Source organism: Hyperoodon ampullatus (assembly GCF_949752795.1).
Source record: "Hyperoodon ampullatus genome assembly, chromosome: 17".
In the NCBI taxonomy this organism is placed as follows: Eukaryota; Metazoa; Chordata; class Mammalia; order Artiodactyla; family Ziphiidae; genus Hyperoodon; species Hyperoodon ampullatus.
Window position 1 is genome coordinate 50,173,839 of NC_136930.1, and position 144,179 is coordinate 50,318,017.

The 144,179-nt window shown below is 37.2% G+C and overlaps 1 protein-coding gene and 1 pseudogene across 2 annotated transcripts; one reads left to right on the plus strand and one right to left on the minus strand.

Annotated features, from left to right (window-relative positions):
* Positions 1–470: 470 nt before the first annotated feature.
* Positions 471–46,916, minus strand: EIF3E (eukaryotic translation initiation factor 3 subunit E). The gene is made up of 13 exons (XM_079722585.1): positions 46,570–46,916; positions 44,999–45,113; positions 43,274–43,391; positions 38,889–38,931; positions 37,720–37,824; positions 32,463–32,588; positions 31,663–31,787; positions 18,460–18,586; positions 17,529–17,630; positions 16,129–16,238; positions 2,177–2,279; positions 1,750–1,884; positions 471–663 (listed from the first exon to the last, which is right to left on the minus strand). Exons 1-13 carry the CDS (start codon positions 46,696–46,698, stop codon positions 625–627), a joined length of 1,377 nt encoding a protein of 458 aa, XP_079578711.1. The 5' UTR covers positions 46,699–46,916; the 3' UTR covers positions 471–624.
* A 79,759-nt stretch (positions 46,917–126,675) lies between these two features.
* On the plus strand, positions 126,676–127,255 carry LOC307065612 (AP-3 complex subunit sigma-1-like; annotated as a pseudogene). The gene has a single exon. The product of its transcript is annotated as an AP-3 complex subunit sigma-1-like (transcript).
* The last annotated feature ends 16,924 nt before the right edge of the window (positions 127,256–144,179 follow it).

Genomic DNA, 144,179 nt, shown 5'->3' on the forward strand with positions numbered 1-144,179 from the left:
TATATATGGTAACTTGGATAAAGAGATCTCAAGGGCATTATGAGTAGAAAAAGCTAATCTCAAAAAAGTCACTTATTGTATAATTCCATTGCTGTAACATTCTCATGAGAAAATTACAGAGACAGAGAACAGACGAATGGTTGCCAGGGGTTAGAGCTGGTTGGAGTAGGTGTGACTCCAAAGGGGTAGCATGAGGGAGATCTTCATGATGATGATAGCTCTGTATCTTGACTGCAGCGATGGTTACCAAAAAAGTGATAAAATGGTACGGAGCTATTCACACCATTGTACCAATGTCAATACCCTGGTTTTGATACTGTATTATAGTAACACATGAGGAAAATATTGGGGGAAACTAGATTTAGGCTGCAGAGGACCTCTCTGTACTATTTTTGCAACTTCCTGTGAATCTATAATTATTCCAAAATAAAAAGTTTAAAAAAAATCACACACTTACATACACAAGGAAATATAATGACATAAATGAAACATAGCCAATTTTATTCAAATTCTCCAAAATTTATGCTAAATATGTTAATTGTTTATAAAATGTTTCACCTTTGTACAATGGTTTTATTATTTCACCTTTCTTTTATAGTTTTTTCATTTTTTCTGTACAGTTCTTCAGTAGAAGCCAGAGTCCTGAGTTGCCCAGTTAGGAGCCTAAAATACACAAAGAGAAATCAACAGGGTGAAAAGAAATACTTTCTGAAAAGCCAGTTTCAAAAAAAAGTGATACTAGCAAAGTTTTTTAGCAATACTCCTCCCAAACCATTCTCTAAGATTTTAACAACCTCTTCAATTACTAAATGCGAGGTGTCTCAGAACAACAACAAAACACACCAAAATACCATCTGATACAGTTTCTCACCAATTATAAAGTATGACAATGACAATATCACCAATATTATTACCAAAGTCAATACAAATTGATCCTTAAGCATACAGAAACAACCATTACATAAAAGTTATTTTTCAGGCTCAGTTATTCTGGACTTGGATGAAAGGCAAGGACAATAATTTCCTAATTCTTCCTTCTCTTTTAAAATTGAAGGACTATGCTAAGGACAAAATCTGATGCTAAAACTTCAATCAAATGAGATCTCTGAATGTACCTCAACAGTTTCCTAAAAATGTCCTACCCTCCAGTTATACATAATCATAATGACTAAAGAGCATTAGAGGTAGTTTGGAATCCCAAAATTACAAGGCCATTCAAATTCCTTTAGTATCTAATATGCAGGATTTCTACCAAAAAGGGGAATATATTTTTCTGACAATTAAATATGACTTTCAGATAAAATCAAATTTTATAAAATCAATCCTAATATATATAAGAAGATCAACATTTTTACAGAAGTAGTTCTTTAGATTTACTGAATAAAAGGAAAATGATTTCAAACACTTGAGAGATAACACATGTAAGTTATCATCTGCCAGTATCAAAATGATGTGTTGAAAACACTGAGGAAATGAGATAATGAAGGCACACAGGAAGGGTAAAAGAAAAAAACCCAATTATGGTAAAACTAGGAACACTTAATTTTTTTTGCTGCCTTAACTAACGCATAATACATCTAAGAGAGAAACCTTTTCCGTTTAGTAATTTCTTAAATAAAATGTTTATACCCCCAACAAATACAGAATCAGATACAACCAAAATTAATTTGTTCTCAAATGAAGTCCATGTAACAATTATATTACATTATTGCTAAATCCCAGACAGAAGAGAAGATGTGTGATTCTTACCTCTGATCTACTATTCTGATTAAGTTTCTTCTCAATATTCATCGCCAACATCTGGCTTCTAAATGAAAGGCTTTTGGTCTTTTCAATCACTTGCTGATAGGGTGAGACTGCATTGTTACCCATAACCACATGACCCTACAATGAGACAGAGGGAAACTGATCCTGTAATGTTAACAACCAAATTTCTCAGGTAAGTCATGAGGATGACATCACAACCTACATGCCTGTTGCAAATATTTTTATGCACAGAGATGACAATATTCATCCAACAACACAAAATAGAAGGTTGCCATTGCCTTCAAAAAACTATTATACATTAAAACAAAAATTCTTAATAGAATAAACGTCCTAATAAAAACTTCTCCCCAAAGTATCAAATAATCAGCAACTGATATCTAGTATTTTGCACAGATAACATAATACTCACTAATTTAGAATCAATCTTGGCATCCAGTCTTGCATTTCTAATCAAATTTACAATCCACCTTTCAGCTTCTTCTGGAGTCATGTTCAGTTTATCTGCCAACATGCTAATGAAAAAAGAAAAAAATGACATTATCTGGGTCTAAAAACTTAGTTTCATATACATAGTCTTTGACCTACACTCTGTATAGAAATTTTTAGGTACTTATGGGTCACCTTCTCTTAAATATTATGAGTCTTAAAAGTGCACTATTGATATTTGTGCTATTATCTTGTACCGTTCACAATCTATCTCATTTCACCAACCAGACTATAAGATCCTTGAAGGTAGGGCCCCATATTCTGTATTACAGAAATTCTATTACAAGGAACATCAGTAGTAAGAATAATAAAATGTAACACATAACTAAAACTCAGGGCCGCTACATGTTTGTTATAAATTTTAAGGACACTCCCTAGAACTAGAACACTATATAACCTAAATGGCCACTGAATTTAAGGGAAAAGAGACAGACACACATACACAGAAAACAGGAAAGGAGAGGGGGAGGGAAAAAGATGACAGACACCAAGACCCTGATCTGAAGCCTTTGATGTCATCAACCAATCTGCATGTTCTAATTTATGGTCAGGTTGAAAAAGAGGCCACTGCAGAGCTTAATTTATCAGGACTAACACATACAAGCCTTGCTAGTAGGTAAGCCAGTCAGTCACCCGATGAAAGAGTATCTACATATGCATGTATAGTATTTAGAAGGATGGTATACATATATGCATATACACAGGTGTTAGACACAAACATTAACTGTCTCCTTTTACTTGTCTTCACCGAAGATATTGCACACTTGCTAGGCCTTCTAATGTTATCACTGGTTTAATGAAAAAAAAAAAAAACCCTAGAATATCAGTAACAAAATAATTCCTTAGAATATTATAAACTAAAATTCCTGATCTGACTGCATTCCCAATTTTATAATATAAATATTCAAGATATTGCCAATCATATAATTATGTAATTCTGGAGCTCCCAACCTAAAAGTAACCAATCAAGTTAATAAAAATACCTTTATGGGAATAATATAATCTGTGCTATCCCTATTTTATATGTTTATTGTCAAAGAGAAGAATTTCATTCAAAATGTAAAAATTAAGTTAGGCTATCAATAAAATCATTACACACTAAATTACAAACTAAAGCTATGAAGACAATCATTTAAAATTTATCCCTAAAATATGCTTGATGTTAAAAACATCATGATGAGTATGAGCCAACTCAACCATAGAACTCCCTGGATTTACATGTCAAATTCTGTTCTCTGTCTTTTTATGGTCAATTTTGCTTTAAGTACACATTCTCAGCAAACACAAAGAACAATTAGTCCCTGACTACTACTTCAATTTCATGATCAGGTTTCATCTTAGTCTCTTTGTTACTGCTCTCTAACCAAACCTTATTTTATTTAAGCTACTAGAAGTAGGGAAGTGTGTCATTTTACTGAAAGAACCAGGCATTTTTTTGACTAGGAAAAATTCCTGCAGCTGGTGTTTCCTGTGGCTTCTCAATAAACTCCTTGTGTTTCCTGCAGGTACTTGACTTATTTTAGAGATGTGTAAATTTCATTCTCCTGGGCTTTCCTGATGGCACAGTGGTTAAGAATCCGGCTGCCAATGCAGGGGACAAGGGTTCAAGCCCTGGTCCGGGAAGTTCCTACATGCCGCAGAGCAACGAAGCCCGTGCGCCACAACTACTGAGCCTGCGCTCTAGAGCCTGCGAGCCACAACTACGGACGCCCGCGTGCCTAGAGCCCGTGCTCCGCAACAAGAGAAGCCAACGCAATGAGAAGCCCACACACCACAAAGAAGAGTAGCCCCTGCTCTCCGCAACTAGAGAAAGCATGCACGCAGCAAGGAAGACCCAACGCAGCCAAAAATAAATAAATTAAATAAATAAATTAAATAAATACATTCCATTCTCTTCTGTGCTGCTAAAGTAAGCAACTGCCTAATACTTTTATCTGAAGCTGCTACTCTAAAGGTAAAGAACATATTTTCCAAAAGATATTATTTTATCAACTCCTATAACAATTTCTCTTTTGTATGTCTCCTGCATTCCCCCAAAATACAACTCTTTAAAGTGAGGCCAAGACCATTTTACTCTGAAAAGCACAAATGAAAACAGTTTATACTGAATATATTAAAACTCCAATCTTCAAGATCTCTATATACTGCTTTTCAAAATAGACATGTTATTCCTAGTAGCTACTAATTATGTACAGTTGGTTTTGTACAGATTTCTAAAAATTATAATATAGAACCTGTTTATGCAGGCTGTTTACATAATTAAAATTATAATGAAACATTCAGTCTCAAGCCTAAGTAATTGATCAGATTCCTCTTCTTGCTGCCTATATCAAACTGAGAAGTCCTATCAATTATCTCTTTAACCACTGCCTCTAATCTAAGTTCCCTACCAAACTACTCTCATCTTGAAAGACTCCTCTTCACCAACCAGACTAAACCTCTCTGTTCATTAAACATAGCATGTTTTTAACCACTTCAGGACCTTTGCACATGCTGTGCCTTTTGCTTAAAAGGCTAATCCACCTTTTTCTTCACTAAGCTATGTGTTACATGGGTATCAGCTAAAACAGCACCCTCATCAGCCTTCCAAGACACCTCTGCCAATCATGACAGATCTGTTTGATGCTTTCATGGCCCCCTATTTTTTTCAGAGCATTCATAGAGCTGTAGTTGTTTTACTGAGTATCTGCTTTCATGATAGACTGTATATGTACCCCAAGAGCATGCATCATAGCTTCTTTGTTCACTGCTATATATCCAGCAATTAGCACAATGCCCAGTATACAGGAGGCAATTAAATAAATACTTATTGTCTGATTCCTACCCTAGTCACTACCCTAGGGCTCCATTACTATTTCCTAATTTTCTAACTAATCTACCTTGAGTCTCTCCTTAATCTATTTTACATAGTTGTCAGCTTAGTCCTAAAACCCAACTACCACTTTATTCCTAAATTCCTTTCAAAACTTTAATAGAGCCCTTCTAACAAAACAATAAAATTCAAACTTCCAAGTTTCTCTTTCACGGTTCTCTACAATTTAGCTACAATCTAATTTTCCAGCCTTCTCTTATTCTTCCTCATGAATACCACACACCAAATCATTCATTCAACAAAATATGAACTATGTTAGATGTCTGTGACAACATACAGTCTGCTCCCCACTTTCATAAAGTTTAAAGCTGGAGACTGGGAAATTGGGGACAATCACCTAATACCCCAAATATATAAACTATTTTAAGTGTAAGGATGAAAAAGTGGAAGGAGCTATGTGACTGCAAAAGGGTTTAACCAGTTCCAGTCTGGAAGTTTGAGGACAGTTTAAGTAAAGAAATTAAATTAAGGTCAAATTTTAAGATAAAAGAAAGAAAATTCTATGCTGTATAACTCTACCTAGAATTTTCCATCCCTCTTTTTTCTTTACATACATATTCTAAGTCTCATATTCCATCATGGTTAGAGCAATCTGGCAACATGCATCAAGACCCACAAATGTCTGCATACTCTGACCCATAGTCCCACTTTGGGGATTTACTGTTTTGCAATGTGCTTGTTGATCCTTCACTTTTAAATCAAGTCAAAGAAAAACTTGAAATAAGGTCCGAGAAGTATTAGTAAATTATTGATGGTATCTCAGGTTATCTAGGCTACCAATCACTCTGAGAATAAGTAAGAGAACGTGGCAATAATCCAGTTTCTTTCAAGTAACAGGAAAATATACACAATAAAAGTAATTAAATAATAGAAATCCTCAAAGTCTACAATTCTCTTACATTCTACTGATTTTATGAAAAAATTAGTAAAGGTTTAAAAATAAAAATTTAATATCCTATTAAAGCTTAAAAAAACAAAAACTTGCCTTAAGTTATCCTACACCATGTTAATTTTGTGTTTTTAAAATAATTCAGTTTATCAATAAATTAAGACAAAATGTATCAAAAGGCAGAATTTCTGAGAAAAATACCTAATTCAATTTAGGTTTCAAACTCAAAAATAACTTCCAGATTATTTAGATTACACTAAAAATCTCAACCCTGTCAGTATGCAGCTTAAAGAAGATATTTTAGGCTTAAAGACTTATATTTAAGACATGACACCATAAAACTCCCAGAAGAGAACATAGGCAAAACATTCTCTGACATAAATCATACCAATGTTTTCTTAGGTCAGTCTCCCAAGGCAATAGAAATAAAAGCAAAAAACAAACAAACAAAAAACCAAATGGAACCTAATCAAACATAAGCTTTTGCACAGCAAAGGAAACCATAAACAAAACAAAAAGACAACCTACTGACTGGGAGAAAATATTTGCAAATGATGCGGCCAAAAAGGGATTAATTTCCAAAGTAAACAAACAGCTCATACAACTCAATAACAAAAACAACAAAAAACAACCTAGTCGAAAAAATGGGCAGAAGACCTAAACAGAAATTTCTCCAAAGAAGACATACAGAGATGGCCAATAGGCCTATGAAAAGATGCTCAACATTGCTAATTATTAGAGAAATGCAAATCAAAACTGCAATGAGGTACCACCTCACATCAGTCAGAATGGCCATCACTAAAAAGTCTACAAATAACAAATGCTGGAGAGGGTGTGGAGAAAAGGGAACCCTCCTACACTGTTGGTGGGAATGTAAATTGGTGCAGCCACTAGAGAAAACAGTATGGAGGTTCCTCAAAAAATGAAAAAGAGTTGCCATATGATCCAGCAATCCCACTCTTGGGTATATATCCAGACAAAACCATAGTTCAAAAAGATACATGCACCCCTATGTTCACAGCAGCAATACTATTCACAATAGCCAAAACATGGAAACAACCCAAATGTCCAATGACAGATGAATGGATAAAGAAGATGTGGTATATATACACAAAGGAATACTACTCAGCCATAAAAAAGAATGAAATAATGCCATCTGCAGCAACATGGATGGACCTGGAGATATCATACTAAGTGAAGTCAGACAGAGAAGGACAAATACCACATGATACCACTTATATGTGAAATCTAAAATATGACACAAATGAACTTATCTATGAAACAGAAACAGACTCAAGGACAGGGAACAGACCTGTGGTTGCTGAGGTAGAGGAGGGCTGGGGGAGGGATGGTTTGGGAGTTTGGGATTAGCAGATGCAAACTATTATATATAGAATGGATAAACAACAGGGTCCTACTGTATAGCACAGGGAACTATATCCAATATCCTATAATAAACCATAATGGAAAGAAATATAAAAAAGAATATATATACATATAACTGAATCACTTTGCTATACAGCAGAAATTAACACAACACTGTAAGTCAACTATACTTCAATAAGATAAATTAAAAAGACATTTAAAATATTTTGTGTAAATCCCTTATTCCCATCTTTTAGTTGAAGAGCTCTCCTCCTCAAGTGACACAACAACATGATACTGAATATGTTAAGTCAGTAATACATAAGACCCCAAGTAGCCCAAGCAATCTTGAGAAAGAAGAACAAAGCTGGAGGCATCACACACCTTGACTTCAAACTATATCACAAAAATACAGTAATCAAAACAGTATGCTAAACACAGTAAGTTCCTTGACATAAGTCTTGGTGATGATTTTTTGGACCTGATACCAAAAAAAAAAACCCAAAACAAAGGCAACAAAAGCAAAAATAAACATCAAACTAAAAAACCCCTGCACAGTAAAGGAAACCATTAATGAGAAGAAAAGGCAACCTACCAAATGGGAGAAATATTGCAAAATATTGCAAACCATGTATTTAAGGGGTTAATGCCCAAAATACAGAAGGAACACATATAACTCAATATCAAAACAAGTAATTTGATTTAAAAATGGGCAGGGGATCTGAATATTTTTCCAAGGAATACATACAGATAGCCAAGAGGTATGTGAAAAGGTGCTCAGCATCACCAATCATCAGAGAAATGCAAATCAAAACTATAGTGAGATCTCTCACACCTGTTAGAATGGCTATTACCAAAAAGATAAGAAATAAGTGTTAGCATGAATGTGTAGAAAGGGGAACACTTGTGCACTGCTGGTGGTAAAGTAAATTGGTATAGCCACTATGGAAGACAGTATGCTAGTTCCTCAAACAATTAAAAAAAGAACTATCATATGATCCAGCAACTCCACTTATGAATATTTATCTGAAGGAATTGAAACACTAACTTGAGAAGATATACCTAAACCCATATTCACTGCAGTATTATTTACAATAGCCAAGACACAAAAGCAACCTAAGTGACCATCAATGGATGAATGGATGAACAAAATGTGATACACACACACACACACACACACACACACACACAGGAATATTATTCAACCATTAAAAGAATGAAACCTTGCCATTTGTGACAACATGGAAAGAACTTGAGGGCATTATGCCAAGTGAATTAAGTCAGACAGAAAAAGACAAATACCATATGATCTCATTTATACGTGGAATCTAAAACAAACAAAAATTGCTCGTAGTTACAGAGAAGAGATTGGGGAGGGGGGCAGGGACTGGGTGAAGGGTCAAAAGGTACAAACTTACAGTTACAAAATAGGTAAGTCATGGGATATAATGTACAGCATGGTGACTATAGTTTAGAGTAAATCTCATCACAAGAAAAAAAAATTTGCAACTATGTGTGGCGATGAATGCTGACTACAGTTATGGTGATCATTTCACAATATATACAAATATCAAATCATTATGTTGTACACCTGAAACTAATGTAATGTTTTGTTATATATTAATTATATCTCAATTTCAAAAAAAGAAAACTAAAACAAACAACAAAAACTATCATTAATATCCTTAGCAAAATTAAAAACCACTGTAGTATTGCATTCATAAAATAAGAACAGAACGCTATAAAGGAAAAATATTCAGAGAAAAGAGTGACAGAGGGCTCTTGGAAATTAAAGAGTAACATTAGAGATTTGTTGTTTTTAATCTACCTAAGATTTGAAAGATGTTGAGAAAATATCCCAGAGTGTAGAACACAAAGACAAAGTGATGGAAAATAGAGAAATGGTAAGAAAATTGGAAGCCTGGTCTAGCAGGTCTAATACCTGAACAATAGAAGTTCCAGAAAGAATAAACAGTGAACATAAAGAAGAAAGAAATAATTCAAGAAAATTTCCCAGAACTGGAGAGCATGAGCTTCCAAACTAAAAAGGTCCTATGTGAAGAATTAAAACAGACCTAAGCTAAGGCATATCATTGTAAAATTTCAGAGCAATGGGGACAAAAAAAAAAGCTTCTTCCCCACACATTTCTAGACAGGAAAACAAAACACCTGTATAAAAGATGAGGAATAAAAATGGCTTCTGACTTCTACAACAAAAGCTAGAAAGCAAGAGAATCACGTCTTCAAAATTCTGGAGTTTTCAAATGAGAATACCATGCCTAGCAATACCACTACTCAAGTATGAGAGTCAAATACACAATTTTAGATGTGAAAAAATTTACCTCCAAAGTACCCTTCCTTATAAAGCCGCTGAAGAATATGATAATGACCAAATATGATAATAAACCAAGAAAAAGGAAGGCATAATGCCCAAGAAACTGGAGCACTATCATAGTAGACAAGCTAAGGAAATCCCCAGAACAAATGACAAAGAGAGATAAATATGCACCTGGCAGAAAGAGGAACGAGTCCAGATTTTTTTGAGGAAGATAATACTAATAAAATAATCATTTTTCAGAAGAGATTTATAAACTGGCAAAGAATCTGAAGTAGAATTAATGAAAAAGACATTAAGAAGAACAATGAAGCAAATGAGGGGAAAGTGGCAATTATCAATTACATGGAAAATAAATACTGAATACTAAAACATACTATAGATCTACCTTATTTGAAAAAAGGTACTAAGTTAACTTAGCATGTATTTGGTGCTAAGTTCAGAAATCAACACACACGCGGGTTCGTGCCCCGGTCCGGGAGGATCCCACGTGCCGCGGAGCGGCTGGGCCCGTGAGCCATGGCCGCTGAGCCTGCGCGTCCGGAGCCTGTGCTCCGCAACGGGAGAGGCCACAACAGTGAGAGGCCCGCGTATTGAAAAAAAAAAGAAAAAAAAAAAAAAAAAGAAATCAACACACAATTTATAAAAGATTAAAAAGTTCAGAAAAAGTCCCATATATAAATGAGAATTTAAAGTGTGATATGGGTGGCATTTCAAATAAGTGGGGGGAAGGATAGTTTTTCAGTAAATCATGTTGGCTAGCTATTGGGGGTGGGGGGGAGCTACTCTCTATTCCCAAATAAATCATTGATGGATTCAAATAGAAGAAATAAAGCCATAAAGGTCCTAGAAGAAAACATATAAATAGCATATAAACCTATTATGAGAAAGAACTTTTAAATAAAATACAAAATCCAGTACCATAAAGGAAAAGCTTAGTAACTCTGACTAAATAAAAATATAAATCATTCCTTTGGGGGGAAAAAAATAGAATCCTAAGTGCTATATCAAGGCATAGAAAAAGTAAGTATTTCATTCTCTATTCAGTTTCATTAATAAAACATATTCAAGACTCTTAGCACAAAACCAGATACTTTTCTTCTTTCTGGGAAGTAATCAAGACCAGTGGTCCCACTCAAGCACATAAAATAAATAAATCTAAATCTAGAGAACCAATTAGGCTTTCATCAACTCTAGGCTAATTGTTTATCAGGTTTTCAATGACTAATCTTTTAGACAGTCTCCCTTTTCTGAACCCTCCTATAGCCCCTGCCCTATATTAGTATCTTAACAAATAAGGATTTGGGGTCCAGCATTTCACAGGCATATGTATTACCTGTTTAAATAACCTGGCTTTCCAAATTTTATTTGATAAGCACAATTTATTTCAAATAGTATTGACTTTAGCATTAAGCTATGGAAACCTCTAGCCTGCTTTTCACTGAAGACTGTGGCTAACTATTTAGCATATCCAAAGAGCACCAGTCTTTTATAACTGTATGCTATGACAACTAATTAAAGAATAAGTGTTAAGTGTAAACTGTGTTTAACTGTAAGATTAGGAGGAAATAGGAGAAAGAAACCAGGAGAAAACTGAGAAAATGCTAAATTCTGTGTATGGCAAATGAAAATTCTCACTGAATTTTGCAACATCGCCATTAGTCAAAAATGACGGTATAGAGCTTCCCTGGGGGCGCAGTGGTTAAGAATGCGCCTGCCAATGCAGGAGACACAGGTTTGAGCCCTGGTCCGGGAAGATCCCACATGCCGCAGAGCAACTAAGCCTGTGCACCAGAACTACTGAAGCCCGCGAGCCTAGAGCCCGTGTTCCCAACAAGAGAAGTCACCACAATGAGAAGCCTGCGCACCACAACGAAGAGTAACCCCTGCTCACCGCAACCAGAAAAAAGCCCGTGTTCAGCAATGAAGACCCAATGCAGCCCAAAATAAAAATGAATAAATTAAAAAAAAGAAACTTCTGATAAAAAAAAAGACAGTATATTACTTTATAGTTAACACAGAAATGGCAGTGATAATGGCTGTTAAAACGATTAAATCTCCATCTGGAAACGCACCTTTTTATTTCTAACATCAGGAAGTATAACTAAGAATACAAATTGCTAAATGGTAATAAAAACTTTAAGAAAAATATTAAGATCTAAAATGTTACTTAATAAAATAAGCAAAGTAGAATGACTTCATAACTTAAATGCAAGAGCAGTTGGCAAATACATACTTTTGTGAAAAGCCAAAACTAACCCCCATAGGGAAATTATATTAATGTATGCTCCAAAATGTTTATCATACACATTCAAAATATTACTTCCATACTTTGCTTTTATCTACAATTGAAAACTGGTCCAAGAATTATTCTAGAACAGCTTTTAAATTTCAGACATACACCATATCTGATAAACTATTCGGCTATACTAAATGAAATCCCACCACAGTAATCTTTTTTGACAGACGTTGCATACTTTATGGTAAACAGATTCGAAATTTATCCTACAAATCTATAGGGTTGTATATAAACCGATAAAAACATTCTTAATATGCATTTTTACAAAGATAACACTATCACATGTGCTTACAGCCACTTAGTGAAGAATCCTATCAACAGAGAATGTTCCAAATCACAAATGGAAAGAGTTATTTAATAAACAACCATGTGTTTTATAATACTGAATAGCATTTGATATGCGTCTGCTGGGGGACAGAAAGGAAGACAGAGACAAATCTTCCCTGCCCAACCCTAGAAAAGATCGAATATCAAATAACTTTAAATTAATTAGCAGCAGAGAGAGGCCAGCATAAACTAGTGAATGGAGTAATTTGTCATAATTAATATATGGTGAAAGAGCCTACTTAAATATATCCCATTTAGAGAATTATCAGAGTTCACTGAAACTTCAATCCAAATTACTTCTCTGATTTTTCAATAGACAAATAATGTCCATGTCATTCTAATTACTCTGTATTTTTCTTCAAAATGCCTATCATAATTTGTAATCTTATCTTTATTTAGTATCTGTTTCTTCCTCTGGATTTTAAGCTCTAAGGCTATGTCCAAGAGGCACTCATTCACATCTGTAATATTTTCTTCTTCAACAACTGTACTAGTTACACTGCTCTTAACTAATTATATCTTAATGTATATCATACATATTTACCCTCTTTAGAAAGCTGAACACTGGGCTTCCCTGGTGGCGCAGTGGTTAAGAAGCTGCCTGCCAATGCAGGGGACATGGGTTCGAGCCCTGGTCTGGGAAGATCCCACATGCCACGGAGCAACAAAGCCCATGCGCCGCAACTACTGAGCCTGCGCTCTAGAGCTCAGCGAGCCACAACTACTGAGCACATGTGCCACAACTACTGAAGCCCGTGCACTGCAACAAGAGAAGCCACCGCAATGAGAAGCCCGCGCATCGCAACGAAGAGTAGCCCTCGCTCGCCACAACTAGAGAAAGCCCCCGCGCAGCAACGAAGACCCAACGCAGCCAAAGATAAATAAAAATAAATAAAAGCAAATCATATCTAAAAAAAGAAAGCTGAACACTATCTTTTAAAAAATTTTGCACATTCTTGAAATGACAAAATTTCAGAAATGCAGAACAGATGAGTGGTTGCCAGGGGTTAAAGAGAGGTGGGAGGGAAGTGGATATGGCTATAAAAGAGCAATTTGAGGAATCCTTGTGGTGACAGAAATGTTCTGTATCTGAATATATCAACAACAATAATGATGGCTGTGATATTTTACTATGGCTTACAAAATGTTACCATTGAAGGAAACTGTGTAAAGGGCATAGGGGATCTCTTCATTATTTCTTAAACTGAAGGTGAATCTATTATCATCTCAAAATAAGAAGCGTAATTTTAAAAAAGAAGTTTTGCATCAGAGTTACTTAGAGGAGCTTTGAAAAATACAGATGCGGGCCTCCCTGGTGGCGCAGTGGTTGAGAGTCCGCCTGCCGATGCAGGGGATACGGGTTCGTGCCCCGGTCTGGGAGGATCCCATATGCCGCGGAGCGGCTGGGCCCGTGAGCCATGGCCGCTGAGCCTGCGCGTCCGGAGCCTGTGCTCCGCAACGGGAGAGGCCACGACAGTGAGAGGCCCGCGTACCACAAAAAAAAAAAAAAAAAAAAAAAAAAATACAGATGCTGAGATCTCCCCCTCCCCACCCTAAGAATGGTTCCGTTTTTTAGGGGTTGGACCTGGGAAGTTTTAAACCAGATTCTCGAGCCTTGATTCCAGAGATTCTGATTCAGAAGGTCTGGGGTAAAGCCAGAAAATTTATTCTTCTTAAGTTTAAGTTGTCGGTGGTTTTTTAAGTTCTCCAGATGATTCTGATGTACAGCTAGCTTTAAAAACCTCTGGACTAGAGAACAGTAATTTTTTCTATGGATTGTTTGAAGGTAAACATTAGCTATTTTGGTCATTATCATGGATTCCAAGTCCTTGGGGTCTGAATTAAGACATTTGTTGTACTTATAAAAGCCCAACTTAGATGCTTAACATAATTTTCAGCCATATTCCTAACCCATTAAAGCAGCTCTAAAAACACGAAGAAGCGTAGCCCCCTGGACTGAGCCTATTGGCCACATACTCTTCACTATCACCCCGTAAACCTTACAACCTGAGATCTCACTGTTACTCTAAAAAGAATTATTTCTTTGTTCACATGAAGCTATACTTTATGCTCTGCCTCTACCTTTTTAATTCATTATATACTAAAAATATTAAATCACTGGTTTTTCACTTCATTACCCTAGCAGGCTGTAATTATGTGCCTAAAAAAAACGGGTGACCTGATGTAATGGTTCTCAATCCTGATGTGCTTTGGAATTATCACCCTAAATGGAACAGCATAGTAGCCTATTTATTACACAGCATAGCACAGCATACACAGAAAATCTGATTCAGAAAATTCACAGTTGCTTCAGGGAATCTCTTTGTAAAATAAAAATCAAAATTCTACAGATTTTGCATAAAAAAATTAAACACTGTCTTATGGTTTCCATCTTTAGCCTCTGGCTCAAGTGATACACTAATGACAAATTAGTCTAAATCTGCTGTTTCTAAAAATATCAATTGCTCACAATGAAAAAGAAAGAATTTATAATGAGGGTGAAGACAATGAATGTCAGAGAGCTATTAGCTCAGGCTCTTTCATTAAATAAGCCCTAAGCTGCTTAATGTCTCTGAGCCTTCAGTTTCTCAGCTATAAACAGGGAGTTACAAAACAAAGGAGTTGTACTGAATCAGTGTTTTGTAAAATTGGGTTTCCAGAGTCAGAGTCCTATGGTTCCACAGTAAGGAGGAAAGCTGAATAGAGGTACAGGCTAAACAAGGTGAAGGGGCTCTTATTTTATCTGCATATATGTATACATAAATATGTATACTCATATACATAATATTGCATTTCACAACGAATGACATTTTAGGAATTTCCATGTATTCTTTAAGAGAATCAGATTTTTAAAATTATATGTCTGCTAGCTAAAGTACTACTAAAACAGGTCAAGGCTTCAACTCCCATAGAAAAAGCCTCACGCTCACACTGTAATTCTAACTGAGTAACCACTTCAATGACAATCCACTAAAATTAGGCAAGCAAGTATGGATGCCTTAGCAAAAACAAATGGCACTAAAGAAAAACTCTGGTCTACATGCAATTCCTAAGAGGCAAACATTAAAGTAGTAAGTTTTTAAACATTAAGGAGCATTTACCATTCGACTTCATCTGTGGCCAAAGGGCACTGTTATTTTTAAATTCTAATATGTAAAATTAGTTTCTAATAGGTTATGTAAGTTTCACAATTTTTTCCTAATAATTTCCTCACACAAGAGAAAATTCCAACTGAATTCACCATAATTTTTCCATGTTTCAACATTTTAGGATGTCACAAGAGTTTACTGTATGAGAATTCAAATATATAATTAAATAAAACAAACTCAATTAACTGAAATGATTACCAAATGTGGTCTTTTCAGCAGCATTTCCAATTTACTAAGGACTAACTCCTTATTTGAACCCCTGTTAAAAAACATTCTAAAACTGGTCACTGCTCTTTTCTCCCTATGTAATGGTATAATAGTATTATTTTAAAAGGTAACTCTTTAAAAAGGTAACTGACAATCATAATACTGCCTTGAAGTTATCACTTTCAAAATTCATGCTTTCCCCCACACATGGAAACTAAAGAAGATAAAGAAGGACTGTAGCACCCCGGAATTCAAACAAAAGCTAGGATTTTTAATAAATTACTAGGACAATGTTTCCTTTTTCTTCTAAAGTAAAGAGAAATAAAATAAAAATCCAATTAACTGGAATCCTATTAAGTATAACTTTACAATAAATGAAAATTTACAGGAATTTAGAAGTAGAAAATACAAATCAAGTCAGAGTGCTCTTACTTAATGCTGATACATTGATGGATGCGACAAAAAGTCTCAAATATGAAGAGACGGGCGTTTTCAATGAAATCCTCAAGACAAGCCACCAAGAAGAAATCATTCACTAGTACCTATGCATATAAAATATAAAAGAAAAAATTAACGGTGCCGACAAGCAATTTTGAAAAATTTGTCACAGATACTTTCTTTGTGCTTTACTCATTATTCCATTCACTATAATTCTCTCATCTATCACAAGCTGTACACCACAGCACTTTCTAGAACACTATATTCAAGTCTCTAACAATTTAACCAAGAAGTAAACGAATGTTACAGGAAAAAGAGCTAAGAACTGCACTGTTTCCTTGTTCCATTGATGACTTGAGCAATCTTGTGACAAAGCAGCTTTGTCCTGTCTCTATCCTACATAAATGCTCTGTAGATAACATATTTCCAGCTATTTAAGATAGTTATGAATGGACTAAAGATATGCATATCTTTGTGATAGTAAGTAGACTTGAAAATCCACAGAAGAAAAAAATTCAAAGGGTGGCACCTATTCCACAGATGGTATCATGCTTAGAAGAGAATGTTCTAACTTCAAGAATAGCAACCAAGTGCCCCACTGCCTTGGCAAGGCCTAGATACTTAGTATTACAATATACACCAATATTTAATAATGTCACATTTGACTGCAAGTACACAAGTTATTAAACTGGATTCTAGTTTTGTCCAATGTTTGAAAATCACCTCTAAAGGTATACTTACATAATTTCCTTTTCCTTAGACAAATAAGATCTTAAGTCCTTCAACAAACTCTTCCAATTTTTGTGCTAATATCTGGGTTCAAAAATGAAACTGACAGCTAGTAACTTGTAGATTTGGTAAATGCCTCTAACAGGTAAATTCTTAGTTTCTCAAAACTTGCAAACTAAGTTATTTAAAAAAACCCATAAATCTAACTCTTTCAGTTGCTCTCACAGAACTTTAGTTTCTACCAACTAACAGAAGACATTGTAGCTAAAAAATTCACCTTTAGCTTGACTGATTTATAGCAAATGATAAATACAATCATGAAAAAAATTCTGAAGATAGGCCTGCTTATGTAACACACAGTTGTGATGGAAAATTCCATATAATCTTGCCCATACATATAAAATATTTCACATATTTACTCATTCAGGATAAGACGTGTGAATTTATAATGCCCCAATGTTTTAACAAACTGTCCTAACAAAAGGGATAGACTCAGGCAATAAGACTGAAAATGTCTTCAACCCAGCACATTTCTAAATAATCTGCATATTAAGATTAATAAACATTTCTGATATAATCACTTTAATAAAACCCTGCAAGGTTAACTTTATAATATTCAAAATTTTAAGAATATTATTAATTTGTAAGTAAAAATTTGTACTTACTGATTCACATTCCCTTAGTTTTTTCTGAGCCCCATCAAAGTCAAAGTTAACATATAAGCATTCAACAAACTCTGTAATTGGGTCTTTATATGTGTAAGACTCCTGTAAAATTAAGTCAAAGGTTAAGTTGGATCTGATTCAACATTGTTTAGTAGACTGTCCCCAGAATAGCCCAATCTTCCTATTTTCTCCTCCCTTACCATTAATTTCTAACAAATTACCTAGTATTATCTTCTCAAAGCAATTGCTCATATCCTGATTGCAGGCCACACCTTAACCTTATAATGCCTTCCAGACCAAGTTCTCTAAATTCTCATCCTAGAACCATTCCAAAAGCTTTCAAATTCCTCTATTGCCAAAAGTCTCCCTTAGTTAGTAAACAGTGATGAACTTCTCCAAGTAAAAGGGTATTCATATCTTTCAGGATAAAACTGTCTTTTTGTACTTAAATTATTCTTAGATCAAATAAATGTTTAAGTTCTTTTTTAACCCATAGTTATTGCTAAGAAATTCACTAAAAATCAATCAGGAGGGCTATAGCTTTTGTACAACTTGGGGACTATTAAAATTATATTCTATGTAAAGATCACTACTCTGGAACTATGTAGGTAGTGACCTTCCAACAAAAAGTTCCAAGCTCCAGATCTTCACCCTTTGCAATAAGAGCAACACTAATAATACACAATGCGTATTAAGTATCTAACTAGCAAAGAGCAGTACTCATTCATACCACATCTACCATAAGTATATCATGAACTTAAAGTAGTATATGCCCATTTGGGGTTCTTGGGCTCTTTTCTCTTCATGTATACTTCCCTCCTATTTTTAAACATTTTTACCTTAAGAACTAAGAGTCCTACTTTTTCAGAAAAAAAGGTTAGACTTAAAGTTTAGGCACATTTTAAAAATCAATAAAGATTTTAGTTTTTACCTGTTGAATAACTTTGACCAGATCTTTTAGCACTTGCCGGCGTTTTCGGACATCTTTATTTGTTATGACTGCTGTGGTCAAATAGCGGAGAATATGTGGACACATTGTCTGAATTGCATTAAGGTACCTAAGGTAAAAATATAAAAGTTACTTAATATTAATAACATACCCAGTTTTTTTAGATCTATAATCACCTGTGATTAAAAAAAAACACTTGGGGCTTCCCTGCTGGTGCAGTGGTTAAGAATCTGCCTGCCAATGCAGGGGGCACAGGTTCGAGCCCTGGTCAGGGAAGATCCCACATGCCGTGGAGCAACTAAGCCCGTGTACCACAACTACTGAGCCTGCGCTCTAGAGCCTATGAGCCACAACTAGTGAGCCCATGTGCCACAACTACTGAAGCCTATGCGCCCAGAGCCCGTGCTCCACAACTAGAGAAGCCACCACAATGAGAAGCCCGCGCACTGCAACGCAGAGTAGCCCCCACTCGCTACAACTAGAGAAAGCCCGTGCGCAACAAAGAAGACTCAACGCAGCCAAATATTAAAAAAATAAAGTTATAAAAAAATAAAAACAAAACACTTGAGCAGCCCATTAGGTTGCACTGTTTCAGAAAACTAGGATTGCAAAAACTTAAGAATGAATACTATAAAGCAGTGGTTCACAACCTTTTTGGCACCAGGGACCAGTTTTGTGGAAGACAATTTTTCCATGGGAGGGGGACGGGGGGGGAGTTGGTGTGGTTCAGGTAGTAATGTGCTCAATGGTGGGGAGGGTTCAGGCGGTAATGCGAGCATGCAAGCGACCGGGAGTGATGGGGAGCGGCGGATGAAGCTTTGCTTGCTTGCCTGCCGCTCACCGCCTGCTGTGCAGCCCGGTTCCTAACAGGCTGAGGACGGGTACCAGTCTGCAGCCTGGGAGTTGGGGACCCCTGCTGTAAGGGCCATCTCCTCCAAGAAAAAGTCTAAATGATGAGAATGCCAGCTGGTATTTCCCAATTTGGAGTGAGATGACTGACTCACTTAAGAGATAAATAATCCTATTACCATTGTTGAATAAGAGGATTTTGCAAGGCCCTTATACATGCTGTCAGTCTGTTTCAAAAGATATCATTTCCCTAGAACAACAAATGTGTGAAAACCTATGTGCAAAAAAAACACTACTCAGGGCTTCCCTGGTGGCGCAGTTGTTGAGAGTCCGCCTGCTGATGCAGGGGACACGGGTTCGTGCCCCAGTCCGGAAGATCCCACATGCCATGGAGCGGCTAGGCCCGTGAGCCATGGCCACTGAGCCTGCACGTCCGGAGCCTGTGCTCCGCAACAGGAGAGGCTGCAACAGTGAGAGGCCCATGCACCGCAAAAACAAAACAAAACAAAAAACAACACTACTCAATTAGAGAATCAGGCACTCAACAAAAAATTAAAGAATTAAAAAAATAAATTCAGGGGATAGAAGACTGGAAACTATTTTGATGATCCCCAGCTGGCCACCCTCTGTCATTCAGTGTTTATCCTGTATTTCTCCTGCTCAATTTCCTTATATAGCTACCCAATTTTTATCCAGTAAGAACCTCTGAGCACCAGGTACTATGCCAAGCTTGGAAACATTTGTCAATAAAGTCCATTTCTCTTAGTTAAATCTTCAAGTCCCGAAGTACCCATCCAGATTCATCTCCCACCACACCACCATTGACTGCCTCTTGCTTCCCTCACTTCTTAAAACTCACTCTATATGGACTGCTCTCCCAAACACATCCTTCTGAAGGCCTAAATTCTAGCCATCCTTCAAGGTCCAGCTCAGATACCTTATCTTCCAAGTTCTCCCAGACTGGAATGTTAAAAAATCTTTATACTTTGTCATATTGCAGATTCCCCATAAAATGCTGTCTGAACTCTTTAGAGGACCCTAGAATCTGATAGAAACCTAACACTTAAATAAAATCTAGTCCCACTTAGCCCTCCCTAAATTTCCTCTAAAAAAGGCAAGGTATAAAAATAATCAACACTCACTTAAGAATAAAACAATTTCTAAGAAAAGATAACTACACAAATCAGCTAAAAGTTTCATTATGTGAAAAATTAAGCCTGAGTTTTAGGCAGAAAATTTTAAATGCAATGTTCACTCAGTACAAGTGATTGCCTCAATACTCTTATCAGAGACATCATGTACAGCAGAGCATGACTGGTGTTCTTAATCAGTTTTGAAGTAGGTAATTTTAGTAGGCATTTATGAAACTCATTCATAGATTTATCCATACAAAATAAAAAACTGTAAGTTTATTTTATATGATGTTAAACATTTATTTTTACTTATCCTTTCTCTGTATCATTGCACCATGTGTAACTTCACTGTTTTTATTGGAGAATGACTTCCTTAAAAAATCATCTCTCTTATGTGAGTATATGGTAGGGGATAGCAAAATTTTTGTAAAGGGCCAGATAATGAATATTTTAGGTTTGCAGGTCGAGAGGCAAGATTGAGAATATTAATCAGGTACCTAAATAATCTAAATAACAAGAAAACAAATTTCCAAAACATTTTACTGACAAAACACAAAATATAATAGTTGACTATAATTTTTTATAATTCAGGTCTACTAATGAGAAGAATAAAATTCCTTTAATAGGGTAACTTTGCTTAACTGTGTTCAAAGTTAGAGATCCCTATCACTAAAATTTACTGCAAATGTTTATCTGTTAATGCTGATCTGTAATGAGATTTTACATATTTTACCTCTGATATCAATTGATAAGATTTTAATTGAGCATATTTATCACTTGGAAGGCTTTTATGGAAGGCTTTTACAGAATTCTGTTAAGTTCTTCTTTTAATACTGCCTTTTAGCATATCATTACACTGCAGATAAACTGCTTCTGTTTCAACTGCACAGTTAAGTGAATTTTCAAATACAGAAATTTCCTTTGTATTGGGTTGGCAAAAAGGTTCAGTTTTTCTGTAAGATCTTGCAGAAAAACTCGAATGAACTTCTTGGCCAACCCAATACTTACAATGAGGTCTAAAACTTTCTGGAATTGTAAATTGAGCCCAAAAAACGTGTCCACTACAAACTTGTGTGGGAATGAGAGTCTCATTTCTTCTCTTAACTTCTGAAAGAATGGAAAATGTATAAAGCAGCTGGACATAGGATTCATGCTATGTTAGGCATTATCAAAGTGACTACCAGAGTATAAGTTTTGCATGTAAGTACTGTTCTGATTTGTAATTTTAGGTTGAATTTAGAAACATTATCAAGTCTATAGCTTAACTTCCAGAGCCATTCATGGCTTGATAATAGTGGTTGAGGGCAATTTTTTGTTCAGGAAAATTTCAATCTTGCCCCAACCTCAAAAAAGTCACAACAAAACTTTGCCACTGCAAAGTCACTGTGGTAGCAGGAAAAATCAAGATATTCTATTGATCTGACAAAAATTCATGGACTGAGAACAGTTAAGTCCACGATAGCAAATGAAGTTCACTGTTGACACTAATGGTTCAGTAATACACCATGGATTCAAGAATTTTCCCCACAAAGTACCTGGAAATGAACAATGCAGTGGATAACTATAGGCTTTGAACACCTCACATTTTCACAAGCTTTGTAAATCTGTTCAACTAATAAGCATTTTTCTCCTCCACACATATTTGCCACCCAAAGTTTTAACACATCTTAGCAGATTCCACTTCAGGCTGTACTAAATTAGTGTTTCCTCAACTTTGAAAACATTTTCACCTGTAGTTGTTCCACAGACTATTCACAGAGGCATGTTCTTCAGTCACTTCAAATCCATCACTGACTCCTCAAGCCAACAACTAGCCATATTGGTAAACATCTCTCAACTCATCAAGAGCCCAGGAAAACCATTAAAAACCATATACTTTATTTTTTAATTGACTACTGATGTTGCTCCCAATATCTTCAATTCTGAGAAGCTGTTCTCACCAAAAGGCTACAAGTTTTAAACAAGTTCATTTTTTCTGGACATATATCTTTGGCCACTGCAACTGAACAAAATCACCACTGGTAAATGGCTTTCCTTACCTGCTTAACAAAAGAGCCGCTCAGAAACTTACTTTGGTTGAAGCCTCATTTTCATTAATTTTTGTGAGGAAATTCTGCTGTGATGAGATATTCTGTTTTAAATTTCCTAATTTTTCTGACAGTTGCTTTGTAATCAGTTGGGAATATTGTAACGAGTGCTTACAGTCTGGTTATGTAGATGTATACTGTATTCTCTTAGCATATCTACATTGTCAGTTCAATGCTCTGCTTTCTAATTTGAAACAAAATAATTCCCACTGCACTGTGCCTTAAAATTTAAGCACATTTGGTACTTCCCTGGTAGCACAGTGGTTAAGAATCCGCCTGCCAATGCAGGGGACACAAGTTCGAGCCCTGGTCAGGGAAGATCCCACACGCTGCGGAGCAACTAAGCCCGTGCACAACTACTGAGCCTACGCTCTAGAGCCCATGAGCTACAACTACTGAAGCCCCCGTACCTAGAGCCCGTACCATGCAACAAGAGAAGTCACCGCAATGAGAAGCCCGTGCACTGCAACGGTAGCCCCCGCTTGCCGCAACTAGAGAAAGCCTGCGCACAGCAACAAAGACCCAATGCAGCCAAAAATAAATAAATTAATACATTTATAAAAAAAAATTTAAGCACATTTGAGTCCACTTTTCTAAAAGAAGTAAAATGCTGCAGTACAGTGATACACATGGCACTTGAACTTTGTCCAGGTACAAGGGCAGCATCACTGGGATTCAAAGAGCACTGAGTAACAGAGTGAGGCAGGGAGAGGGCAATAATATATGATCTCTGTCACAACAATTCAACTCTGCCATTACAATCCAAAAGCAGCCAAAGGTGTGTGTGTGCGTGTGTGTAGATATATACATATATAAATGTGTGTTCCAATAAAAATTTATGGACACTAAAACTGTAATGTCATATAATTTTCACACTGCAAAATATTATTCTTTTCATTTTTTCCCCAACCATTTAAAATGTAAAAGCCATTCTTAGATTGCAGGCCATAAGAAAAAAGGCAGTGGGCCACAAGACGTTTTAGCCCATGGTCCATAGTTTGCAGACTCCTGGTATAGAGCATTACCATGGCTGACTTCGAAACATGCTAGGGCAGAAGTGATCCTTCCTATGTATGTATGTATGTATGTATGTATGTATGTTATGTATATAGATCAATACATAAATGAAGGGAGTGGGGATTAAGGGTGATTCTGGGGACGTTACCTTAGTTCACACTCTTGTAGGATCAGTAATTATATATTTAGTTCGAACAAAAGCAAAACCATAGATATGGTTATTTAACAGCCTGTACATAACCATTGTGCTCTTTTGTTCTACTTCTCTTTCTTATCATCCATCTCCTTTCCTCTCTATCAATCAAAATTTAAAAGTCAAATCAATTTTCATCTTCACTGGACTCTAATTTCTCCAGGTCTCACTGATAAGTGTTATATATTTACAGTGTGTTTAGCATGCCTAATACATCTGTATTTAGCTACGTAGGTTCTTAAACTACTTGTTATTTGTTTGGATTATAAATTAGGTAAGAAAGGAGGCTATACTTCCCCTATTTTTGAAATCTAACTTAAAATTAATTTTTCCTTTAAATAAGAGCTTCAGTATTTATTGTGTTTGGAAGTGTAATTTCATGATGGTTAAGTAAAAATGTTTATTTTTCCTCTAGCACAGCCCTGCTCTAATTGTACAATTTTATGGAAGTTTTTTCTACAGTATTTTCTAATTGTAAGTCAGAACATTTAGAAATCAAAGGATAAGACAAAATATGCCACCAAATAAAAAATATTTAAGTATTATATGGGGGATACTATAAGGACATAAAGAATAAAAATTCTGCTCTCAAATATGCTTATAATCTAGTTGGGGAGATAAGGCAATTATAAGATTTTTTAAAAAGACAGTAAATAATTAAATTCCAAATTATCAATATAAGGTAGGCACAATATACAGGACCTCATGTAGAAGTAAACCTGAGCTAGAGCTTGAAAAACAGGCAGGCTTTGAATTGGTACAAAAAAGGGAAAGGTACTTCCAGAAAGGCTAAAAAAAATCAAAAAGGCAAGACTTAGTAGAACTGCAGAGGATGGATTTTTAGAGATCATCCTGAGCTAAAGCAGGTAAAACACCTGCATGAAAAAGTTTTCTTATCAGGAACAATTAGAAAGTTTAGGAAAAATAAAGGCAGAGGGTAAATCAGGACAAATTCTAGACACGATCTACTTGACTGTTAACAGTAAAACTTGAAATTTCTTAGGATATTTATGATATCTTTATTTAGAAAACAAATTAAACATTCTTTTGCTAACTGAACTTTGAATCTTTCTTTATACAACTGGAGAGTAACTAGGGCATTGTATTACAAATGCATTCTTCTCCCTAATAGCATCTACATTTGGTGGCAAAGCCTCATCTCTAATAGCCTACCGAACACTGTTCTAGCTTACACCTGATACTTTATCTTACGTATTGTATTACATTTAAAAGTTCAACATTTTTCAAATGTGTAAATCATCTCCATGTTAGATTCAGAATAAATTATGGCGGAAATGATAATATATATGATGTAAGAGACTTAACCTGCACTGGCATCTAAACTTTCACTTCAAGGACAAAAGTATAAATTATCTCCACAGTACTTTCGTATTTTAAAAAAAGCCTGAAATCACAATCTATATAAACTATCAATTTAACATACACTCAATTAACCACATTAAATTGTATTTCTGTGCTACTGGAAATTAAAAACAGAAAAATATGATACTTTCTCCATTAATACCTACTACCTATCAGAGACTATTGAAAAATGCATACTGACTGTAGACATACAAATGCAAATTACACACTACTTACTAGAAGCTATTCTACTTAAAGAATATGCAACCTAGGAAAATGGCTGAAACAACGATCTGTCAAGCCAACTGGGTGTATTCTCACGTGAAAAAAGTTAGAATCAAGCAAAAATCAGAATAAGTCATTAAGACATTACTAATGAGGAAGAAAATATGATGGCAACCTGACCCTATGGCAAGTGAAAATGGTAAGCACTGTATTTTGGTGAAATTTTAAAACTGTAATACTACTGAGTTTTCTTTTTCACATTTTGCGAACAGGCTACTTCTGTTTAAAAAAAAAAATACTCCAAATGGCATCAGGGTTCTTACTGGGAGGATGAAAATGTTCAAAAGTTGATTTATGGTGATGGCTGCACCACTTGGTAAAGTAACTAAAAATCACTGAATTGTAAACAAAAAATGAAATCATCTGGTACCTTAGCACAAATCACAGTAGTGGCATCATACTATACTAGTCACTGTTATTAATAACCACACTCTTACAGTTAAAAAAATGCCAATTTCAACTATATCTTTGATTAGGCAGTACAAATTATTAATTTTCAAAAATTTCAACCCGTGTATACTTATCTTTTTAATATTCTGTATGACTAAAATGGGAAGTGTGTGAAAGATCTTCTGCTGTACACTACAGTGTCATGGTTGTTTTAAGGAAAAGTACACGTTCAATGATTGCGTTGCAAGGTGAACCAGCTGCTTTTCTCATAGAACACTATTTCTACCTGAAAGAATGACAGTCAAATCAAAGCCATTCAGACTTGAGTATTTGGCAGACATTTTCCAGATAATAAAGTTGAGCCTATCCTTCAATAAAAACAAATGATAAAAATCAGAGCTTTCAAAAAAAAGGGTAAAATTTTGGAAAGTTGTATCTGTCATCAAGAGTTTGACTATTTTCCAATACTTGAAAAGTCTTTTCTAATGGGTTTAGTAGTGAAATTAATGAATGAGATTTTTTTTGGTGTTGTATAATGGTGCTGTATATGTTGGAATACCTGCATAACTCCCTGAACCAGTATTTCCCAAACAATCAATGCATACGGTCATAAAATCATGCATGGGTAAAAGATCCATTTAAATTGCAAAATCAACCAATATAGTTTAGAATTCTAGTATAGTTTAGAATCCAAAAAAACTGAATGATATGGTTTCAAATCCCACATTTCAGTACCTTTTAAGAAATTACTACTTGTTGAGTTCTGGTGTATGATCAAAAAAGGATAGTCACAATTATCTGAAAAGGCTATTAAAACACCTCTCTCTCCCAACTACATGTATGTGTGAGGCTTGGTTTTCTTCTTATCCTTCAAACAAAATGATATATCACAACAGACTGAATGAAAATCAGATATGAAAGCAAACATGAAAATCTAGCTGTCAATTAAGCCAGAAATGTAAAGGTCTGCAAAAATGTAAAACAATGCCACTCATCACTAAATTTGGTTTTTTATTTTTCATAAAAATATATACAACTATGATCAATTTACTATTTGTCAATTAATAAATATATTTCAGAATTTCTTAGTTTTAATTTCTAATACAGTATATATCAATAAATTTAGCCAACATGTACGAAACTACACTCAAAAACTCTTAATAGTGTAAAAGAGTTTCAAGACCAAAAAGTTTAAGAACCATTCACCAGTAACAATAATACTGCCAAAGATAACTCTGATGTCAGTGTTTTTTTCTTCTCAACATCCAATGTTTTTTTCTCCTCAGTGTGTATATCTGATTTGGGTCTTGGAGGGGGTAAGAGGATCTTACTGAATGTTCTAATAGGGCTGGTCCTATTTGTCTCACAAAATTGGATGCAGAGTATCTCCCCATGTACACATAGTTCTTTTAATGTTCCAAAATTAGTAACTTCAACATTTACTAATATATTGCTAATTTTATTTTCAGTGCCTTTGTTCCGTTTTTCTGTACTTTTATTCAAGGTTTTAAAAGTTGAACAAGTACTCAAAGCTATGAATTAATTTCTGAGTCCTGCTTTGGCAGGTATTTCATAATTATCAACAGTTAATCTCTTCTTTGATTCAGTTACTTATAAAATTTTTAATAACTCCTAGTTTTACTGTTTTGTGTCCGGAAAGTACATGTTATAAAATTTCTAGTTTTAAAAATTTATTCAGAGATTTTTAATGGCATAAGGTATTGTCTTTTTTGTATATGAACCATGGAAATGCAAATGAAGGCATTAAGCCTACTTGTAGAATACAGCTTGATAATTAACTGTCTTAATTCTAAGTTGTTATTTTAATTATATTTCTATGACCATGAACCTTTACCTTACTTTAAAATTTAAAAAACAAATCTACTTTTTTGCAGTTTTCCTTTATAAAAGTTTAATTTTTTATCTTTAACAAAATTTTCTGCAATCTCAACTGAACTACCTTTTTATTTCTAATATCTATAATAAATGATTCTACTAACGAATTAAATATATTGTTTTGATTTCATACAAGCCATAAGGTTGTCAGGGATTAATCCATACTGTTTCCCCCTTATTTGTATTATAGAATTTTTACAGTGGGTTTGAATATTTTTACTTTCTTTGTTTGTATACTTCCTTTCATTACTTAAAAATATTTTTTAAAAATCAGTTGAATTTAATGTTCCTTTCTGGATACATCTGTAACTGCAAAAACTACAGCAGAGGGCTTCCCTGGTGGCGCAGTGGTTAAGAATCTGCTTGCCAATGCAGAGGACACGGATTAGAGCCCTGGTGCGGGAAGATCCCACATGCTGTGGAGCAACTAAGCCCGTGAGTCACAACTGCTGACAATCTTACAGGTTTTATTATTCAGGAGGGAGGCAAAATACTACATGATAATGTTACTTTTAATCTCTTTTGAATGCATGCTCGATTAATCTCCATAAATATTGAGAAATATACCCTTAATTCTTGAGTTTGAAATTCTCATCAAACATCTCTTTTTATAAGCTGCACGGATAGTTTAACATTAAAGATAGGTATGTAACATATTTTATATTCACCAACATCCCCAAATTTCTTGCAATGACTTACCAATCATTTTTCTGGGTACTCCAGATTCATCCATTATTGGTATGTCTCAACTACTGCATAAGATTGCAACTGTCAGTATCACAAATAAAAAAGCCTCTTCTAAAATATAATGGTTGCCCAAAGGGTGCATGAAAAAGGTACTTCTCAAGAATCAGAGTATAACAGAAATAAGACGGCCCTCAGAGGATTAAATAAACAATGCACCAGAGCAGAGAGAGATTCATCAGTTTAGTAAGAGAAACTACCAGATCAGGAAGTCTTGAGAAGAACTTGATAAAAAATATTAACATATTTAAATCAACATAGGGGGACAGGGAAAGAAGACAGGAGCAAAGTGAGAGATACTGATATGAAATGGAATCATAAAAAGAGAAGTAAAAAGCAAATCTTGGAAATGCCCATCCAAATGTTTAGGGTTACATAACATGTCAAAAAATGTTCATGATCTGGTCCTTATGACAAGGATATTCCTGTTGTGGAAATGGATATGTTAACCCAATGCTTAATCTGATGGTGCCATGAAACATTCCAGTCACATAAATTAATTTTCTATTCTGATTCCAAATATTCATAAAGGAATCCTCTGTATTCTACAGCTTCCTATGTATTAAACCTATAGGGTCAGAACAATCTGGTCGTGTTTCATGTACTTAGTCCTCTTAGCACTTCTCATTGCAAATAATGATGGCATTCTGGTTTTATACATCAGTCTTTTTGAGGTTGGTTCAGCTTTGTTCTTCACAAATCAACCCCTAGGATACTGTAAAATAAAGTTGCACGCTTCCTATACCAAAAGCCAGAACAAAATAATACCACCCTTGTAGGATCTTACTTTAGTACACAGTGGCTTTTCTTTTTTAACCTTTCCCAAGAGCTTTTTACTTAATGCAACATATGGACTACAACTTATATATAACTTTCCAGATTACTATCAATCATAGCATCCAGCAAAGAGTAAAGCATATAACTTTAAAATGTTCAGATTTCCCACAAAATAGGGTTTCTTTAATAAAGGAGGAACAACAGCTCAGACAGAATGAAGCTTTTATGTTCACATTAGTGAATAATGTGACTCTAGAAGGCATACTTGAACATCTCTAATAAAAGAAGAAATAACTATAATACCATGTAAATTACAAAATCTTATCTCTTATAATTTACATTTAAAATTTAATGCTGGAATCACCATCTTCTACCTCACTTAATGCCATGTAGTTTTTGTTTTTTCAAGGGAAGACCGAAATAATTTCCTATTACGAAAACTTCTTTGCCTGTGTTCAGTTTTAACAAATTGGACCAGCGTGTCATGCAAATACTGACTGAATACATTAATACTGAACTTAAGTTGTGATGTTAATACAAAAAATAAGCCAAGCGTATTTCTGATAAATGTGCTGCTATTTGACAGATTCAGGGGAACATTTAGCATTTAATGCAGAAAACACAATTTAAACTATTTTAAAAATGGCTCCCTGGGACTCCCCTGGTGATCCAGTGGCTAAGACTTCCAATGCAGGGGTGTGGGTTCAATCCCTGGTTGGGGAGCTAAGATCCCACATGCCTCGTGGCCAAAAAACCAAAAAAACAAAAGCAGTATTGTAACAAATTCAATAAAGACTTTAAAAAATGGTCCACAACCAAAAAACCCACAAAACTCCATTTCTACATTTAAAAATTACTGGCAATTCTTGGTTGGCAAATATTTTTCATCTGTATCGCCACCAATAACTTCATTTCTCTTAAATTTAAAGTCCATGTGATTATGTTAACAACTTAACTGAAGAGGTCAAATATTTTATAGTCTCAAAAATCTTACTAAACTGAGTATTTAAAGAACATGTTTATTCACATGACTCAGTTTAGATGATTATATTTCATCAACTTATACAAAAATATCGCTAAAGTATTATTACCTTATTTTCAAGACTTAAAAAAAATTTAAAAATACACTGTTCAGGGCTTCCCTGGTGGCACAGTGGTTGAGAGTCCGCCTACCGATGCAGGGGACACGGGTTCGTGTCCCGGTCAGGGAGGATACTGCATGCCACGGAGCGGCTAGGCCCGTGAGCCATGGCCATTGAGCCTGAACGTCTGGAGCCTGTGCTCCGCAACGGGAGAGGCCACAACAGTGAGAGGCCCATGTAGCAAAAAAAAAAAAAAAAACACTGTTCAATGTTCATTGATTTTCTATTAGATGGGTATTACACCATCTATTCCGAAACTATACTTCTGTAAATTAAATATGAATTTTAGAAAAAATGTTAAAATCTTAATTTGACAGACAATAAGCAGAAATCAACTGAAATGTATTAGGATCACCATCTTAAATTGAGTTAAAAATAACAAAAATATGGCTCAAAGTGTTATGTGAGACTTAATCAACAATGCAGTCAATAAGTCATACCAAGAATGCAATCTTGGGCTAAATTAATATAAGTATATGTACTGGTCATAGGAGCTAATATTGCCACTGTAATCTATAAAGCTTAGATAACAATCTTAGAATAAGCTTTCAATTTTAAAGATCCAGATTTTTAAAAAGCTGTGGATAAACTGGTGGTTACCTAAGAACAGCAGCCAAAATACTAAAGAATGTGACAAACTATATTACTTAATAAAACTAGAGATATTTAGCCTGAAGGAAAGAAAAATAAGGAAAATTATCTTCAAGTATCTGAAGTATTTTCATAAAGCAGTCTAGTTTTCTGTTGCTCCAACCAAATAAGAAATAATAGAATATTCAGAGGCATTGACCTCAAATGGAAGAATAAATTTTTAAAAATGATTTCTAGCTAACAGTAGAACAGTCTAGTTCATAAAGCAGTGAATTTCTTATCACCAAAAGCTGGATGATGGAACAAAGATGATATAAAAGGGATTCTCTTGGAATGTATATCTTCCTTCCAAATAATATGGCCTAGAGCCTTAATTCTAAAGCTTTAACGTATACATGAATTGCCTGGGTTCTTCTTACGTTGAAGATTCTGATTTAGTTCTTCTAGGATAAGGCCTGAGACTCTGCATGATACTGATGCTGCTGGCCCAGGGACCAAATTTAAATAGCACTTTAAAGGTCTTAAGAGTATACTTTTATCAAATAATTTACTTAAGAGTTACATGTAAGCTTTTTCAATTAACAAGCAAATCTACCACATGAAGAGGGGAAAAAATGTGACAACAAATTCAAATGTTAGAGAGAAGTACATATTAAATTTTAAAAATTCTATTTGATTTCATATAATTAAAGTCAAAACTGTACAGTGAAATAACTTACTGTGGCTGGTAAAGGAAGAGATCAATAATGTTATCGCGCCCTTTAGGGTGATTGAAGAAAACAAACAGAGACCAATGAATGAGCCATGTTCGCTGCTGAAGAGACTGAAGTGGAGAACTCACAGACTAAAGGATTAAAAAAGGTATACATAGGAAATATTAATATATGAGAAAGATGAAAGGGAATAAACATGGCTGATCTCAGAATTTTATTTTAAATGAGAACCTTCTAAAGCATGCACGGTGATCATTATGATCAAAGTCCAATCCCCCAGACCACTCTACTCTCTGCATGACCCTTGACATTCAAAATTTCTCTGTTCTCAGAGACAGATTCAACAACGTCCACTAAGCCATTTTTACAGAGGCTCTAAGTTATACTTATTTCAGAAAACATTTTATAAGCAAGGACTAAATTAAACACTTCATAATAAGTTTTATTAGACATTAACAGTAGATGAAAACTGTCATCTTCTGCATTAGACTTTCAATAACGGGTGGCACTAAGAGTATTACGTCATTTCCACTGGAACAGATCAAAGAGGCACCACAGCTCTAACAAAAATTAAAACTGAATTATTTTCTCTAAGAGCCAAAAAAAGTTTGACAGCTTCCTTCAAGGAGATTCAGTAAAACTAATCAACCCACTAAAACCCACTGTGATTTTTGTATCAGGTCAACATTTTAGTTTCGTCTCCCTCCCTTTCCTCCTTCCTTTCTAAAGTACAGTGTTTTCCTTATCAGAAAGTATGAAGGATACACAGAAATTTCAGAAAATCACCCTGAAAAAGTGTAACTCACATTATTATCTATGGTCTCTTTTAGTCGTGTAAGGTCTTCCATGGCTGCATCCCAATTCTGCATTAAGATTTCAGAGGCCAGTTTTCCCCAGAGTGAACTCAAAGCATTTCTATCTGTTGCTGGAACCTGTTTAAGCAATCATAATTATATTCTGAATACTCTGGAGGAAAAAAAGATAATGTATATTTTATACCCTACATATCCCTCGGGCCTACTAAAAGATCTATAGCACTCTTCCCCAAACTCCAGTTATATAAGCCCTTATTTGGATCACACTGGTTAAGCTGATTCAAATAGATTTCATTTAACTTAATTTACTAAAAATATTCAGGTCTTTGATAGTCAGTCTAGATCAGAAGATAAATAACTTAAAACTAGGATACAGCACCAGTGTTTTAGTGTAACCCATTTCAGATCATTTATACACAATTAATCAAACTTTAGGGACTCAAAACTTTGCAAACAAAGTTAGATTCAGAGACAATTTGTTGCTAAAAATTCCTGGAGTGAAGATGTGAAAATCAAGACTTGAGTCTCATCTACAATTTAGAAAAGTTATTTCCAGAACAAAAAAACTTCCAAATTATGATATAAATGGAAGAGGTCATAGAGAGAAAAAAAAGCAGGTCTACTGGTTAATAACATTAATAATTATCAAAGGAATATGTACTGAGAAACAGAAGTTCATTTTCTTATATAACCCTAAAACCCTGGAAGGTAAATAGTAATTTTTATCCCTATTTTAAAGAGGGGAACTGACGCACGGAGAGCATAATTTGTTGAAAATTATACTTCTAATCATTAAAAGCTATAAAATTCCATACTGCAGTCTTAACCCTACAAAAAAGGAGGAATGAGGGTCACTCTGTCTCTTCTTGCCATTGATGCAAGTGGGTCATAAACCCAAACACCTATAAAGACTAGGCTAATAACAAAAACAAGTAAAGCAGGACTCTCAAAACAAGGCAAAGAAAGTGGATATAATGACTCTGAACTGTGCTAAAGCAGCAAAAGCAAGTGAGGGTACTGGAGGGAGAAAACATTTCTATACCCCAAGCTGAAATTTTGAATTTTTCACTGAAGCACTTACATGGTACTAATAATTGTAAAGTACTACTGGTATATATTATAATTACAAGTTAAATAAAATCATATGGGCAGGACTGGAAATCCAACCACCAATAATTCTGGCTCTACCACTTACTGTAAGTAGCTGAACCATCTGTGCTTTAGCTTCCTCATCTATAAAATGGGGATAGTAACAGAAGCCACCTCAGTTGTTGTATGACTTAAATCACATAATACATGTAAAAAGATTACAACATCATCTGACACATAATAAAAACTTGGGAAATGTGAGTCATTACCACAATGATAATGAGAATAGAAATGATTATATCAGAGTATTATAGGTTGCCTAAACTATGAGGATCAAAACCATACCTAAGTCAGACTCTGCCTATACTGAAATTCTTCCTTTGATGTAATTAATTCAAACGTACAGGAAAACACTTTAGCAAACTCTCAGAACAGGTAAATAGTAGAGACTAAATTTGCAAATTAAAATTTGTAACATAACCATGAAATCACTGGTTCTTATTATTATTACAATGTATGTCCACAAGAAACTTGTATATGAATATTCATGTCTTTATTTGAAATAGACAAAACCCAGAAGTAATCCAAATGTTTATCAACAGATGAATAAACTGCAGTATATTCATAGAATAGAATACTAGTCAGCAATGGAAAGAATCAAACTTCTGAAACATACAATAATATAAATGAATCGCAAAAAACTTCTAGTCAAAATAAGCCAGGCACAAGCTTACATATATCATTCCACTTACATGAAATTCTACAACAGACAAAACTAATCTACAGGGATGGAAAGCAGACCAATGGATGAACCAGAGATGAGGTATGATTGCAAAGGGGAACAAGGGGTCTTTCTGGGGTAACAGAAATATTCTTTATCTTGATTTGGTGGTAGTTGCATAGGTATGTGCATTTGTCAAAACTCATTGAAATCAAAAAAACCTTATATAAAAATCTATAAAATTATTGTTCAAATTACAAAGGATAAAATGTTTGATCCTTACAAAGAAATCTAAGTACTAATATTTCATTGAATCTAAGATGTCATCAATTTTATGGTATATTATTTTAGGTCAATTCAGGACACATCCTAATTTTAGATGTTAAAGTGGGATAAAAATATATCTGAGAATCGATATGAAATAGATGTCTTTTACAGTGACATTATCAGAGTACATCAGATCCAAATCTTCAGTCAAGAGCCTAAAACTTCACCAAATCATCATTACTCAAGCTTTCTTGAGTCAAGGAAAAGTACCTTTAAATTGAATGGCAAGTACTTACAGTAGATAAATTTTAAATTCTGAGTGAAACACACACACACAAATATGATCACCAACAGTCCTAGCATCTTAAAATCACTTTTATTTCAAATAGCTGCTGGATGAGGAGAGGGGTTATATTTTGGAGCCAGACCAAAGGCCACAGTGAGGGCAAATTTTAACAAAATAATTACAATACAGTTATTAATTAAAATAGTTATAAATTAATAACTTTTAAAACAAAAATGTTCAAAAATTCCTAACAAATCTGCTCCACCATTTCAATTCAAATTAACGCATTTCTTAGAGCATGATTCAAAGAAGCTTCACAATCAAATAGGGTGCATTTAAGCACTCGGTGTATTCTAAAAGCCGTGAAGTCTTTTAAAAATAAAAGTAGATTCTAGGGTCATACAGCTTTAATTTATACAACACTAACCTACAACAGGTCACTCAGAGAGTCAAATTCTAATCTCAGATCATAGTTACAATGGTTCTTTCATAGCTTATGTTTCCCTAACCATAGATTTAAAAGAATAGTCAACCACCAGAAAAGAAATGAAAACAGGCCATTTGCAAAAAAGTAAAATTAAATAACTAATAAGCAAAAACATTGACATTATTTATCCCAAATCCAAAACAGGATTTTTATCTTTGCTATTAACAAGATTTCAAATACGTAGATTTTTTAGTGGTGTCTATCTTAATCAAAAGAAAAAGTAAATAATCCATTTTTAAACTTAGCTTAGTTAGCCTTTATCAATATGCCAACATGAAGTAACCAACTCCCATATAACTCAATTGTTCTGTGGCACAAGATGGGACAAAAACTAAAATGAACTGCACCTAATTTCTGAACACTATCCAATCACTATATTTTGACTGCTCTTAACGTAAAACATTAATTCTGTATCCAGACCATGGTATTCAATCACTTAAACATCATTTGAGTTCCATCATAAGATCTGCTAGGCAATGTAAAAGCTTAAGATCAACCCAGAATTTTTTAAGACAGGAAACTAATTAGATCTTCGTATTTTACAAAAGTAAATATAAAAACTGCAAACTTTTAAGTATATACCTATCATATGCAGAAATTTTCAGACTAATTATGAAACCATACTACATAAACATAATAATACTATTAAAACTAAAATATGTTACATGTGTTAGGATAAAAGCTTTTTGCAGCAGTGTAGCACGTTTTTTAATCCCCAAAAGATTCATGCATACTACTCTGGCTCAAGTCCATGTCATTACAGTTGGCTCTTCATACCAATCTGCTTTCAAGGGTGGATATGCTAGAAGAGTTTCAATATCTGGATTTCCAGCAGTTACCTTAAGTTTCCATGTCTTAGCAAAATGGCACATTCACTCACTGACCAGCAACAATAAATTTACTGTGCTAGAACTCTAACATGACACTAAATCTTCATTCTCAAAATTCACTCCCAGCATTAACAAATGATATGAATAACCAACTCTTTTCATGTACCTGTAATCATATCAGGCTTCTGATTTTACAATCCTCGTCTAAGCTGTTTACATTTCCAAAGTAATCAACTTTTGCTCTCCTAAATCCTTCATAATATTCAAAGTAAAACTGATGGAATTTTCTGATAAGCTGCTACAAATTTAGCATCACCCATTACCTTCAATGCACTTGCAAGCTAACCACAGCTAAACTGTAAATTAAGAATTCATTTACAAATGGGATAATTTTTTTTTCAAATCAAACTTGGAAATAAACTGAAATCTTTATTTCTTTGAAGGAAGGATGGTACTTTAAAAGATGAACTTGTCTAAGCACTTTTTTAACTGTAGGATTTATTCGATTTAATAATACTGAACTCTTTCCTCACTTGCAAAAAAGGAAAATTTAATTTCCTAGAAAACAACCAAAGATAGCAGCCACTGAGTCTTTTCTTTGTGACTTGCGGGGCTAAAAGAAAAAAGGCACCAGAGAATAGAGACAGAAAGAACGGACTCTTCCAAGGTTGGAAGACAAAAAGTCCTTGTCTTAAAGAGGTCATTTCCCAACTTCTAGGGTTAACTAGAGATATCAGAGATGTAGGTACTTGCTTACTAATCCAAAGTAACAAATTATAATTTCTCAAATGAGACGCTAGTTAAAACAAGAGAATTTTGGTAACTTTAGAAGGCATTTATTAATATAATTACCTAAACAGAAGGCAGAATAAGAAAGAAATCTGTCAATGTGAAATCCTGATTTTTCCTTTGGCTTCATGCAACTCTCCTTCCCTAACAAACACAATGAATCTAGGAAACTTGTCAAGTAGACAAATGAAGAAAAAAACGTTAGGGATTTTTTCTAGCAGCACTATTTAAACTCATCTACTCCCTACATAATGAGAAGAAATTGAGCTTTGTAGTCTAATACCTGAGGGCAGAAGTAAATAGAAAAAAGTTACTATTAAAGCATAAAATCTTTTCAGATATCATTAGAATTCCACAGCTGTTTAGAACAAATTCAAGGAATATATGCAGCATAAAATATTGAATTAAAATTAGGAATAACAGATTTATTCAGTAAATATTAAGCACCCACAATGTGCCACTCACTGTGCTGTACAGTAATACTATAACAAATTCACTACATGATAGAATTCTACTAATGCTAAAATCATACAATTATATATAAAATGAAAAATTAGTGGTTCCTACTTTTGGATTTCAAGGACAAGTTAAATCTCCCTCCAAATTTTGAGGCCCTGAAATAAGGTTTCCTATTCCTATTTGGTTTTGTTGAAAGTTTATTTTTTTCTCCTTTTGCCAATAACTGTTGAAAACTTAATGGACAGATCAAATCTACAGACATGTTTTAAGGAACCAAGACAACCTACAAAAGAGAAGAAAAAGAAAAAAAAATTACTTACCAATACTCTAAAGAAGTAAAGATATTCTGCTGCTCCAGAGTAATTTCCACATTCATATTGGAATTTTGCATACCTGTAGAGTGTATCTAAATATTCCTGCCTAAACTAAAAAAAGGAAAAAAGCTTAAATTCTATTTTTTAATTTTGAGTTTTAAAATTCAAACCATTTACTCTTTCAAATATCCCCAGATATCAATTCTTTCAAAAGTTACTACCCTCCCCCTGCCCCCCAAAATCAGAAAAGCACATGACCGTTAAAATACGTACTAGGAATTGTTGGATTTAACATTCATAGTTCTGAACTGTAACAATACCTACTTTGTTGTGATACAAACTTGAATTACAGCTGAAGGTTTGATGTGTGAGTCCCTTAGCTGGTGAATGAGCTTAGACAACTACCAAGCATATGCATCCCTGTAAGGATTTTGTGATTCTGTACAAATAATGTGTATAGTAAACTTCAGTTCTCTGAAAAAACTGGTCCCCAAATTACACCAACTTTTACAGTTAATGATGCAAAGTGAAAGACAAAAAAATCAAGAGAAGGACTCCGAACCAGAACATTAACAAATACACCAAACATTCCATATGGAAACCAAAAAGAGCAATTTTGCAGTGGTCAGCATGTCTCTTGTTACAATAATTGTTAAATGAATGATAAAACTTGAATGCAAGTTAAAAAACTGATTATATACATAGCCTCATACTTTGAGTTAACGCAAGGGGAAGAAGACTGGGAGATGACTAGGAAAGCCTATAACAACATTCCTTTATATGGGGGTTTACGAAGGTCTTGGTAATGTCAAGGGCTACTGTATTCCACAAGGCAGCTTAATGCTATTGCTCAACGTATTCTAATTCAAATTTAGTTCTGTTTTTACCCACTTGTTTATCCATCAGAAATATAAAATGCTAACTATTACATGATCATTCTGGAACAAACAGTTTGAGAATTTCTGTTATCTAAAAAGGTAAGTATAAGGATATTATTTTCCAATCAAGGCCAATTTTTAAAAACTGAAGTTTCAAAAACATACCAGGTATTATGTCTAATAACTTAATCTGGAAATTATACTCTTGTCAAGCCATGAATCTATCTATACAGCACTATTCTTTAATTAGCCTTATTAAAACATGACAACTAAACAATTTTTTAAAAGACCACTTACACCATGCTTGTCTGCGAGGTAGTCAAACAGCATCCGACCATCCCTTAATAATAAAAAAGCAAAAATTACTGTAATTTATAGGCCACAGAAAACAAAAGAAGCCTATCCAACTTCTATCTTATTACTCACATAAAGCCAATTTAATTATCTTAATACTTAAACACTAAAAATAAAACAAGACTTCCAGAATAAACAAAACATTACATGTTTTGAACATAAGGAATAGGAACTCAAGGAGAACTGCAAACTTAAAATTTCACTTTCAGATTTCTTTAGCCCTAACTGAAAATCATGTGTTCTGATTCACCACATGATCTAAGTTTTTTAGGTAATAAAACCAGAACATTCTGACTATTCTTATAGTGAGGTCAGTGAGGTCTACTTAGGTGTTAACCTACTGAGAATGGAATTTGTTCTCTTGAGGATACTTTTCTAATAGGTAACATATTCTTTTTTTTGTTTGTTTGTTTTTTGTGATACACGGGCCTCTCACTGTTGTGGCCTCTCCCGTTGCGGAGCACAGGCTCCGGACGCGCAGGCTCAGCGGCCATGGCTCACGGGCCCAGCCGCTCCACGGCATGTGGGATCTTCCCTGACCGGGGCACGAACCCGCGTCCCCTGCATCGGCAGGCGGACTCTCAACCACTGCGCCACCAGGGAAGCCCAGTAATATATTCTTAAAATAGGATAGAGATGGAAATAATGTACAAGCAGGAATTAATCCTGTATATAAATTTTGTCCCCCTCCACAATGTTAGTATTTCTCATAAGGATAGTGATTTGGCAAATTTACAAGACTAATAAATCATACCTAACTCACATGCTATCTATGTTACATACTCTATATGATTATTATTCATACCAAAGTGTCAAATAACCCAATGTAACATTTTTAAAATTAGCTTTGCATAACTTGAGATGTTGGCAGCCTTGTAAAAGACAAATTGATGACAAAGACACCAAGGAACAAGTGACAGGTGGCAGAGTTGCCCGCCTTCTGGGCATTTGCAAAAATGAAACCATTTTCTTATGCTCATTGTAACAATGAATACCGTGGCATGTCCTTTGGGAGCATAATTTTACTTGAAGGTTTAATGGGGAGGGGATATGTTACCACTAAAATTAACATGAACATATTATAATACTAAATAAAAACATGCATGAAATTTTAACATAAAGAGATCTCAAAAAAAGCCACTTAACACTTGCTGTAGATCATAGTGAATAACTTTGTGTTATATGCCTTATACCGCAGGTACATAATCACTGTCCTCTGGCTGATACGGTATTTCTGGGAAAGTATGAGAAGTACAAAACTACATATTCAATGAAATTTTAAAATGGGGAATCGGCAGGGAAAGGTTATTACTTTGAAAATGAATAGGTTATAAATTTAATTAGATTACAAGTTTTTAACCCCAATTCCATCCTTTCATTTATCTCCAATTTACTGCCTATTAAGCTAAAAGGAGTTATCTTTTTCTAATATTTAGTGAACAAATCTATATTCATCTTATTCATACCTTAATCCAATTACTTCCCAGTATTTAAGTGACTGGACTAAACTTAGAATTAAAATCCTAAATTTTCTGCTGTACCCTAACATCTGGATTATTTCAGCCATCCCTTTGTGGGCTCTTACATGTGACTTGAAGGGCTACAATTACTCATGATATTCTAAGTGTATACTAGTATACACAGACACACAGAGATAGCTATACACAAGCCATATACATATATATGAAAATACATATATGTAATAGCTTTGTAAGATATAGTTATCTCTGTATATATATACATACTATATAACATGGCACATTATAGTAAGGTATAGTAATTGTATAGTATTTGCTGCTTTTCTAAAACATACCTGGTAACACTTTCTCAAATCACAAATGAAAACTTAGAGCCAATCGCTCTAAAAATTTGGTTTGATGACATATCCTAAGAACTCAAGGTGCAACATGGTAAAATCCTAAACAATTCCTCAGGCGAATATATTGATAGAAAAGATTTACCACAATGGCAATATTCAATTTTAGTAGAAGACTATTTTTAAACATTTTTAATGACCCAAAGGGCTTCAATTAGTGAAGTCAGAGTAGGGTAACATGCTTTCTTTGTAAACTAGACAATAAGTCTATTTCTAGCTAAGAGGAGATCAGAAATAAAATATAACCATATCAGCTCTATACTACCCTCCTTGGGCTGAGCATGGAAGGATATGAGACAATGTAGCAAAGTGATAAAGTGAGCTCAGTTTTCCCATACATTGAGCAACCCATGTACTCTAGGTATTGCCCAGGCACAGTTTCTCAGCCTCAGCACTAATGACATTTTGAGTTGGGTAATTCTTTTGGGGGAAGTGAGGGTAATGCCTAATGCACTGTAGGATGTATAGCAGCATCCCTGGCCTCTCCTCTTTAGATGCTGGTAGTACCTCTCCAGCTGTGACAACCAAAAATGTCTCCAGACATTCTAAATGTCCCCTGGGAAGGGGGGAGGAGGGTGGAGCTGCTCAGCATAATCAGATTTGGATTAACTGGCGAAGAAGTTCTAAAAAAATTTAGTTATTAACATTTATAATTAAGGACTTCCTCGTCCTTACACAATAAAGATAAATGAAAAAAAACAGATAAAGCGATCTCTTAAACTGTGAACTTTTAGACTGGGTTACTAAAGTATGAATTAACATTTGTATTAAACCAGAAAACAGACTTTTTAGAATTCAAATTAAGGAGAGGTTACCTGAAGGCAACAGAAATAAAAGCAAAAATAAACAAATGGGACCTAGTCAAACTTACAAGTTTTTGTACAGCAAAAGAAACCATAAACAAAACGAAAAGACAACCTACTGACTGGGAGAAAGTATTTGCAAATGATGCAACCAACAAGGGCTTAATTTCCAAAATACACAAACAGCTCATACAGGGAATTCCCTGGCAGTCCAGTGGTTAGGACTCTACGCTTCCACTGCAAGGGCAAGGGCTCAATCCCTGGTCAGGGAACTAAGATCCCGCATGCTGCGGCAAAAACAAACCAACAAAAACACAACAAACAGTTCATACAACTCAACAACAAAAAAACAACCCAACTGAAAAATGGGCAGAAGACCTAAATAAACATTTCTCCAAAGAAGGCATACAGATAGCCAACAGGCACATGAAAAGATGCTCAACATTGCTAATCATTAGGGAAATGCAAATCAAAACTACAGTGAGGTACCACCTCACACCAGTCAGAATGGCCATCATTAAATGTCTACAAACAAATGCTGGAGAGGGTGTGGAGAAAAGGAAACCCCCCTACACTGTTGGTGGGAATGTAAATTGATACAGCCACTGCAGAAAACAGTACGGAGGTTCCTTAAAAAACTAAAAATAGAGTTACCATATGATCCAGCAATCCCACTCCTGGGCATATAACTGGACAAAACTATAATTCAAAAAGATACATCGGGGCTTCCCTGGTGGTGCAGTGGTTGAGAATCTGCCTGCTAATGCAGGGGACACGGGTTCGAGCCCTGGTCTGGGAAGATCCCACATACCACGGAACAGCTAGGCCCGTGAGCCACAACTACTGAGCCTGCGCACCTGGAGCCTGTCCTCCGCAACAAGAGAGGCCGCAATAGTGAGAGGCCCGCGCACCGCGATGAAGAGTGGCCCCCGCTTGCCACAGCTAGAGAAAGCCCTCGCACAGAAACGAAGACCCAACACAGCAAAAATAAATAAATTAATAAACTCCTACCCCCAACATCTTTAAAAAAAAAAAAAAAGATACATGAACCCCTATGTTCATAGCAGCACTATTCACAATAGCCGAGACATGGAAACAACCTAAATGTCCAACAACAGATGAATGGATAAAGATGTGGTATATATAAACAATGGAATACTGCTGAGCCATAAAAAAGAAAGAAATAATGCCATTTGCAGCAACATAGACAGACCTAAAGATTATCATACTAAGTGAAGTAAGTCAGAAAGAGAAAGACAAATACCATATGATATCACTTATATGTGGAATCTAAAATATGACACAAATGAACTACAAAACAGAAACAGACTCACAGACCCAGAGAACAACAGACATAGAGGACAACAGACTTGAGGCTGCCAAGGGGGAGGGGGTGGTGGAGGGATGGATTGGGAGTTTGGGATTAGCAGATGCAAACGATTATATACAGAATGGATAACCAACAAGGACCTAGTGTACAGCACAAGGAACTATTTTCAATATCCTGTGATAAACCATATGGAAAAGAATATGAAAAACAATATGTATGTATATGTATAACTGAATCACTTTGCTGTACAGCAGAAATTAACACAACACTGTAAATCAACTATACTTCAATAAAATAATTTTTAAAAAAAGGAGGTTACCTGGTTGACTGCATTTGCCTTGTAGTTTCTGGATCTTCAAACATCTTCACAATAGGTTCAGTTTCTGCCTGAAGCTGTTTCAGTTGTGCAACAACGGTGGTTCTTTTTTCTCTCAAAGCTAATTAAAAATGCAAAGGAGTACTATAATGTTAAACTATATTGCTCACTATGAGGATGTCTCTGGAAATTTTTCAATCTATCTAAATTGTGCATATATTTATCCCCAATATATTCATGTGCCAGGAGCCACCAACTCAGTAACTCCCCCAGATCCAATTTCTTCTTTCTAGCACTGCAAAGGCACATAAAGGAAGAGTGAATTCTCTTCTTACTCATAGAAGAAACTGAGGAATATACAGATACAGCCTGGGAGAAGGAGCTGTTGAGGAAACAATTATTTAACTCTACATTTCAGAGACTTCATTCTCAGTGTTTTTATATTTGTTTTCATTGAATTCTTTCAGGAGGTTATCCCACAGTTTCTGAAGAGGCTCAGAGGGTTTTACATATTACTACAGGTTTTCAACTAGGTTGAATGGAATTTAAATCCAGTCAATAATTTCTCTTTTCACTTTAAATCTAGTTCTGTAATCTCTCAAAACCAATTCTATAGTTTCTTTTTACCGCATCATGAAGTCAGAGAAAACTTGCACATAATTTATCCCGTTAGCATGTTTTAAAGTTTCACTAAGAAACAGTTTACTTTTTTACCACAAACTAAAATTTAAAGAGCTACTGTTCTTGCGGGGAACTATAATAGAAGTCAAAATAGTGATTATGTTTTATGTAATAATTTCTACATTATATATTAGAAAGTACTAATACTAGGAGAGTGTTTCTCAAACACAGACGGGATCTGTGATCAAATTTTGAGAAATGTCAATTTAAACAAAGTAAACTGTATTTCTCTACTGAGTTCTTATAATCTTTTAAAATACTATGTGCATAGTGGGGTTTTTTGTTTGTTTGTTTTAAAAACATCTATTACTACAGAAAACAAGGATTTCAAAATATACCACAGTAGTTCCCTAATTTGAGTGCTGGTCTTCAGCCAACATTTTCTGGTTAAGTAGATCTGAGGTATGGCACAAGAATTCGCATTTCTAACAAGTTCTCCCAGGTGAGCTGAGGATGCTGGTTCTGGGGACCATGCTTTTGAGAACCCAGATGCTTCAAGACAAAAAAGAAATCTCCAAGGCACACAAGATGCCAACTGAAAAAGTCAAAAAACTGCAAAATTCCCAGAAAATTCTAAGGAAACAATCTGATTAATAAGCACAACTTTGATGCTGCATACTATGAACTGAAGACATTTGATGACCATGTTTTAAAGTAGTTTCACACTTTTTATAGGGTCCCCAACCGGCGGGCTGCAGACCAGTTGGTTAGGAATCCAGCCGCACAGCAGGAGGGAAACAGCGGGCAAGGGAGCAAAGCTTCATCTGCAGCTCCCCGTCACTCACACTGCCCCCTGAACCATCCCCATGCCACCCCCAGACCATGGAAAAACTGTCCTCCACAAAACCGGTCCCTGGTGCCAAAAAGGGTGGGGACCACTGCTTTAGAAGACCTGTAACCTTCATATTACCTTTCATCCAAAGAACTTTTAAATCATTCAAATAATTATTAAGACTTCTGGCTAAAGCACTTTTATAAATCACAAAACTTTTAATACACATGCCCTCAGTTCACAAGTCAAGCTTCAGATGTAATGACAAAACTTACCATGAGGAATATCATCAGAATAAAGGTTTTTGTATACATCCATAGCAAAGTCTACCATGTTGGTATCACTAAGAAGATCCAACTTCCCTTGTAACAATTCTTTTTCATTATATATCTGCAAGAGAAAATTACTTTCTAATGAATAAACTGAAGTTCCCTCAAGTAAAGTGGTTAATATTAAGATAGTGTACCTGGAAACATAGGTCCTGAACTATTTTTTTAATAAAATATATACTATTAATACACCCTCCTATAAGAAAGGCAAGCAATCAGCCTACAGAGACATAAAGTATTTTGTTTACCTAGCAACTTTAAAATAAAGGCAATTACATACCACAAAGCCATTCCCACCAACTTCTGATTTATACTGATTTTTTAATGTGTCCCTACAAGTCATCTTTTAGCCTTTCTAGAACAAGACTGTGAGTAAATAAACCACACCAACTCCACTGATAAGCACATAGTATTGTTGACTCCTCTCCACATTCGTTTAATTAAGAATCAACTCTTAAATGTTTTACCTTCTTAGTCTCTCTCACATCCACATCATGCCTACCCATTTCTCGTTGAGGTGGCCTCTCCTTTTCCCCCCACATACTTTTCCACTAAATAGTTAAAATCCTCTACAATGCTTCCCATCCACACCCCTGAAACAAACTGGCACCCATTCTTTCAGTCAACCTTGTCATATCAGGTTTTAGCTTTTGCAAAGAGTTCAAGAAATGCAATTTAACCCACAGTTCAGGAACCAAATAGATACATAAGCAAACTCACATAAACATGAAGTGTACTGAGCAATATGTTAAGGATTCTACACAGTAGCATTCAGGGAGAGAGACAGTAACATAATTCAAAACAATTGTTAATCAAATAGTCAAGATAAGGTTTCAGCAAAAGAAAAGATTTTTGTACTAAATCTAATTTTTTCAAGCAAAGAAAAATGAAGGAAGGAAGATTATGCAACATTTTACTACCCGTGAAAAGAAAAGATAAAGGAGGTCAAACGGTACAGCCATGAGATCAAACCTGAATCTTCCAAACTACATAAAGAACGCCTACAAAACAGTAAGAAAAAACAGACAATCCAATTGAACATGGCTAAAAGATTTTAATAGGCACTCCACAAGAGCACAACCAAATGGCCAACAAACACCGGAAAAAGTCCTCAACCGCATCAGTCATAAAGGAAATGTAAATTAAAATCACACTAAAAACTAAAAAAACTGGACAATACCAGTGTTGGTATAATTGCAGAGTAACTGAACACTTTCTCTGCTGGCAGAACTACAACCACTTTGGAAAACTGTTTTTATCTTCTAAAGCTAAAATATTCTTTAACCCAGCAGTTCTAGTCCTAAGTACCCAAGAGAAATGGGTACGTATATTCAAAGGACATTACGAAGAATGTTACCAGCAGAACTATTTGTAACAGCTAAGTCCTATCAACGTTAGACTGGATAAATAAATTGCAGTTATTTAGGACATTTGCAACGTTTTATTTATTGATCTGGATGGTGGTCACACATAAATGTGTTTCCTTTGTTGAAAAAAAAGCATTTATATTTGCTTACTTTTCCTTTTTTTTTTTTTTTTGCGGTACGCGGGCCTCTCACTGTTGTGGCCTCTCCCGTTGCGGAGCACAGGCTCCGGACGCGCAGGTTCAGCGGCCATGGCTCACGGGCCCAGCTGCTCCGCGGCATGTGGGATCCTCCCGGACGGGGGCACGAACCCGTGTCCCCTGCATCAGCAGGCGGACTCTCAACCACTGCGCCACCAGGGAAGCCCAGCTCACTTTTCTGTTCACATATTATACTTGATAAAAAGTTTACTTAAAAAAAAAAAAGTAGTTTCCTTTCAGTTTGCCCCATAGAAACCCTAATCTTAGGTGAAAACATCCTCTTCTGGCATGCCACCTCTCCTCACCACTTCATCAATAGCTTTTAATTTGTAATGTTTCTCCCAACTGCAGATCCAAAGCATTTCTCCTCTGCCATCAGACCTCACTAGCCTCTTCTTAAATCTATATCTGCTTATATCATCCTCTCTAAATTTTATCTCATAGGCACATTTATTCTGTAAAGAAGAGATAGTAAGATTTTGTGAGCCAAAAAGCAAAAATCAAGGACACTATATATAAGTACCATAAGAGAGAAAAGCTTCAACAATTTTCTTTTTGAAATAAAAAATATAATATGTTATAAAATTTTCTGTAATACAGTATGGAATTCCTTTTGGGCAGGAAACGTTTCACTTAACCTGTGTACAGTTATTGTTCTATAATTGAGAAAGGTTGCATATGTTCACCTGTTAAAAATTTTTTTTAGCTCAGATCATGCAAAACAGGCAGAGAGGGTTGTATTTGGCTCACAAGTTATAGTCTGCCAACACAGTCTATCAACCTCTTGAAAACAACTCCTACTTTTTAATAAATTAAAAAATCTTTTGACACCTCCTCCTGCTATCATCCTCCACAAATCCAACATCCATACTGATGATTCTTTAAAAACTCAAGCCTTAAAATTCCTTTATCCCGCAAATCATAACAACTTTCATCAGCTCATCTCTAAGACTTTTAACTTACATTCATCACCTCTTCCATTATTACCTCTAAAATGGTTCATCACCCTCAACATACCCTCTGTTCTTTCTAATTTTTACATCACCCTATTTGATTGTCACTTTCTACATTAGTTTGGATATTGTTTTTGGTTATTTCAAAGCTCTTCTCTTTAGCGGTTAACATTTATTCCATTCATTTTCTCCAACCAACTACAATTCAATGTCTATCTCTAGCACTGGAAAAATGTTATCTCTTTTCTATGTTATGGCTAAGGTCACCTATAAAATGTTTCAGAACTAGGCAATAATGTTATTCAATCACATCTGTGCTTTTCTCTAATCAGCAATCCTTTTCATCAATCTCTAGATGGCATTTATTTATCACCAGCCTACCTCCACACATTTCTATACTACTCAAATAAACTACCGTTTCTCTCACTCCAAGAATGACCACTTATAAATGTGTGATTTCCAATCTCAGTTGGGCCCTCCAAACTTACCAATCCTTGCATTTGTCTTTGGTCAGTTTCCTCAGTCACCATTTTCAGTCTTTATCTCCCTCCTCAAAACCCCAACTGAGGACTTCCCTGGTGGCGCAGCGGTTGAGAATCCGCCTGCCAATGCAGGGGACATGGGTTCGATCCCTGGTCCGGGATGATTGCACATGCCGTGGAGCAACTGCCGTGCACCACAACTACTGGGCCTACGCTCTAGAGTCCACGAGCCACAACTACTGGGCCCGCGTGCTGCAAACTACTGAAGCCTGCGCACTTAGAGCCCGTGCTCCGCAACAAGAGAAATCACCGCAGTGAGAAGCCAGCGCATCGCAAAGAAGAGTAGCCCTTGCTCACCGCAACTAGAGAAAAAGCCTGCACACAGCATCGAAGACCCAGTGCAGCCAAAAACAAACAAAACTTTAAAAAACAAACAAACAAACCCAATTGAATGCTTCACTTCCCTTTCATATAGGATGGCCTAGCCTCCTAATAGAAAACACTTAGGAGTACCTACTCTGTCCCAGAAGGCTAAATACTTTATATGTACTATTTCATGTAATTTTTCTAACAACCCTATGAGGCTGGTGGTAGTACCAACATTTTATGCATGAGAAAAGGTTTAGTTAAGATGGGAAAGAAACTGTTCTCAAGTGCACAAAGATATTAAGTGACAGAGCCAGGATCCTAATCCAGGTCCCAATTCAGTACCCAGGCTGCCAAACACCATCTGGCTTTCCACTTCACTTGAGAATAAAGAACACTAAGGTTCAAATACATATTCACTCATTTATTAAATAATCATGCCAGACTATCTGCTGAGAACACAGCAAGGAAATAAAACAAAGCTCCTGCCCCAATGGAGTTTATATTTTCCAACATATTGATACTATAAATATATTCAATTGATACCCTCATGTGTCATAATCATTGACTATCCTAACCATCTAGCCTTCAAAACTCAACTTCAAGCCTCCCTTCCTCAGAATCCTTTCTGTACCTCTTCAATTTTGATAGCACTCTGCCACTACTTCCGACATTTATTACTCTTAGCCTTATAATTACAGACCTCTATCTCCACCAAAGGATACGTTTTTTTAGTGATGAGATGTCTGGATTTTATCTTAGATTTCTCACAATTCCATGGTAGTCCTATACTTAGTAATTGATAAATAAATACTCCAGCATCTGTCTTCCCCTTGGTGTATCACAGCCATCTTACCAACATTCTCTCCAAGGAAACAGGTTTTGAGCAGTTATTTTCCACTGATTCTCAGCTGCCGTTCACAGTTTTGATCTTGCCCTATGAAAAACTAATTTACACTTATGTATTCCTCCCTTTCATCTGTCTGCCTTGAAAAACAAAAGTGTAAAGACACATTACAAAAATATGAAGTTTGGCTAGTTTAGAAGCATAGAGGATATTTTTCTATTCCTTGATCTTCGGTAAATTATCCTAAATTATCCAAAAAAGAAACAGAAGGCAGACTGGGCTGTTTTATTCAAGTTCCACAATACAGGTTAAGTACATCCTATAAAAGAAAAATCAAGACAAAAACATTTCAAGATAAAGCTTTATATGGCAAGCATTCTTGAATATTTATTGAAAATAAACTTTGCTGTTCCCTAATATCATTAACTTTAGAGTTGTGTGTAGGTGTTTAGAAAAGGCTCATATGAATTTGAGGGTTATCCCTATCCAATGAACCATGGGAAAATTTGAAAACTTATCAGAACAATTTAATGTTTATTTGCAGGGCTTTTTTGTTTTATTGCTGTTGGAACACACAAAATCTATTCCCCAAATCCAGAGTAGACTTGCCCTAAGTAGACTTGTGGTTTAATCTGCTTCTAGAAATAGAACGCATTTTTTCTGACCAATATTCTAATTCCTTCATCACAGTAATATTACTTTATTGTAACTATTAAAATATATCAATTTCCCAATAAACTACGGTATAACTAAGCCTAATATCTCCAAACTTTTAGGACTGAGACATATTTTTAAATGAGGTACTAGGACCAAATACTTTTTCAAGGTATCCGGAATAGCTCGATGAACATTAACAACCAATTCAAATCACTCGAAGTCTGTACATCTATACAGTGAAAAACAACTCTTAAGATAAAATTACTGTCGGATTATTTTTTGGGTTCCCTTCCCCACTGGACAAAATATGCTACGCTTCCAGGTAGTGGCTATTTACCGAAACACCAGTTAAACTCCTCGCAAAGAACTCACAACTTTACGGAAACCAAGGGGCTAGATATTTAAGTGTAAGAAAATCATTCCAAACGATCCAGCAAGCAAAAGCACAAAGCCAAGGTCATCCTTCCTACTGTGCCCAAAAGAAAAATTTAAATCTCTAACAGTACAAGTTGCTTTTAGAAGCCAGCTTGAAGTTAAGCTCAAGCATTTATACAGGGAAGCCAGCCAATCGTCAACTTCCAAGAGGAACGACGCGGAAGTCCCTTCGGCACTGGCACCTCAAGAAGTGAAGCAGAGACCCCCTCCCTTTCTCCCCCCGAGTTTCATACTGTCACCTCACCCCTACTCACGGCCGAATTCCGCGGTGCTATTCAACAGGGACGACGTTTAACTACCAGCAGATCCTTATTGCCCGACTCGGGACCAAACTCAGGGCCGCCTCACACGTGGGTAAGGCCTAAGGCTACCGCCACCGCCTTTCGGCCTTGCCCCACATCTCACGCGCTCCCACGCCTTCCTCGCGCTCAAAAACCCACTCACCTCCTTTACGGAGAGAAACTCAAGCAGCGGAAAGACTAGATGCCGATCCAAAAAGTGCGCGATGCGAGTAGTCAAGTCGTACTCCGCCATCTTGCCAAGGAAAAGAGAAGTGAGCGCTCTCTAAAACTTTATTGATAGCGCCGACGAACGAACGGACAAGACCCTTATCGCGCATGTGCAGTGGTTAAACCAGCCAAAGGAAAGGGGCGGGGTTCAGCCTCGAGCGCTCAGGAAACAGTGGAGCATGCGCGAGGTCCTCCCTCCCTCCCTCCTTCCCGGCAACTCTGGGACGGGGTGGATGGGCGGGCAGAATTCCTTTTGTTTGCAAGTTTGTTGGTTTCCCGCAATCCGTTCCGTTAACAAATACTGAAAACTGAGAATTGATTGCTGAGGCAATGTCATTTGTATTGGAGATGCGGCAAAGGACAAGATAATGAGGCCCCTGCTCTCCAGAAAATTAAGTACAAGGAGGAATAGCTGATCTTTTATTTGGTGTATAGTAATAATTTTGTCAAAAAACAAGTGAAATAATTTCAGATTGTAGTAAAAGCCATAACTTGGTGTCGGGGGGCAGGGAGGTGAGGGATGCGGTGCCAGTTTGGGGCTTTTCAATTTGGTTGTTTACATAAAACTCAGGGTTACAATTTAGCCGAGGTTGCTGTAAGAGAAGCAGGTGACCAAAATTAGAGCCTGGGTGGAAACATGCCTGGTGGAAGCACAGCAAAGACAAAGGCCATGAGACAGGAAAGGGCTTGGTGTCCTTCAAAAACTGAGTATCCTACCAGACTGGAGAGTGAGGTTACAGACATGGAGAAGGGCCAGGTCTCCATTAAGGTAGGGAATGTGAGTTTTTTATTCTAAGTACTCTTGTCTCCTTGTCGTCTTTCAAACCTCTTCATTTTGGAGTGCCTTTGGAGTGTCTTGGACCTTTTCACTCTCTAGGCCAATGCCCTAAGTGATGTCATTCAACCTAAGGGCTTTAAATGCAATCCACACATTGACAACTTGCAAATTAGAGCCCCAGCACAGATTATTATACTCCATATATCCAACATCTCAACATTAACGCGTCCAAAAGCAAATTCCCCACGTAGCTCGTCAAAACCTGCTCCTTTTACACTCTTCTCCACCTCAGTGAATGCCCACTCCATCTGTCCAGTTGTTCAGACCCAAAACCTTCGAGTCGTCCTTGGCTTTTCTCTTTCTCTTATACTCTACATTGACTTCACCAACAAATCCTCTGGTTCTACCTTTAAAGCATGTCCTGATCAATCAGTTCATACCACCTACAAAGTTAATCCCTACTCCAAAACACCATAATCACTTGCTTTGATTTTTGAAATAGTCTCTTCACAAACCACCTTGCTTCCCCTCTTTTCCTCCTGTGGTTTATTCTCCATATATAAGCCAGAGTGACTTTTAAAAGTCAGATTATGCTCAAAACCCTCCAGGCCTTGTAATCTCACTCAGAGAAAAACATGTCTCAAAGTAGCCTAAAAAGCCCTGCATCATCTGGACCCGTTACCTCTCTTACCTCATCTTCTCCATCTCCTCCTCTTGCTCATTCTACCACAGCCCTAAGGAACCACTCTGTAGATTTTCCCATTCAGGACTTTCAAATGAATGGAATAACATGATATATGGCCTTTTGGGTCTGACTTTTTTCACTTTACTTACTGTTTTCAAGGTTCATCCAAGTTGTAGCATGTATCAGTACTTCATTCCTTTTTAGGTCTGATTAATATTCCATTATATGGATATAACACATATTATTTACCCATCCACTCACTGATGGGCATTTGGGTTTTTTCTACTTTTTGGCTACTATGAATAATGCTGCTGTAAACATTCGTGTACACATGTTTATGTGGACATATGTTTTCAGTTCTCTTACATATATATTCAGAGGTGGAATTGCTGTGTTATACGGTAACTCTATGTTTAATTATTTGAGGAACCATCAGAGTATACTATAATTTTGTACAATGTTACCACTGGAAGAAACTGAGTAAAGGGTACACGGGATCTTCATGTATTATTTCTTAAAACTGCATGTGAATCCACAATCATAATAAAAGTCTAATTAAAAAAAAAGTGACTTGGGCTTCCCTGGTGGCGCAGTGGTTGGGAGTCCGCCTGCCAATGCAGGGGACGTGGGTTCGTGCCCCGGTCCGGGAGGATCCCACATGCCATGGAGCGGCTGGGCCCGTGAGCCATGGCCGCTGAGCCTGCGCATCCGGAGCCTGTGCTCCGCAACGGGAGAGGCCACAACAGTGAGAGGCCCGCGTACTGCAAAAAAAAAAAAAAAAAAAGTGACTCTTAGACTTTGGGCTTAAAAAACTGGATACCTACTGGTGACAGTAAAAGGTCGGTGGGGGAATGGCAAAGGAATATGTATGAGTGCTAAAATCAGGAATTCTGTTTCAGACAGAATAACATTCCTATTAGCTACCCAAGTGATGCTGTCTAGTATGCAAATGGAGATACTGGGCTTCCCTGGTGGTGCAATGGTTGAGAATCTGCCTGCCGATGCAGGGGACACGGGTTCGTGCCCTGGTCCGGGAAGATCGCACATGCCACGGAGCGGCTGGGCCCATGAGCCATGGCGGCTGAGCCTGTGTGTCCGGAGCCTGTGCTCTGCAGGCAGGGAGAGGCCACAACAGTGAGAGGCCCACGTACCGAAAAAAAAAAAAAAATGGAAGTACTATTCTGGATCAGTTGATATAGTTGTTAATCACTTACCATACATGTAACCTTGTACTAGCTGTTCTCAAGGATTTGGGAGTATGATATGATCTCTGCCATAGTGTCATTACAGTATTGTTGGGAAAGCAAGGCTGAATTTCCATGAAGCAAAGAATAAGTGGTGGTATAGGCTGCTGTATTGTAGGGGATAGTCTTTGTAGCCTCTAAGAGGTGATAGCTGTAATATGAAGTTGCCTGTAAGCCCAGAGACCAAAGCTGTAATAGAATATAGACAGGAAAAGAGGAAGTTAAAGAGAGAAATAGCAGGAACTGAGGCTTCCAGCAGAAGTGAGCTGCAGCAGAGGAAGGAAGGAAGCAGGTGGAAGTACGGAAACTTGCCAAAAAGGAACAGAGAGCATCTTTGAGAAGCAGTGAGAAATAAGATGCAATTCAATTTGATTAACATTTTGAACTTTTAATATGCAAGGTACTAAGCTAGGTGTTAATGGGACTATATAATCCATAAGAGCTAGTCTCTGGCCACAGGAGCTTTCAATCTAATAGGTAGCAATTATTTGTTCATTCATTTAATATAAGTTGAACACTTACAATATGCTAAGCACTGGTCTAAGTCCTGGGAATACAGCAGTAAATAAAACAAATTGCCTTCTCTAAAGAAGCTTATATTCAAGTTGGGGGAGACAGGTAAAAACATATTAACAAAAACATAATTTGTCCAGTGGTGATAAGTGCTACGAAGAACAATAGGCAGGACGAGAATAATGGGAAAAAGTTGCTAATTTATATAAAGTGGTCAAAGAAGGCCTCTTTAATAAAATAGAATTTGAAAAGAGATATGAAGGAAGTGAGGGTGCCTGTGGCTGCCTAGAGGAGAAAAAGCCAGGTGAAGGAACATTAAGTATCAAGGTATGGAACTGATTGAGCAAGGGGAAGTGTGGAAGAAGACGAGTTCAGGGAGGGAGTGGTGGGACAGATGACATAATGCTTTGTAGGCCACAGTAAAGGCTTTGGGTTGCATTCTGAAGGAAGTGGGAAGGTATTGGAGGGTTTTGAGCAGCGAAGGCATATAATCAGTGTTTATGCTTTTAAGAAAGGCCACTTTGAGGGTTTGGAAAGGGGTGGGGGAAGAAGCTCATTCACAGAGAGACCAGTTAAGGGACTATTGAAATAACTCAAGCAAGAGATGATGGTGGCTTAGATCAGAGTGGTAGCATTGAAAGAGTTATGGACAGTAGTGAAATTCTGAATATATTCCAAATGCAGAGCTAGCAAAATTTGCCAATGCATTAGATGAGAAGGAGAAGGGTCCAAGATGACTCTAAGGTCTAGAAGAAATGAGAGACCATTTGCTAAGATGAGGAAAGGTGTGATAGATGCATGTTTAGAGGAGAGAAATCAAGAGTTAAGTTTTGGACATATTATGTTTGGGATGCCTATTAGACACCTAAGTTGAAATACTGATTAAGCAGTGGTACATATGAATCTGGAATTCAGGAGAAAGGTAAGAGCTGGAGACAGAAGACTAGATCTTGTCAACCTCTTGATGAAATTTAGAACCATGGCACTGGCTGAGACCAGACTGTGAATATGTTGGGAAAAGAGATGAGGAGGGCTAAATCTTAGGCACTTCAACTTGTAGAGGTTGGGATAATTCAAATCAAGTAAAAACACCAGAGAAGTGGAGGAGGGATGAGGAGGAACAAGAGAAAGTGGTGTTCCAGGCACCAAAGAAGGAGATTGGTCCAAGCACCAAGGAGCAATTAACTGTGTCAAATAGTATGGTTTGTTCAAGATGACAACTGAATACAGTAGGTCCCCTCCATAGGAATGAGTTCCATTCTGAGAGCGCGTTCATAAGTCCAATTTGTTTGTAAGTCCAACAAAGTTAGCCTAGGTACCCACCTAACAGAATCAGCTATATAGCACTGTACTGTAATAGCTTTCACACAAATAATACATAAAAAGCAAACAGACACAAAAAATAAAGAAAACATTTTTAATCTTATAGTACGGTACCTTGAAAAGTACAGTAGTACAGTACAACAGCTGGCATACAGGGGCTGGCATTGAGTGAACAGGCAAGAAGAGTTATTGACTGGAGGAGGGAGAGGAGGTGGGAGATGCTAGAGCTGAAGGATGGTCAGCAGTAGGAGACGGAGGGCCAGCTGCAATTTCATTCATGCCTGACGTTGATGGCACAGGTTCTGGTTTCTTGCTGGATTCAATTCTATCTACCCTCTTAAAAAAAGAGATCCAGTGACGTCTGAGTAATAGCTCTTTTTTTCTCATCATAGATGACACGGTAGCACTGGATTGCATTCTCAGCGGCTTCTGCAACCTTCCTTCGTGTACCATTCTACACGGTCCTGTGCCTCAAAAACTAATAGTGCCTCCTCAAATAAAGAAAATACCCTTGCCACTTCCTGCATCATGAATTTCTTCAGTTCTTCAGTTACTTCTTCTTCCTCTTGTCTCTCTTTGCCCTTTCTCTGGGCCTCCAATTCCTGGCGCTTCTTAGCAGTACCAGCTCCATCACTGCCACTTTTACGCTTGCTTCCAGACATCCTGGGCTTGAAATAGAGATACTGTACTACTGTACTCTATATAGTACTGTACAGTAAAGTACACAAAAGCACAAGCACGTGTAGAGGATGCATGTGACAATGTATGCCAGACATGTGAACTAACTTATGTGATTGGACATTTGAATGCATATTCACATCTTCGAAAGCTCGCAACTTGAAGGTTTATATGTAGGGGACTTACTGTATTGCTCTTTGACTTTCTAAGATATGCAGGTTATTGATGACTTTGATAAAAGCAATTTCAGTGAGTGATGGATGAAAGTCTGTTTGGTGTGAGCTCAAAAGATGGGAGGAGAGAAAGTGAAACAGCATATATAAACAGATCTTTTGAGGAATTTTACTAGAAAGGGAAGCAGTAAAATGGAACGATAGATGTGGGGTCTAGGGAGCGTGTTTTAAAAGATGTGTGTATGCTGATAGACATGCTACAGTACTTACATAAATAACTGTCATGGAAGGATACAGTATTATGACACGCTGTAAGGAATATGAGAAGAGCATGTGGTCCCAGCCAACTGGCTCCAAACGGAGATTGATTCTCCATGAGGGTAGAGAAAATGAAGAAAGCTTGGTGGATTGGATGTCTTTTGTATTGGAACTGCTGACTTTTAAAACAGATGTGGGAGAGAGCATTACAGGTGGTTCAGGAACAATTTGAACAATATAGAGACACAAAAACAGAAGAATATAAGAAATATCTGGGAAAGACAACTTGGGAAATTAACTGAAGATTGAAGACTACAGAAGAGGATATGCCAGAAAACACAAGACCAGGGCCAAACAGTAGAAAGCTTATGTGAGGAATATGAAATTCATCTGAAGTCATGAGGAGCCTTAAAATATTTTTGAGTGTGAGAGTGTTTCAGGAAGGTAATTCTGACTGTTGTGTGGACAGTGAATTGGATAGGTGAAATGCAGCCAGGCTGTGGAAGATCTTCAAAACCAGACTGGGAAACTTGGATTTGATCAGATAGGCAATGGGAGCCACTCATTAAGTTCTTAAATAGAAAAAGACATGAAGACAGTGGTGTTTTGTCCTTTAAAATTAAACTGGAAGTGATTTACAAGAAGGATTAAAGTGGTGACAGATTGGAAACTCTGCTGATTTGCCTGGCTTTTCCCCTGGAATTTTCCTTGCTGGTTTGTGAAAAGATCTTATTTCTTTTTATAAGAGAGATTTAGCCCCAAATATGGAAAATCTGACTTTCTTGCTTTAGTCTCTTCCTAGTGTTTTAGTTAAAAAGAGATATTACAGAAGAAAGACAGGCAAGGCCTCACCTGGTAGGATCTAGGTGGTATCAGGTGAAGACTTTCTCATACATTCATCAGATATTGATGCAACACTTTCCATTTGCTGTTCACCATGTCAGGCTCTGGGGAAACAAAGAAAGGAAACCAATCCCAGCCCAAAAGGAATTTACAGTTTAGTGGAGGTGACAAGCATGTAAAATATAAAATAATTATAGCACCGTGTGAGACAGTCTATGCACAGAGTGTCCGGAGGAGGAACTGATTCGCTGCCAGAGAAAGCTGGAGTTTCATGGGGAAGGTAACACTGGACTACCTCTACCTGAATAGATGTTTAACTGACTAAGAAAAGGGAAAAGAATGTTTTAGGCAGAGGGAAGAGCAGGCACACAGACTTGACCTTGAGAAAAAGCATAGTGTGATCGGAGACATTGAGAAGGTCTTTATGCCTAGAGGGTAGCATGTGTGATGGCAAGTGGCAGGACATGAGTCTGAGTTGAGGGGTCAGGGCTGAATTGTCAAGGGCTCTGTGAACTATGCTGAGGAGTTTAGATTCTATCCTGCAGGCCCTTTTTCCTGATAACTCTTTTATCATCTGTCTTTGACACACCCTCCTCTGTCTTTCTAGTTCAGGCTCTGATCATCCCTCACACAGACTATTGCAATAGTCATCCAAAGGGTCTCCCTGTCCCTAGCCCTGCACCCATCTAGCCTGTCCTCTGCCCTGCTGTCCTGGTGACCTAAATATACATCTAACCTTGTTACGAACTAAATCGTGCCCCCCTCTCCTGAAATTCATATGTTGAAGTCCTAGCCTCCAGTACCTTAGAATGAAACTGTATTTGTCGATAGGGTCTTTAAAGAGGTAATTAATTTAAAATGAGGTCATTGTGGTGAGCCCTAATCCAATATGACTGTGTCCTAATAAGAGGAAGAGATTAGGATAGAAACATGTGCAGAGGAAAGACCTTGTGAAGACACAGGGAAAAGATGGCCATCTACAAGCCAAGGAGAGAAGCCTTAGAAGAAACAACCCTGCCAACATATTGATCTTGAACTTCTATCCTCCAGAATTGTGAGGCAAAAAATTTCTGTTGTTTAAGCCACCTAATCTGTGGTACTTTATTTTGGCAGCCCTAGCAAACTAATACACTCTGCACTTCTAATTTCATACAGTATAACATAAAAACATCTTAGCACACTGTAGGATGTTCTTTAGAACTTTATCTTTCCAGAGCTGTACACCCCTTCCATGCTAACTTCTGCTCAAATAAGCCATCAACTTTTTTGCTTCTCTACATTAAGAAGTGAGAAATAGCCCCAAAAGGCAACCTAATTCTACACCTTAAGGAACTAGAAAGAAACTGAGCTCAAAATTTGCAGAAGAAAGGAAATAATAAAGATTAGAGCAGAAATAAATAGAGAATAGAAAAACAATAGAAAAGGTTAACCAAACTGAGAGTTGGTTCTCTGAAAAGATAAACAAAATTGACAAACATTTAACTAGCATAACCAAGGGAAAAAGAGAAGCCCCATAACAACAAAATTATAATAGAAAAAAGAGACATTACAACTGATACCACAGAAATACAAAGGATCATAAGAGGCTACTATGAATGACTATATGCCAACAAATTGGACAACCTAGAATAGATGGAAAAATTCTCATAAATATACAACTTACCAAGGGAGAAATAGAAAATCTGATAGACCAATTACTAGTAAAGAGATTAAAACAATAATCAAAAAACTCCCACGGGGGCTTCCCTGGTGGCTCAGGGGTTAAGAATCCACCTGCTAATGCAGGGGACACAGGTTTGAACCCTGGTGCGGAAAGATCCCACATGCCGCGGAGCAACTAAGCCCATGCTCCACAACTACTGAGCCTGCGCTCTAGAGCCCGTGAGCTACAACTACTGAAGCCCACGTGCCTAGAGCCCGTGCTCCACAACAAGAGAAGCCACCACAATGAGAAGCCTGTACATCGCAACAAAGAGTAGCCCCCGTTCACCACAACTAGAGAAAGCCCGTGTGCAGCAATGAAGACCCAACGCAGCCAAAAATAAATAAATAGATAAATAAATTTATTAAAAAAAAAATCTCCCACGAAGAAAATCCTAGGACCAGATGGCTTCACTGGTGAATTTTAACAAAAATTTAATAAGGAATTAACATCAAACCTTCTCAAACTCTAACAAAAAATGAAGGGGAGGGCACCCTCAAACTCATTTTATGAGATCAGCATTATCCTGATACCAAAACTGCAAGGGACACCACTAGAAAAGAAAACCACAGGCCAATATCCCTGATGAATGTAGATGCAAAAATTCTCAATAAAATACTAACAAACCGAACTTAGCCACACATTAAAAGAGCCATTCACCATGATCAAGTGGGATTAATCCATGGGATGCAAGGATGGTTCAGCATATGCAACTCAATTAATGTGTTACATTACATTAATAGAATTAAAGAAAAGAATGATATGATCATCTCAATAGATGCAGGAAAAACATTGGCAAATTCAACATCCATTCATGATAAACACTTTTTAATTAGGCATATAAAGAACATATCTTAACATAATAAAGGCCATGTATGGTAAACCCACAGCTCAATGGCAAAAGGTTGAAAGCTTTTCCTCTAAGATCAGGAATAAGACAAGTGTGCCCACTTCTACCATGCCTATTCAACATAGTAGTGGAAGTCCTAGCTAGAGCAATTGGGCAAGAAAAAGAAATAAAGGGTATAAGAATTGGAAAGGAAGAAGTAAAATTGTCTCTGTACGCAGATGACAGTGATTTTATAGACAGAAAATCCTAAAGACTCAATCAAAAGACTGTTAGATTTTATCAATGAGTCCAGTAAAGTTGCAGGATACAAAATTAACACACAAAAATTAGTAGTGTTTCTATACACTAATAATGTAATTTCTGAAAAAGAAATAAAGAAATTGATCCCATTTACAATAGCATCAAAGATAATAAAATATTTAGGAATAAATTTAGTGAAGATGTGAAAGATCCCTACTCCAAAAACTACAAGACATTGATGAAAGAAATTGAAGAAGACACAAATAAATGGAAAAGCATCCTGTGTTTATGGATTGAAAGAATTAATATTGTTAAGACAACAACACTACCAAAAGGCATCTATAGATTCAGTGCAATCCCTGTCAAGATTCCAATGCCACTTTTTACAGAAGTAGAAAAAAACACTTCTGAAATTTATACAGAGTCACAAGTTTATGGTTTCCTCGCTTGCTCTCTAGCAGCTCCTTCAGACTAAAATGCCCTTCTGCCCTCTCCCACCCTGTTCACCACCTCTTCACTTTTTTAAAAAATAAATTTATTTTTATTTATTTATTTTTGGCTGCATTGGGTCTTTGTTGCTGTGTGCGGGCTTTCCCTAGTTATGGCAAGTGTGGGTTGCTCAGCAGTTGTGGCACAGGGGCTTAGCTGCTCCGCAACATATGGGATCTTCGCGGGCCAGGGCTCGAACCCGTGTCCCCCGCATTGGCAGGCAAATTCTTAACCACTGCACCACCAGGGAAGTCCCAACCTCTTAACTTTTTAAGACTTGGATTAAGCATCATCTTCCCTATTCTGTGTCTCCCATTAGCAGAGCATATCTGAAGTAATCCCTCCAGCCTCTCACTACTAGTAACAAACTTTTATCACAGAGTCTATAACATTTTAGCCCACCTTTTTTTTTTAATGTTTGTTTTCCCCCATTAGGCTGTAAACATCTTGAGTGTAAGGACTATGAATATCTGTCTTTGTAGTCCTAGTTCCTGTCTTAGTACCTGACATATACCAAGTACTCAACAAATGCTATGGAAATGAATAAATATGCATAGAGCCTGGATATCCAGACCTACATGTTTTTGAAAGAAATTCTTTCACATTGTGTTTTTGTTTTTTGGCCGCACCATGCAGTATGTGGAATCTTAGTTCCCTGACCAGGGATCGAACCTGTGACCCCTGCAGTGGAAGCATGGAGTCTTAACCACTGGACGGCTAGGGAAGGCCCTCATCCATATCTTGCAATAGTCTAATGAATACCTGTCACTACTGTAGTGGACACTTTCAGAATGCTCATGCCTTCTGATTCAATAGCTCTCTTAGATATTTCTAAATAACACTAAATAATATTATATTTAATCCAATTACCGTTTTTACATACTGCATGCAGATGCCTATTGCAGTATGCCTACTTTAATTATATTTCCCATGCATTTATTCAACGCACATTTATTCAGTCCCTATTCTAGCCAGACACAGTGCTAGATTCTGAAAGTGAGAAAATAACTAAAATGCTGTTCCTACATGAATGAACTCATGATTAGGCAGAAGGGACAGATACCTAAACTAACAATTCATATTTCAGTGTGGTAAGTGCAATGATAGGGGTGTGCATGGGATATTAATGTAGTGCTTTAATTAGATTGAAAGCATGGACACATCATACAGCTAGGTGTTTTCTGTCTTTTTTTCCAAAATAATTATTGCTTCTTGGAGTGTGTATCTTCAGAAGCTGACTTTTTCCTGACCTTATTCCCTTGCTCTGGGGGACCTTATTGGAACTCTTTATGTACTGATTCCACCTAATTCCTGTGTGAGAATTTCCAGAAGCCTCAGTCCTGCTGTCATCCTCATTAAAGAATCACACAGAGAGAAGGTGCCTTTGGAGGACTTAAATCCCCTTCTTTCTTCACTTACCACCTCATATAAAGCTAGGATTGACAGCTAAATCTACTTCACTTGGAGACGTTGTAATATGTGAAGTGAAGGATATCGGGCAAAGGGAAACATCACTGCTCTTTCTCATCTGTCCCTGATGCTAGCACCTGGAATGCGGCTACCCCATTATTTGGGGGAAGGTAGCAATTCCCAGTAGTTGGAAGTATCTCAGAGGAATCTGAAAGAGTTGTGATGAATCTAAGAGTTGACAAGCTAAATAAACCACTAGCCACTTCAGAACATAATTAAAATACCTATGTATCTGTTCACATACTTCTAACTCTGTGTGTCTTTTATAGCATATTCTGTGCCTGTGTTATCTGTCTTTAAAAATTCCTGCAGTCCAAATAAATGTTCACTGCCTGGTTACCAGACTAACATGGTTACTGACAGGAAAACGGTGACACTGAAATGCAGTACAGGCTTCTAATCATGACAATTATCATTTGAATACATTCTCTTGTGTGATAACAGCCAGCTTCAATTATCTGGCCAGACATCTTATTTAGCATTTATTTGAAAAATTTGACATGAACAATATGGGCTCTTTAAGAAAGTAATTTTTAAAAATATTTTCCCCAGTACTTTGTTATGTATCTCAAGCCAATGCTGGGATCTACCAGCTATGAGGGAATTAAGCTAGTAATGCATGCCAAGTGAAGTTACTTCTGATATAGCCAAAAACTTAAAAGTAAATATTAAGATTATGTAGGGAGCCAGGAAGAATTTTCAGACAAAAACCCAAACAGGTAAACAGGGTTTTCCAGGGACACCAGAGGCCCAAGACAGAAGAGTTAACCAGGAAGAACAGTAACCTTGTTTGTGCTTGTGGTATCCCCTTTGCCATGTTGTATTTTCTTATCTGTTTACATGTCTGTTCCTTCTACTAAACTATAGGTTCTCAAGGTCAGGAATGAGGCATATTTATGTACCTCTATATCCATGTACCTTTTGGAGGAAATGAAGTCACAGGGAAGAAGGCCTGTAGGTAGTCCCAAAGGGTAATAACAACTGGGATTCATATGAAAGCACTTAAATATCTTAATATTATTCAACTAACCAGATGATTTAAGACTAGGATGTGGGGTTTCCCTGGTGGCGCAGTGGTTGAGAGTCCGCCTGCTGATGCAGGGGACACGGGTTCGTGCCCCGGTCTGGGAGGATCCCACATGCCGCGGAGCAGCTGGGCCCGTGAGCCATGGCCGCTGAGCCTGTGCGTCCGGAGCCTGTGCTCCGCAGCGGGAAAGGCCACAACAGTGAGAGGCCCGCGTACCAGAAAAAAAAAAAAACAAAAAAAAAACTAGGATGTGGTTACAGCGATCTTCCCTGACTTTCTTATTTAGAATAGCTTCCCCCAACATTACCTCACCTTGTTAATTTCCCTCCCATTGCTTATCACAACCTATAATGATCTTGTTTACATGTTGACTGGTTTACATCTTTCTCAGCTCATGGTAATTCCATGAAGGCAGGAACCTAATCTTTGGTCTTGTTCATTACTGCTCAATAACTATTTGTTACTTGACAACTATTTGCTGAATGAAGTTTTGAATGAATTAATATGTCTGATTTAGGCCAAATGAATATGTTTGTATTCTGAAAATTTCTTACATGATAGGAAAAGCTTGCTTACATACCAGGATACAGTGGGCACAAGGGGAAGTAGAACTACTGAAAAAGGAAAGAGCATGAAAAATGCCTTAAGTCCTGGCATTTGATCTCTGAAAGGGTCTCCCCTTTTTTATTCTCCTAAGTGACAATAGAAAATTAACTCAGTGCCATGGAGGAAGGGAAGTGGGTTAGTGGTATTCCTATCTTTGAAGACTCCTCTGAGTCCTGGAGATTGGGAATAAGGGAGTTGTCACAGGAGTTAAGCACCACTTATTTAACAAAGGTATTCTATACTTGCCATGTGACAAGAGCTGAGGGGGGCCACAAGATACAAAGATGTCCAGGAGGAAGACTGTAAAGCAGCAACAGGTAAAAAGCAGAGCTCCCAGTCTGTAGATGCTGGAAAAGATCTGTGTACTAGATTCACTGTTTTCATCTCTTCATTTCTTTTATATTTTAAAAATAATTTCTCTCTTTTTTTTTTCCTTTTTGGCCACATGTGGCTTTCAGGATCTTAGTTCCTTGACCAGGGATTGAACCTGGGCCACTGCAGTGAAAGTGCCAAGTCCTAACCACTGGACCATCAAGGAATTCCCTAATGTCTCTTTTAAAATGAAAAACTTTCCCTTTTCACCTTCTATTTCTTTTAAGGCATTCATTAATCTAATTCTTTTTAATTAATTAATTAGTTAATCTAATTCTTCACTGAGTTCTGTCACCTCAATGCTGAGCTTTTCTAATTCTGATTCTTGATGTTCTTTCACATCTTGAATCATTTTCTTAATGTGTTTTAGGTTTGTTTTGAAATGGTAGGTTACAGTTTTGGGCTCTTTTGTGGGCGCATCTTCCTGGCCTGCTTTCCTTGTCTGTAAGGATGTTAGTTTGCTCCTTATTTTTTCTTATAATAAATTTTTGCATGGGATTTCCCCTGGATATTCTCCTCATGCTCATTTCTATGGGAAATTGTGTGTGTGGGGGGGTGTTTGTGGGGTTTTTTTTTTGTTTTTTGGTGTCTTTTTTTTTCCCCTCTGAACTTTTACAGTGAGGCTGGTGGAGAAAATTTTTTCTGACTCTAGCATGCTCCCTCTTCTGTTGCTTTTGTGTAGCAGTCAAAACCTCGGTGGCTTTCTCTCTGGAGTTCCCTGGCCCTGTTTCCTGCCCCCTGAAACTTCCTTTACTTTGTCCTGGTTGTTCAGGTGCTGCTGAGATTTATTCTACTCTCAGCGGCTTCTCCTTCCTCAGTGTTGGGCCGTGTCTCACATCGGAACACCGACTAGTCACAGGGTGGCCCAGCTGCTCCGACCCCTGCAGTCCTGCGGACTCGAGCGCCGCCGGGGCGGGAGCCGACAAAGCGCTCGCTCCCTCGCCGGCTGCGCGTTGCCCGCTGCTGAGCCGGGAGCCAAGCGCTCCTGGCGCCCAAGGGCACCTGCCCGCACCTGCCCGCACCTGCTTTGCAGCCGTCGCCCGCTAGCTTCCTTCCTCCCGCACAGGCCCTGAGAATCTGACTGCTGGGGGTTTGGCCGCACCCACGTGTATTTTGGGGTCCCCTAGCTTTGTGGTATATGTTGCCCAGGCATATTTGCTCTGTTTATGTAGTGGTTGTGGTTTGCTTGCTTTTCCTTTCTGTTTTGTAGAAATTCAGAGATTTAAAACCTGGGCTTCTGCCAACTCTCCCAAGTACCCGTCAACTGCATTTAAAGCTGGGAGAAGCCTGGGACTAAGCAGATAAGACTTCACACAGGCCCTTTGAATTAAAGGGTAATCCTAAATATTTATCCAATGTGATGCCCCCTCTTTACCCCTATCACCACTTCCCATACATGTAGCAGCTTCTTTCTTTTCTAGCCAGCTTTGCTGTGTTCAGCTTGGCCCTCACCCTCCATGCCTGGTCTATGTAATCCCCCTAACATAGAAATATACACTCCTCTTTCCTATCCAATAAATCCTAAACTCCTGAGAAGGGCAAGCGAGACAGTCCATAACCCGGGCCTTTCTCTCTCTTTAGTCTGACCTCCTGTTGCACAACCTTCAAACCCTGTGTGTTAATGCTACTGGACTGCTTGTGATTACTCACGTCCACACTGTTTCAAGACTCAATGCTTTTGTGCATCTTATTGCTTATGCCTGGAACGCCTTTTCCACCTTTTGCCTTATGACTGATCCTTATTCAAGTTTCCAACATTAACTGCACCCCTCTGGGATCTCAAAGCATCTTTTAGTTCTTGTCATTTACCAGGTAAGATCTATATAATCTAAGTGTTTCCTCCACTTCGCAGTAAACTAGGGACCATATCTTACTTACCTGTGTGACCCTGCATCCTGTATAGTGCCTTGGACATAGATAATATTAACATTTTCACTGTTTTTTGCTTCTATCTGTCCTGTCTGAGTCATTTTATCTGCCCTTGGTACTTCAGGTATGCTCTGTATCATTTACTGCCATGGTACATTAAAAGAAAAAAATATCAAATTTCTCTCGCTAGATCAGTACGTCTTCTGAGCTCTGGATCATTTATTCAACTGCTTGGGTAACACCAGCACTTGTGGGTCTTCCAGGAATCCAAATCAAGATCCAGTTCCCCACTAGTGTTCCCTTTCTTGATTAATGGCACCTTGTTGATCATGCCAGAAAATCGGAATCATGATAACTCATTCTGTTTTCTAAACTCCCTAAGGAACATGTCTTATTGATTCCATCTTCCAAGCCCATCTCAGATTCATCCTTTTCTTAACCACTCTCACTGTACCACTTGAAGCCCTATTATCTCTCACTTGAAGCCATTTAAAATAGATTCCTAACTATACTCCTGTATCCACTCTTGACTTTCCCTAATCTGTTTTATATATAACAGACAAAATTACTCTTTGAAAATGAAAATCTAATCATATTGCTTACAACCAATCAGTGGCTTTTCATTGCTCTTAGCATGAAGTCTGAAAATCCTTACATTGGCCTCTAAGTTCCTGTTCTTCCTTTTGCTCACTGGCTTCCTTTAAACTCCTCGAATTCCATCATCTCCTTCCTATTGCCCAGTTATTCTTTTTCCTCTGCCTGGATGCTGCTCTCCATCCTCCTTCCCCCTTACCAGGCCAAACTCATACTTTGGCTTTAATATAGTAAACATTTCTCTGCTGTTCTTTATAGTTCAATTACTTATGTATGCATCCCTAAACAACATAGTTTACTTTTGCTTGTTTTTGAACTTCACATAAATAAAATCAAATTCTATGAATCATTTTATGACTTGTTTTTTTTTTTTTTTTGGCCATGCTGCGCAGCTTGTGGGATCTTAGTTCCCTGATCAGGGATTGAACCTCAGGCCCTCGGAAGTGAGAGAGTGGAGTCCTAACAACTGGACCGCCAGGGAATTCCCAGGACTTGTATTTTATATTCAACATTATGTTTGAAGGATTCATCTATAATGCTGAGTGTATAGTTTGTTTATTTTCATTGTTCTATATTTTCCATATATTCTATTCTACAATATAATGTTCTAGAGTCAATGAACTTTAGGTTGTTTTCAGATTGAGGCTGTAATGAATGATGAGGCTATGAACCTTATTAAACATATATCCTGGTCTACCTGTGCACCCATTTCATGGGGGTATATACCTATGACCTTTGGCAATTAATGACAAATTGTTTTGTAAAATGAGCATCAAGATTACACCTACACCAGGAGTATATGAGAGTTGTTGCTACACATTCTTTTTTTTTTTTTTTTTGTGGTACGCGGGCCTCTCACCGTTGTGGCCTCTCCCGTTGCGGAGCACAGGCTCCGGACGTGCAGACTCAGCGGCCATGGCTCACGGGCCCAGCCACTCCGCAGCGTGTGGGATCTTCCCGGACCAGGGCACAAACCCGTGTCCCCTGCATCGGCAGGCGGACTCTCAACCACTGCGCCACCAGGGAAGCCCTGTTGCTACACATTCTTGCTGACACTTTTTTTTTTTTTTTTTTTTTTTTTTGCAGTACGTGGGCCTCTCACTGCTGTGGCCTCTCCCGTTGCGGAGCACAGGCTCCGGACGCGCAGGCTCAGCGGCCATGGCTCACGGGCCCAGCCGCTCCGCGGCATGTGGGATCCTCCCGGACCGGGACACGAACCCGTGTCCCCTGCATCGGCAGGCGGACTCCCAACCACTGCACCACCAGGGAAGCCCTAAATTCTACTTTTTTTTTTTTTTTTTTTTTTTTTTGAGGTACATGGGCCTCTCACCGCTGTGGCCTCTCCCGTTGCAGAGCACAGACTCTGGATGCGCAGGATCAGTGGCCATGGCTCACGGGTCCAGCCATTCCGCAGCATGTGGGATCTTCCCAGACCGGGGCACGAACCCGTGTCCCCTGCATCGGCAGGCGGACTCTCAACCACTGCGCCACCAGGGAAGCCCCTTGCTGACACTTTTTAACTCATGCCAATCTGATGGAAGTACACTTTGCATATAATCTTTATAATAAATCTATGCTTTATAAAATCATAATATGGCAGTATGTGGTCATTTTTTTCCAGATAGGGCCTTAGCAATACCTCCAACCCCACATACCCTTCTGCAACATGATTTTGGAGCTCTTCCAGTAAAAGGTGGAGTCTTTTTCTCTTCCCCCCAAATCTGGGCTGACGCCGTGACTTACTTTGGCTTCTAGCTCTAGGTCTTAAGAAGCCTGGCATTTCCACTTTTATTCTCATGGGATCCAGCTGTGATATAAACAAGCTCAGGTTAGACTACTGAATAACGAGAGACTATGTAGAAAGAGGTCAAACCAGCTCCCACCTATTCCAACTACCCCCAGCTAAGGTCCCAGACACATGAGTGAAGCCATCCTAGACATTCCAGCCTCAGTCAAGCTTTCAGCTGAATGCAGCTGCGTGCATGAACCCAATCAATACTATGTATTGAAAAATGATTGTTAATAAACGGTTGTTATATTAAGCCACTAAGTTGTGGAGATTTTGTTATACAGCAATAGGTAACTGAATCACAGTATATATCAAAAGCCTTAAAAATGCTTATACCCTCCATATCAATTTCTTTAAGAATCTATCTTAAAGAAATATTTTAAAATGAAGTTTTAAAATGTGTACAGAAATGTTCATCAGTGTTCTTTACATTTTTTTAAAGTGGAAACAACTGCTATGTTTAAAATTTTAAATACAGAGTAGTAAAATAAATTATGATGCTTTCATAAGACAGAACATTCTACAGACAAAACTACATTGAAAGGGTTTTTAATGACATTGGAAAATGCTGAAGAAAAATCGGGTGGTAATGGCAGGATCAATATACATTAATACGTATATATATAAATTCTTGTTAAAAAAACTGTACATAGAAAAACACTGGAATAAATAAATCAATATATTAACAATGGTTTGGTGGTCTTGATTTAAGTTTTCCCATTCTTTGAAAGTTTTCTACAGAAAGGATATATTACTAGGATATATTCACTAGGGACTTAAAATTTTTCATTTTGCCATGGACTAGTAGAAACTTCATATGGGAGATGCTGCCTCAAAAAAAGAAAAAAATAACATTAAAACTTAAAATTACACAAGGACACCAAATGTCCTATATATGTTCTTCCTTGGTAGAAAACCACCTAGATTTCCTAATAAAATTATCTTTAAAGCTGAGAGTAATGGAACTTTTAGAGTCATAAGTCAAGTTAGGCCTCCTTTGAGGGCAAAGTTTCTCCAAGTGGAGGTGTTTATTTAATATTCAGTCTCAGGGACCCTATCCCCGACGTATTATTATTGAATCTCCGGGATTGTAGCCTAGGAATCTACATTTTAAACTACGTCCTAAGGGAGAGATTTATACGCCTAAAATTGAAGGAAACATGATCTTTTAAGTGTTCCCTATCTTGATCTGGCTGGTGGATCATGGCTGTAACATGTAACAATTCATCAAGGTATACACTTAACTTTTCTACTTCATATTAAGTTATATCTCAGTAAAAAGTAAAAAGGAACAAAAAATACTAGGAATTTCATATTGCTTTAGCAAAATAAGTAAATCTAATATTTAGTAAATTTTAGTTAACACCAGTAGTCATAATTTATATATTTCCATTGTTCTGAGGCAGATTATTTTGCATTTTTGTTAGAAAACTAAGCACTGGTCATTTTAGAAACAATCTTTTACATATTTCTGGTTAAAATAGTTTTATTTTTCAATGGAAAAATAATTCTAGTTTATAGCCAAATCTATTTGTTTGAAAAACAAGCCATCATTTTGTTTTCTTTGATATAGATAAGTCATTATTTTAGATTTTAAAAATTTTGTATTTCTTTAGAAAGTTGATGTTTCAAGTAAATGGTACATTTAAACCCCTGTAGTTTTTGTTTTTTGAATATGAAAAAGTGAAAACATCTGTATGAAAGAGGGAGGAAGAAAAGAAGGAATAGAGGGAGGGAGGAAAAGAAAGGAAAGGGAAGGGAAGGGAGAGAGAGAGAAGGAAAATGGAAGAAACCAGTGCTCTTAAAACAAAATTTTCCTGCCGATCCTCTCAACGTAAATCGCCTCAAAGAGCTTAAGACATTTCACACGTTTTGATTGTTAGTTACATCTCTATTTATTGATTCCCATCTAGACCAGCCTTCTTAACTGCATAATAGGTTATTGTAACACTTTATAGTTGAAGATATTTTATAGTTGTTTCTACTGATGTGTATTTGCAAGCTTTATTATCATTATTTAAAATATATGACTATTTCTGTGTTGGAAAGAGAGGAGCAGGGACTCACTGTAAGAGGCAGCGTACATTTAAGAATTTGTGGCCTCTCATTTTGATGCCTGATTTATCACACACCTTCACAATTTTACTAGTGTCAGAAGGAGGCCTGTTTTCTCTTGGAATGCTACATTCTTTGGGGATGAAGTGTTCAGAGTCTTTAACACTGTACTGGAGTGTCTCTTGAGTATTTAGCATCTGGATAGGGCCGTCATCACAGTAATGAGAGACAGAGCAGGCCAGAACTGACTCTGTCCAGGGGAAAAGCAGGATCAACACCAAATCTACCATGGCTTTTCCCAGCGTTGCAAAAATACTGGGTCAGGAAGACATCCATATGGAATACCTCTGCAGTCTCTCATTTAAATTGTGTTATTGTCACCCAGCCTACAAACAGTTAGGAAATTACTCTAATAGTTAATAATATAACTATAAAAATTTAAGGGATTATACACCATAATTTTCATAACAACAGTTACAGGCTGTTACTGTAGACTCTGTTATTCTCATTGGCATATAACAGTATCTTTCTTTTTGTCAATAACAGTGCTAAAAATATTAGAAAGGTTTTTGAAATATAATAAATAATCCATGTTTGCCCAGAAATTATTACCTTAGTATTATCAAGAGAGACAAACTTGTAAACTAGATGGACCATCTGACTTATTTTGTATTCATAAAAAAACCTTCTATTGCTTTTATTATGAAAATCATACATATATGTAATAAAAAGATTTAAAAACTCAGATAAGGGACTTCCCTGGTGGTGCAGTGCTTAAAAATCCACCTGCCAATGCAGGGGACACAGGTTCGATCCCTGGTTGGGGAAGATCCCACGTGCCGCAGAGCAACTAAGCCTGTGTGCCACAACTACTGAAGCCCACGTGCCTAGAGCCCGTACTCCGCAATAAGAGAAGCCACCACAATGAGAAGCCTGCGCACCACAACGAAGAGCAGCCCCCACTCGTTGCAACTAGAGAAAACCTGCATGCAGCAAGGAAGACCCAACATGGTCAAAAATAATAAATAAATAAATAAATTTATATTAAAAAAAACTCAGATAAGCTGAGAAGAAAATGGTTAAAATCTCTGGTAGGACATCTACTTAGAAATAATCTCTGTTATTATTTCTATGCAGAGATACATCAGGAGTGAGATTGATAGGTCACCATATTTATTTAGCACAATGTACTAGACCTTGTTTTATGAATATTAGCTCATCTAATTCAAAAAACAGTTCTATAAGGCAGTATACTATTATAAACTCTATTTTACAAAGAAAGCTGAGGAACAGATTTATTAAATGACTTGCCCAAGATCACATCACTAGTAGGTGGCAGAGCTGGGATTTGAGGCCAGGCAGTCTGACTTTGGAGTCTTATTTGCTTAGTTATTTTCTTAGCTAAAATTGTTCACCAATATATTCTTTAAACAGCTTTATTTATTTATATATACAATAAACTGCAAATATTTAAAATACACAGTTTGATTTTTTTAACCATCTTAACTATTTCTAAGTGTACAGTTCAGCAGTGTTCAGTATATTTACATTGTTGTGTGACAGATCTCCAGATCTTTTCACCTTGCAAAACCAAAACTCTATAACCATTAGACAACAGGTCTCCATTTCCCCTCCCTCCCAGCCTTTGGTGATCACCGTTCTACTTTCTGTTTCTATGGATTTGACCACTTTACGTAACTTATATGTATGGAGCCATACAGTGTTTGCCTTTTTGTGACTAGCTTATTCCACTTAGCATAATGTCCTCAAGATTCATCTATGTTACAGCATATGACAAGTGCTCCTTCCTTCTCTTCCTTTTTAAGGCTAAATACTACTCCATTGTATGTATGCACCAAATTTTGTTTATCCACTTATCTGTCAATGACATATGCCCTGCTTTCACCTCTTGACTATTGTCAATAATGCTGCTATGAACATGTCTGTGAAAATATCTCTGAGATCCTGCTTTCAGTTCTTTTATATATAAACCCAGAAGTGAGATTGCTGGATCATACGGTAATTCTACTTTTAATTTCTTCAGGCAGCTGAACCATTTTATATTCCCACAAATAGTGCACAAAGATTCCAATTTCTCCATGTCCTTGCTAACACTTGCTATTTTCTGTTTGTTTCTTTTTTGATAGCAGACATTCTAACAGGTATGAGGTGATATCTTGTGATTTTGATTTGTATTTCTCCAATGATTAGTAATGTTGAGAATCTTTTGGTATTTTTTTTTGTCATTTGTATATCACCTTTGGAGAAATGTCAAGTCCTTCATCTTTTTTTTTGGCTGAGCCACGTGCCTTGTAGGATCTTAGTTCGCTCACCAGTGGTTGAACCCTGGCCCTTGGCAGTGAGAGTGCAGAGTCCTAACCACTGGACCATCAGGGAATTCCCTCCTGTGTCCATTTTAAAATCAGGTTTTTTGGTTTTTCTGTTGTTGAGTTGAAGGAGTTCTTTATATATTCTGGATATTAATACCCAACATATGCTTTTAAATAAACATGGAATAATACTTATACACTACAGGCTGTTTTTCAAAGTGCTTTTTCACTTCATTTTATGTACTTTGAATCTATTATTTAACATTATTTTGCTATAAGATGTATATTCTGTCATATGTTTATAGTATAATTTTTAATTAATTTATTTATTTATTTATTTATTTTTGGCTGCGTTGGGTCTTCATTGTTGCGTGTGGGCTTTCTCCAGTTGAGGCGAGCAGGGGCTACTCTTTGTTGTGGTGCACGGGCTTCTCATGGCAGTGGTTTCTCTTGTTGCAGAGCACGGGCTCTAGTCACGTGGGCTTCAGTAGTTGTGGTAGGCGGGCTCTAGAGCGCAGGCTCAGCAGCTGTGGTGCCTGGGTTCGTTGCTCTGCGGCATGTGGGATCTTCCCAGACCAGGGCTCAAACCCGTGTCCCCTGCATTGGCAGGTGGACTCCCAACAACTGCAACACCAGGGAAGCCCTATAGTATAATTTTTAATGATCCCTCTATTATAGACATCTTATGCTATTTCATAAGATGCCATCTTCATCTTGTTATTATATATTAAACTACACTTATCATATTTATTGTGTTTTTGAGAGCCTGTGCTCTGCAACAGGAGAGGCCACAACAGTGAGAGGCCTTCATACTGCCAAAAAAAAAAAAAAAAAAAAAGGAAAACCTGGAAGAAATGGACAAATTCTTAGAAAGGTATAAACTTCCAAGACTGAACCAGGAAGAAATAGAACATATGACCAGATCAATCACAAGTAATGAAATTGAAACTGTGATTAAAAATCTTCCAACAAACAAAAGTCCAGGACCAGATGGCTTCACAGGTGAATTCTATCAAACATTTAGAGAAGAACTAACACCCATCCTTCTCAAACTCTTCCAAAAAATTGCAGAGGAAGGAACACTCCCAAACTCATTCTATGAGGCCACCATCATCCTGATACCAAAACCAGACAAAGATACTACCAAAAAAGAAAACTACAGACCAGTATGACTGATGAATATAGATGCAAAAATCCTCAACAAAATACTAGCAAACAGAATCCAACAACACATTAAAAGGATCATACACCATGATCAAGTGGGGTTTATCCCAGGGATACAAGGATTCTTCAATATATGCAAATCAATCAATGTGATACACCATATTAACAAATTGAAAAATAAAAACCATATGATCATCTCAATAGATGCAGAAGAAGCTTTTGACAAAATTCAACACCCAAGTATGATAAAAACTCTCCAGGAAGTGGACATAGAGGGAAACTACCTCAACCTAATAAAGGCCATATATGACAAACCCACAGCAAACATCATTCTCAATGGTGAAAAACTGAAAGCATTTCCTCTAAGATCAGGAACAAGACAAGGATGTCCACTCTCACCACTATTATTCAACATAGCTTTGGAAGTCCTAGCCATGGCAATCAGAGAAGAAAAAGAAATAAAAGGAATACAAACTGGAAAAGAAGAGGTAAAACTGTCAGTGTTTTCAGATGACATGGTACTATACAGAGAGAATCCTAAAAATGCCACCAGAAAACTACTAGAGCTAATCAATGAATCTGATAAAGTTGCAGGATACAAAATTAATTCACAGAAATCTCTTGCATTCCTATACACTAATGATGAAAAATCTGAAAGAGAAATTAAGGAAACACTCCCATTTCCCATTGCAACAAAAAGAATAAAATACCTAGGAATAAACCTACCTAGGGAGACAAAAGACCTGTATGCAGAGAACTATAAGACACGGATGAAAGAAATTAAAGATGATACCAACAGATGGAGAGATATATCATGTTCTTGGGTTGGAAGAATCAATATTGTGAAAATGACTATCCTACCCAAAGCAATCTACAGATACAATGCAATCCCTATCAAATTACCAATGCCATTTTTCATGGAACTAGACCAAAAAATCTTAAAATTTGTATGGAGACACAAAGACCCCGAATAGCCAAAGCCGTCTTGAGGGAAAAAGATGGAGCGGGAGGAATTAGACTCCCTGACTTCAGACTATACTACAAAGCTACAGTAATCAAGACAATATGGTACGGGCACAAAATCAGAAACATAGATCAATGGAACAAGATAGAAAGCCCAGAGATAAACCCACACACTTATGGTCAGCTAATGTATGACAAAGGAGGCAAGAATATCCAATGGAGAAAAGACAGTCTCTTCAATAAGTGGTGCCGTGAAAACTGGACAGCTACATGTAAAAGAATGAAATTAGAACACTCCCTAACACCATACACAAAAATAAAATCAAAATGGATTTGAGAACTAAGTGTAAGACCGGACACTATAAAACTCTTAGAGGAAAACATAGAAAGAACACTCTTTGACATAAATCACAGCAAGATCTTTTTTGATCCACCTCCTGGAGTAATGGAAATAAAAACAAAAATAAACAAATGGGACCTAATGAAACTTCAATGCTTTTTCACAGCAAAGGAAACCATAAACAAGACGAAAAGACAACCCTCAGAATGGGAGAAAATATTTGCAAACAAATCAATGGACAAAGGATTCATCTCCAAAATATATAAACAGCTCATGCAGCTCAATATTAAAAAAACAAACAACCCAATCCAAAAATGGGCAGAAGACCTAAATAGACATTTCTCCAAAGAAGACATACAGATGGCCAAGAAGCACATGAAAAGCTGCTCAACATCCCTAATTATTAGAGAAATGCAAATCAAAACTACAGTGAGGCATCACCTCACACCAGTTAGAATGGGCATCATCAGAAAATCAACAAACAACAAATGCTGGAGAGGGTGTGGAGAAAAGGGAACCCTCTTGCACTGTTGGTGGGAATGTAAATTGATACAGCCACTATGGAGAACAGTATGGAGGTTGCTTAAAGAACTAAAACTAGAATTACCATATGACCCAGCAATCCCACGACTGGGCATATACCCAGAGAAAACCATAATTCAAAAAGACGCATGCACCCCAATGTTCACTGCAGCACTATTAACAATAGTCAGGTCACGGAAGCAACCTAAATGCCCCTCGACAGTCGAATGGATAAAGAAGATGTGTTACATATATACAATGGAATATTACTCAGCCATAAAGAGGGACAATATTGGGTCATTTGTAGAGACATGGATGGATCTAGAGACTGTCATATAGAGTGAAGTAAGTCAGAAAGAGAAAAACAAATATCGTATATTAACTCATATATGTGGAACCTAGAAAAATGGTACAGATGAACCGGTTTTCAGGGCAGAAATAGAGACACAGATGTAGAGAACAAACGTATGGACACCAAGGGGGGAAAGCCGCGTGGGGGTTGGGATGGTGGTATGATGAATTGGGCGATTGGGATTGACATGTATACACTGATGTGTATAAAATTGATGACTAATAAGAACCTGCTGTATAAAAAAATAAATAAAATAAAATTCAAAAATTAAAACAAAAAATAATAATAAAATAAAATAAAAAAGATTCCCACAAATAAATCAGTTTCATTTATTTTATAAACCTATCTCGTATTTTGTTTAAAATTTCTATATATATTTTCAGTTGCACCATCCATTGGATTTGGCTCTGAATAACTTTTGGTCTAGTTCCAAAAATCAAATCCACTTTCATGGAAAAATAATTTGCTATCAGAAAGGATATTCAATATGTTGCTATGTTCTCCAAAAATGATTTAAGCAACGGCACTATCATTAAAATAAGTATATGGCCTCCTGAGGAGTACACTTTGCGAGAGAGAGAAAACATGTTATTTGTGAGAGAAGTGTCATTTGTGATATGTTTTCATTAATATCCTGACACCTTGCTACAGAAGAAACACAGTAGAGTTATAGGACACTAGATTTTAAGAGGAAGAAGGCCCTCAAGATTCTCTAGTCAAACCTCTTAATTTTACAAATAAGGAAAGGTGAGATTCAGGCAACTTAAATTGCAGAAGGCTAGCTACATCCTTAGCTGGTGATGGAGTTTAGGTAGATACAAGATTTAAAATTTGATTTTACGGCTTTATTTTTTTTAACTGTAATATGGTGCAGCTTAAGTTATGAATTGGCAAGTGGCTAACACATTTCAACCTGCAGATGTGTTTGTATTGGCTAGAAATTTTTAAATAACTTTAGGTGAGGAAGTAATTCGCCATTTGAAATTAGCAACAGGTTTTAGTCATGTATGAAACCTATGGCTTTTGGGTAAGGTTGCCAGATTTAACAAATAAAAATTAAAATTTCAGATTAAAATAATGGTTAATTTTTTTTTTCTTTTTTTGGCCATACCGCATGGCAGCAGTGAGAGTAAAGAGTCCTGAGCACTGGACCGCCAGGGAATTCCCTGCTGTTCTTGTTTTTTAATCTTTATGGAGTTGCCATCAACTTTGTAGATTTGTTTGGAAGACTGAATGAGAATTACAGGTGAAAAGCTTTAGCACTCTGCTGTATGGTAGGGTGCAACAAATGAGAATGATATTTAATAATATCATGCCCATTATGATTATTGTTTTAATTCTTATAACAATCTTATAAAATTGGTGTTATTATAATTTCCATTTTATAAATAAAGGAAATGAGGTGGTTAAGCAATTTGCCCAAGGTTATTTCAACAAACCTCTAATTAAATATAGAGATAGATCTCCATTACAAGCCAGTCTGGCTCCAAAATCTATATTTTCAAATCTATATTGCATAAACATTTGCCTGTGACATAGAGGAAAATTCCATTTATTCACTTAAAAAACATTTATTGATTGCCTATTGTGTCAGATGCCCCATATTAGCATTAAAATACAAAGATGAAAGACCAGGCAAATCATGCCCTTAAGAAAGTCTCAGTCTTGCACAGGCAAGTAAATATATAATTACAGATTGGTACAGTAAGATATGTGATAGAGGGAAGCACAGGCTTCTGAAGGAACACATGTTGGGAATGGAGGTGAACACATGTTGAGAGGAGGCTTCAAGGAGGTGGTGAAACTGAGTCTTGGAAGATGAATGTGAGTTGGCCTGACAAAAACAGCCTGGGTACTCGAGGCAGGGAAAACACATACTAAGCATGTACAGACCCTTTCGGTATGTTCAGGAATTATAGTTAATTATACGCCTGGTTACAGTCACGTAGTGAGTTCAGGATATTGGAGACAATATCCTGTTGTCTCCAGTTGGGTTCCCTCAGAAGCAGACCTTGAGATGGAGATTAGTGTATGAGAAGTTTATTGAGGAGTGCTTTCAGGATCAACACTTGTGGAAGAGAAGAGAATGAAGTCAGATCAGGCACAGGTAGAAACTGAGGTGCAATGCAGTCAAAGTGAATCCTCAGCTGACCCCATGTGTAGGTGTGCAACTGGGACAGCCCTTCAGAGCTGTCTCGAGTTGGAACACTGGGATCAGACCTTTATAGTCCCATGCTGATAAGTCATTGGATACCAGCTATCCTGGAAAGGAGTCATGACCTTGGGCAAGGCAGTTTCTTCAGCTGAGGGAATCCCTATAGAAGGTTGACAGCTGAGGATCATCTTCCAGCAGCCTTCCCAGAAGCTGGGGAAATGTCACAATGGCTACCACAATCTATCCCATGTGTCCCTCAATCTTTGCATAGTTTCCAGAAGCAGCTCCCCATGCGCCTTTCTTCCTGAGGGAAATTTGGAAAAGGAAGGTTAGTGGGACAAGCTGGAGTGCTCACTGCTGCAGCTGGTCATGGGGCCACAACTAACACTGGCTGTGTCCCTCCTCTACTATACATTCTAGATCCCCTCACCCTCAGCTATCAACTCTTCTGGTCTCAGTGGTTTACCTGGCATGACCCAGACCCTTTCTTCTGAGGTCTGAGCACTGCTTACCATGCCCTTCTCTGGCCAGAGTTACTACAGTTGGTAAATTCAATTTACCATCAGAATTGGTCAAGGAGTACCAAGGGTCACCCAAGTGGATCATCTGGGCTCCACACATATTCTAGCCAGCCCTACCTCCTCTTGATGATCAGGGTCAATTTCCCCCACAAAAATGGTGACTCCTTATCTTGCTGACTGGTCCCTGTACACTAGGAGCTAGAAGTGCCCAAAAAGCAGCCATACTTTGTAGTTCAACTGAACTCTTGCTATGTCCCCTGGTTGAAATGTTCTCCCTCTGGGAAGCAGGATCTCTATCCACAGAGCCCTCAGCTCTATGCAAACAGTAACAAAGAAACCTTACAATTTCAGTGAAGATAACTTTGGGGCTCTTAAAAATTTAGAAGCCAGGAAGAGTAAGAAAAAACAGAAAAAAGGTCAGTTTTGTAGAAGGGAAAACAGGTGTATGATGTCTCTGAAATCAAAAGAAGAATGTTTTTTAAAAAGTAGGCTTGATCAATTATTGTCAAATGCTGCTCTAGGAAAGGTACAATAAGATGAAGATTGAGGATAAACCACTGGATTCAGCAAGAATAATGACCCTGAAGAGTGTATTTTCAGTGGAGTGGAGGAATGAAAGCCTGAATAGAGGGGGTTAAAAATAGGAATAGGAGGAGAGCAAGTGAAGATGGTGAGTATAGATGCTTTTAAGGGTTAAATTGGAAGATTGGGATTGACATATACACACTACTACATGTAAAATAGATAAGTACTATGGAGCTACTGTATAGCACAGGGAACTCTACTCAGTACTCTGTAATGGCCTATCTGGGAAAAGAATCTAAAAAAGAGTGCATATATTTATATGTATAACTGATTCACTTTGCTGTACACCTGAAACTAACACAACATTGTAAATCAACTATACTCCAATAAAAATAATTTTCTTAAAAAAAGATGTTTTTAGGAAAGTAGAGGAAAAGAAAGTAACTTGAGGGAAAAGGCACAAAGGATTTTTTTTAAAGGAGGCAGACATTACAGCATGTTGATGAAAATGACCCAAGAGAGAGGGAATGATTGAGGAGACCTAATTATTATTTGTCACAGATGCCTAAAAAGAAGTGTTTAGTAAGCGCTAGCTACTTTGATTGTTTTGTACTACTTTTTTTTTTTTTTGGCAGTACGCGGGCCTCTCACTGTTGTGGCCTCTCCCGTTGCGCAGCACAGGCTCCGGACACGCAGGCTCAGTGGCCATGGCTCACGGGACCAGCCGCTCCACGGCATGTGGGATCTTCCTGGACCAGGGCACGAACCCGTGTCCCCTGCATCGGCAGGCGGACTCTCAACCACTGCGCCACCAGGGAAGCCCTGTTTTGTACTACTTTTAAAATCAGCCCTTGATAATTATAAAATTATCTGCCTATTTTCTTGAATTTTTAATTGAATTTTTGATTTCTAGAAAGTTTCTAGGTAATGTAACCAATATACCAAAAATGTAAGCTCCATGAATGTTGCTGTGAAAATAATAAACAAGAAGTTTACTGTTTCTTATGACCACATGAAAATAAAATTACGTACATTTTTGGGGAGGGAGAGGTTTATGTAGGCTAGACTATGCATCTGAACATAAGCCTGTTATTTCCACAAAATAGTTCACAATTATGATAAGGTTTATTATTTGAGAAGATTTTTGTCTCTAGTCAATAACAGAGTGCTCTGTGGATGTGTAGGGTCACAAAAACGAAGAGATATAAATAACGAACAACATCACACAGAACAAAGAATAATGTCAATGGAACTGTTGCAAACCATGAAGCACACTCTGAGTATTCAGATCAAAACTCTCCCTTTTTAAAAGTAGCTATGGGGAATTCCCTGGTGGTCCAGTGGTTAGGACTTGGCACTTTCACTGCCAGGGCCTGGGTTCGGTCCCTGATTGGGGAACTAATATCCTGCAAGCTGCGGGGCATGGCCAAAAAAATTTTTTTTAATTAAAAAAGTAACTATGGAGACTGGGTAACTAATCAGGGTATCTGGGATTAGACCTAATACTTTAGTGACTCTAGGACAGAGAAAAAGGGAGGGTAAGATGTACCGTTTTTGTTATTTTGAATGAAAGAGAAAAAAAGTGAAACCTCTTTACTTGTGAAATTGTTCAATTTGTGTGTGTGAGGAAAAGCCATGACTATAACCAATCAGAGATTTTGTCCAAGTAAAAGATTACAGAGAATTATTGTCAGATGCTGAGTTTTTCCTTCCAGAGGAAAAACAACCCTATACCTTGAAAATTTCAAGAGCAGTCTTCCAAAACCCCTATAAAATATTAAACTAATATACTTGCAATTTTAGTACCAATCAGGAAATGCAGAAATTACAGTACTCATAGTTATATTAAATAAGTTCACAGGGCACACATGTAGGACTTTTTATTCCAAAGCAGCCCAGTTTGATGAGTTAATATTTCTTTAGGGAGAGAATACTTGTATTTTCCATCTTCTCTGAATTAAGATTAGAAAACAAAAATAAGTATTTGCATACTTCATTTAAAGTATAATTTCTTAAGCATTGCCAAGATGTTTGGCTGACCTCTGATTCTGTATCAATATTTAAGGGAAGGTATTAAATGAGAAATCATTTTGAGGCAAATTCAAAGATCATGTCATGTACTAGGGCTTTTACACTTTTTATATTTATACTGCAGTAATATTTTTTGTTACTAGTTTCCATTATTTAAAAAGAGAAAAATAATATGTTTCCAAGGGCAAATATCCAATCTTTCACTTTCTTTTTTTTGGCCATGCCAGGCAGCTTGCAGGATCCTCTGACCAGGGATCGAACCCAGACCCTGGGCAGTGAAAGTGCAGAGTCTTCACCACTGGACCACCAGGACATTCCCAATTTTTCACTTTTTATGCTAAAACATTGAACAGAGAGAATCATGCAATTTAGCATTTGATTTACTCACATTTCTCATTAAAAATTTTCTCATGTTGTGTTTATTTTTTTAATAGTCCAAATATTTTGATTTGTTTAAATATTCTGGAAAATATGCATATTGATTTGGGAGCTGATAAAATACTTCTTAATGTCATGATGGCATATCTACTTGCCAATGTAAAAATGGGCATGACTAAAATATTCCTAAATCTTACATTTTTCAATTGAGGGGAAAAAAATTCCATGTAAGAAACATAGCAAATCAACCAATGTGATCTTATCATATGGGAACAGTCTGAGGAGCTGTGTGGAACATGCCTCAGAGTTGTCCACCCAAGGGGTGGAAGAGGGCATTATTTCTCTACCGACTCTTGTCCTACATTTTGTTAATTCCCTCACAGCTCCCAGTTCCAGGTTTGTGTGTGAGTCAAAATTTAGCTGAACAGATTCTCACAGGCGCTATAGCAAAACTTTCCTGATGCAGAAAGCAAGGAATTGCAGTGGAGGTAAGTGCTGTCACATTATGCTTGTGTACGCCTGGTTGTTATAATAACACCCAGCTAGAAGTATGTTAAGAGAATGTGAGGTGGGGCACAAGAGGTTTGAACAACCTCTCAAGATGAATTTTGGAAGAATAACATGGTATAATTATCAATAGATGTGGTTACTTGCAAATGCATACTTAAGGCAATATGGGAATACCCAAGATTTATCAAGGTGACTATAAGTAAGAATGCCTAAGTCCAAACAATTACATTGTGTTTAAGTAAAGAAAAGATAGGCTATAATTAACAAATATATCCCATGTTTTCAAGTCTGCATGGGACCTATTAAGAGGAAGGCAAAAAGTACTATAGAAGTTTTGCATGCCTTCAATATAGTTATTGTCTATATTGTCTCCTGTGAACTGGACAAATATCTAGTCTGTTTAGCAGCATTTCTTTAGTGAAGAGGAGAATCAGGCAATCATAGCTTAAAGACATTAACTTGGAATATCATCTAACATTATCTACTCTGCTTCCATGTTCACTAAACAGCCTCTGATTCTGCCAAGGCTTCCTCATAAATTCCTGGCCTCCAGGGATAGGATGGACTCATTTTCAACATGAGTAGTTGCATTCTCTTCACAGTCATATTTATCACTATATGTTTAAAAATTGAACCATGGTTTATATAGCAGTCCTTTGTGAACTTGGATGGTGTGAGATGGAAAAGACTGAGCATGGGTGGGATATTGTTCAAAAATACATCAAGCATGAATGTGACAAGGAAACCAAGATGATACAACAGGGTTGAGTACATTAAGTTCTAGTAAGAAAAAGATTCTGATTCTTCTTCCCTGCTCTGCGGGCAAAGTGAAGGGAGTTTGGGAGACAATATAGTTTTCAATTATTTGAGAAAAAGTTCAACACTATTGCTTGGCTATTTTGACAGTAGAAGGGGCTCTACAAAATATTGTAGACCAAATTATCCTAAATTTTCAGTTGGTGTGTGGTGTAATGGTGCCTTCTATCTCAACAAAATCATTTCTCCAAGGTGGTGGTTTGATTTGATCCATTATCAGAAGTCTTTGGATGTGGGAAATAAAGGTGACTGCAAAGCATTTGGTAAACATAAATTAATATAAAACAACATTAGCAACTTTCCAGCACATGTCTCTGATATAAGTGGTGTATTTTGTGTAAAACTTCATAGAGTGGTTTTTTGATACATTAAAATGTTTTTCTCTTATTAGTGATGCTTTCATAGTTGGCTTGATTCACTTGATATCGATGATCTCCATTATAATAAAATTTAAGGAGAGAAACTTAATACAGTCTGAACTAGGAACCACAGCTTCATTGGGACTTCATGTATCATGTTGCAGCATAACATTCTAATATACATAATTTCCTAAATCGTGCATTGACTTCAGGGAGTACTTAAATATTCAGCTCACTTCACTCTTAAGTCTCCGGAATAGAGTTAACAATATAACCTCCTGCATGAAGAAGGTAGAAAAGCTTCCCTCCATACCAGATTCACCAGCCACATCATAAAATGAGGCAACAGCTATGAAAAAGCTTCCTGGTAGAGTTATTTCCAGCACATTTTAATGGGACACAAAAGGAAGAAGAATCAGTACTTCCTGAATGCCTACTATGTGTCAACCCTTTTACTAGTATTTTGACACATTTTGTCATCAAAACAAATCTGCAAGTATATTTATTCATTATTCCCACTTCACTTTTAAGGAAATTAAGCTCAGAGATACTGCTGAGGTTAATACAGCTCTGGTGGAACTGAGACTGGAATACAATCCTGTCTACATTCTGTTCATGCACTTGACCGAGGACCAAATCTATGAATGCAAATGACTTCTGCTCAAGCATCCATCGTGGGTATTTTAGTATTATTCCTTCTTAGGACAATCCTTTCAGTGCTGTCCACGTAAGCATGCATTTAAGAAAGGAAAATCTTTACTGCTGCCTTACAAGCAAGAAGGGGGTTATCAGACCAGTCTTTGCTTTCTTAATGACAATAGGTATGGTTTCAGGAACCAAGCTCTAATGTATTTACCAGCTGTAAATTCCTGAATGACAGAGGCCATGACCTTGACTTCCAATTTCCAATTTATACCTGGCTTAAAAGAATCTTGCCCTGAGTCAAGCTATGGCAACAGTAGGTTATGTTTGAGTTGCTGAATTCTTGCTTTCTCTAAACACTGAAGACTCAAGCCCTGAATTATCTCAATTATTTATGAAATGAACAAATGCTCACATTAATAGAGTTCTTTATTTAATCGATGTAAGTAAACCAAAAAAAAAAAAACATTTGGCAAATGCTAGTTTTTACAGTGAATTGGGTTTGGCCTGCTGACTGAATGGTGAGGGAATTGGATATGAATATTTTCAGTTGGCAGCAAGGAGGAGAAGGAATTCTCTGTTTGCTTTTTGACATTGTGAGTTTAAAGAATGTTTTGTGCTGTTATCCTGACAGACTTACAAATCAAAATAAGCAAGAAAAGGTAATCTACAGCTTTCAGAGGAAGACAATATTGGGGGGAAACACAAGTATGTTTTCATTCTCAAAAAGGTAAAATTTGTCAGTAGGAGGAAGGGGAACTCTTATTTTGAGGCTACCAGATAAAATATTGACTTCACATAGTTTCACAGGCAAACAGATTAGAATTCACTTTAATTCCATGAGGAAGTTAATAAATATATGAGAAAACTAAGGTAACTACTTCAAATGAAGAATGGAGAAGTCACCTTATAAAGGGGTGACTTTATAAAACAACCCCTTAGAACCCTCTTGCACTGTTGGTGGGAATGTAAATTGATACAGCCGCTATGGAGAACAGTATGGAGGTTCCTTAAAAAACTAAAAACAGAACTACCATACGACCCAGCAATCCCGCTACTGGGCATATATCCTGAGAAAACCATAATTCAAAGAGTCATGTACCAAAATGTTCATTGCTGCTCTATTTACAATAGCCAGGACATGGAAGCAACCTAAGTGTCCATCAACAGATGAATGGCTAAAGAAGATGTGACACATATATACAATGGAATATTACTCAGCCATAAAAAGAAACGAAACTGAGTTATTTGTAGTGAGGTGGATGGACCTAAAGTCTGTCATACAGAGTGAAGTAAGTCAGAAAGAGAAAAACAAATACCGTATGCTAACACATATATATGGAATCTAAGAAAAAAAAAAGGTCATGAAGAACCTAGGGGCAAGATGGGAATAAAGACACAGACCTACTAGAGAATGGACTTGAGGATATGAGGAGGGGGAAGGGTAAGCAGTGACAAAGTGAGAGAGTGGCATGGACATATATACACTACCAAACGTAAAATAGATAGCTAGTGGGAAGCAGCCACATAGCAAAGGGAGATCAGCTCGGTGCTTTGTGACCACCTAGAGGGGTGGGATAGGGAGGGTGTGAGGGAGGGAGACGCAAGAGGGAAGAGATATGGGAACATATGTATATGTATAACTGATTCACTTTGTTATAAAGCAGAAACTAACACACCATTGTAAAGCAATTATACTCCAATAAAGATGTTAAATAAATAAATAAAATAAAATAAAAAATAAAAGTACAAAAAAATAATAATAAAAATAAAACAACCCCTTATAGGACTTCCCTGGTGGTCCAGTGGTTCAAACTCCACGCTTCCACTGCTGGGGGCACGGGTTCGATCCCTGGTCGGGGAACTAAGATCCCACATGCCATGTGGAACGGCCAAAAGAAAAAGAAAAAAAGCCCCAACCCCCTAGGCCTCTTGGTATTCACATCCTTGTGTAATCCCCTCCCATTGAATATTGGCCAGACTTAGGCACTTGCTTTTAATGAACAGAATAAGGTGGAACTAACAGTGTATGTCCTAAGAAGCAGTGTTTCTCTCTCTCTCTTCCTCTCTCTCTCTCTCTCATCATTCACTCTGGAGGAATCCAGCTGCAGTACCATGAACAACCCTATAATGAGGCCCTTGTGTGAGGACCTGAGGCCTCTTGCCAACAGTCATGTGAGTGAGCTGGGAAGTGAATCCTGCAGCCCCATTCCAGTCTTTAGATAGCTGCAGCCCCAGCTGACAGTATGACTGCAGCCTCATGAGAGACTGAATCAGAACCACTCAGCTAAGCTGCTCCCAGATTCCTGATCCTGAGAAACTGTATAAGATAATAAATGTTCATTGTTTTAAGCCACTAAATGTTGGGGTAATTTGTTGTACAGCAATAGATAACTTGCACAGAGGGGCAGGAGTGATAACACACAGTCTAGCCTGGAAAGGACAGGCAGGAATTCATTTCAGCAGGAGGACTAAACAGGACTATATCATGTTTAAGTAGGTCAGTTAAGAGAAGCAAATATATGCCGTAGGTCTCGCCCATCACCATGTCGAGGCTGGAGGATTGGAGAGCCAGCAAAATTGGCACACTTTGGAGAAGTTGGCACCTAAGACTTTAACTCCAAAGGTCAGTAGAGGACACAGGTGATGACCTAAAGGAGGCAGTTACAGAGAAGCTAGAATTACTTTATAGATTAGGAGACTCTGGAAGACATTTGATGTGTAAGTTCCTAGCTATCAGAGTTTAGTCAACCAAATAGACATGGTTGCTACCCTCTAGGAACTTATATTTTTAAATGAACAAATTGACATAGACAAGCATATAAAAGGGTGTGACACTAAATTCGAAATGCACGTTCTTCTTCCTTCTCCTCATTCTCTCTGCTTCTTTCATATCTCAGCCTCTCAGCACCTCACGCCTAGCACTTAATTGCTACCAGGTTGTTTCTTGTTCTTGAGCCTTGTCTCCTCAGCTAGACTGTAGGCTGCTGAAGTAAAGGATCATGTCTCGTTCAGTAATCCTCTTCTAACCACAAGTTCTTCTCATTTGAAATGTGAGTGTATGTGGACTTATTTCTGTATACCTTCTCTGAAACCACAAGAATTTTGGATCACTATGCATGAATGATTTCAAGTTGCCACCATTTTATCTCTAGTAAAATTCAAAGCCCTCGGTTTATTTGTTTCTACCCTCTTCTGCCTCTCTATACTATTGGTTACATTCTCTCCAATTTTTGCAAAGGTGTATTATCATTTTCTTTATATTATGGGCATTATGATGTGGTGTAAGAAATGGTACTAGGTGTTGGGAGGACATTCTGCTATAGATAAGATAGACGTGGACCCTGCCTTCCTGTTATTTGCTACCCAAGTAGTCTGTACAATATTGGGGAAAAAAAGTAATTGATCAATAATACACATAAGCTACAGCAGCTCCCAGGAATGTTTGAAGGCAATACTTGTGGTATGTCATGATATTCCCCAATGAAGGATCCATTTTTTGATCTGACATTATGCCATAGTGATATTTCTTACCAAAGAAAACCTTATAAGATCTTGCAACACAGAATGCTTTTCAGGACAGAAAGATATGCTCATATAGTAAGATACAAAGAACACAAATGTTGGAGAGACAGAAAAGTGAAGTATTTAAAAAGCAGGTAGCTAGCAATTGTCAAGAGCATATTGAAGGAGGTAAGTCCTTAGAAAATAACTTCTTAAACCTTGGTATCTAAAACTTTTTATTTGAGCAAGTAGATATAAAGCTATTTTAAAAAGACCTTAACACATATATTAAATGATTCGCTACAATTCTGTAAAATGACTAACTCCTTCTAATCCCTTAGGTGTCCATTTAAAGTTGTTCCTTCCAAGAATCCTTCCTATGTAGTCCAATAGTCCCTTGTTCTATACTTAGCATAATATAGAGCAATCTGATATTTAATTTTCCCTTTCCATCCAGTATATTGTGTGCTTTCAATGAGAGCAGGGACCTGTCTTTCTTGATTAATTTTGTGCCACCAGTCCCTAGCACAGTGTCTTACACATGGAAAGTGCTCTCAAAACATTTGTGTAGTGAAAAAAGGAAAAAATAAATGGAAGTAAAAGAGGGTTAAAAAAAAAAAGACCAGTTATCATATTCATGCTTTCTTCAAAAAAATAGAGAAAAATATCAGAAAGACATGAAATCAACACGTAGGGCTAATCAAGCATGTCTGATGATAAATCTGCTAGGAGCACAAGCATTCATTAATTATTTTTCATTTAATTCTTCATGTATTTATTACCTTCCTCCTTGATAATCAACAATGTCAGATTTTGCCTCTCCTGTTTGTCCTCTGGAGCCTTCCTGGGGGTGTCTTCCTAGATTTGGTCCTGGCAGAGACCTGACACTCCCAGAATGCCCTCTCTTTCCTATCTTCTGCTTTTAAGGGTCTGATATTGAACAGCCCAGTTTGTTCATTCCTAACAGGCTGAAATATTTGAACTTAATTCTGCCAGCAATAGCAACATTAAAGGTGTACCAGCAAAGAAGCAGCATTACAAAGTAGGGTTCAGGGAGATTTTTCTGTTGATATCAATTAGAATCGTTGTTCCTCTGGAGAGTCTGATGTTGAAAAGCCAGTTTTTAAGGAGAGGAGGTCCATGCAATGTTAAGGGATGAAGGAGCAAAGCAATGTTTTGTACTTAGTTCCAATGGGCACACTGGTATGAGTTCAGTGAAGGAGGAAATGATGTGCAATGGCAGGGTCAGGGGCCCCTCAGTGATGAAGGGGAATGTAAGTTAGCTTTGTAGGATAGAAAGGATTTAGATAAGTAATAATGCATATGACTCGTTTACAGGAAAACATAGAGAACAGCTTGGCTGTAGTAACGGTTCTCAACTTCAACTTTGAATTCAGTTAAGAAACTCAATAAAATGAGAATTCATATGATCTGTCAATGCCTTCCATTCAAAGACCACCAGGAACACACCTGCAGTTGAAAGAGGTTGGGTTTATTGATTTATTGCAAAGAGGGAGACCACACACCGTGGAGAACCAAGGGTTGTCTCAGTAAGAGGGTTTGATTTTTTATTTTTTATTAGTTTCTGCTTTATAACAAAGTGAATCAGTAATACATATACATCTGTTCCCACATCCCTTCCCTCATGCATCTCCCTCCCTCCCACCCTCCCCATCCCACCCCTACAGGCGGTCACACAGCACCGAGCTGATCTCCCTGTGCTCTGCGGCTGCTTCCCACTATCTATCTACCTTACGTTTGGTAGTGTATATATGTCCATGCCTCTCTTTCGCTTTCTCACAGCTTACCCTTCCCCCTCCCCATATCCTCAAGTCCATTCTCAAGTGGGTCTGTGTCTTTATTCCCGTTTTACCCCTAGGTTCTTCATGACATTTTTTTAAAAATTCCATATATATGTGTTAGCATACGGTATATGTCTTTCTCTTTCTGACTTACTTCACTCTGTATGATAGACTCTAGGTCTATCCACCTCATTACAAATAGCTCAGTTTCGTTTCTTTTTATGGCTGAGTAATATTCCATTGTATATATGTGCCACATCTTCTTTATCCATTCATCTGATGATGGACACTTAGGTTGTTTCCATGTCCTGGCTATTGTGAATAGAGCTGCAATGAACATTTTGGTACATGTCTCTTTTTGATTAATGGTTTTCTCAGGGTATATGCCTAGTAGTGGGATTGCTGGGTCATATGGTAGTTCTATTTTTAGTTTTTTAAGGAACCTCCATACTGTTCTCCATAGTGGCTGTACCAATTCACATTCCCACCAGCAGTGCAAGAGTGTTCCCTTTTCTCCACACCCTCTCCAGCATTTATTGTTTCTAGATTTCTTGATGATGGCCATTCTGACTGGTGTGAGATGATATCTCATTGTAGTTTTGATTTGCATTTCTCTAATGATTAATGATGTTGAGCATTCTTTCATGTGTTTGTTGGCAGTCTGTATATCTTCTTTGGAGAAATGCCTATTTAAGCCTTCTGCCCATTTTTGGATTGGGTTGTTTGTTTTTTTGCTATTGAGCTGCATGAGCTGTTTATAAATTTTGGAGATTAATCCTTTGTCAGTTGCTTCATTTGCAAATATTTTCTCCCATTCTGAGGGTTGTCTTTTGGTCTTCTTTATGGTTTCCTTTGCTGTGCAAAAGCTTTGAAGTTTCATTAGGTCCCATTTGTTTATCTTTGTTTTTATTTCCATTTCTCTAGGAGGTGGGTCCAAAAGGATCTTGCTGTGATTTATGTCATAGAGTGTTCTGCCTATGTTTTCCTCTCAGAGTTTCATAGTTTCTGGCCTTACATTTAGGTCTTTAATCCATTTTGAGCTTATTTTTGTGTATGGTGTTAGGGAATGATCTAATCTCATACTTTTACATGTCCCTGTCCAGTTTTCCCAGCACCACTTATTGAAGAGGCTGCCCTTTCTCCACTGTACATTCCTGCCTCCTTTATCAAAGATAAGTTGACCATATGTACGTGGGTCTATCTCTGGGTTTTCTATCCTGGTCCATTGATCTATCTTTCTGTTTTTGTGCCAGTACAACACTGTCTTGATTACTGTAGCTTTGTAGTATAGTCTGAAGTCAGGGAGCCTGATTCCTCCAGCTCCGTTTTTCGTTCTCAAGATTGCTTTGGCTATTCGGGGTCTTTTGTTTTTCCAAACAAATTTTGAAATTTTTTGTTCTAGTTCTGTGAAAAATGCCAGTGGTAGTTTGATAGGGATTGCATTGAATCTGTAGATTGCTTTGGGTAGTAGAGTCATTTTCACAATATTGATTCTTCCAATCCAGGAGCATGGTATATCTCTCCATCTATTTGTATCATCTTTAATTTCTTTCATCAGTGTCTTATAATTTTCTGCATACAGGTCTTTTGTCTCCTTAGGTAGGTTTATTCCTAGATATTTGACTCTTTTTGTTGCAATGGTAAATGGGAGTGTTTTCTTGATTCCATTTTCAGATTTTTCAACATTAGTGTACAGGAATGCCAGAGATTTCTGTGCATTAATTTTGTATCCTGCTACTTTACCAAATTCATTGATTAGCTCTAGTAGTTTTCTGGTAGCATCTTTAGGATTCTCTATGTATAGTATCATGTCATCTGCAAACAGTGACAGCTTTACTTCTTCTTTTCCAATTTGGATTCCTTTTATTTCCTTTTCTTCTTTGATTGCTGTGGCTAAAACTTCCAAAACTAAGTTGAATAAGAGTGGTGAGAGTGGGCAGCCTTGTCTTGTTCCTGATCTTAGTGGAAATGGTTTCAGTTTTTCACCAATGAGGACAATGTTGGCTGTGGGTTTGTCATATATGGCCTTTATTATGTTGAGGAAAGTTCCCTCTATGCCTACTTTCTGCAGGGTTTTTATCATAAATGGGTGTTGAATTTTGTCGAAAGCTTTCTCTGCATCTATTGAGATGATCATATGGTTTTCCTCCTTCGATTTGTTAATATGGTGTATCACATTGATTGATTTGCATATATTGAAGAATCCTTGCATTCCTGGAATAAACCCCACTTGATCATGGTGTATGATCCTTTTAATGTGCTGTTGGATTCTGTTTGCTAGTATTTTGTTGAGGATTTTTGCATCTATGTTCATCAGTGATATTGGCCTGTAGTTTTCTTTCTTTGTGACGTCCTTGTCTGGTTTTGGTATCAAGGTGATGGTGGCCTCGTAGAATGAGTTTGGGAGTGTTCCTTCCTCTGAAATTGTTTGGAAGAGTTTGAGAAGGATGGGTGTTAGCTCTTTTCTAAATGTTTGATAGAATTCGCCTGTGAAGCCATCTGGTCCTGGGCTTTTGTTTGTTGGAAGATTTTTTTTTTTAAAGTGAAAGCAGTTTATTTAGAGAGATACACATTCCATAGTTAGAATGTGGTCTGTCTCAGAGAGTGAGAGTGGCCCTGGGAGAAACACATCCCATAGACAGACTTGTTGGAAGATTTTTAATCACAGTTTCAATTTCAGTGCTTGTGATTCATCTATTCATATTTTCTATTTCTTCCTGATTCAGTCTTAGCAGGTTGTGCATTTCTAAGAATTTGTCCATTTCTTCCAGGTTGTCCATTTTATTGGCATAGAGTTTCTTGTAGTAATCTCTCATGATCTTTTGTATTTCTGCAGTGTCAGTTGTTACTTCTCCTTTTTCATTTCTAATTCTATTGATTTGAGTCTTCTCCCTTTTTTTCTTGATGAGTCTGGCTAATGGTTTGTCAATTTTGTTTATCTTCTCAAAGAACAAGCTTTTAGTTTTATTGATCTTTGCTATCGTTTCCTTCATTTCTTTTTCATTTATTTCTGATCTGATCTTTATGATTTCTTTCCTTCTGCTAACTTTGGGGGTGTTTTGTTCTTCTTTCTCTAATTGCTTTAGGTGCAGGGTCAGGTTGTTTACTCGAGATGTTTCCTGTTTCTTAAGGTGGGATTGTATTGCTATAAACTTCCCCCTTAGAACTGCTTTTGCTGCGTCCCATAGGTTTTGGGTCGTCGTGTCTCCATTGTCATTTGTTTCTAGGTATTTTTTTATTTCCTCTTTGATTTCTTCAGTGATCACTTCATTATTAAGTAGTGTATTGTTTAGCCTCCATGTGTTTGTATTTTTTACAGATCTTTTCCTGTAATTGATGTCTAGTCTCATAGCATTGTGGTCGGAAAAGATACTTGATACAATTTCAATTTTCTTAAATTTACCAAGGCTTGATTTGTGACCCAAGATATGATCTATCCTGGAGAATGTTCCATGAGCACTTGAGAAAAATGTGTATTCTGTTGTTTTTGGATGGAATGTCCTATAAATATCAATTAAGTCCATCTTGTTTAATGTATCATTTAAAGCTTGTGTTTCCTTATTTATTTTCATTTTGGATGATCTGTCCATTGGTGAAAGTGGGGTGTTAAAGTCCCCTACTATGAGTGTGTTACTGTCGATTTCCCCTTTTATGGCTGTTAGTATTTGCCTTATGTATTGAGGTGCTCCTATGTTGGGTGCATAAATATTTATAATTGTTATATCTTCTTCTTGGATCGATCCCTTTATCATTATGTAGTGTCCTTCTGTGTCTCTTCTAATAGTCTTTATTTTAAAGTCTATTTTGTCTGATATGAGAATTGCTACTCCAGCTTTCTTTTGATTTCCATTTGCATGGAATATCTTTTTCCATCCCCTTACTTTCAATCTGTATGTGTCTCTAGGTCTGAAGTGGGTCTCTTGTAGACAGCATATATATGGGTCTTGTTTTTGTATCCATTCAGCCACTCTGTGTCTTTTGGTGGGAGCATTTAGTCCATTTACATTTAAGGTAATTATTGATATGTATGTTCCTATTCCCATTTCCTTAATTGCTTTGGGTTCGTTATTGTAGGTATATTCCTTCTGTTGTGTTTCTTGCCTAGAGAAGTTTCTTTAGCATTTGTTGTAAAGCTGGTTTGGTGGTGCTGAACTCTCTCAGCTTTTGCTTGTCTGTAAAGGTTTTAATTTCTCCATCATATCTGAATGAGATCCTTGCTGGGTAGAATAATCTTGGTTGCAGGTTTCTCTCCTTCATCACTTTAATTATGTCCTGCCACTCCCTTCTGGCTTGTAGTCTCTGCTGAGAGATCAGCTGTTAACCTGATGGGGATTCCCTTGTGTGTTATTTGTTTTTTTTTTTTCCCTTGCTGCTTTTAATATGATTTCTTTGTGTTTAATTTTTGACAGTTTGATTAATATGTGTCTTGGCGTATTTCTCCTTGGATTTATTCTGTATGGGACTCTCTGTGCCTCCTGGACTTGATTAACTATTTCCTTTCCCATATTAGGGAAGTTTTCAACTATAATCTCTTCAAATATTTTCTCAGTCCCTTTCTTTTTCTCTTCTTCTTCTGGAACCCCTATAATTCGAATGTTGCTGCGTTTAATGTTGTCCCAGAGGTCTCTGAGACTGTCCTCTGTTCTTTTCATTCTTTTTTCTTTATTTTGCTCTGCAGCAGTTATTTCCACTATTTTATCTTCCACCTCACTTATCCGTTCTTCTGCCTCAGTTATTCTGCTATTGATCCCATCTAGAGTATTTTTTATTTCATTTATTGTGTTTTTAATCGATGCTTGATTCATCTTTAGTTTTTCTATGTCCTTGTTAACTGTTTCTTGCATTTTGTCTATTCTATTTCCAAGATTTTCGATCTTGGAAATAGAATCTTGGATCATCTTTACTATCATTATTCTGAATTCTTTTTCAGGTAGACTGCCTATTACCTCTTTATTTGTTAGCTCTGGTAGGCTTTTATCTTGCTCCTTCACCTGCTGTGTGTTTTTCTGTCTTCTCATTTTGCTTCTCTTACTGTGTTTGGGGTCTCCTTTTTGCAGGCTGCAGATTCGTAGTTCCCGTTGTTTTTGGTGTCTGTCCCCAGTGGCTAAGGTTGTTTCAGTAAGTTGTGTAGGCTTCCTGGTGGGGGGGACTAGTGCCTGTGTTCTGGTGGTTGAGGCTGGATCTTGTCTTTCTGGTGGACAGGTCCACGTCTGGTGGTGTGTTTTGGGGTGCCTGTGGCCTTATTATGTTTTTAGGCAGCCTCTCTGCTAATGGGTGAGGTTGTGTTCCTGCCTTGCTAGTTGCTTGGCATAGGGTGACCAGCACTGTAGCTTGCTGGTCGTTGACTGAAGCTGGGTTCTGGTGTTGAGATGGAGATCTCTGGGAGATTTTCGCTGCTTGATATTATGTGGAGCTGAGAGGTCTCTTGTGGACCCGTGTCCTGAAGTTGGCTCTCCCACTTGAGAGGCACAGCACTGACTCCTGGCTGCAGCACCAAGAGCCTTTCATCTACCCGGCTCAGAATAAAGGGGAGAAAAAGTAGAAAGAAAGAATTAGTAGAAGAAAGAAAGAGAGAGAGAAAGAAAGGAAGAAGGAAAGAAAGGAAGGAAGGAAGGAGGGAGGGAGGGAGGAAGGAAAGAAAAAGAGTGAATGGAAGAAGGGAGGGAGGGAGGGAGGGAGGAAGGAAAGAAAGAAAAAGAAAGAAAGACAGGAGGGAGGGAGGGAGGAAGGAAAGAAAGAAAAAGAAAGAAAGACAGGAGGGAGGGAGGGAGGAAGGAAAGAAAGAGTGAAAGGAAGAAGGGAGGGAGGGAGGGAGGAAGGAAAGAAAGACAGACAGGAGGGAGGGAGGGAGGAAGGAAAGAAAAAGAAAGAGTGAAAGCAAGAAGGGAGGGAGGGAGGAAGGAAAGAAAGAGAGAAAGAAGGAAAGGAGGGGCGGAGGGAGGGAGGGAGGAAGGGAAGTTAGGAAAAAAAGAAAGAGCAGGTAAAGTAAAATAGAATAAAGTATAAAATATAGTAGCGTTATTAAAATTAAAAAGTAATTATTGGGAAAAAAACGGACAGATAGAACCCTGGAACATATGGTGGAAGCAAAGCTATACAGAGAAAATCTCACACAGAAGCATCCACATACACATTCACAAAAAGAGAGCAGGGGGAAAAATCGAAAATCTTGCTCTCAAAGTCCACCTCCTCAATTTGGGATAATTCGTTGTAAAAAGAGGAAAAGGGGGAATAGTCTGAAATCTTGCTCTCAAAGTCCACCTCCTTAATTTGGGATAATTCGTTGTAAAAAGAGGAAAAGGGGGAAAAGTCTTAAATCTTGTCCTCAAAGACCACCTCCTCAATTTGGGATGATTCGCTGTCCATTCATGCACTCCACAGACGCAGGGCACATCAAGTGGACCGTGGAGCTTTAATCCGCTGCCTCCGAGGCTGCACAGAGATTTCCCTGTCTCTTCTCTGCTCTCACAGCTCCCGGGTCTCAGCCTTGGACCTGGCCCCGCCTCTGCGCGTAGGTCGCCGGAGGGCGTCCGTCCTTCGATCAGACAGGACGGGTTTAAAGGAGCCGCTGATTCGGGGGCTCTGGCTCACTCAGGCAGAGGGGAGGGAGGGGCGCGCAGTGTGGGGCGGGCCTGCGGCGGCAGAGGCCAGCGTGACGTTGCACCAGCCCGAGGCGCTCCGTGCGCTTTCCCGGGAAAGCCGTCCCTGGGTCCCAGGACCCCGGCAGTGGCGGGGTGCACAGGCTCCCCGGAAGGTGGGGTGGACAGTGACCTGCGCTCGCACACAGGCCTTGTGGCGGCGGCAGCAGCAGCCCCAGCGTCCCACGCCCGTCTCCGGGGTCCTTGCCTTTAGCCGCGGCTCGCGCCCGTCTCTGGTGCTTCTTTAAGCAGCTCTCTTAATGCTCTCTCCTCGCGCACCAGGAAACAAAAGGGAAGAAAAAGTCTCTTGCCTCTTCGGCAGCTCCAGACTTTTTCCCCGGACTCCCTCCGGTCTAGCCGTGGTGCACTAACCCCTTCAGGCTCTCTTCCTGCCGCCAGCCCCAGTCCTCTCCCTGCGCTCCGACTGAAACCGGATACCCGAGCCTCAGCTCCCAGCCCCGCCCGCCCCGGCGGCCGAGCAGACAAGCCTCTCGGGCTGGTGTGTGCCTGAGGGCATCGATCCTCTGTGCCGGAATCTCTCCGCTTTGCCCTCCACACCCCTGTTGCTGTGCTCTCCTCCGCTACTCCGAAGCTTTCCCCCTCCGCCACCTGCAGTCTCCGCCCGCGAAGGGGCTTCTAGTGTGTGGAAACCTTTCCTCCTTCACGGCTCCCTCCCACTGGTGCAGGTCCCGTCCCTATCCTTTTGTCTCTGTTTATCCTTTTTTCTTTTGTCCTACCCAGGTATGTGGGGAGTTTCTTGCCTTTTGGGGGGTCTGAGGTCTTCTGTCAGCGTTCAGTAGGTGTTCTGTAGGAGTTGTTCCACGTGTAGATGATTTCTGATGTATCTGTGGGGAGGAAGGTGATCTCCGCGTCTTACTCTTCCGCCATCTTCCTCCGGGACCTCGAGTTCTATCTCTTAAGTGTTCTGCTACGCTGATACACATGACAACTCTTCTGCTTATTTTATTCAAGAGGTAGAAGAGATCAATATAGGAAATTGCATGTCTTAACTTGGACCTGAATTGAAGCTTCTGAGATGCTCAAGCTCATTTCCTCCTACCTCTTCACACATCACACTTCAGCAAACAGTTGCCCCCATTCAAAGAAAGGAGAAGGCGGGGACGACTGCAGCGCGGAGCAGTAAGAGGGTTTTAAAAAGGACTTAATAATACTTGGGTTTGTGTTAGTGATTTGGGGGAAGGTCCAAAGAGCAGGGCTTTGCTCTGGATCAGATGCTGTTGAGAAGCAGGGGTAATTCTTGTGTATCTTAATAATTTTTACCTAGAAGATGGAAAGAACCAAGCAATGCTATAACTGTAACCAGTAAAGAAGCAGCAGTCAATCATACCATCCTGGATAGGGGATATTTGGCCATTTTTTTGACATTGGTTTGGACAATGTTCCTGTTTTTGTCTGTGCTGATACTTGATTGCAGGTTGGTTGTCACGGCCACTGTGGAGCCTTGTGTCTGATGTTGGTGTTCTGTGAAATTGCTCATGTTCAACAAGAAAACACAGTGCCCAGCTGTGAGGGCCGGACCAGATCCTGGATGTCAGTGACTGCTTTTCAGTTTTTCAAATGCAGCGTGAGAAACTGATTCACTGGTAACAAGAAATCTGTATTCCTGAAAAAATGCCTATGTGGTTCTGATTGAGGGAATCTGAGTACCAAATTTTCCAAAACACTCCTTTGATAGGAAATAAAGCTGAACAAGAGGAACAGATTGTAGAGATCCTTGAAAAATAGCTTAATGTGTTTGAACATAATTCTGCCAGCACTAGCAGGCATTAAAGTCATATGGGCAAAGAAGCAATATTGCAAAGCAGGGTTCAGGAAGAGTCTTCTGTTGGTAGTGAATAGAATGGTTAGATGGAGCACAAGGGATGGGGGCTTAGACTAGGGATGAGCAGAGAGAATAGAAGCCACAGACCACCAGTTAGGAAACGCTTGCAAAAGTCTGATCCTGACAAGATTATGAATTGGATTAAAATATTGGTAGTGGAGATGGAAAGAAAGTATTGGATGTGAAAGACATTAAATAAGAATCTGAAATCCATTCACTGTGAGCCTAGAGGGAAGAGACTTATCTTGATATTCTTAGCTCCCAGGCCTGTGCTTGAGGCACAGTGTATACCCGGGACCTACGTAAAGACTGAATCAATTAACCAATTAACAAGATTATGTGACTGATAGGATATAAGGAAAGAGGAAGAAGGAAAAATCAAAAACAAGAGTGATTCGGGGACAGTTTGGAAGGGAAAGTTATTTCAGGAAAAGAAGCATACAGTTTGGTCAAGTTGAGTCTCTGTAATGGTAGAACATCCAAGAGGAGACACCCAGCCAAAAGTCAGCAATGTGGGTTTGGAATTTGAATTCAAGACAGAGGTTGAGGTAGGAGGTGCATGTTGAATACATGGGCAAATTAAGATCATTGGAGCACACGGAATTTCTAAGGGTGGGTAGGTGAAAGAATGGAAGACAGAGTCAGCCTCCTCCTGATTTGGCCTGGCAATTCTTGTTTTCTACCCTAGAAGATGAGTTGCCATTAGGGGAAAAAATATTTATTAACTATTTCAGGAATATAGTGTTGCTCTTATGAGCATGGTTCTGGAGTCATTTGTTGGGGTTTCCAGTTCACCTTTGTCCCAATCAAGCTGTGAATTTTTATGTATTTAACTTCTCTAAGTTAAATTTTCTTGATCTGTAAAAAGGAGGTAATAAAAGTAGAGCCAAGTTCGTAAAAAGGTGTCTAGAAAGAAAACTGTAATATATATCTCATGGGAATCAATGAGAAATGACATCCAGTAAGTATGGTGAAACTTTAGTTTGCTGCTAAGGCTATTTCAGCTTTACTAAACATGGCCTCCTAAGTAGGAGTCATCATCTTCAGTGACTATGCCCTTCCATATCATAGGACAAAGACTGAGAATTTAAACTTACCTAGTTGATGCCAAAATAGTGGCATTTTTCAGAGCATTCTCCAGGAACTAAGTAGAAATAAGAGGGAAAATCCTTTTGAGTTGATCAGATCATACTGCTGCCTAAAACTGGGTTCACCTCTTGGTGAGTGTCCAGCCAAAAGAACACAACCAAGCCAAAGTTGGGAGAAGGGAGGATTTATTATTTGAAGCAAGTAAGGAGAATACAAGGGGCTTTTCCAAAGCAGTGTCTCCCTGAATAGCAAAATTGGGGAAATTTTAAGGTAAGGGTATATGCATATTCATGAAGGGGCTTGGGTGGTAGACTGAGTCCAAGCTTTAGTTGATTGAAGTCATGAGGGTCAGAAAAGGTCAACCTCATCATATCTTAGGTTCCACTGTTCTGGTGGTTAAGCCCTTCAGGTTAATCTTTCCATTGAAACAGAAATGGGAGTCTTTACAACTGATATATTATCTTTGCTATTGTTACTTCTCTTGCCTGATAACAGTCTTCATTCTTTGTTCAAGATCATTAATTATTGAGACCTGTTCAAAGGCAAGCATCCTGGCCAGGTTTAGATCACAAAATGGCTTAGGCCAAAAATGGCTTCCATTTTGTCAAGAAAGCCATGCCTGGTTCTCTTTCTCCCGGGACTCCTACCCTACCTGCTTACACAACCACTAATGGAGTTGTTAAATGAAAGTAAATATATTTGAGATAGCTCTTGCCTAGCCTTTTCTGAGTTTTGTAAAGATGTATTTCCAGACAGCTCGCTTAAAACATATGCTTTTTCATTAAAATCTAACCAAAGGTGGCAATGTTCTATACAAATGCTCACCAATCCCTTAACTATTACCTGTACAATTTGTAAAATAAAATATCTCTATGCATACATTATAAGAATCAAATTATTAAGAATCAGAAAACAAAAATACTAGGCTTCATTGAGAAAATTTGAGATTTACAAGGAAACACCTTTAAAATAAAGGCAGAACACAACACAATGTGTTAGGGTACTTGTGTTTCCACAAAGATTCTTATGATGGAGATACAGAAACCTGAAGCATCACTTCCATACTTGATTCATACACGTTCTCCTTCTTGCTTACTATACTGTCTATCTGAACACTTTAAACTTAAGGTTTCTGTTTTCTCTTCTTTTTTAACATCTTTATTGGAATATATTTGCTTTACAATGGTGTGTTAGTTTCTGCTTTATAACAAAGTGAATCAGCTACACATATACATATATCCCCATAACCCCTCCCTCTTACCTCTCCCTCCCACTCTCCCTATCCCACACCTCTAGGTGGTCACAAAGCACCAAGCTGATCTCCCTGTACTATGAGGCTGCTCCCCACTAGCTATCTATTTTACATTTGGTGGTTTCTGTTTTCTTTAGACAAATATTTACTCTCCAGCCTTCTTCTCAGGGTGGCCCTCCAGCTGACTGCAACAGTTTGTGTAATCTACAGGAAAAGAGCACTGGCCTGCACTGAAAGAAATCCAGGTTTTAATTCAAGCTCTATCCTAATCATAAAAATGTAAGAAATAAGCATTAATTGAGCATCTACCATAGTCTAAGCCAAGATATATGCAATCTTGCTTAAGTGGTAAAGGAGACCCAATAAGATAAATATCTTTAGTTCCACTGTATATATAAAGAAAATGGAGGCTTAGAGAAGTTAAGTAACCTATCCAAGGTCATTGACTAGCAACTAGTGTAAACATTTAAAGTAACTTTGAAGGCCCCAGTTTTTCCCATTATGTCAACTCCTATGACTAGATTCTATTTATGTTTCATGGTTGTTATTTGATACTAAAGTTAGGGGAAAGCTACTGTAAGTTAAGAACTTTTTTCGGGATATCGGGAAACTTTTATAGAGATAATTTTAATAGTTCACAGCATGAATTAGATGTGAAGTATAGCGATCTGGAATTGTGTGTTTTTAGTGAGTGCATTTAAATAATATTAGAATAGATTAATTAGCTATGCTGTGACAATGTTTGATTTTATTCTTAAAGCTTAATGTGAAAAAAAAGAGACTGAATTACAACATATGATCAGTATCTATACCTTATTTTTATGCATTAGCCTCCATTATTTTTCCTAGGGGCTGCACTTTCCAGTGCTGTTTAAAAATTGTAGATTCCCTAGTGTTGTGTTTTTCTAGCCCAAGTCTCTGACAGTCTCAGTCAAAATTCAATTGATGTCGTGGGCTGACTTTTTTCCCCTAATTTTTTGTTGAAATAGTCTATTTCTCTGGAATATTTTAAGGCTGTTCTTATCATTTCCTGCTGGGTGGAACTTTTTTTTGGGCTATGCTGTTTGCTTAAACTATGAAGCCATTTCAAGTAGATGTGTTTTATCATCCTTTTTTCCCCTTCAGGGGAACCTCCCTATAATTTAAGGTTGTTAATAACCTCACTGAAGTGACATTTCTAATAGTTATTAATTTTCTCATTGGAAACACAGAATGAAGGACAGTGGTTTTTTCAGCAGTAGTTCTAAACCTACTGAAAAACAGTGAATTGTTGATAATGTATCCTTTCAATAAAATTGTGTGTCATAAAAGGGAGTTTTTTAAAACATAATAGAAATAAACCTAATAATTTTTAAAATACATGAGACAAATATCTAATATTAAGTAAAGTTAATAACATCTTAAAATATAGTTCATCCATTGGGGGTTGAATTTCCTAAAGTTGCTTTTAGAGAGCAAAAGGCATTGGGTTTAAATCACTTAAATGAGTATTTAGGGCATGTGTGTTATTATCTTCCCCATTATCATTATTATCAAGGCACTTTATTCACAGCAAGAATGTGGCATGTGTACCCATTTATGCTTATCATATAATTAAAGCAAGTAACACGCTTTTTGGGAATTTTGGGAACAAAAATGACAGGAACCATATTATTAAGCCAACAAATACATTGGATCATTTAAGGTAGAGAAAAGAATCGATATCCTTTCTCTTTCACAGATGAAAACTAATACTGTTTTATAAATTCATTCCAATGTATATATTTTTTCTTCATTGGGGTAGTTTCTCATTTTGAAATTCCCAGGCAAGGGTATCCTGACTTATTTTTAGTAAAGTTACCATTAGCTGCATCTTAGCATGATGCTAATGAAAGCAGATTAAACTTTCCATACCTCTTTATCTATCTGGCCAGCTTCCTTCTAATGTGTTTCAACATTATAGACCCACTGGATCAAAGAGTAGGAGAGTTAGGCACCCTCAAAAAACAACTCACAGTGCATGTTATACTGATGTAAGCAAGTATTATGTCCTCTCACACCATGTAACATATAATCATTCCTATTTCCAAAAATTGTAGGGGAAGTACTCTGATAGTCATTAAACTGAGGTTCTAGTTCTACCTCTATTTCATACTTATGAAGAGATACTTGGAAGTCACCTAGCCTCCCCTGGTCTCTGTTTTCCAACTGGTAAAATGAAGGACTTTTAGGGTATGTTGTCTCTAAGATGTCCTCCAGGTTTAAGACTTTAACAAAGCCCACAAAAATCTGTACTTAGTGCCAGAATCCAATTGGAATAACTATAAATTTACTAAGTAAAACACTGAGCACTATGAGGGGTCTGCACTCATTTGCTGAGTGATGTTTTGAAACTCTCTAAACTGAGTGACCCTTTCTAAAAATCAGAGCATTACACAATTCCCTTTATACTATTAGCATAGAAGCCACAAGAATGAGTGAAATTCCTAGTTACAAAAATGCTTATAATTCTTTGGAGATTGACCTTACAAGAAATGTTAAAGTATCTTCTTTAAGCTGAAAAGAAAAGGTGCTAATTAGTAACAAGAACACATATGACAGGTTAAATTGCATTGGAAAGTAAATATATAGTAAAGGCAATGGATTAATCACTTATACAGCTAGTATGAAGGTTAAAAGGCAAGAGTAGTAAAAATAACTATGATTATAATAATTAGTTAAGGGATGCCCAAGCTAAAAAGATGTAAAATGTGACACCAAAATCATAAACCATGATGGGGGTAGAGTAATAATGTTGAGCTTTACAATGTGATCAAACTTAAGATGTTATCAACTTAAAATAGACTGTTATAGATATAAGCTGTTATATGTAAGCCTCATGGTAACCACAATGGAAAAATCTATAGTTACCACTGAAGAAAGTAATCAAACCACAAATGAAGAGAGCGAAAGAAGAAACCAGGAACAGAGAGAAACTACAAAAACAGCCAGAAAACAATGAACAAAATGGCAATAAGCACATAAATAGTTACTTTAAATGTAAATGGACTAAATTTTCCAGTCAAAAGACATAAAGTGCCTAAATGGATTTAAAAAAAAAATTAGATTCATCTATATGCTGCCTAAAAGAGTCTCTTTAGATATAAGAACACACACAGACTAAAAGTAAAGGTATGGAAAAGGATATTCCATGCAAATGAACACCAAAAGAAAGCTGGAATAACTATAATTATATCAGACAAAATAGATTTTAAAACAAAGACTGTAATAAGAGACAAAGAAAGGTATTACATAATGATAAAGGGGTCAAACCTGCAAGATATAACATTTGTAAGTAGTTATGCACCCAACATAGGAGCACCTAAATATACAAAGCAAATATTAACAGACCTAAAAGGAGAAATAGACAGCAATACAGTAATAGTAGAGAACTTTAATACTCCACTTACATCAATGGATAGGTAATTCAGAAATAAAATCAATAAGGAAACATTGGCCTTGAATGTAAGACCTGAAACCATAACACTCCTAGAAGAAAACATAGGTGGTAATCTTCTTGACATAGGTTTTGGTTTTTTAAATCTGACACCAAACAAAAGCAACAAAAGCAAAAATAAACAAGTGGGACTACATCAACTAAAAAGCTTCTGCACATCAACAGAATGAAAAGACAACCTACTGAATGGGAGAAAATGTGTGCAAATCATATATCTGTTGAGGGGTTAATATCCAAAATATATAAAAAACAAATGCAACTCAATAGCAAAAACCAAACAATTTAATTGAAAAAATAGGCAGAAAATCTGAATAGACATTTCAGACATAGAAGACATAGAGATGGCATACAGGTACATGAAAAGGTGCTCAACATCACTAATCATCAGGTAAATGAAAATCAAAACTACAGTGAGATATCACCTCATACCTGTTAGAATGGCTATTATCAAAAATACAAGAAATAACAAGTACTAGCAAGGATGTGGAGAAAAGGGAACACTTGTGCATTGTTGGTGGGAATGTAAATTGGTGCAGTCACTATGGAAAAAAGTATGGAGGTTCCTTTAAAAATTAAAAATAGGACTATGATATTATCCAGGAATTCCACTTTGGGGTATTTATCCAAAGAGAACAAAAACTAACCCCAAAAGAAAGATATATGAGCACCCATGTTCATTACAGCATTATTTGTAATACCCAAGATATGGAAACAACCTAAGTGCTTATTGATGGATGAATGGATAGGAAGGAGGGAAGAAGGAAAGGAAGGAGGGAAGAGAGGAAAGAAGGAAAGGAAAAAACAGAAGGAAGGAAGGAGGAAGGAAAGAAAGAGAAAGAAAGAAAGAAAGAAATGTATAGCAATCAATGAATCCAAGCTCATAGAGAGAATGGACTGGTGGTTGCCAGAGGCTGGGGGGTGGGGGGGTGTGGCGGCGGGATGGGAGCAGTGGGGAAGTGGGAGTAATGGGTGAACTGTTTTTGTTTTTGTTTAAATAAACTGAATTATTCTTTGAAAAAAAATTCTTTGGAAATCATCTTCAGTAAATATTCAATACCTCTTAGAATGCCTAAATATGTATTCTAAACAAAGAGGCTAAGATAGTTACTAATTTGAAGGAAGAAAACAAATCAAGTGAAAAGCCATTTTATTTTCTTTTAGAGAAGCCCCAAATGTTTCTTTCATCTATTTTTAAAATTAAGAACATGGAATATTGCCATATACTCAATAAATGTAACAACCATGAAGGAGAGGCAGAGATTAGAGGAAACAGAAGGTGGAAATGGAGAAAAAGAAAAATGAGAAAAAGAAAAAAAAAAAAGATAAAGATACTCACAGACATAAATAGGCAGACAAGTCAAGAATAAAGAGACAAGGAAATGTATCAGAAAGACTCTCATAGAAGTTAAGTGGAAAGGCAAAGAGACAGACACTCAACAAATGGAACATGGGTCATTCTAAGAGAAAGGTTTTCATGGAGAAATAGCTTAATAACATTTACTGAAACATTTCATAAACATTAGTGTTAAGCAATGATGGGTATATGGGGGATGATAACCTCTTGGTATTTACCTCTGGGCCAACTGAAGGGAAATTGAAGATAGAGATACCTCAACATTTCAGTTAATTAAAATTAAATTCTTCAATGGGTAGTCCCTACACTATTGTAGGATAGGAAATAACTTCATGTTCATACCTCCTCTAGAAAAGAAAAACAAAATTTAGGGACAAAATAAAAAGTGATTTTTATTTTTTTTTTTATTTTTTATTTATTTTTTTTTTTTGAGGTATGTGGGCCTCTCACTGTTGTGGCCTCTCCCATTGCGGAGCACAGGCTCCGGATGCGCAGGCTCAACGGCCATGGCTCACGGGCCCAGCCGCTCCGCGGCATGTGGGATCTTCCCGGACCGGAGCACGAACCCGTGTCCCCTGCATCGGCAGGCGGACTCTCAACCACTGCGCCACCAGGGAAGCCCAAAAAGTGATTTTTAAAACGTATTTTGTTCTCCATGGGAAAAATAAATCATTATAATGATTATATATATATTATAATGAAAGTGATTCATTTGTTAACATCAATCTCTTTTCACATTATTAATTTAAAATAGAATATTTCTGATATTAAATAATTGCTCATTTTAAGTGTTATAGATAACAGCACAATTGTTACATTTTTACCAATTAGAGATGTAGTAGATATATGAGTGAAAGGACATGATTTACTTTAATATAATTTGTCAAAAGAAGTTTGTGTGGGTTTATAGATAAAACACATGTCAAAGTGTTGGTAATAACTGAATCTGGGAGGTAAGTACATAAAAGTTCATTGTACAGTATTTTCCATTTTTCTGTATATTTGAAATTTTCTATAACAAAAAAAATGAAAGCATCTTTCCTTTAACTGAGTCAACTATGTATAAAACATTCACTTGCTCAGAAGAAGTAGCTCAAATGAATGCACAATCTCAGTTTCAGGGCATCATGAAAGACTTTTAAGGAATTTTTGTTACAGAGATTTCTTTGGTTCCTACTTTTTTTTTTTTTTTGCAGTGACTTCTATTACTTTATTTTCATCATCATCTAAGTTTTATTTTCAGAACTGTGTTTTTATAAATTTACACTTCAGAAACACAGGAAGTCTTAAGAAATGGATGAGAACCAGGTACTTAGTGAACATTTTTCCATTGTGTTTTATTTAACCTAAGTCCCAAATTCAAAAAGCAGCAGTGGAAGTATCTTTATGCCTTGTGCAAAGATGTCTCAATCATTCCATGAGAAACCTGGAGAAAGGGTTGCATTTGGAAGACTTTCTTTGGCTATGGCCTCAGCTTGGTATCCTGGAAGTATAGTGTACTCAGTCTCCTGGAGGAGAGGAATGCTTGCCTCTTACTCACACACTGCTTTATTTGCAAGTTAAAGTCTCAGAGGAGACTGTCTGTCTCCCCAGCTGCAGAATGTGTATGCAATGATTGCATCTGTTGCCATAGAAACTGAAATATAACCAATAAACTACACATCCCAAACAGATTAAAATTGATTTATAAAAACTACAGAGGGGTATTACTAAATGTATGTAAAACATTTTGTATACATTTCTTTACTGTACTTCCCTATTTAAAATGCTAACTAATGAAGTTGAATTTTCATAGAATTATTCTCCCTAACAGAGTTTGTGGTGGTAGCAAGATTATTGTTGAATAATCCTTAAAATGGTTAAGAAAAAAGGAAACATGACAGCAGATGGCTGAATGGTTAAATTATATATATGCTATGCATATATGTATAAGGGTAATAATATAGTTACGAAAAGCGAGTCCTAAAAATTCAGGCCCAAACGTGTTTGAACATAAGAATACAATTGATTTCCATTTTAACATTCAAAGATGTGTATCCACTGTCTTGTTGAACTTATAGCAATCTGAACTTAATAATAACTACCACTTAGCATTTATTCATAATGATAAAAATCATAGATGTGGAGAAGTAATAATCAACACTCTTGTAGAGCATTAGTTGGTTGAAATGGAGGTATACTGTTTTTTTCCTGAAATGTGAATATCATACCTAGGGAGCTAAAATTAGTCATTTGGGGAAACAAAAATTATGGAATGATAATTATTTAGGTGGTACACATTTAGCAAAACCTTATTTTGGGAGTCAAGGGTCAAAGTCATTTGATAGCAACAATAATTTATAAAAAAGTTTCCTAGCAAAAATAATCAATGGTAGTGTATACTAAGGGAAAGGAACAAAGATTGGGATTGCATGTAAACGCTTTTGGATTTTCACTGTATAATGAATTAGTTCTGCATTAGAGATTTTTAAAAACGACCTTCCCAGTTACTCAAAGCAAGAGGACAACTTATGGAGGACATATCCCAAGGAAATTTTGAAGTTAATTTTGCCATCTTTTAAATCAAAGTAGGACTGAAAGTTCTATTTTCCTATTTGTTGCTCTGATGATTTATAGGAGGGGGAAGGTTCTTTGGGAGATGGCTAAAGCAAAGTTCCAACATTCTAAATTCTGTCTTTGGAAATGATTCATAGCTTCTGAAGTAGGACCTTCTAAATGTCCACGGGCAGATGTATGTAACACTTGATGGCTTAGGAATGGTAATAGCTGGATCTTAGTCTAGTCTCTGTTCTGCATTACCTGGCTATGGATCTCAGACATTTCTGGCCCATGATTATCTTGGCTGTCAGATCTCGGTAGAGGGTGCCAAATAATCTGTAATACTCATTTCAAGTCTAATTAGAATAAAACCTTATGGTACAATGTTTCTGGCTGGCTCAACCCCTGTGCATAATTCTTTTTCCCCTAATCACCTTTCAGTATTGGTCCAGGCGAATCCATGTGTCCAATTCTAACCAATGAGCAGTTGCTGGCTAAGATTCCAGGAAAGATTTTTAAAAGGAATGATTGGGTTGGAATGTTCCTTTGGACATTTTGAACGTGTCCCCTTCTTGCCTGCAAAAAAATGCAATGCCTAGAGGTATACCAGCCATCTTATGACCATGAGGTGACATGTTAAATAGTAACGACAACAGAAGCAGAGAGATGGAAAGAATGTATTCCTTCCTTGGTCTGCCTGTATCTGGATTTCTTTTTTTCTTTTTTTTTTTTGAATTTTATTTTATTTATTTTTTTTACAGCAGGGTCTTATTAGTTATCCATTTTATACATATTAGTGTATATATGTCAATCCCAGTCTCCCAGTTCATCTCACCGCCAGTACCACCCCCGCCACTTTCCCCCCTTGGTATCCATAAGTTTGTTCTCTACATCTGGGTCTCAATTTCTGCCCAGTAAACAGGTTCATTTGTACCATTTTTCTAGTTTCCACATAAATGTATTAATATATGATATTTGTTTTTCTCTTTCAGACTTACTTCACTCTGTATGACAGTCTCTAGATCCATCCACGTCTCTACAAATGACTCAATTTCATTCCTTTTTATGGCTGAGTAATATTCCATTGCATATGGGTACCGCATCTTCTTTATCCATTTGTCTGTCGATGAGCATTTAGGTTGCTTCCATGACCTGACTATTGTAAATAGTGCTGCAATGAACATTGGGGTGCATGCGACTTTCTGAATTATGGTTTTCTCTGGGTATATGCCCAGTCGTGGGATTGCTGGGTAATATGGTAATTCTAGTTTTAGTTTTTTAAGGAACCTCCATACTGTTCTCCATAGTGGCTGTATCAATTTACATTCTCACCAACAGTGCAAGAGGGTTCCCTTTCTCCACACCCTCTCCAGCATTTGTTGTTTGTAGATTTTCTGATGATGCTCATACTAACTAGTGTGAGGTGATGCCTCGTAGTTTTGATTTGCATTTCTCTAATAATTAGGGATGTTGAGCAGCTTTTCATGTGCTTCTTGGCCATCTGTATGTCTTCTTTGGAGAAATGTCTATTTAGGTCTTCTGCCCATTTTTGGATTGGGTTGTTTGTTTTTTTAATATTGAGCTGCATGAGCTGTTTATATATTTTGGAGATTAAACCTTTGTTCATTGATTAATTTGCAAATATTTTCTCCCAATCTGAGGGTTGTCTTTTTGTCTTGTCTGTAGGTTCCTTTGCTTTGCAAAAGTTTTTAAGTTTCATTAGGTCCCATTTGTTTATTTTTGTTTTTATTTCTATTACTCTAGGAGGTGGATCAAAAAAGATCTTGCTGTGATTTATGTCAAAGAGTGTTCTTACTATGTTTTCTTTAAGAGTTTTACAGTGTCCAGTCTTACATTTAGGTCTTTAATCCATTTTGAGTTTATTTTTGTGTATGGTGCTAGGGAGTGTTCTAACTTTATTCTATTACATGTAGCTGTCCAGTTTTCCCAGCACCACTTATTGAAGAGACTGCCTTTTCTCCATTGTATATCCTTGCCTCCTTTGTCATAGATTAGTTGACCATAGGTGCGTGGGTTTATTTCTGGGCTTTCTATCTTGTTCCATTGATCTATATTTCTCTTTTTGTGCCCGTACCATATTGTCTTGATTACTGTAGCTTTGTAGTATAGTCTGAAGTCAGGGTGTCTGATTCCTCCACCTCCGTTTTTTTCCCTCAAGACTGCTTTGGCTGTTTGGGGTCTTTTGTGGCTCCATACAAATTTTAAGATTATTTTTCTAGTTCTATTTAAAAAAAATGCCATTAGTAGTTTCATAGGGATTGCATTGAACCTGTAGATTGTTTTGGATAGTATAGTCATTTTCACAATATTGATTCTTCCAATCCAAGAACATGGTATATCTCTCCATCTGTTGGTATCATCTTTAATTTCTTTCATCAGTGTCTTATAGTTTTCTGAATACAGTTCTTTTGTCTCCCTAGGTAGGTTCATTCCTACATATTTTATTCTTTTTGTTGCAATGGGAAATGGGAGTGTTTCCTTAATTTCTCTTTCAGATTTTTCATCATTAGTGTATAGGAATGCAAGAGATTTCTGTGCATAATTTTGTATCCGGCAACTTTACCAAATTCATTGATAAGCTCTAGTAGTTTTCTGGTGGCATCTTTAGGATTCTCTATGTAAAGTATCATGTCATCTGCAGTGACAGTTTTACATCTTTCTAATTTGTATTCCTTTTATTTCTTTTTCTTCTCTGATTGCCATGGCTAGGACTTCCAAAACTATGTTGAATAATAGTGGTGAAAGTGGACATCCTTGTCTTGTTACAGATCTTGGAGGAAATGCTTTCAGTTTTTCACCATTGAGAATGATGTTTGCTGTGGGTTTGTCATATACGGCCTTTATTCTGTTGAGGTAGGTTCCCTCTATGCCCACTTTCTGGAGAGTTTTTATCATACATGGGTGTTGAATTTTGTCAAAAGCTTTTTCTGTACCTATTGAGATGATCATATGGTTTTTATTCTTCACTTTGTGAATATGGTGTATCACATTGATTGATTTGTGTATATTGAAGAATCCTTGCATCCCTGGGATAAATCTCACTTGATCATGGTGTATGACCCTTTTAATGTGTTGTTGGATTCTGTTTGCTAGTATTTTGTTGAGGATTTTTGCATCTATATTCATCAGTCATATTGGTCTGTAATTTCTTTATTTGAAGTATCTTTGTCTGGTTTTGGTATCAGGGTAATGGTGACCTCATAGAATGAGTTTGGGAGTGTTCCTTCCTCTGCAATTTTTTGGAAGAGTTTGAGAAGGATGGGTGTTAGTTCTTCTCTAAATGTTTGATAGAATTCACCTGTGAAGCCATCTGGTCCTGGACTTTTGTTTGTTGGAAGATTTTTAATCACAGTTTCAATTTCATTACTTGTGATTGGTCTGGTCATATTTTGTATTTCTTCCTGGTTCAGTCTTTGAAGGTTATATACCTTTCTAAGAATTTGTCCATTTCTTCCAGGTTGTCCAATTTTTTTTTTTTTTTTGCGGTACACGGGTCTCTCACTGTTGTGGCCTCTCCCATTGCGTAGCACAGGCTCTGGACGTGCAGGCTCAGCGGCCATGTCTCACGGGCCTAGCCGCTCCGCGGCATGTGGGATCTTCCCAGACCAGGGCATGAACCTGTGTCCCCTGCATTGGCAGGTGGACTCTCAACCACTGTGCCACCAGGGAAGCCCCAGTTTGTCCATTTTATTGGCATAGAGTTGCTTGCAGTAGTCTCTTAGGATGCTTTGTATTTCTGCGGTGTCTGTTGTAAGTTCTCCTTTTTCATTTCTAATTTTATTGATTTGAGTCCTCTCCCTCTTTTTCTTGATGAGTCTCGCTAAAGGTTTATCAATTTTGTTTATCTTCTCAAAGAACCAGCTTTTAGTTTTATTGATTTTTGCTATTGTCTTCTTTGTTTCTATTTCATTTATTTCTGCTCTGATCTTGATGATTTCTTTCCTTCTGCTAACTTTGGGTTTTGTTTGTTCTTCTTTCTGTAGTTCCTTTATGTGTAAGGTTAGGTTGTATATTTGAGGTGTTTGTTGTTTCTTGAGGTAGGATTGTATTGCTATAAACTTTCCACTTAGAACTTCTTTTGCTGCATTCCATAAGTTTTGGATCATTGTGTCTTTATTGTCATTTGTCTCTAGGTATTTTTTGATTTCCTCTTTGATTTCTTCAGTGGTCTCTTGGTTATTTAGTAACATATTGTTTAGCCTCCATGTGTTTGTGTTTTTATGTTTTTTTCCCTGTAATTGATTTCTAGTCTCATAGTGTTGTGGTCAGAAAGATGCTTGATATGATTTCAATTTTCTTAAATTTACTGAGGCTTGATTTGTGAGCTAAGATATGATCTATCCTGAAGAATGTTCCATGTGCACTTGAGAAGAAAGTCTAATCTGCTGTTGTTTGATGGCATGTCTTATAAATATCAATTAAATCTATCTGGTCTATTGTGTCATTTAAAGCTTCTGTTCCCTTATTAATATTCTGTTTGGATGATCTGTCCATTGGTGTAAATGAGGTGTTAAAGTCCCCCACTATTATTGTGTTAACGGTCGATTTCATCTTTTATAGCTGTTAGCAGTCGCCTTATGTATTGAGGTGGTCCTATATTGGGTGCATATATATTTATAATTGTTATATCTTCTTCTGGGTTGAACCCTTGATCATTATGTAGTGTCCTTCCTTTTCTCTTTTAACATTCTTTATTTTAAAGCCTATTTTATCTTATATGAGTATTGCTACTCCAGCTTTCTTTTGCCTTCCATTTGCATGGAATATCTTTTTCTATCCTCTCACTTTCAGTCTGTATGTGTCCATAGGTCTGATGTGGGTCTCTGGTAGACAACATATATATGGGTTTTGTTTTATTTATTTGTTTTTTTTTATTTTTGGCCGTGTTGGGTCTTCGTTGCTGCGTACGGGCTTTCTCTAGTTGCGGCGAGAGGGGGCTACTCTTTGTTGCGGTATGCGGGCTTCTCATTGCGGTGGCTTCTCTTATTGTGGAGCAAGGGCTCTAGGCACGCAGGCTTCAGTAGTTGTGCCACGTGGGCTCAGTAGTTGTGGCTTGTGGGCCCTTGAGCACAGCCTCAGTAGTTGTGGCACACAGGCTTAGTTGCTCCGTTGCATGTGTGATCTTTCCGGGCCAGGGCTTGAACCCGTGTCCCTTACATTGGCAGGCAGATTCTTAACTACTGTGCCACCAAGGAAGCCCTGGGTCTTTTTTTGTATCCATTCAGCGAGCCCCTGTCTTTTGGTTGGAGCATTTAATCCATTCACGTTTAAGGTAATTATCGATATGTATGTTCCTATGACCATTCTCTTAATTGTTTTGGGTTTGTTTTTGTAGGTCCTTTTCTTCTCTTCTGTTTCCCCCTTAGAGAAGTTTCTTTAGCATTTGTTGTAGAACTGGTTTGGTGGTGCTGAATTCTCTTAGCTTTTGCTTGTCTGTAAAGCTTTTGATTTCTCCATCGAATCTGAATGAGATTCTTGCCAGTTAGAGTAATCTTGGTTGTAGGTTCTTCCCTTTCATCACTTTAAGTATGTCATGCCAGTTCCTTCTGGCTTGTAGAGTTTCTTCTGAGAAATCAGCTGTTAACCTTATGGGAGTTCCCTTGTATGTTATTTGTTGTTTCTCCCTTGCTGCTTTCAATAATTTTTCTTTGTCTTTAATTTTTGTCAATTTGATTACTATGTGTCTCGGCCTATTTCTACTTGTGTTTATCCTGTATGGGAGTCTCTGTGCTTCCTGAACATGGGTGGCTATTTCCTTTCCCATGTTAGGGAAGTTTTTGACTATAATCTCTTCAAATATTTTCTCGGATCCTTTCTCTCTCTCTTCTCCTTCTGGGACCCCTATAATGCGAATGTTGTTGTGTTCAATGTTGTTCCAGCGGTCTCGTTGGTTGTCTTCATTTCTTTTCATTCTTTTTTCTTTATTCTTTTCTACAGCAGTGAATTCCACCACTCTGTCTTCCCTTTCACTTATCCATTCTCCTGCCTCAGTTATTCTGCTATTGATTCCTTCTAGTGTAGTTTTCATTTCAATTATTGTATTGTTCATCTCTGTTTGTTTGTTCTTTAATTCTTCTAGGTCTTTGTTAAACATTTCTTGCATCTTCTCAATTTTTCCCTCCATTCTTTTTCTGAGGCCCTGGATCATCTTCACTATGATTATTTTGAATTCTTTTTCTGGAAGGTTGCCTATCTCCAGTTCATTTAGTTGTTTTTCTGGGTGTTTATCCTGTTCCTTCATCTGCGCACAGCCCTCTGCCTTTTCATCTTGTCTATCTTTCTGTGAACCCTCTCTGTCTTTTAATACATTTTTCTTTACTGCTTCTGATGCTACCCTGACCCTACCATACTGTTGAAAACTTTTCCCAAACTGTATAATCTGTTAAATGATTCAACATAGATGAGTTAACAAATAAAAATGGCTTAATGTTCTAGCAGTTCTTCCTCAGTGTTTGTGTTTTCATAACATGTAACCCAGTTATAACTCCTGACTACATTTTAGAATCATCAGAGAAGCTTTAAAAAAATACCAAATGCACGAGCCCCCCCATCCAAGCCAGTTTGAAGTTAACTGGTCTGCAGTGGGATGCGTGCATTGGTAGGTTTAAAAGCATCTCAGGTGTTTCTGATGTACAGCCAACATTAAGAACAAGCAGTCCAACCCACATTCAACATATATATATACCAAGTGCCTGACATTGCAAGTTACTCTGAAAAGCTACCCTCAGCCTTGTGGGATTACATGACTAAAGCACAATTCATTTTACCCTTGAGTGAAAAAGGAGTTTTGGCGAAGAATACTGGATTTTCTCAGGCATATGCAATGGTATCTCAATAGGGAATATACCCAGTCTCTGGAAAGCTGACAGGAACCAGGCAGTGGCTCTGTCTTTCTCTCTCTCTCTCTTTCTCTCTTTCATTTTTGGTTCATTTTGTTCTTTCTGAAACCCAAATCTTTCTGCCTCCCCAGCTATGAAGAAAAATGCTATGGCTGCCCAAGGTCACTACATATATTTGTGCCCTGCATCTGAAGCTGCATCTACCTAGAGGGCTGCCCCTTTCTTATGAGAACAAAATGGTCCCCATGGAGGGACACAGCCTTACGAGTACACTGGTAATGCTTCACAATTCTCTAGTTCCCAGCTCCTCCATTTAGGAGACAGATCCAGGCTAAGAGGTTTTTTTGTTACAAGTGCATAGTCTCTGAGAGGAGAATCTAGCTGGCCCAGCATGGTTAGGTCCCCTTCCTAATCTATTCACCCATGTTCTGAGAAACCGACTAATGTGGCAGAAGCACAGCTGTGTAGGATTCACCCTCATATGGGGAATTGAAAAGGGAATTATCTATGAGGTGGGCAGTTAACTGAAAAGGTCTACTTGATCCCTCAAAGAGCTAACTTTTGAATATGAGAGAAAAATCTAAAATTCAAATGTCTCTTATAAGTCTTCTATCAGAGGAATAAGCATATAGGAAAAATAAGAGGTCATTTCTGACTGGTGTGTTCTAGGAAAGCATCTAGACAGTACAGGGAAAGAGGCCAGCCCAGACAGGCAGAGGGATTACAATGAAAAAAGACATGGAAGTGAGAATGGCAACTATTGCAGCTTGATTGGACCAGAGCATTTAAAATGTAGTAGGAAATAGTTGAGACTAAATTGTGGAGATTCTTGAAAGTCAGGCTAGGGAGAAAGGATTCCTTTTAAAAAACTGTAAGATTTTTGAGCGGGGGAAATATATAATCAGACTAGTATTTTAGGGAAATTGATCTCATCCATGGTGTCTAGTAATAATTAAAGAGGAGAAGATGTGAAATAGATGAGTAGATCAAATAAAAGGAAAGACATGGTCTAATTTTGGTTGATGGCAATAAGAATAAAAAATAAAGACAGGGCATTCTTGTGAATCCTGGGGATTTCAGGCATCATGCCAGGAGCAAAGAGGGAGATATTTGGATTAGGAAGCATATTCCCAGTGCTCTGGCCATGTACAATATGGTAAAGCCAGTTCTCTCTAACAAGTTAGTCTTTAAAGCACCCTATTGTTTATTTATTTCACTTTATTCATTCCATCATTCACTCACTTAACAAACATTTATTGAGCACCTGATTTGATCATATACTATAAGAGGAGGTAGTTCAGATAAGATGAATAAGACCAATCTCTTCTAATGAGGATATAGACGTGAAAACAATGAATGAGAAGACAGTGCGAAAAGTGCCACATTACCTCATAGGGCTGCTGGGAATATTAAATGAGATCACGTCTGTAAAATGCTTAGTTAGGCACAGTGCCTGGTACCTAGTAAGCGCTCAATAAATAGTAACTATTCTTCCATGTAAAATCCTGTGAGAGCAAAAAGAAGGAGTGATGAGCTGTCTCAAGATACTGAGGACAGCTTCAGAGAGGAAGGAGATCATTAACCGGCAAAGATCAAGATGGGCACTCTAGGATAAAGGAGCCATCTGAGAAAAAGTGTGGTGTGTTCTGAGAAAATGAAGTGGCTCATCTGGACTGTGGGATGTGTATTTAGGAGTAGCAGGTATTGGGCCTATATTTTTGATAGCTTTTTATGGCCAGCAAAATTTAGACTTTATATTTTATTTTTTTTTAATTTTTATTTATTTATATTTTTTTTGCTGTACACAGGCCTCTCACTGTTGTGGCCTCCCCCATTGCGGAGCACAGGCTCCGGACGCACAGGCCCAGCGGCCATGGCTCATGGGCCCAGCCTCTCTGCAGCATGTGGGATCTTCCCAGACCGGGGCACGAACCCATATCCCCTGCATCGGCAGGCGGACTCTCAACCACTGCGCCACCAGGGAAGCCCTAGACTTTATATTTTAGGCAATCAAAAGCAATGATTCAATTTCAAATAGAGATTAGGTGAGCAGATTCCTCATTAGAAAGATCACTCTGGGGACAGTATGGAAGATGGACTATGGGTGGGAGGTGAGAAACAGGTCAGAGCAAAGAAATCACTACAGATCTTCCTTGACTTTCCAATAAACCCACTGTAAGTTGAAAATATTGTAAATTGAAAATGCATTTAATACACATAACCTACTGAACATCATAGTTTAGCCTAGCCTACCTTAAACGTGCTCAAAACACTTCCATTAGCCTGCATCTGGGCAAAAGCATCTATCACAAAGCCTATTGTATAATGAAGTGCTGAATAGCTTATGTAATTTGTTCAATACTGTACTAAAAGTGAAAAACAGAATGGTTGTATGGGTACAGAATGGTTGTAAGTGTATCTGTGGTTTACTCTTGTGATTGCCTAGCTGACTGGGAGCTGTGGCTCCCTGCTGCTGCCCAGCATCATGAGAGTGCATTGTATTGCATATCACTAGCCTGGGAAAAGATCAAAATTCAAAGTATGGTTTCTACTGAGTGTGTATCACTTTCACACCACCGCAAAGTCAAAAAATCGTTAAGCCCAACCATTGTAAGTTGGGGACACCTGTAGTCTACCTGAATTGTTTAGACAAGTCATGTAAGGCAAGAGCTTGAATCAGATGATTCCAGTGGGATGAAGGGGCAGAAAAAAACAATGATGTATTGGGAAAATGCAGTTCTTTCCTTCCAATGTAGGGAAAAACCCAGTTCTTCTCTACTGTGCACTTTTTCTCTGTGTATCTCTTTTAATACTCACAGAGAACACTTCACTTCTCCTGGTCACCAAGTGTGTGGAGGTTTTTCTCCACACCAACCAATTCTCTGTGACACCAGCTGGGTGTCCTATAATTTAACTCTATTATAACACTATCTACCTGGACATAGTGTCAGATCCCACAGGTTAAGGGCTCAGTCCCATAAGACTGTTCCCATCCCACTTCAAATGCCAATACCAAATAATAAGAGTCCAGTTTACTCACAACTTCTATCTGATTTGGCTACAAATTGGAGTTTCCCAGTACCCCCATCCTCAGGTTCGATTAATTTGTTAGAGCAGCTCACACACCTCAGGGAAACGCTTACTTACATTTACCCATTTATTAAAGGAGGTGATGAAGAACACAGATGAACAGCCAGATGAAGAGATACCTAGGGCTAGGTCGGGGAGAGTCCCCAAGCATGGGAACTTCTGTCCCTGTGGAGTTGGAGTATGTCACTCTCCCAGTGTGAACGCGTTTGCCAACCTGGAAGCACTCCGAACCCTATACTACCGAGGTTTTAGGGAGGCTTCCTTACGTAGGCATGATCAATTATTAACCTCACTTTCAGCCCTTCTCCCCTCTCTGGAGGAGGGGGTGTGGGGCTGAAAATTCCAAGCTTCTAATCATGGCTTCGTCTTTCTGGTGACCAGCCCCCATCCAGAAGCCATCCCAGAGCCCACCTAGAGTCACCTCAATAGAACAAAAGATACTCTAGTACTCTAATCACTTAGGAATTCACAAGGGTTTTAGGAGCCCTATGTCGGAGATGGGGTCAAAGACAAATATTAGAACAAGAGATGATCCTAATGCTCTTATCACTAAGAAATCAAAAGGGTTTCAGGAGATCTGTGCGAGAAACCAGGGACAGAGATCGCTATATATTTCTATTATCTCATAAATGATGATTTCTTTTTACTTTTCCAACTTTGTTTTGATAAAGCATTTTATGAAGCATTTCCAATAATCTATATACTTCTAAAACGCTATAAATTTATGAGATGATGTTTGAAAACTTGTTATCTAATTCAAAATGAATTGCATTTTACCATCTCACTGTTTAATGTTAGTCTCTTCTAAAACATAGAAAAGCTCATACTTCAGGGAAAAAACAAAACAAAACAAACTTTCACAAATATAACATCCATTATAACATCCCAGATTAGATTACTTTTGAATATATTATGCACAAATAATCTCATCAAATATTTTAATGTTGTGTTCCAATTTTGTATATTCTTGACAATCTTATACATTTCAAGATTGTGAAATAGATACTTAAAGGCAAAAATATGTCTTCTGGTGTGCTAATGAAGAACATCCTTTTCTTATTGCATTACATGAGAAATGGTCAGATGACCAAGACATAGGTAATTCATGGAGGCACCAGCAACTTTCTAGGTTGACAAATTGCTAAGTTTCAGCTTTTTCACCCCTGGAAAAGGTTACTGGGTAATTTCTAGAACTATCTGAGGTCTTTTTACTGCAATTCTTGTGTACAGTCAATGCTTATTCATTGAAAATTCACTTGACTAGAAATTTCAAATAATGAGTTGTTTTTTTTATAGTCCTTATGTGTGATAACTCATCTTTTTAATGAAAGCCACCAAGAAAAGTGAAATCTTGTATTTAATTTAAAAGCAAACCAGAAGGGCTTCCCTGGTGGCGCAGTGGTTGAGAGTCCGCCTGCCGATGCAGAGGACACGGGTTCGTGCCCCGGTCTGGGAAGATCCCACATGCCGCGGAGCGGCTAGGCCCATGAGCCATGGCTGCTGAGCCTGCGCGTCCGGAGCCTGTGCTCCGCAACGGGAGAGGCCACAACAGTGAGAGGCCTGCGTACCGCAAAAAAAAAAAAAAAAAAAAAAAAAAAAAAGCAAACTAGAAAACTTCTATTTCATTTGCTACTATTTTAGCATATTTTTTAAATTAAAATTTTATTTTGAGATAACTGTAGATTCACATGTATGTGTAAGAATTAACACAGAGAAATTCCTTGTACACTTTCCCAGTTCCTCTCTGTGGTAACATCTTGCAAAACCACAGTTATATTTAACAACCAGGATATTGACATTGATAGAGTGTAGGTCTATTTCTGGGTCCTCTGTTCTCTTCCCTTCCTTGATCTATCCATCTTTTCCTCCATCAATACCATACTGTTTTGACCACTGTAGTTATACAATGGGCCCTAATATGGGAAGAGTGATTCCTCACACTTTATTCTTCTATTTCAAGGTTGCTTTAGGTATTCTAAGGCCTCATTTTAGTGTCTTTCATAATACTTTTTCTTTGAAATATTAGAAACTCGGCATACTGTATATGGCATTCCTATTAACAAGAATATTAATTATTAATATCTCATTCATCAAAATTCCAAATAAGCAAGAATTTACTCTGCTTTTAATACTTACTTTAAGGTAAATTACAGTAAAATAGATTACAAAAGCAAGTTATGGAATCTTCTCTGTAGGTATTTAAAAACCATCTACTCCTATCTATCTTGATATGTCATAAACATTTCAGGTCTAATAATTCTAAGATATTCATTATTTAAAATGATTTTAAATGCCAGAAGTTTTACCACATTAAACCAATGGGGTGTTCTGTAAAACTGTTCTGTTTTATCGACCTTTAGTCATATTTACCTAACTATATAACCTTTATAAAGCAATAAATAACTGCAAGCACAGAATATGAACAAATCCTAAAACTAGCTTGTTAAAATGCAACTTTGTCTTTAAAGAATCTGCTGTGCCATTTACCTTCGGAGAAAGGCGAAAAAGACAAACAGAAGCAAACTGATGCTCAGATATTAAATGTACTTAAGTGTGTAGATATATTTTTAGCCTTGAGAATGTATACTCACCAGCAGTGCTCTCTCATAATTGCCTGTTTTAACAAATGGGTCAGAATACATAAGATAAATCTGCAAACTATTGAATAAACTTGCCAAATATTGAATTTCAAAACAATCAGCATTATAAAAGTTAATGCAACCGTCTAATCCATGGTACTCCCAATTTCTCTTTGAGGGAAAAGGAGTTTTTGTTTTCTCCCAGAAAATTGATTAAAATATTTGTGCTGTCTTTAAGCAATAAAACAGGCTTTTAACGAGGTATTCTTTTATCACTGAAAAATGAAAAGTCAAGCCATATTAGAAATCACTGCAGCATATAATCAAAATAAATAAATATAAAATAAAAATGTCCCCACCATATGCAGTGCTTTTCTATTTAGCTAACAAAGTCTTTAAACAAAAAGAGAAGAGCTTTAACATTTTAAAAAATTTTCCACAGTTTTTTGAGATATAACTGACTTAAAGCAAACTGCACATATTTGAAGTGTACTAAAAAATATGTAAGTTTTGACACATGCAAAGCCCTGTGAAGCCACCACCAGAAGCAAGATAATAAACATACTTATCACCCTCAAACGTTTTTTTGTGCCTTTTTTATAACCTTTCCTACTTCTCCTACCCCAGTCTAGGCAACCACTGATTTGCTTTCTGTCACTATATATTAGTTTGCATTTTCGAGAATTTTATATAAATGGAATCATACAGCATATATTCTGTTTGGCTTCTTTCTCATCATAATTATTCCCAGATTCATTCATGTTGCTGCATGTAAAATAGTTCATTATTTTTTATTCCTGAAGTATGGATATACCACAATTTGTTTATCCATTCACCTGTCGAAGGGCATTTGTATTGTTTCCAGATTTTGGCTAGTACAAGTAAAATTGCTACAAATATTTGTATGCAAATCTTTGTATGGACCTATGTTTTCATTTCTCTTGGATGAATATGTAGATGTTGAATGGTTGGATCACATAGTAGATTGTGTTTAACTCTTTAAGAAGCTGTCCAACTTTTTTCCAGAGTGGCTGAACCACTTCAGTTTCTACCAGCAGTGAATGAGAATTTCAGTTGTTTCACATACTCACCAACACTTGGTATGGTCAGTTGTTTTAATTTTAGCCATTGTGTTAGGTGTGTAGCGGTATCCTCTTGTGGTTTTAATTTGCACTTACCTAATGACTAATGATAATGAGCATGTTTTCATTTGCTCATTTTTTATTCATATAGCTCTTTGTTGAAGTGTGTATAAATACTTTGCTCCCTTTCTAAAAAATTGTGCTGTTTTCTTATTGTTGAATTTTAAGAGTTCATTAATATTCTGGATATAAGCACCATATTCTATATATGATTTGTAAATATTTTCTCCTGGTCTGTGGATTACCTTTTCACTCTCCTAACAGTATCTTTTGAAGAACAGAAATTTAAAGTTTTGATGAAGTCCAATTTATTGGTTTTTTTCTTATGGATTCTGCTTTTGGTGTTGTATTTAAGAAATATTTGTCTAAACCCAAGGTCTCAAAGATTTTCTCCTATGTTGTTTATTTAAGAAGTTCTATAGTTGTAGATTTTTACATTATATCTAAGATCCATTTTGAGTTAGTTTTTGTGTATTGTAAGGGGTATGGATAGAAGTTCTCTGTTTTTTGCATACGTACTTCCAAATGTTTCAGCATCATTTATTGAGAAGTTTATTTTTTTCTCCATTGAGTTGCCTTTACACCTTTGTCAAAAATCAGTTGTCTATACATGTGTGGGTCTATTTCTGGGCTCTTTCTTCTTTTTTTTTTTTAACATCTTTATTGGAGTATAATTGCTTTACAATGTTGTGTTAGTTTCTGCTGTATAACAAAGTGAATCAGCTACATGTATATATATCCTCATATCCCCATATCCCCTCCCTCTTGAGTCTCCCCCCCACGCTCCCTATCCCACCCCTCTAAGTGGTCACAAATGGGCTCTTTACTCTTTTCCATTGATCTATTTGCCTGCCTATGCCAATATTGCACTGTCTTAATCACTGTAGTTTTATAATAAATTTTGAAGTCAGATAGTATTTGTCTTCTAACTTTGCTCCTCTTTTTCAGTTGGTTACTCAGACAACCAAGTAATGTTATGGCAGAGAATAGTTGTGTTTAAAGATGCTTTTCACTAATTCTTGTCTGAGAAGATGGAGTAAAAACTCCAGTTCAGAATTAATGCATGAGGGATATGCTCACAGTTAATAAGTTTGATGCTTTATCACTTCGCTTGTATCTTAGCTTTGTTGAACACAGACCATGTTTCAATTATTGTGGCTGAAAGCTACATTAGTTCAGTTCTTTACAAGTATTAACTATTGTATAGGTAAGTGAAAATTAAGTGCGGAGTATAACTTCCAGAAGACATCTTTGTATTTTGAAATCTTGATGCATTTAGAAGGAAGCTGGAGTGAGTTTTCATGCAAATTCCTATTAAAAAGTTAAACAGGACTAACAACTACTGTCTAACGTGGAATGATGAGAAACACATCTAATCTTATTGTCCAATTTCCTGCAACAATTTTCAGCGGCCTTTACCATCCTTTCAGCCTGACCAGTTGCTTGAGACCATTGGGAGATGTGATAAAACAGTTGCTTCTATGATTTATTGGGTACTTACTAATACAACTCTGAAGAGATTTTTGTTTTGTTTTTCTTCTTCTTCTTTTTTTTTTCAAAACTGAGATTGTCAATATGCTATACCTCACTTGCATTGGGAAATTTATGAATAGGAAAATTGCTTAGGGCTAGGTTGTGTTATAACTGAGTGCTTGGACCTTGAATTTAGGCAAACAGGGTTTAAATATTGATTCTGCTTTGTACTAGTTATCTGGCCTTATGTTACCAAATATCTCTAAACCCCATCTAGAAATTGGGGATAATATGGTGTCTGCCTCTTAGGATTATTATAAATATTAAGTTACATAATGTTTATAAAACACTTAGGCCATATGAACTTTATGTAGATATTGTTATGCTCTAGGTCAGTGGTTTCCTAACTTATCTGTATATTAGCATCACCTAGGGACCTTTAAACAATTTCAAAGTTCATGCCACACCCATGACCAATTAAATCACAATCTCTTGGAATGGGACACAGGGACCAGGAGGACTTTTCAAAGCTCCCCAGGAGAGTCCAATGTGCAACTGCAGTAGATGACATATAAATTTTCGTATTTAATTTTACAATAACTCTCTGAGTTGTGCTTTCATTCCTTTTTATACATGAGAAAATAGAGGTTCACACTGAGTATGTTGATGAGGGTCATGTAGCAAATCCAGCTTAAACGATTCAAACCCCAGGTCTGTCTGACTTCAAAATCCTTGCTTTTAACTACTTCACTCTATTTATTTAAGCAAGATCCTAGATAATCCTAAATTTAACTAAAAAAATTGCACACACACACAGCAGAAGATTTATTGCAAATATCTGACCCATAGATATGAATAAAGCAGTAGGGAAATTGGAAACAGTTTGTTTGGCATTTCTGAAAAAGTCTACCATAATCTATTAACATAATCTTAAAAAATCAATAAGGATTCTTGATCAAGGCTTTGACATTATATATCATGGAATTAATTTTGGTAAATAATACACTGGATCTTGACATGTGTTTTATTTTTTTCCAGTCTTTGCAGTAGTCAGATAAAGTCCAAGCTACTAGTAAGAGACAGCTTGTACCCAATGTTTTCCCAAGAATAATTCCCAGATGTGCTACATGTACAATGGCCAAGATAAGTTGATGACTAGTTTCTGGAACAATACTGTTTGCTATAAAACACATTCCTATGGCATGTAATTTTTTCTCTACACACCTAATTTAGGACATCAATGAACCAGCATCACAGCTCTAGTGGGAGCACTACAGTAGGTTTTGGTATCTAAGTGACAGATGGCTCTGGACATAACCATTAGCTATTGCTCTTCCAGGCCTGTAAACAAGTTATAAGAACCGAGCAAAAATGACATTTCTGCATACAGGATGACATAATTATGGGTGTAGACTTAATCTTAGAGAAGAATTCCAAAAGAGCTTATGTCAGTACAAATTGTAAAGACACTGCCATAGCAGTATTTTTACGATTTCTTTACTCCCTCAGTAATTGCAAAGAACTCAATGTCATTTGACAGTAATTCTATCAATATTATTGTCAGAACTTTCTGCTTGACTAGTAGGCAACTATTCTTCAGTCTATCTGGCACTTTGAGGCTAAGGACTCTCCAGACTTTATCAACTGAAACAACAGTGGTTTGTATTCAGTGTAATATCGTGATGCAAACCAAGAAGTTAATAACACTTTGACATTCTGAAAAGTGTTTTCCCACCAGATAGTTCCAACACTACCAGATGTTATTTTCCAGTAGGCAACAAAGTACCTCAACAAGGTTGATTTTTATTTTTAATTTGAGATTTTCTGTTTTTCAAAGGGAAAACAACTTTATTTTCTTTTTATAGTTATAAAATTATTGTTAGCCATACTGACTGGTGTAGTGAAGAAAGAAAGCATCTGAAATCTCACTATGCAGTGATAACCTCTAGGTATGTTGGTTTCCCTCTCTCCCTCCCTCCTTTTTGATTATCTTTCTATTTATCTTTCTAACTATCTAAAAATAATGCAATAAATACACATTATGGAAAAATCATATATTAGAGAATGGACACAACATGCAAAGCAAATTCCTTCCTCCATTTTTCCCCATCCTTAAATCAGTTTTTCAGAGGTTAAATTGTTTATGTTTCACGGCTATATTTTGATTTATCGACTTTGCATATTATCTGTTGATTCCCAGCTATAAAGGTAAGAATTTAGTCCACCCATGTTACTTGCTATTTGTCTTTTCTTCCTACTAGTTTTAATAATCCTATTATTACTTTCATTTCTAATGGTTACTTACTGACTTTTTTTTTGGTTTTTTTATTTGTTTTTTTTTCAGCTTTGAGGTATAATTGACAGATTTGTAATATATTTAAAGTGTACATTGTGATGATTTGATATATGTATATATTATGAAAAGATTTCCCCCATCTAGTTAATTATCACATCCATCACCTTAAAGCTGTTGACAAAGTACTTGGCTCCTAGTTGAATAAAAAAGGCATAAACATCACATTCATGCTAAACACTAATTATTTCAAATTGGTGAAAAAAGTCATAAAGTACAAATTAACTGTGGTCTCCTCTGTGAAATGTATCTTAAAAGAACTATAATTTCTATGGTATTATTGCAGGAAGATGAGGCTATCATCCTATTCTGTGGACAGTACAAGCAAAGAGAACCATCATTCCCAAGGTAGGGAAAAAGTATGTGCCACCTTTTTTTTTTTAAATTTTTATTGGAGTATAGTTGATTTACAATGTTGTGTTAGTTTCAGGTGTAGAGCAAAGTGAATCAGTCTATTCCCATGTAGGCCATTACAGAGTACTGAGTAGAGTTCCCTGTGCTATACAGTAGGTTCTTATTAGTACTGAAATTTCTATTGTCCATTGCATCAACTGCCAACTCTCTTTTCACTTTTTGTGTTAATGACACTAACATTACTATTCACACTTCCACCTCTCCTGCCCATTTTTTAAGCCTCAATTTCTGTATTTTTGCAGTGTCAAGCTTTATCATATTTATATTTTGTTCTGCAAGGATTCAAATTCAAGAGATCTGGGTTAAAATCATATTTCCATTATATATAAGCTATATAATATAATTTCACTAGGCCTCAGTGGCGAGTATGTGACTTTTTCATTTTCCTTAAAGGTGCCTTTTGATGAACAGGTTTCTAATTCTGATAAAGTTCAGTATATCGTTTTTTTTCTTTTATGGTTATTGCTTTTTTACACACCAAGAAATCTCTGCCTACTGCATGACTGCAAAGATATTCTTTATGCTTCCTTCTACGGATTTTATAGTTTCGGCTTTTATTTTTAGATTTTCAGTCCAACTCAGGTTAATTTTTAAATATGTTGTGATGTACATGTCAGACAATGTACATGCAGACAATTTCAATGCATCTATACGTTCATTCTTCACCTTGCTTTAAAGTACCATTTACACCATTTGTTCAAAATGGTAACCTCTTTGTAAAAGCCAACTGCTTTCCTCTTGCTTTTCATCAGAGAAGAGGATAACATCAAAATTACTAGACAAGATTGGGCACATTCAGGGTGGTATGGCCAAAGACAATATCAAAATTATAACTATGAAGAATCTTAAGCTAGCTAGCTAGCTGTTTCTTTTTCTGTTCTTAATTTCTTTATATTTAAAATTTTTATATAAGATACGCATGCACATAGTTAACTTAAAGAGTTAAGTGATTCTTTGAAGCAACACTTCCCTCTCCCTTACTGCTCCTCTATTTTCTAATTCCCAGAAGCAATCATTTTATTTCTTTTCACTATTTAAAATTTACCTGAATAGTTCTAAAAAACATGGTTTTATCGCTACATCGTGTAGATTTTATCTCGTGTCATCTCTGTGCAGATGAATATTTAGCATATGTTTTTGTTTAAAACCATTCACCCGCCAGCGAGATCCCGAGGCGAGGCTCGCGCGCCCGCCCCCACCCCGTCCCCCAGCTCCCACCAGGTCGGCCCTGCTCAGCCATGATCGAGGTGATCCTCATCTTTAACAACCAAGGGAAGCCGTGGCTCTCCAAGTTCTACCAGCCCTACAGTGAAGATACACAACAGCAAATCGTCAGGGAGACATTCCATTTGGTATCTAAGAGATGAAAATGCTGTAATTTCCTAGAAGAAGGATTATTAATTGCAGGATCTGACAACAAACTGATTTATAGACATTATGCAACATTATATTTTGTCTTCTGTGTGGATTCTTCAGAAAGTGAACTTGGCATTTTAGATCTAATTCAAGTATTTGTGGAAACATTAGACAAATGTTTTGAAAACGTCTGTGAACTGGATCTAATTTTCCATGTAGACAAGGTTCACTATATTCTTGCAGAAATGGTGATGGGGTGGAATGGTATTGGAGACCAACATGAATGAGACTGTTAAACAAATTGATGCACAAAATAAACTGGAGAAATCTGAGGCTGGCTTAGCGAGAGCTCCAGCTGGTGCTGTATCAGCTGTAAAGAATATGAATCTTCCTGAGATCCCAAGAAATATTAACATTTGTGACATCAGCATAAAAGTGCCAAAGCTGCCCTCTTTTAAATAAAAAATTTAAAAGGCCACTCTCAGGTAAAACCCGGGGGAAAAGTTATCTAAGTTTACCATGCAGTTGTTTACCAAAAATAGAGGAGGAGAGTCAACTTTTGCTCTTGGATTTAAGTCAAGGTACTGTAAAGAAGTTATGTAAAGGCGGTATGGAAGTTCATTGTTGCTTTTCTTGCTCAGTGATTTTGAAGAAATTGAGTAGTTACAGTGTCATTTTTTTCTTTATTTTCTAAACTGCATTCCTATGGCCACCTAAGGCATGCCTCTATGTATTGGCTACTACAGTATTTCGAAAAGTGTTTGGGACATTTCTTTAAATTATGTATAACCCAAAATGTTGGTGTTTTGTATGGATCACAAATACAGCATTCCTTAATTCTTTCTGTTATTTGTCACAATTGTTATTTAAAGAATGAAATATGTATTGCATGAAAACAGCATGACCTTTTTCTCTTAGTTTAAATAAACTCCAAGGTAACTGGAAAAAAATAAATAAATAAAACCATTCACCCTACTGCCTGTATCTCTATTCCCCCACCTATATATTTGCTCCCTGTGCTCTCTTCCTCCAATATAGTTACATCACGTTAAGTTAGATTAACATTCAAGGTTTGCATTCTTATACCTAGGTAAACAACATTTCCTGCTGACCCACATAATATATAGGATTAATTTTACCTTCCTTTCATTAGAGTTCATTGTCTTTTTTTTTCTTTGATTAGTGATTTTATATACATAATACTTTGGTTAATATATATGTATACTCAAATATATAATTCAATTTCAATCACTTTTAGTTGTTTATATCTCTCTAAATACACCCAGACATATTAAGTATTCTACTAATTTCATCTTTCTTAAAGAAATCTTTCCTAGATTAGTTTGACTTTTTCCAATATCCTATATCTTTTCTATAGCCTGTATCTTTTCTTTCCTAATATCCTATATCTTTTCTTTCTTGGTTTATGCTCTCATTTAGTGAAATGCAGCCTCTAACAGTTTACTGAAGGATTCATAGAAGATCAATTTTGGAGAGTTTAGATATCTGAAATATCCTTAGTTTCCCTCACAGTTGATTAGTAGTTTGTCATACTACTAGTATGTCAAACTACTAGTTTGTCTAATTACTTAGATTAGCAATCTCAGTATTTTAAAGTCATTGCTTCAGTGTTTTCTAGATTCCAGGGCTGCTGCTGAGAAGTCCAAAGCCATTCTGATACCTGACTCTTCTAGGTACCTTCTCTTTGAAAATGAGTGGAATTTTCTCCTGCTCCCAGTGTTCAGAAAATGCATGATAATAGACATTAGTATGGATCTATCTTTTCCAGTGTGCTAAGGCATTGTACATCCAGCTGGCCCTCTGCATCTGTAAATTCATATCCTTCAGTTTTGGGAAATTATTTTGGATTATCCTTTGTTGATTTCTTCTACTGTATTTTACACTTTCTCTCTTTGGAAAATTTTTTATTTGGGTATTGGACTTCTTAAATTACTTATCTTTTCTCTCCTATTTTCTGTCTTTTTACTCTATTATCTGAAAATTTTCTGTATTTTTATTTTCCAGCCTTTCTATTGAGTTTTTTAAAATTTCTGCTAGCATCTTTTTTATTCTAAAAGCTCTTTAAGAAAAATTATGAATGTTCCCCCCCCTTTTAATAGCATACTAACCTTGCCTCATGGTTATAATATTCATCATCTTATGATGATTTTTTAAAGAGAACGTTTCTTCTATGCTGTTTGTTTGTTTGTTTGTCTGGTAATCCTTAGCTGCTTTGTTTTTTTTTTAAAGGGGGCATTGAAAACCAGACCAAGTGTGAGTGTTTGGATGGTGCTTGTCAATTGTGGGCCTCACTACTGGTGGTCTAGCCTTTTCACTAAATTTCTGATGTTCAGTGTCTTTAGTCTCTTCTTTTGGGCTGGTCGCTTTGCCCAAAGAAAACTTCCAATCCCTTGCCTGCAGTGTAGAGACCTGTCTGTCAGAGCTCTGGGATCTGAATGAGGGAAGAAAGAAGGATAGCTCTACATTCAGTATGTAAACATTGATTTAATCTCCATATTTTTAGTGTGATATTAGGGATACCAGTATCTCTGGTATCCCCTGCTCCAGAGACCTTCTGTTTTACTCTTTCCAGAGAAATACCTTCAGTCCTCTACTAAAGATGAAGACCGCAGTTGTCATGCAGTTTACAGTGGAGTAAGGGATGTGAGATCTGTTTCGTAAACAGATTTTCAAATAGTTTTCTGTATTTAGACTCATCTTCATTTGCACTTTTTCATTTGCCATGGCCAGAGACTTACAGTGTTTTACTGTGGCCCTAATTGTGGTATTTTGGCTATCTAAACAGAGAATTTGGATAAAAATATTTGTAGCTTCTCTTTACTGAGTGTCTGCTTTGTACCAGGTACATTATAGATATTATCTGCAACTTTCAAAACAACCCGAAACTGTAAGTTATTATCATCCCCACTGCATATAGTTGAATAATTTAACTAGAGTCACTAGCAAGCAAGTAAGTGGTTCGGGGATTCAAAACTAAGTCTGGATCATTGACCCAAAGTTGATGCTTTTTCCTACATGATTTGTTGGTCTTAAAAGAGTCAACCTCTTAAGTCAGAAACAGTAAGACTTATTGGCACAACTGAAAAGTGTTACATAAATGCCTCTGCTCTCTACAACATTTCATGTTCACCAGGTGTTTTAAAGCTTAAAATTCTCAAAAAAAAAAAAAGCTTAAAATTCTCACAGTGGCCTTGTATTTTTGGGTGTATCTGGAGCTGACATTGAGAGTGGAGGGTGAGAGATCATGCACTATTGGAATGATGACTTGAAAAGACTGAAGATGCAGCAACTAGTAGGAAATGGAAATGACCTGTGAAGGGGGAAAATATATTCATATTCTCTGTATTTGGGTAACTGTAAAAACCCAGATGATGAAATAAAATATAGGCTTTTTTTTTTTTTTTGGTGTTATGAGTCTTTCTTGGTTGAGTTTGCTTCTTAAGGCTAGGAAATTAAATGAACCTTCCTTAGAAACAGGAATCAAGATCAGATGATCTGAGAGGTAATGCCCAGCTTCACAACTCAAAAATGTTTATTAATTAGGCAAGTTTCCCCACTCACAGACCTAGACTTCCTCTTCTGTTATAATCAAATATTGATTGCTATCATTTGTACCCCACACTTCCACTCTGTCTCCTGGACCAAGGCACACCTTATAAATTCTGAACCAATATCTACCAATCACCTATTATGTGCCAGGCACTATTAGACATAAGTGGCACAAAAACGAATAAGACAGACCAAGGTCTGCCTTACAGAACTTAGAGTTTAATGGGAAGGACTTATCTTTAATAAGCAATTGAAATAAATGAATAAGTAAACAATAAGGGGACAGATCATACCATCCTTTCCAAACTTTTCCTTTTATATGTACTAAAGAATATGTTTTATTAAAGAATATACATTTATATTCCTTTCCATTTTATATTCAACATTTACCTAAATGACTTTCTCAGTCTCCCAGATTTTATTGTCCTTAATGTAGCTTGGCATTGCTCCTCTTCCAAGGGGGCATGTATTTGGTTTTCTTTCTCTGAGTACAGCCTTCTCCCTTGTTATCTGCCTCCTTTACCCAACAATTCTGACCCTTAGTAGTTCTTCTCTTTCATTTCATCTATTTAGCCCTCTTTTGGCATTACCCTAAAAATGTTCCTTACTCCCCGGATAAATTATTCCCACTCTCCAGCATCATTCCTGGACTGCCTCATTGGCATATTCTCATCAGTCTTTGCATGGGCACAGATTTCTTACTATTGGTAATTTTTCAACTGACATAGAAAACTCATGGAGTTACTCTTCTCCTTTCAATCATTATCTATTATTCATATTCATTTCCCTCACAACATACTTCTTCTTTGGCCTCTATTATACATTTTCCTTCAAACCATTCCATCAAAACTCAAGGGTGACAACTGACCTCTTACTAAATCCAATTACCTTTTCTAATTCTCTTTTTTTGGCTTCGGGCTTCTTAACATTTCTGCAGCACATGACCACCTTGTCCTTCTGAAACCCACTTAAAGGTTGGCTTCTGTGATCATAGCTGGCACTGAACTTCCACGATCATCTTCCATTTGTCAGACAGTCCCTTCTCCAGAATCTCCTCTGTCATAGTTCAGTTCTTAACCCCCTGACCATCACTCTCAATCTTCTTTTCCATTTTTGACTGACTCTGTGTTCTGACTTTAGCTAATAGGTTTATTCTTGATGAGTCTCCTCTTGCATTTTCCAAGTATGTCATGATATAAAGTATGTCAAAGGTTGACCATAGTTTGGAATGCTTTGCTTTCACAAAATTATATAGGTTTCCTTACAGAAGGATCATTTTGAGTGTTCATTACCCTAATGTGCACTATGGATATCCAAGAAGGAGCAAACATTTTCCCAATTTATTTGGTCTCAAACTCTTTGAATGGGGCATTTGAGAAACACATTTTGGGAAATACTGATTAATATTGTGATTGATAATGTCTCACCTTAATTCAGTTTTGTGCCAGAAACTGGGCATGGAGTATTTCTACTTGGATATTCTACTAACTCAGTAGGTCTAGAACCACATTTTCATCATCTTTCAACACAATATCTCTTTTCAATTTTTTTCTACCAGTGTCACCACAGTTTTTTCATTCATCCCAACTCAAAATCTCAGCATCCTCTCTGGATTTTCCTTCTTCATTTCCTTTCTCCTTTCAGTCATCTCTTAATTATTTATTAGATTGTTTCTTGAATTTGTATGTACTTAATATCTCCGTAGTCTAAATTCTCATAACCTCATATCTGGAAATCATCCTAACTGGCCCTGCTGTGTCGAGTTTTTTCTTAAACCAATCCATTCTAAAGCAACTATTCAATACTTTTGTTAAAATACTGATTAAATCATGTCACTGTCCTGCTCAGAATCTTCAGCCAACTTCCTGTTGCCTCTTGAATAAAGTCTGCACTATTAACTGAGACATTTAAGGTTAATGCCTCTATTGACCTTCCCCCATCTAGTTCCTTGCTACTTTTCTAACTTTGTTATTTATTCCAGCTAAGTAGACCTCACTGTTCTAAAAATGTAAAGATATTTCCAGCTCTGAACCACTTATTGACCATCTGCCTTGCATTACTTCAGGCAGTATTTTTTTTAAATTTCATGGATCATGAAATCAATTTTTTTTGGTGTTTAAATTAAATTTGCCTTTATTTTTATTCATTTCCTTAAAGATCACATCCATATTATAGTTCTTTATTTTCTTCTCATAAGGAAGTAATGATCTCTGCAAGATGTTCCTATATTTTTAAATCAGTTATTCATCACTATGCAACACAGTACCTCTAAATTAATTGCTTAAAACAAAAGTGGTTTATTTGTTCATGATTCTATGCATCAGGAATTCAAGCAGTGACTGGCTAAATAGTTTTTCTTCTTTGTTAGGGGTCATGTTGTCAGTGCGGGTGCTGAAATGACTAAAGGTCTAATATGGTCTCACTCACATATCTAGCAAGTTATTTCTGGCTCCTGACTGGGGACTCAGCTGAGGTTGTAGTCAGGGACCTTGGTATTTCTCCACATAGGTTTCTCCATGTGGCTGCTTGGGCTTCCTCATAGCATAATGGCTGAATTCCCAGAAGGTGCATTATAAGAAGCAAAGATAGAAGATGTATAACTTTTGAGGCCCAGGCTCAGAAGTCAAAGCATTACATCTCCCATTGGTCATAATAGGTACCAAGGCTAGTCCAAATTCAATGGTAGAGGAAATAGACTCTACCTCCCAATAGGAAAGTAGCAAGGCCACAATGCTAAAGAACATGTGAAATGGGTGATATTGTTGTAGCTCTCTTTGGAAAAAAAAACCTATTTACACTATCTAATGTTCTAGTTCTTTTTTTAAAATTAATTAATTTATTTTTTTTGGCCGCACCGCATGGCATGTGGGATCTTAGTTCCCTGACCAGGGATCAAACCCATTCCCCCTGCAGTGGAAGTGCGGAGTCTTAACCACTGGACCATCAGGGAAGTCCCCTTTCTAGTTTTTTTTTTCTTTTAGGTCAAATTTTTAAAGAAAACTTTTAAACATATATAATTATAGAGAAAGCAATGTAATGTACCCCATGTATGTATTTTCTTAGATTCTGTATTTGTCTTTTGGCATCTGTTCACCATGGGGCCAATTACTTTAACTATATTTTCTTTTCTGTATTGATATGCTGGTCTTTGAGGGCCTTACAGACGTGGGGAGAGACTGCCCCTTCCAGAGCTAGCTAATTTCTAAAGATAGTAAATAATTTACTTGGGAGTCCCTTCTCATACACAAGCCAACCACCTCCTTATCTAACTCTCACATATGAAGCCAGTATTTCTCCTGCCCTAAATCATCCCAGACACAGCTATCAAGTAACTAGAGACCATCCCTATAGTCCAAAGCCTGCCAGAATTATTCAAACTGGCCAATCCCAAGCTGTTTACCCTACCCTCCCTCGCCTTCCTCATGTAAACCCCGTTACAGGCTCTTCCCCTTGTTCCTGTCTTCTGTCTCTGACCACCTGATGCTTCTCTTGAAAATGTATCATCTTACTTGTGCTAGTCATAGTCTCCATTTGCAACATTGTTGTCTGTGAAGCAAGCAGACATTTTCAAGTATAAATATGGCACACAACGTATTTCCTTTAGCCCTAAGCCTCTCAGTAATTTAGTTTCCTTAAGATACTGCTGTACTCTCTTTACTGCTTCCTATGTTTACATCTTTATTCTTGCTGTTAGAACTCACCCAACTGTAAGATCAGACTTCTCTTTGATCTGTCTCACTCTTCTAGGAAACTGCCCTGGTCCTCCTTTTACTTATCCCAGTCTCTAACAGTCCAAAGAATTTATCTCCTGAACCATTGTTTTTAACACAAAAATCATTTATCACCATGAGTTTATTACTTAATTATTTCATACATATAAATCTTGACACACTTGTTTAATTATAAGGTCCTGGAGTAGATGGTCATTTCTTTTATACTCCATCTCAGTTGATCAAGAGGTGGGCATGCTCCACCTCACACTGGTCAGAATGGCCATCACTAAAAAGTCTACAAATAACAAATGTTGGAGAGGGTGTGGAGAAAAGTGAACCCTCCTACACTGTTAGTAGGAATGTAAATTGGTGCAGCCATTATGGAAAACAATATGGAGGTTCCTTTAAAAACTAAAAATAGAGATGCCATATGATCCAGCAATCCCACTCCTGGGCATATATCTGGAGAAAACCATAATTCGAAAATGTGCACGCACCCCAATGTTCATTGCAGCACTATTGGCTATTGCAATAGCCAAGACATGGAAGCAACCTAAGCGTCCATCCACAGATGAATGGATAAAGAAGATGTGGTATATACTACTCAACCATAAAAAAGAATGAAATAACGCCATTTGCAGCAACATGGATGGACTTAGAGATTATCATAATAAGTGAAGGAAGTCATACAGAGAAAGACAAATACCATATGATATCGCTTATATGTGGAATCTAAAATATGACACGAATGAACTTATTTATGAAACAGAAACAGACTCACAGACATAGAAAATAAATTAATGGTTACCAAAGGGGAAAGGGAGTGTGGGAGGGATAAATTAGGAGTATGGGATTAGGACATACACACTACTATATATAAAATAGATAAACAACAAGGTCCTACTGTATAGCACAGGGACCTACATTAAATATCCTATAATAAATAATGGAAAAAACATATATATATAAAACTGAATCCCTTTGCTGTACACCAGAAACTAAAGCAACATTGTAAATCAACTATACTTCAATTAAAAAAAAAAAAGAAAGGTTGGCATGTAGCAGGTACTCAGTAAATGCTTAGTCAATAATGGATTCATGAACGACTCAATACACCAATTCTCTTTTAAGAAGGATACTTGTGGATATATATATATATAAACATCTTTTCATTTCTGTTATTTTTGTGAATATGATACAGTATCTAAAAGTTCAGAAAACTAGCAATCCATGAGATGGGACAAGTTCTTGTAAAAATATCTTTCTAGAATTTAAAAATTATACTGATGATGCTAACTCTCACAGTTGCAAGAGCATTTAAAAAGATGAATAAAGGGGTTAGTTCAGTCCTGTAGTCAGATGATAGACCTTCTTAAGTAAGCCTATTTAGATACTTCCTTTTACATGTGGAACTTCTAATTAAGTCGTGAACTCCTAATTCCCTGGGGTTTTGCCACAACATTCATCAATTTGGTTCTTTTCTCAGTGACACATACATGTCATTCAGAACATACTTCTAAGTAAAACTCCCTTGTCTTTTTTTTTTTCCATCTAAAAAGTACTCTCTACTATAGGATGATGAAAATTCAAAAACAAGCTACATAATTTTTACATTCCAGGTACAAAATCTCATTACTCAAGTTGGCATGTATATACAGCATTAAACAACCAATGTCTTGGGACTTCCCTGGTGGCGCAGTGGCTAATAATCTGCCTGCCAATGCAGGGGACATGGGTTCGATCCCTGGTCCAGGAAGATCCCACATGTGGAGCAACTAAGCCTGTGCACCACAACTACTGATCCTGCGTTCTAGAGCCCATGAGCCACAACTACTGAAGCCCATGCAGCCTAGAGCTCGTGCTCTGCAACAAGAGAAGCCACCGCAATAAGAAGCTCGTGCACCGCAACGAAGAGTAGCCCCCACTCTCTGCAACTAGAGAAAGCCTGTGCTCAGCAAAAAGACCCAACGCAGCCAAAAATAAATAAATTAATTAAAAAAAATCAATGTCTTAAACATTCAACATTGGCATTCCCTTTTTTAAATCTGCAGACTCTTCTTTAAGTATCAACATCCTTGGAAACACTGACCCATCTTCTAATATATACTGGAATTTCTTTCAGACTTCTGGGTCTATAGATACCTCTTGATTAGTTTTTTAAAAAGAAGATGTCTAAAAAGCCTATCAAAATCCCCTCTAGGCCTCTGAATCTAGGGTCACTACTTTTGACTTCAAAACTACTGTCCAGGACTTCCCTGGTGGTGCAGTGGTTAAGAATCCTCCTGCCAATGCAGGGGACATGGGTTCGAGCCCTGGTCCGGGAAGATCCCATATGCCGCAGCACAACTAAGCCTGCGCACCACAGCTACTGAGCCCGCACTCTAGAGCCCATGAGTCACAACTACTGAGCCTGCATGCCACAACTACTGAAGCCCGCATGCCTAGAGCCTGTGCTCCACAACAAGAGAAACCACCACAATGAGAAGCCTGCTCACCACAAGGAAGAGTAGCCCCTGCTCACTGCAACTAGATAAAGCCCATGTGCAGCAATGAAGACCCAATGCAGCCAAAAATAAATAAAAAACAAAAAAAAACTACTGTCCAAGTAGCAAATAACCAAGCAACTCAACTATTGGGTTGGCCGAAAAGTTCATTCGGGTTTTTCCATAACATCTTACAGAAAAACCTGAACGAACCTTTTGGTCAACCTAATAGTATCTCTATTAGTTCCACCTGTGAATAATTCTGATTGAGTTCACTTATTTATGTACATTCAGATTCTTACATGGTTTTCCTATATAAACCAAGCATTTTTATAGACAATATAATTCTTCCTTCTTTATTTTCAACAACAAATTCATTCAAAACTTGTATTAGCCAGCTTTTGCTGTAACAAGCAATCCCAATATCTCTGTGGGTTATAACAACAAATATGTATTGATTGCCTAAGTTCATGAGGGTGAGGGCTTTTCTGGGTTTAACTGAGTTTGGCTGAGCTAGACCTTGGCTCCATGACAATTATCTTTTCATTCCATAGCCCAGGCTGAAGGAGTAAGCTAGTATCTTGGACATGCTATTCTCATTTTGGAGGGAAACATCAAGATTGGGTACCAAGCCATGTACAATGTATAAGCACATTTGCAAACACATTTAAAACTTCTAAGACAATCTATTTGCTAAAGAAAGTAATATGACCCAGGTTAAAGTCAGTGGAAAGGAAAATAGACTGTGCTCACAGAGAAGCATGGCAAGGGTATGGAGGGAATAAATATTTGTGACATAATGTAATCTACCACAGCCTGCTTGTGAACAAGTTCACAAATGTTCACTTCCTTGCTGTAAAAAAAATGTAATCACCCCATCCTAAAGATACTCCAAGGTCTGATCTAATCAAAACCTCTAGCTTGAAATCCAGGATCTTGAGTTTGTATCATGCCCAAATGTAGCTCTATTGAGCCAAAGTCCTATGACCTAAAAGATTTGTTATTTGTACCCACCCATGATAAAATACATACCTACACATCCACAATAAAATAGTGTAACCACAGTAAACACTCTCATTTAGGAAGGGGAAGAAGGTGAGAACCTAGCAGTCACTGATTCACAGAAGTTCTGAAATCCCATGGAGAAATTGTTATAAAGTCTGCTAACCTGAGTGTAAGGAACTGTGTTTAACCAACCTTCAATTTTGTTTCCTGGAGGTAGCTTCATAGTCTATTGTTCTTCATGACTCTTGACTTCACCTTCTGGGAAGTCCTTCCTTTTCCAATATCCTGTTTGGGAGAACCTTCTGTTTTTGGATGCCAAACAGCTTCCTTATCCTGTCAAAAAAGTCGAGAGCTCAAGGGTAGTTTTACTGTTCAAAAAATCACAACCTCTTTTAATTCAGGCTGGTAGCAATTTTGGCACTACAACTTAAAAAAAAACATTGCTACTTTCTTTGATATCTTTGTTTCCTGTTAGTGCCACCTGCCAATAGCCAGATCCATAATTAGCAGACATACTTCTAGGCTTAATTACAGATAATTTGCACTCTTTAGGCTTCCATTAGGCCAATCTATGATTTCTTTACCCAGAACCATTTTGTACAAGTGAAATGACTTACTGGGGATCACTTTAAAGCGATCAGAGGTCTTAACAGATGGTGTGGTGACACCAGTCTTGATTTGATCTTTACTCCCAAGCCTGAATCATCATCATCATCATATTATTATTAATTAGGCATACTTTTACTTAGTAGGATAAAAATATTAACTTTTCATATTTATGATGACAAAAACTCTTTATAAGCACTTTACAATATTAATTTTTTTTTTTTTTTTTGCGGTACGCAGGCCTCTCACTGTCATGGCCTCTCCCGTTGTGGAGCACAGGCTCCGGACGCGCAGGCTCAGCGGCCATGGCTCACGGGCCTAGCCGCTCCTCAACGTGTGGGATCTTCCTGGACCGGGGCACGAACCCACGTCCCCTGCATCGGCAGGCGGACTCTCAACCACTGCACCACCAGGGAAGCCCCTACAATATTAATTTTTGAAGACGGCTTTTGCCTTCTGATCTGTATAGTAGGCTTCTAAAAGATAATAGATAATATAAGTTGCTCCTCCTATTTATCCACTTAAAAATCTCTTTGATATTATCTTTAAAATTGCCTACTTGTTACTATGGTAATTTCACACTCAGAATTTGCTCAAGTTGCTAAATTTCTGATGTGCTTTAAATTCACTAAAAATAATTAAAATGATTCAGTGTAATAAAATGTACACACAACTAGAAAACAACTATCCATGTCCTTGACTTGGTTTTGCATTGAGGCCTTGTTTTAATTTGCAAATAATTTACTGGCTGGAGATGAGAAACAGTAACATCTTTCAACTATGTCTCTGGACTTCTGCATTCTTCTTTTCTCTTCCACTCCATTGAAAAAAGTCCAATTATTTTCTGAGTTTATTCTTCCTTATAAAGCCTAAAAAGCAATTTTGGGCTACCAACATTCCATTTTGAAAATTCTTTGCGAAGTTTATAGGTATATTTTCTGCCTTTCAAGTTATCTCAGGTAACAGTATTACCAAAAATTTCACCATTGCATAGAATAGTTTGTCATTTTTCCAGCCTCCTTTAACATCAGGGGCTCCCATAACAGGCACAGTGCAAATACTACATATTTTAGTTTATTGTTGTTACACTGATGCCTTGCTTCTAGGTATCAATTTCTTTATTAATCAACTTTTGTTGTGGTGACAAATAATCCCAAATCTTAGCAACTTGAAACAACAGTCATTTATCATTCATGTTACTAGGTTCTGCTGGGCTCTTTTGGGTTCAGCTTGCATCAAGTGTCTTCTCTCTTTGAATCAAGTCTGAGGAGTAGCCACTATCTGAAAGATGCTTTTCTGACCGTGGAAGGCAGGAAGAAGAGGAGTGTCAATCATGCAAGTGCGTTTAAAGCTTTGGCCCAAATGTGTTATATGTTATATCTGCTCACATCCCATTGGTTAAAGCAAACCACACAGCCACCAAAGTTAACCAGAGTTAATGGGTGAGGGGAGCAAATGCTGACTGACCATAGGATAGGAAGGAAAAGGATAGCTATAAAAGAACAAAAAATCAAATATACTTTAAAAAATATTTACTAAATGACAAACTGTGTTCCTTCCAGCTGCTAAATACATTCTATAAACAAAGTAGTGTCTCTGATCTCAGAAAACTCAGTCTAGTGGAGAATTCAACTAAGTGAAGAGGCAATTGAAATGTAACGTGAAAAGTGTACAGAACTCATGCCACTTAACCCAGAATTAAAGTATTAGGGAAGGCTTCCTGGAGGAAGTAATAATTAAACCAATACCTGGATGGTGAACAGGAGTTAGAGGGTGAAATGAGCTGAGCAGCAGTGGACAGGGAGAGAGCTCTCAGCAGCTCAGAATGAGCAAGGCCTGAGGTCAAGAGAAAGCATAGAGAACCAAAAACATTTCAGTATGGTCTCAGGACAGAGACCAACCCTGTCAAATACACAAAACAATGGTTGAATATTTCATATTAAAAAGATAAATATTGGGTTTAAAACTGTGGAGTCCCAAGTCCCATAAACAATACTGCTATACACTGAAAGCTGAAAAAGAAAAAAAAAAAAATCCCTGTGCTTTTCAGAGGTGGAGTAACCGAGAGAGTATGGGCATTTATACTTAAACCAAGGCAGGGCGAAATGCAGAAATAATTCGATTTAACTGTCTTGTGGCCTGGCACTTTTCTCCAGCACGCTTTGTGGGAGAAACCCTCAGTGTTGAAATTGAGTGAACGCTGTCAATGTGGTAATTATTTTATTATCAAGGGCAACCACTGGCAAGAGAAGAATTGCCTTGAGGTTTACAGTTTATGTCTCTGATCAGAAAATACAGTTGCTATTGTCAATTAACTACATTAGGCAGCTTTTGGAAAAACAGAAATTAAAATGCAGTTTTACTCTATCACTTTTCAAGGGTGTGGCTTTGAGTTTGGTCTAAGCAGAGTGAAGGTTGCTGAAGAGCATCCCTACTTTGTCTCTAGGCACAGTGACTGCCCTGTGGAAGAGTCCAGCAAACTTACAACATGGATAGACCCACTGTCCTTTTGAAATGGACAGCTGGGGAATGTTCACACGCGCATGACAAGCATAAAAAAAGTAACATTTTAGGCTCAGTTTGTACTCAATGTGCACGTATTTTAAAAGGAGGAATCTTGTAAGTATCAGCTATAAGCTGCTTTGAAAACAGGATCTGGTAAAATACTGGGATGGCCAAAAAGTTCAGTAAGATGTTACAGAAAAACCCAAACGTCTTTTTGGTCTTTTTGGCCGACCCAATACATCTTTGCAAAGCGGTCCAGGAAACAGACATTTTAAATATTCACCTTTGTTTAAGACACTCTTCGCACTTCCCTTAAGCACCCGTGTAGTGCTGTTGCCTAACTTTGTAAGGAATAGTCATAAGAAGGAAAGTTATAGTGAAAACAAAAATCCAGAACCAACAAATTTGAGATCAAATGTTGATGCAATATTAATGAACTACATGTGACCTTTCTATCACCCAAATCAGGAACACATAATAATATTGAATACATTTGTATCAACTCCACCTTGATTGTCACATGGTTGTTGAATCTGCACCTTTGATCCTGTCACAGGCAAAAGTACTGAAACGGCAAAGTATGCCTTTGTCGTCTTCCGTTCACCTAGGATCTCACTTCTCTTGCTAAAAAATTACCTCTTTTTCTCCACCCTAGTGTCAATAACTACCATTTATTGGTTGCTTAACCAAGCTCTGGACACTGTGCTGGTTAAGTATGTATATTATATAACAATAGTGGTAACCATGTTTCTCTCATCTTAGAGACAAGAAAACGGAGACACTCCAAACATTAAACAGTTTTCTCAAGCTCATAAAGCTAGTAAAGTGATAGAGGCAAGACTCAAACAAGCTCTTTTTGACCGTAAGAAAATTCATAATTCCAACCACAACACTGCCATGTGCACTTGGATTGGTTTCTTATACACTGTAAGTTGTGGTTAAGAGGAAAGCAAACTGTTTAAACTAAGGTGTGAATGACTACAACCCATCCCCCTTACCCACACCCCTACACCTTTTATCTTTTTTTTCCACTTTGTAAAATGAACACTACCATTCAAATGAATCTTTAATTAGATTGATTTAATGCAAGGTGACAAAAGGAAATAAAACATGTTAGCAGGTTGAGGAAGTATTTGGAAATAGGAAAGAGGAGCAGGAGCCATTCAGGTGCCCTTTGAGTAGTGCCATGTAGTTGCTAGTGCAATCTCTTTTGGCTGATGTTTTCTTTTGGAGCAGGTCTAATATCACAGGCTCATACATCAAGTCAGCCTTGCTCACCTCCTCTCTTGAAAATATTTAGTATAATTTAAAGCTTTAACTAAAGAAGAAAAGATTGAAGAAAATCAGTGAGGTGTATTAATAATAGACATTTGAAGGCAGATTTTTATTTCCCTTTTTGGGTGCACAGGATACTGGTAATAGAAGCTAGTAAATTGATACAGTTTACATGAATTTTAAGTCTCCAGTACAAATGCAAGCCTTCCGCTTGTCCTCATTCATGATTTATTTATTTACCAACTTCTATTTATCCTTTGGTTTTCAGCTACAGCTTATGTGAATTCTTTTTTTTTTTTTTTTTGGCAGCACTGTGCAGCATGAGGGATCTTAGTTCCCCCACCAGGGATCAAACCCGCGCCCCCTGCAGTGGAAGCATGGAGTCTAACCACTGTACCACCAGGGAAGTCCCTTATGTGAATTCTTTTTCCATATCTTCCCCATCTTCATTTACTTACAGGGTTAATATCTCTTTCTTTTGTGTTCCCTAAGCACTTATTATCTTTCTCCATATGACAGTTCCTACACAACACATTGTAATTTTTTACATGTTAAGCTTTTTTTACTTAAAAAATTTTAGAGTCTACTTTGACTTATAGATTTTTAATGAGAACATCTAACAGTGTTAGATGGAAATCACTGATTGATTACTGGTTAAATAAACATATAATTTCTGTATCTGTATTTCATATTTGAAAAATACCAGTCACAGGGTTGATGTAACCTAAAATGTGTTTCTGCAAAAGCTTAAATTTTATCTATATGAAACATTCTTCTAAATCATTACTCCTCCTCTTTTATTTGCTCACTCATTCCTGCTTTCTCTTGCACTCATGCTCTCTTTTGCTTTTGCCTTTTTGCTCTTTCTTTCTCTACCTGCCTTTCATCACTGTCTCTGATTAGCTTCATTCTGCAACAGACTCCTCATTGTGTCAGGGAAGATGGCCACTGGTGCCAGGTTCAAAATTTCCAAGCTTAGCAACCTTAACAGAAAGACAACATGTTTCTTCTAGTGTTTAAAAATGTTATCATCCTGCCTTGGATTACTCTATCTTACATTTTGCTGGTAATATTCTAATTTGAGGGTAAGTCAGGAGGATATACCTCAAATATCTGGAACCTGACCTATTACCTTCTTTGGTGTATTAGCCAAATACACCAAATGTATTGTGATAATGGTGTGTAACAAACATACCCCAAAATCGCAGCTCCAGTCTCAGGAGATTCTCCCTGGTTGTTCCAAAATTTCTTCCAGAAGCTCTCAGGCTATATGATTCCCCATTAATGTACTGCATTTGTCCTATTCCCTCAACCTTTGATTTAAAGTCTTAGGCTTTTTTCTAGTTGCACTAAATTATTAATTAGATCATGTTACTATCTCTGAACCAGTCACGGACCCACATAATGCTCATTAGTTTAGGCCTAAGCCACATGTGCTGCTCATGGAGATACTTCTCTGAATCACATGAGCTGCTTAGAGGGGTGATGGTGGTTACCTAAAACACAATTGGGGTGCTAGAACCGAAATAAGGTGATAAAAGTCTGCCTGAATCAGCAAATGTTCAACACAGAATATCATGCTTACATTTTAGATTTCTTATTTAAGTTCAAGTTTGTGGTTTAGTCTACTTTGATCTTAGGAAGAAGGGTCAGGCAACTGCCATGATCTGAACTCTCTATTAGTAGATATACCTCAAAGACTGAACTGAGAAAATTTCCAGAATAAAGAAGGAAAGATGAATAAGAGATACTTTGTAAAAGGTGATAGTCTTCTTCTTCCACCTGGTCTGCTGATAAAGAGCAGCTACTTAAGTTTAAACTTTTTCCTTTCCTGGAAAGAGTAAGACATTCTGAATTAGAAACATCTGCTGGTACATCAGTCTCTGTTCCAGTTCTAGGGGAGAAAAACAGTAAAATGTTGATCATGATAGTGGAGGAAGGGTTACCCAGAAAATTTTTTCTTGATTAAAAAAATTTTAATATATGTAAGAAATGGAGAAGGAAAAATGTTAAATAATACAAGAATTCTGAAAAAAAATCCCATACATCTAAAATTTCTGATGCACGATATATACTTTAGGATGGTTAAGAAACAATTTTATCAATGATGAGGACAAGATTATTGCTACTTCTGGGTCATACCTATACAGTGTCTTTAACTTAATGTTTATTCAAAGGACTGCTATATCAATGAAGGATTTCCCATATAGAATTCATTGCGCTTATAAA

Bases quoted from the DNA above. Each gene is read 5' to 3' on its own strand.
- EIF3E (XM_079722585.1), bottom strand. From the start codon at position 46,698: ATGCCGCGGAGCAGCTGGGCCCGTGAGCCATGGCCGCTGAACCTGCGC. The intron at 31,788-32,462 runs GTGAGTTACACT...TTAATCCTTTAG, and splicing joins AAGAGACCATAGATAATAAT to TCTGTGAGTTCTCCACTTCA. The intron at 2,280-16,128 runs GTAAGAGCACTC...TTTTTTCATTAG, and splicing joins CATCAATGTATCAGCATTAA to CATGTTGGCAGATAAACTGA.